Here is a 144,179-nt window from a genome sequence, read left to right as displayed (position 1 = left end):
TAAAGTTTTTTCTTTTGTTTATAGCTTAATCACACTGTCTAATCCAAAACCTCGATTAGCGAGTTGAAAGCACGTTTTAAAACTCACTTAGTAACGACTCTAAGGAAGTAGGGCGTTACAAGAACCCTCCGGAGGCAGTCAACTCAATTCATCCTGGTCGACGGAGTTTTATACAGGTACTCGATGCCACTTTTAAGGTGTGTTTCAAAGGAAAAGGGCAAGGAACTAATGTGAGAAGTCCATGAAGGTTTCTGTAGATATCATGTTTGTAACACCCTACTTCTTTAGAGCCATTACTAAGTGAGTTTAAAACGTGCTTTTAACATGCTAATCGAGGTTTTATGGAAAATATGTAATCAAACCATAAACAGGGTCGTAAACTTTGAAAATAATTCCATTTATTGAAAAATCATAAAATGTTTAACATTTGGGATCCCAAAATACTGTTTATAAATATTTACAACTCAAAATATAATTTAAGTCGACTATACGAAAAAATAAGGTTCTTTACAAGCAACATCCAAAAATACCCCTGGCCGTGGCAGCTAGGCAGACCAGACATGTACGCGCCGCGTCACGCTCTCCTTACTCATGGTCGGTTGACTTTCTCCTTGCCCTTACCTGCACCACAGAGCACCTGTGAGCCGAAGCCCATCAAGAAAACTCCACATAAACAGATAACATACGCATATGAACCATATAGTATATAACTAATTTGTCAACAAGCTAAACACATATGGCCATGCCGTCTCAGGCGCTTTACCAGGCCTTGAGTTGTAGTCTACACCGTAAGGATATCCCAGGTATCCCTCAGGGTCTTACCCTGGCAGCTCGCACTCTGCGTGCTAAACGCTACTCCCGGCCCCTTGCCGTTCTCGACCATTGTCATTCCCGCCCTTCCCCATTCTAGGCCTTTGCCGATCATTCACATATTTGCATACACAGCATAATTAAAGCATAACTTAAACATATACTAACATAATCAATGGGCTACACCCAACATGTAGTCATATAGGGTCGTGCCCTGTAATGCAATTAAGGGGCCTCGCCCTGCTTTGTGGGTACAACAGCTTTCTTACTTGTGTGCCGAGCTTCTTGAGCACTGAACCCTCGACCACGGTCCTCTAATTCGAGTCTCACCGAGTACCTAGTCACAACACATAAATAGCACTCCCATAACTAACCAATTCAAAAGCATCTCCCAGAACCAATCCTGAGCCCTCGGGACCTCCCGGATCCCCACACAAAGTGGCGGAAGCGTCCCCCGAGGCCCCTGGGCAAAAGCCTAAAAACTAAAATTTCCCCCTACCGAGAAATGGCCTAGCGCCGCGGCACTAGCCCTTAAGGGCCGCGGCGCCTAGCATGGCTCCCTTCCCCTGATGTAGCCTAGCACCGCGGCGCAGAAGAACAGGGCCGCGGCTGTCACACCCAACGTCACTATGGCTGCTTTCGGGAGTGACGACTGGCCCTACAAACCAACCCGAGTCTTTCCAGCGTGCTTTGTCCTCACTCTCACGCTTCCTCGGAAAACTTCCCAGGAGGGGATAGTTGTAACGACCCAAATTCGCTAATAAGGCTTAAGGGCCTTGATTAGTGTGCCTGGAGGGCATAATGGGAATTATGTGTGTTTTTAATGAGTAAGATTCATGATTATGATTTAAAGCATGTTATATGACTATTTGAATATTTGAGATGCATGACTATGTGTATTAGTATGCATGCTGGCCCTGATTAGGTTAGAGGGGCATAATCGTAATTTTGGCCATTATGGGCATAACTGTATTGATATATGTGACAATTTTCGAGACCACATTATTATGTGGATATATCTGTGATATGTGACTCGAGACAATCCTAGTGAGCAAAGTAGCGAAAAAGTCATGGTGGGGATTTATACCCGGCTCAGGGTGAGCTCAGGGGTATAAATGGGAATTTAGTGAATATACTAGAGTCTATCTTGCCATTGAGGAATATTATTGGTGATTAATTAGGTATCGGGAGTTAAGTGGGAAATATTAGAGACACTCGAGGAGTTGGCGGAAATTGGGTAAAATGACTAGAATGCCCTTAAGTGGACTAAAGGATTAGAAATAAAGGGGAGGGCATTAAGGTCATTTGGCATGTAAGGGATAGATATGCTGAGGCTTTATGTTAGTGGGAATTGTAGAAAGTTATAGAAGTCTGAAAGAGAGAAAAGAAGGAAAAAGAAAGAAAAGAGAAAAGGCAGGGAAAAACAGAGTTGCACTCTCTTGGGTCGGTTTGTGGTTCTTTCACCGCTTTTCTAGGATTTTCTTGGAGCAAAGCTTAGAGGAGAGCTGGGATAGACTGAGCATCAAGGATCCTAAGCTAGGTTTGAGCAATTGGTATTTAGCAAGAGGTCATCAACACCTGAGGTAAAATTCTGTAAGTTCCTTCAGTTCTGGTTTGGGTATTTAGCAAAGATATCTAAGCTGTGTTGATGGGGAATTCTAGGGAAGTTGGAGCCAAGGGTTGGGGAGAAGCAAGTCAAGGAGGTCTAAAGACATCTTGGGGTCGTAGTTCCATCAAAGGTATAAATTCTAAGCTTATAACTTTGTTGTTCAACTGGTTTCTGCTGAGTTTTAATGTCTAGAAGTGGCTATGGAGAATTTTGAGTTTGGTGATGAATGTGCTTGAGTTCTAGGTATTTGGGGTGCATGGGATGAGTGGAGTATGGTCATAAGGTTGTTTTTGAGGTTGGGAAAGATTTGGAAGAGTTTTGGCTGAGGTTGGTTCGAGGAAATCGCAGGAAGGGAAAACTTGGAGTTGGCCTGTCTGTGACTAGCGCTAGCCTTTGAGCGCTGTAGCGCTAGGCCAAGCTTGCTGAGGGGGTTTTGCTTCTGTTTGTAGTGCTGTAGCGCCCTCCCATGAGCGCTGTAGCGCTACCCTACCTTCTGAAGAGGATTTTAGGGTTATTTGCAAGGGTTTTGACCAAGGGTTTGGGGTTTGTTTCCACCACCTTGTTTGGTGGAACTAGGACTTCCTGGGGGCTCGAGATTAGCCCCGAGGCTAGGTTTTGGACTTAAGGTTTGATGATGACTTTGGCCTATGGTTGTGTTTAGGTAAGCACTAGGGCTCGAGGGGGATCGTGCTCAAGGAGTCGAGTGATCAAAGCTAGCGTATCGAAAGGTAAGAAAACTACACCCGGCTATATGTTTGTGATGGGACTAAGTGCTCCCGATATTGTATCGTGTCAATGATGGTATTATGCCATGGGACATGTGAAAGCGCCCTGAGAGTGCCATACATAATATCTGCGCATAGGGTGCGGCTTGGCCATTGGTAGCTGAGGATAGCTTAATATTCACTGAGCTCGGTTTAAGCGGGCCGGAGTTAGTGGGATAACGGAGGGAGCAGCCTGAGAGCGCTAGCCCTAGTTATCACTTGCAATCTGATATATGATATGAGTTGATATGTTTAGTAGGTTGGCTACTTGATTATACTTAATGATTATATGGTTGAGATTATGTGATGTAGTATGAGATGTTGACTTGTCTGTTGATTGCTTATGCTTTGTTGTTGTGTTTTCTTGCTGGGCCTTGGCTCACGGGTGCTACGTGGTGCAAGTAAAGGCAAGGGCAAGTTGGACCAATCCTGAGGTGGAGAGTGTGGGGTTGAATGTACATAGATGGCTGTTCTATCACCATGGTCAAGGAGTGGATCAAGACAGGGATTGTTGAACTATTTGTTTTGCCTTAGTATGTCTTGTTATTGTATCTAAACCCTATGACTTTTGTAAATGATCTTTAAACTTATATTTTCGTGATCCCGTGTAAACAAGAAATGCTCCTTAATGAAAATGTGGCTTTTGAGACCAAAACATTTTTAACCCTAGTTCCTTTACAATTTCGATGACACGCTTTCAATTAAAAGACTTGATTAGCAAGTCCGGCACATTATAAACACACAGTGTAACGGTCTTGGCTATCCAGGGCGTTACAACTTGATATCAGAGCATCCTAGGTTTATGGGTCCTGAAGACTGGATGGATATGTACATTTGTCGCGAGAGACAAACTCAACTCAGGGTTTGGTAATTGTGTATACATGATTATGTGTTTAAATGATTTGAGTGAGATATGATTGTAGATATCTGTGTGATGAATAGGGAGCATGAGATACTGATGGGGCCTTGCCCTTGACTATTGCATGGTGTTATTGAGGTGTGCTTATTAGCACTGCTGTGCATGTGAATGAATATTTGGATAAATTGCTACACTTTGATTTCTTGTGAATGATTGGAGTTCCAGTGATGGATCATGAAAGGATTATTACCCTGTCATCATAGCCTAATTACCGAGTCGTTGATTGTAGATTGACTTGATTAGTTATGCGTTCAAGAAAATCCACATGACTAGTTGGCAGGTCTGGGGCTAGAGATGATGATCGGGGCCCGACTCCTCCGCCAGTCCCTAAGAGCTGGCAGCAATTAATGGCAGATATCACGCCTAGCTTCAGAGCCAAGATGAACAGATTCGAATTCTGCAGCAGGCTCCATCTGGGAGTGTTGCCCCAGTTGTGTCACTGGCAATGGTACCTGTGGTACAGCCAGTTGATGTTGGGAACAAGTGGGAACCGTTGTATGAGAGGTTCAGGAAGCAACAACCCCCGATCTTTGAGGGAGGACCGGATCAACTGAAGGCTGAGTAGTGGATGACTATGATCACTACCATACTCGATTTTATGAGGGTAGAAGGACATGACAAAGTGGCCTGTGCCACTTACATGTTGAGGGAGGATGCCCGAATCTGGTGGGAGGTGGCATCACAGACCAGAGATGTTTCTGTATTGACTTGGGAAGGGTTTAAGGACTTATTTAATCAGAAGTATTATAATGTTGCCGTCAGAGCAGCGAAAGTGAATGAGTTTGTGGGGCTGGTTCAGGGCGGTATGACAGTTATAGAATATGCCCTAAAGTTCGACAGACTTGCGAAGTTCGCACCAGATCTTGTGCCTACTGATGCAGCTACCCAAGACAGATTTATCCGAGGACTGAATGCTATGATAGCCCGAGATGTAAGAATTACCACAGTTCCTGGAGGGACAACTTATGCCCAGGCTGTGGAGAAGGCTCTTACCGCTGAGGAAGTGGAGAACAAGATATGGAGGGAGAGTGTTGTGAGAAGGGAGGGCCGCAGGGCGGTGCCTCCATATTCTATTTCTGGTAGGGGCGGAGGCCCCAGTGATTTGAAGAGGAAGACTCCTGAAGCTCCGATCGCTCCTGGTCCTGATAGGAGAGGACGGGGTACTCAGGGTGGCCGTCAGGGAGGCGGTGATTCATGGAGGACTTATCCAGAGTGCACGAGGTGCAAGAGACGCCATCCGGACGAGTGTCGGGCTAAGGCCTGCTATGTGTACGGGTTGGTGGGACACCTCAGGAAGGATTGCCTGACAGTGAAGTAGGGAGAGATAGGGAAAGTGAACAGCTTGACTCCAGCTCGAGTGTTCACCTTGACGCAGGCGCAGGCCGAGGCTAGTCCCTCGGTAGTGACAGGTCATCTTTCTAGTGCTGGCATTCCTTTTACTGTGTTGATTGATTCTGGTGCTACACATTCATTTGTATCTGATAAGGTGATTGATAGACTGTGTAGACCTAGTGAGTATAGTACATCAGGGTTTGGGACTATATTGCCTACAGGAGAACTGGTAGTATCTAGGAAGTGGATTAGAGAACTGCCAGTGATAGTTGATGGTAAGGAGTTATCAATAGACTTGATTGAGTTGAGTATGGAGGACTTTGATATGATTTTAGGTATGGATTGGCTGGTTAGATATGGAGCTACCATTGACTGTAGGAAGAAGATGGTAACTTTTGAGCCAGAGGGCGAGGATCCCTTTTGTAACGACCCAAATCCGCTATTAAGGCTTAAGGGCCTTGATTAGCGTGCCAGGAGGGCATGATGGGATTTATGTGTGATTTTAATGATTTAAATGCATGGTTATGATTTAAAGCATGTTATATGACCATTTGTTTATCTGAGATGCATGACTATGTATGTTAGTATGCATGTAGGCCCGGATCGTGTTAGAAGGGCATAATTGTAATTTTGGCCATGTTGGGCATAACTGCATTGATATGTGATGATTGTTGAGACCACATTGTGATGTGGATGTATCTGTGAATTGTGACTCGAGGCGATCCCAGTGAGCAGGCTAGCGGAAATTCATGACGGGAATTTATACCCGGCTCGGGGCGAGCCTGGAGGTATGAACAGGAATTCAGAGAAATAGATTGAGATTTATTTTGATGATGGGGGATAATTATTTGGTGATTTATCAGGTATTGGGAAGCAACGGGAAAATATTAGAGACACTTGAGGATTAGCGGGAATTAGGTAAATGACTAAAATGGCCCTACTTGGGAAAAAGGGTTTAGAATTAATAGGGAGGGCATTTTGGTCAATTGGCTTTTGAAGATAGAATAAATAAGGATTTATACACTTAGTCGATTTTGTAGAATAGAGTAAAGGGGCTGAAAAAGAAAGGAAAAAGGAAAGAAAGAAAAGAGAGAAAACTGATGGGTTTTCTAAGGGATCGGTTTGGGGGTTCTAGCACCTCTCCTCTTCATTTTTCTTGAGGTCAAGCTCAGTGGGGAACTAGGATAGGCTGTGCATCAAGAATCTTAAGGTCACACTTGAAGACTTGGCAAGGATTAGCAAGAACATCTGAAACTTGAGGTAAGTTCTTGAGGATTTCTGTTTTAGGGTTTTGGCTGGTTTGAGCTGTGTTTTGAACTGAGTTGTTGGGAACTTTAGGGGATTTCTGGGCAAGCTTTGAGGATGAACAATCTAAGGAGGCCTAGGGTTGAATCAAGGTCGAAATTTCATCAATGGTAAGAATTCTAAGCCTTTAACTTTGTTGTTGATTGAATTTCTGGTTTTTGAGTTCTTCATGTTAGATTTTGAGATTTGGGTTGAATGTGATTGGGTTTTGAGTTCTTGGGATGCTTGGGATGAGTGTGGAGTGTGTATAAGCTTGATTTTGGGTTTGGAAAAGGTTTGGACAAGTTTGGAGTTGAAATTGGAGGAGAAAATCGCAAGATGCGATTTTTGGTTCTGCTGGGCTACAACTAGCGCTACAGCGCTAGTCAGTGGGCGCTGTAACGCTAGCCCCTGTTTTGGGGGGAGTGTTCTGCTTGTAGCGCTACAGCACCCTCTTTAGAGCGCTGTAGCGCTGCACTGTTCACAGAGGTGAATTTTTGGGTTTTTATGAGGGATTTTGACCTAGGGTTCGGGGCTCGATTCCGCCGCTTTGTTTTGGGGATTTAGGACTTCCCGGGGACTCGGGATTGGTCCCGAGGCTAGGTATTCGGACTTGGGGTTCGGTGTTGACTTTGACCTATGTTTGTGCCTAGGTGTGCGCTAAGGCTCGGGTGGGATCGTGCTCAAGGAGTCAGGTGATCTAAGCTATTGATTGGAAAGGTAAGAAAACTATAACACCCGTAGGTTAGGGCATGAGCCCATAGTGTGATTGCCGGGCATGGCCCTATATTGCATGTTGCATGATGAGATGATTGCAGGGCATGGCCCCAGATTGTGTTGTGTGCAAATGTTTAACCTTAAATGAATCATGATGTGTGTGAATGATTATTTTGAATGTACTATATGTGTGATTATGATGAAATGAACGGCAAGGGCCGAGTACGGCGTAGGCCGGGGCGGCCGTGGGCCGAAAGTAACATCTAGCACATGGGATGCTATATTCAGGGTGGGACCCAAGGGATACATGAGTTATCCTCGCGGTGAGAACCGATACCCCAGGCTTCGGTAAGGCTCTGGGGCGGCATGGCCGTGTTTGCTTAGTCTAATGGTTGACTTGTTTATTTGTGGACTATCTGATATGATTAACCATATATATTTGCATATGTTATGTTCTGCATGAGTTTTCTTGCTGGGCTTCGGCTCACGGGTGCTCCGTGTTGCAGGTAGGGCAAAGACTGAGTCAACCAACCATGAGTACGGAGAGCGTGAAGCGACGCGTACATGTTTGGCCTGCCCGACTGCTTTGGTTGGGGGTTTATTTGAAAATGGCTGTAATAATCTATGATTTTGTAACTGATCAACTGTAAACTTATTTCAAGATGTAAATAGTTTTCAAACCTTATTTTGGGATCCCAATTGTCTAATACTAGAAGTTTTTATTGAGTCAACGCATTTTCAAAGATTACAGCCTTAACTTTTAATCAGTCACACTTTTGTTCAAAACCTCGGTTAGCGAGTTCATTGCACACTGTTTCGTCTTAAAAACTCACTTAGTAACGGCTCTAAGGATGTAGGGCGTTACACCTTTGTTTTTGTGGGAGCGGTGAATGGACCCCGCATACCCAGAATATCTGCATTGAGAGCCAGAGACTTGTTACAGGGTGGTTGTATAGGTTTTCTGGCTAGTGTGGTGGATACCACCAGAGTTTCACCAGTAGGACTGGAGGAGACCAGATTGGTTTGCGAATTCTTGGATGTGTTTCCTATGGATTTTCTTGAATGCCACCGCGTAGGGAGATACAGTTTGTTATTGAGTTGGCACCAGGGATAGAGCTAGTGTCGAGGGCACCATATAGGATGGCACCGGCAGAACTGAAAGAATTAAAGATACAGCTGCAGGAGCTTCTGGATTTGGGATTCATCAGACATAGCTACTTGCCATGGGGTGCTCCAGTTTTGTTTGTTAAGAAGACGGATGGGACCTTGAGAATGTGTATCGACTACCGAGAATTGAACAAGTTAACTATTAAGAATAAGTATCCCCTACCAAGAATTGATGACTTGTTCGATCAGCTGCAGGGTAAGACAGTGTTCTCAAAGATTGATCTTCAGTCTGGTTATCACCAGCTGAGGATCAAGGATGAGGACATACCTAAGACGGCCTTCCGAACGCGGTATGGGCACTATGAGTTCTTGGTCATGTCTTTTGGTTTGACCAATGCCCCAGCAGCCTTTATGGACCTGATGAATAGGGTATTCAAGGATTTCCTAGATCAGTTCGTTATTGTTTTCATCGACGACATCTTGGTGTATTCTAGTTCAGAGGCAGAGCACAAGTTTCATCTTAGACAGGTTCTTCAGAGGTTGGTGGAGCATCAGTTGCACGCTAAGTTTAAGAAGTGTGAGTTCTGGTTACCTGAAGTGACATTTCTTGGACATATCGTAGGTGCAGATGGGATTAAGGTGGATCCATCTAAGATAGAGGCGGTTAGGGATTGGCCAAGGCCAAGGAATGCCTCGGAGGTGCGGAGTTTTCTTGGGTTGGTAGGTTACTACAGACGGTTTGTAGAGGGCTTCTCGAAGATAGCAGCACCGATGACAGAATTGACACGGAAGAATCTGAAGTTTATCTGGTCGATCAATTGTGAAGATAGTTTCCAGGAGTTGAAGCGACGGCTTATCACAGCGCCAGTGTTGAGTCTTCCTTTGGGGGAAGGGAAGTTTGTTGTTTACTGTGATGCATCGAGGTTGGGCTTAGGCTGTGTGTTGATGACGAATGAGAAGGTTATAGCTTATGCCTCACGACAGCTGAAGGAGTTTGAGCAGCGGTATCCTACTCATGATTTGGAGTTAGCAGCGGTGGTATTCGCACTGAAGATTTGGTGGAATTATTTGTATGGGGAGAAGTGCGAGGTGTACACTGACCATAAGAGCCTAAAGCACTTCTTTACACAGAAGGACCTGAATATGAGACAGAGACGTTGGCTGGAGCTAGTAAAGGATTATGATTGTGATATTCTTTACCATCTGGGAAAATCCAATGTGGTGGCGGATGCATTAAGCCGCAGAGGTCCAGGTCAGCTGTATAGTTCTATTCGAATCTTAAGGGAGTTAGCTGATGAGATGGTTAGAGCAGGGATAGAGTTGGTGGTAGGCCGATTGGCTAATATTACTCTGCATTCAACCCTGCTAGAGCGGATTAGAGAAGGGCAGTTGGTAGATGCTCAGTTACAGAGGGTTAGAGAGGATGTCTTAGCGGGAGTAGCTAAGGACTATTCTGTTTCTGAGGTTGGTTTACTTCGGTATCAGGGACGAATTTGTGTTCTAGATGATGTGGGGATCAGATGATAGATACTGGATGAGTCTCATACGACACCGTACTCACTTCATCCGGGTAACACGAAGATGTATCAGGATTTGTGAACTTTGTATTGGTGGCCCGGGATGAAGAAGGATGTGGTAGAGTATGTTACCAAATGCTTAACCTGTCAGCAGGTGAAAGTTGAGCATCAGCGACCAGCAGGGTTGCTTCAGCCTTTGGGTATTCCTGAATGGAAATGGGAGGACATTACCATGGATTTTGTGGGAGGATTACCCAGGACAGTAGGACTTCATGACTCGGTGTGGGTGATAGTGGATAGATACACCAAGTCAGCCCATTTTCTTCCAATGAGGTCAACATATACTGTGGATTAGTATGCTGAGTTGTATGTGAGGGAGATCGTACGTCTCCATGGGCTTCCTAAGTCTATAGTATTAGACCGGGATCCTATCTTCACTTCCATGTTTTGGGGTGGTTGGCAGAAATCTTTGGGGACTCAGTTGAAGTTCAGTACAACCTTTCATCCTCAGACTGATGGACAGCCTGAGAGGACGATCTAAGTATTGGAGGATATGCTCAGAGCATGTGTAATTGATTTTGAGGGTTCATGGAGTAAGTATCTTTCGTTGATTGAATTTTCGTAAAACAATAGTTATCAGTCAACGATTGGAGTGGCTCCCTATGAGATGTTATATGGAAGGAAGTGTAGATCACCCATTCATTGAGATGAGATGGGTGAGAGGAGATATTTAGGGCCAGATATGGTTCAGAAGCCAAGTGAGGCCATAGAGAAGATCTGGACTAGGATGCTCGCATCTCAGAGTAGACAGAAAAGCTACGCTGATCCTAAGCGTAGGGATGTGGAGTTCCAAGTTGGGGACCACGTCTTTCTCCGAGTTTCACCATTGCGAGGGGTGAGGAGGTTTGGAAAGAAGGGCAAGCTAAGCCCTAGATTCATTGGATCATTCGAGATCCTGGAAAGGGTTGGTCAGGTGGCTTACAAGTTATCTTTGCCGCCATCGGAAGTATGTCTCAGATGTGACTCATGTGTTGAGGTATGAAGATTTCGAGTTACAGGCAGATTTGGCTTATGAGGAGCAACCAGTTCAAATCTTGGATCGGAAAGATAAAGTATTGCGGAATAAGATGATTCCTCTGGTTAATGTGCTGTGGAGGAATAGTAAGGTCGAGGAGGCGACATGGGAGCTTGAGACGGTGATGCGGGATCAGTATCCCGAATTATTCAGGTAAATTTCGAGGACCAAATTCTCATTAGGAGGGGATAGTTGTAACGACCCAAAATCGCTAATAAGGCTTAAGGGCCTTGATTAGTGTGCCTGGAGGGCATAATGGGAATTATGTGTGTTTTTAATGAGTAAGATGCATGATTATGATTTAAAGCATGTTATATGACTATTTGAATATTTGAGATGCATGACTATGTGTATTAGTATGCATGCAGGCCCTGATTAGGTTGAAGGGGCATAATCGTAATTTTGGCCATTATGGGCATAAATGTATTGATATATGTGATAATTGTCGAGACCACATTATTATGTGGATATATTTGTGATCTGTGACTCGAGACGATCCTAGTGAGCAAAGTAGCGAAAAAGTCATGGTGGGGATTTATACCCGGCTCGAGGTGAGCTCAGGGGTATAAATGGGAATTTAGTGAATATACTGGAGTCTATCTTAACATTGGTGATTAATTAGGTATCGGGAGTTAAGCGGGAAATATTAGAGACAATCGAGGAGTTAGCGGGAATTGGGTAAAATGACTAGAATGCCCTTAAGTGGACTAAAGGATTAGAAATAAAGGGGAGGGCATTAAGGTCATTTGGCATGTAAGGGATAGATATGCTGAGGCTTTATGTTAGTGGGAATTGTAGAAAGTTATAGAAGTCTGAAAGAGAGAAAGAAGGAAAAAGAAAGAAAAGAGAAAAGGCAGGGAAAAACAGAGTTGCACTCTCTTGGATCGGTTTGTGGTTCTCTCACCACTTTTCTAGGATTTTCTTGGAGAAAAGCTTAGAGGAGAGCTGGGATAGACTGAGCATCAAGGATCCTAAGCTAGGTTTGAGCAATTGGTATTTAGCAAGAGGTCATCAACACCTGAGGTAAAATTCTGTAAGTTCCTTCAGTTCTGGTTTGGGTATTTAGCAAAGATATCTAAGCTGTGTTGATGGGGAATTCTAGGGAAGTTGGAGCCAAGGGTTGAGGAGAAGCAAGTCAAGGAGGTCTATAGACAACTTAGGGTCGAAGTTCCATCAAAGGTATAAATTATAAGCTTCTAACTTTGTTGTTCAACTGGTTTCTGCTGAGTTTTAATGTCTAGAAATGGCTATGGTGAATTTTGAGTTTAGGGATGCATGTTCTTGAGTTCTAGGTATTTGGGGTGCTTGGGTGTAACACCCTACTTCCTTAGAGTCGTTACTAAGTGAGTTTTAAAACGAAAAAGGTGCAATGAACTCGCTAACCGAGGTTTTTAAAACAAAAGTGTGACTAAGCAAAAGTTAAGGCTGTAATCTTTGAAAATGCGTTGTTTCATTGAAAACTTCTAGTATTAAACATTTGGGATCCCAAAATAAGGTTTCAAAACCATTTACAACTTAAAATAAGTGTACAGTTGGTCCGTTATTAAAATCACAGGTTATTAGAGCCATTTCACAAATAAACCCCCAACCAAAGCAGTCGGGCAGGCCAAACATGTACGCGTCGCTTCATGTTCTCCGTACTCATGGCTGGTTGACTCATACAGTATATAACACAGAGCACCCGTGAGCCGAAGCCCAGCAAGAAAACTCATACAGTATATAACATATGCATAGAATATAGCTGACATATAATCCACTGATAAATAGGAAAGCCATCAGACTGGACAAGAACAGACATGCCGCCCCAGAGGCCTTACCAAAGCCTGGGATCTCGGTCCTTACCATAAGGATAACTCATGTATCCCTTGGGTCCCACCCAGGCTATAAGCATCCCATGTGCTAAATGTTACTTCCGGCCCCACGGCCGTTCTCGGCCTTTGCCGTTCTCGGCTCCATTGCCGTTCTCGGCCTTTCGCCATTCTCAGCTCCATGCCGTTTCATTCAAATATAATCACAAATAGTCTAACTCAAATAACATTTGAGCATATATCAATTCAATTAAGTCTGCACCCTAATATGTAATGCAATATAGGGCCGTGCCCTGCAATCGTCTCAGCAAGTAATATAGGGCCGTGCCCTGCAATCACATCATGGGCCCATGCCCTGTCCTACGGGTGCTATAGTTTTCTTACCTGTCAATTTGATAGCTTTCAACACTTGACTCCTTGAGCACGATCCCACTCGAGCCTTAGCGCACACCTAATCACAGTCATAGGACAAACTCAAAACCGAACCCCAAGTCCGAAACCTCGCCTTGGGACCAATCCCGAGCCCCCCGGGAAGTCCTAGATCCACAAAACAAGGTGGTGGAATCGAGCCCCGAACCCTAGGTCAAAATCCCTCAACAAAAGCCCAAAAACCCCTTTCTGTGAACAGTGCAGCGCTACAGCGCCCTAAAGAGGACGTTGTAGCGCTACAAGCAGAACCACACATCCCCAGAAACAGGGCCTAGCGCTACAGCGCCCAAAGACTAGCGCTGTAGCGCTAGTTGCAGGCAGGCAACACCAAAAATCGTTTTCTGCGATTTCTTTCAACCATTCTTAACCCAAACTTCCCCAAATCTTTACCAAACTCAGAATCAAGCTTATAAACACTCTCCACTCATCCCAAGCATCCCAAATCCTCAAAACCCAAGCACATTCATCTCAAATCTCAAAGTTCACCATGATTAACCCTAAACCCAGAAATTCAGTCAAACAACAAGGTTAAAGGCTTAGAATTCATACCGTTGATGCAATTTCGACCTTGATTCATTTCCTAGACCTCCTTAGCTTGCTCTTCCTCAAAGCTTGCCCAGAAATTCCCTAAAATTCCCATCATCTCAGCTCCAATCACAGCTCAAACCAGCCAAACCCTTAAAACTGAAAACTCTTAGAACTTACCTCCAAAGTTGATGTGTTCTTGCTAATCCTTGCCAAATCTTCAAGTCTAACTTTAAGATCCTTGATTCTCAGCCTATCATAGCTCTCCACTGAGCTTTGCTCCAAGAAATTTGAAGAGAAATGGTGCTAGAACCGCAAACCGATCCTTTGAAACAATACCCCTCTGTTTTTCTCTCTTTTCTTTTTCTTCCTTTTTCTTTCTTTTCCATAGCCATTCACTCTCTCTACCAATCCCACTAAGAATATAAAGCCTCATAAATCAATCTCTAAAAGCCAATTGACCAAAATGCCCTCCCTATTAATTCTAAACCCTTTTTATCCAAGTAAGGCCATTTTAGTCATTTTACCCAATTCCCGCTAATCCTCAACTATCTCTAATATTTTCCCGTTGCTTTCCAACACCTGATAAATCACCAAATAAGTATTCCCCATCATCAAAATTAACCTCAATCTATTCTCTAAATTCCTGCTTATACCCCCAGGCTCGCCCCGAGCCGGGTATAAATTCCCGCCATGACTTTTCCGCTAATCTACTCTCTGGGATCGTCCCGAGTCACAAATCTCAGATACATCCACATCACCATGTGGTCTCAACAATCATCACATATCAATACAGTTATGCCCAGAATGGCCAAAATTACAATTATGCCCTTCTAACACAATCAGGGCCTACATGCATACTAATACACATAGTCATGCATCTCAAATAGTCAAATAGTCATATAACATGCTCTAAATCATAATCATGCATTTTACTCACTAAAATCACACATAATTCCATCATGCCCTCCAGGCACACTAATCGAGGCCCTTAAGCCTTAATAGCGATTTTGGGTCGTTACATTGGGATGAGTGTAGTATGGTCATAAGGTTGTTTTTGAGGTTGGGAAAGATTTGGAAGAGTTTTGGTTGAGGTTGGTTCAAGGAAATCGCAGGAAGGGAAAACTTGGACTTGGCCTGCTGTGACTAGCGCTACAGCGCTAGCCTTTGGGCGCTGTAGCGCTAGGCCAAGCTCGCAGAGGGGATTTTACTTCTGTTTGTAGCGCTGTAGCGCCCTCCAATGAGCGTTGTAGCGCTACCCTGCCTTCTGAAGAGGAGTTTTAGGGTTATTTGCAAGGGTTTTGACCAAGGGTTTGGGGTTTGTTTCCACCACCTTGTTTGGTGGAACTAGGACTTCCCGGGGGCTCGGGATTAGTCCCGAGGCTAGGTTTTGGACTTTAGGTTTGATGATGACTTTGGCCTATGGTTGTGTTTAGGTAAGCGCTAGGGCTTCAGGGGGATCGTGCTCATGGAGTCGAGTGATCAAAGCTAGCGTATCGAAAGGTAAGAAAACTGCACCCGGCTATATGTTTGTGATGGGACTAAGTGCTCCCGATATTTGTATCGTCTCAATGATGGTATTATGCCATGGGACATGTGAAAGTGGCCTAAGAGTGCCGTACATAATATCTGCGCACAGGGTGCGGCTTAGCCACTGGTAGGCGAGGACAGTTTAATATTCACTGAGCTCGGTTTAAGCGAGCCAGAATCAGTGGTATAACGGAGGGAGCAGCCTGAGAGTGCTAGCCCTAGTTATCACTTGCGATCTGATATATGATATGAGTTGATATATTTAGTAGGTTGGCTTCTTGATTATACTGAATGATTATATGGTTGAGATTATGTGATGTAGTATGAGATGTTGACTTGTCTGTTGATTGCTTATGCTCTGTTGTTGTGTTTTCTTGCTGGGCCTTGGCTCACGGGTGCTACGTGGTGCAGGTAAAGGCGAGGGCAAGTTGGACAAATCCTGAGGTGGAGAGCTGTTGGGTTGAATGTACATAGACGGCTGTTCGATCACCATGGTCGAGGAGTGGATCAGGACAGGGATTGCTTAACTATTTGTTTTGCCTTAGTATGGCTTGTTATTGTATCTAAACCCTATGACTTTTGTAAACGATCTTTAAACTTATATTTTCGAGATCCCGTGTAAACAAGAAATGCTCCTTAATGAAAATGTGAAGATTTTTAACCCTAGTTCCTTTACAGTTTCGATGACACGCTTTCAATTAAAAGACTTGATTAGCAAGCCTGGAACTTTATAAACACATAGTGTAACGGTCTTGGCTCTCCAGGGCGTTACATCACCCATCCCTAGATTATCCCAGGTCAAGCATGCTTAACTTTGGAGTTCTCAAGTGATGGGCCACCGAAAAGAAGATGCATCTTGTTGATATAGGTAGTACCCATCAACCCATTTAAGCCCTCTTCAACTGTGTAGTCCCATACCTACACAGTCTTAGAATCATCACACAAGACATTCCCCAGGCAGTGTGGGATTGCACAGCTTACCTGGTCTTTCCCCTTACGGATCACAGAATTATGACTGTCACAATCACCCCCCCTTACAGGCTCGACGTCCCCGCCGACCACACATCCGGCTGGGTCAAGGATCTGATACCATTTGTGACGCCCCACGTCACTATGGCTGCTTTTTGGAATGACGACTGGCCCTACAAACCAACACGAGTCTTTCCAGCGTGCTTTGTCCTCACTCGCACGCTTCCTTGGAAAACTTCCCAAGAGGTCACCCATCCCTAGATTACCCCAGGTCAAGCACGCTTAACTTTGGAGTTCTCAAGTGATGGGCTACCGAAAAGAAGATGCATCTTGTTGATATAGGTAGTACCCATGAACCCATTTAAGCCCTCTTCAATTGTGTAGTCCCATACCTACACAGTCTTAGAATCATCACACTTGACATTCCCCAGGCGGTGTGGGATTGCACAGCTTACCCGGTCTTTCCCCTTACGGATCACGGGATTATGACTGTCACAGCGGCGCCCCTTCGCAAACCCAAAATCTGGGTCTCTCCCAATGTTTTCCTCGAGCTAAAACACTCCCAAACCAATACTAATGCATACCTATGTCCCAAATTCAATTCAAAACCCCATATAAACAATGTAACAACTTATAAACATCAACAACAGGCCCAAATACACAATCAAACACCAGAATCACTTAGTGGTTCAAAATTCTCAAAACTTAACCCAGCCCTTGCAAAGTTTAAACCGGCCTTCATACTTCTTATACTAAACTAGATATAACTTTCAACTATGCATGGAATTCTTACCTCAAGATGGAATTAGACCTTGAGCTTCTTCCTACTCCAACTCCAAGCTAAATCCCTTTGATTCCCAGCTGGATTCTCACAAACAACAACCTACAAATTCAACTTCAACCCTCATTCTCAAATCCTCAAAACAAGCTTAAACTTTAAAGAAAACCATGGATGAGTTTCTTACCTCTGTGATTAACACACCCTTGAGCTAAAGCTTGAATTCAATTGCTCAAATCTCAGCCCTAAACCCCTTTCTTGATCCCAAGAGATTTTCCCTTCCTTCCTTTCCTTCTTGCTTCTTAACTTTTCCTTAACTTTCAGCAAGAGTTGAATTTGTCTAAGTGTAGAAAACGTGAATAGCTTTCCCACTCAGCCATAGCTATCTAAATCCCAGCCAAAAGACCCATTTACCCTTCCATCTAACCCATATTCTAACTAATCCTCAAGGGCAACTTAGACCTTTCCTATCCTCTTACAAATATACCATTTTCTCACTTAGAGTAACTATCCTCGATGATTACCTATGGTTACCGAAGCTACTAAAATACCATTAACCATTTATTAAAAGTCCCCAACTAAATTTATAATAATCCCGAAATACCCCTAGGCTCCTCCCGACCAGGGTATTTAATCTCGTTGTGACTTTAAGCGGAATAGCTCTCTAGGACCATCTCAGAACGTGCATCACAAATATATCACCATCATATCATAAATATCACATATATTACATTTATGCCCTCAACGGGCTAAAATTACCAATTTGCCCCTAACTAGCAAATGGGGCCCACATGCATATTTATTTCTCCTAACCATGCATTTCTAATCACATAATCATCTAATACACATATATTATCATAATAAACCATTTATTGCCCTCAAGGCACGCTAATCAAAACCCAAAGTCTTATTAGCCAATTTGGGTCGCTACAATGTTGGGGGGCAGAGTTTATCAAAAAGGATGGTGCTAGATAGATTTGATCGAGTCTTTACCCATAAGAAAAGGCAACGTCAAGTGTGCAGTAGTTGTTGTTGACTACTTTACAAAGTGAGCCAGAGTTGAACCACTTGCAACAATAACAACCAAGATGGTGCTAGATTTTGTGGTCAAATATATTGTATGTCTCTATGGGTTGCCAAGAAAGATTGTCTCAGATAATGGCACACAATTTGACAGTGATCTGTTCACAGATTTTTGTGAAAGGCACAGGATTATCAAGAGTTTTCTTCAGTAGCTTATCCGCAAGAAAATGGGCAAGTTGAAGCTCTCAACAAGACCTTGAAGGATATCCTGAAAAAAAAGGCCTGAAGAAATGAAGGGGGCATGGCCAGAACAGTTACCTGAAGTCCTTTGGTCGTATAGAACGTCCCATCGAACATCAACATGCCATACTACATTTTCTTTGGCCTATGGATATGAAGACATGTTGCCTGTTGAATTAGACCCACCATCACATAGAAGGTTGGCATACGATCAGAGGGTTAATAGTCAATTATTGATGGAATCTTTGGATTTGGTCGATGAAAGGCGCGAGCAAGCTCAACTTCGAGTAGCAGTTTACCAGCAAAATTTCACTCGATATTTCAATTCTAAAATACATGAAAGAAAATTTAACGTGGGAGATTTGGTACATAGAAGAGTTTTTCTTAACACCCGCGATCAAGCTGCTAGATTGCTTGGACCTAACTGGAAGGGTCCATGTCAAATTGAAGAAGTCCTCCAGCCAGGCACTTATTAACTTGCTCTCTTGAATGGAGATCTCATTCCTTGCTATTGGGATGGAGAACTCCTGCACAAGTATTATCAATAAAATAGTTATTTTTAAATAATTGGCTTGTATTAATTTCACTTTTTACAAGTTTATGAACAAGGGATAGTCAGTCATATGACAAGTCGCTTATAAGTGTAAGATGAATTTTAGATCACTCGTACAGACAAGATTGTCCATTTATTACAAGAAATAAAAGGAACTATGCACAGCCTGTTATTTTTGCCAACTATTGTTTTTATTACAAGTATTTTCTCATTACGTGTGTTGTTTTGCTATATTATCATTTTTATAAGTATTTATTACGAGCAGTAATGTTCAAACAGGTCTTGGTCATGGCATGTGACCGAGGACCTTAAGCTCCTCAATCTCTTGGGGGCATATAAGGTACTAAGCAAGCAAATCATATCAGCAGGCATATGTAAACACACGAGAAAATGAGGGAAAGCATACTGCGGTACTTAGACTATTTTTCAAAATTTTGTTTAAATTTTGACAAATCAAAACAGAGTGCTATGCTAAGTTCGGTCATGCGAATGGATGTTATAATAAATTACAAATATTATAATATCAAAATAGAAATGTGTTACACTGCGAGCATTTGCTGCTCGGATGTAACTACTAATTAAATGGAAAGATGCCCTACGCAGGGAAAAATTTTCTTGATATTACGAACCATGGTTCGTATGTCTTAGTTACAAATAAATAAACAAAGTAAAGAAAGTTATTGAGTGGCAGGAGCAGAAGGAGGATCTTGCATGGGCTGTTGGTCGACTGTGGTGTCAGCATCCTCTTCGATGCCTTCCATACCTGTCGCCAAAGAGATCTCAGGGGATCCCTGAGCCTTCTCCTCTTTCTCTAGACAAGCAATGCACTTTGCCAACTCAGCCTGCTTCACATGGTCTAGCAGATAATCAATGATTTCCTTGGGGTTTCTTTTTCAGAACATATAGAAGCAGTTGAACGCTGCTCCCTTGAACCTCTCCAGATCAGTAGCCTTGGTTTTTTTGAGCAATATGACTCGCTCCTCTAGCTCAGTAGTTTCTTTCCTGCTGATTGCCAGTTCATCTTGGAGTTCGGAGACCTCTTTGAAGTTCAACACCGAAGCCTCCTTGTACCTCTCTTTGGCCTCAGTGACTTTGACCAAGGCCTCCTTGTGCTGCTTTAGCTCCTTGCCCAGCATCAGAAGTTGCTCAGGATGTTTAGCCTCGGCCACCTTGAGCTGCTTGCCGAGTCTTTCCTCGATAGTCTTAATCACTTCAACATGCTAGGCAGACATCTCCTCCGAGCGACGCAAACCGGTACTCAGAGTCAAAACTCCTTGTGATCAGAGTAAAAGTAAAGCTGTTAGTATGAATAAAAGGGCAGGATAGAAAACTAAAGAAAATAAAAAATGGCAACTTACATTGAGTACTTCATTCAACGTGCGGCTGAGAATTTGTTCAATCTTCATGGAAGAGACGTTGCTGAAGACTTCCTGACTGCGTCAATGTTTCAACAGTTTCTTCAGCCTGTCGTTGCCCGAATTATAAGTTGTGCTCAGGATAGCCTCGGCCTGAGTCTTCCCTGGCTAAGAAGGAGGAATTCTTGGGTTGTGAGGAGCTGGAGGAGACGGGCCGACGGGAGTTGGAGGAGTTGGATCGACGAGATTTGGAGGAGGATTCGTGTCCTTGGAAGATTGTTGCACGGGAGGATCCTCAGTCCGAGCCCTTTTCTTAGAAGGGTCGCTACTGCTTTGCTCGGGGTGTCGCCTGCTCGCTTTCTTCTTGCTCGCTGGAGCCATGGCATTGTGGTTGTTGTACAAGTCAAATGCTTCTCTAGAAGTCATGACTGTAAGATGGAAACTAATGATCAGACAATATAAATTAAGTTACTTGGAAAAGCAAGGGAATAAGAGCAAGAAAAATTCTAAGTAGTATACCCGAGGTATTATTACTGTTCGATACATTATTTATGGTACTATTGTTACACTCACCCTGCCTCGAAGAAGTCTGAATTTAAACTATTGATTTCATATTTAAAGTTTCCATCCCCGTCGAATAAATGATAGGGAATGGGAAAATTGTCTAAACGTGAGAAGTCTATACCATTCTCATTAGAAGACTTGAGTATGGGCTCGGGGTATTCTGGAAGTTTCTTCTTGCCCTTTTCATGTTGGGTTGGAGCAGAAGCAGCTCATGGGATGCTGGCGGGTTCCCTGATGGTCACTCCTGTTGCCCACCATCTCAGGGGTTGTGACACATCTTATTGCTGCTCTGGGGTCTCTCCTCCAGTGGCACTCCCTGTCGTAGACTCCCTCACTTCCTGGTGAGGTGCAAGAAGGCAGACCAGCCTTAAGTTTCTCTCAGGAACCAGCTCTTTGACCCTCTTCTCGATGTTCGTCATGCTAGCCAAGGCGGCTGTCCTTATCTCCATCTCTGGAGTAGGGTCTGGTCGGTACCATGGACCTAAACAACACCAAAGTTCTAAAGACGATATAGAAATTCTAGAAGAAATTAAACGACCAGTGAGTAAAATATTTACCTCCTCGAGTGAAGGCCAAGTAATGAGCGACCAGGTCCGTTGTAAGAAAGTACTCTTGGAAGTACTTCCCTACATTGGATTTATAGCCACTTCTTATGGTTATAAAGGATATAGAGTGCAGACAGTACTCTATATCCAATGGGGATAATTTGAAAGGGGGAGACCTCAAAATAATTGGCCACCCCTTGAAATAATTCGTGGAGAGGCAAGATTGCCCCTGCCTCGATATGGTACCTTGACCAGGCGCTGAAGGCACCCCCAGGCACGTTTTCCCTCTGGTAAGGTGAAGGTTTGATTAGGGTTATCCCAGGAACACCGTACTTCTTTAGATAGTTGTTCACCGTCCTAGCTGAGATGATGCTAGGAGGCGCTATGTACCATTCGACCTCGGGCCTAAGGCCGTCGCGAGGTCGGACTTTAGGTTGGATTTTTGAGGGTGCAATATTTATAGGCTGGGGATTTGTAGAAGGGTCCTCAGTGCGAGGGGCATGCTGGTTAGAAGGAGGGTTGACTGTTTTCTTCTTTCTACGAGTAGTATACTTCACGTGACCCATGTTTGGTTGACTGGTCAGAGGTCTAGTCACTGGGTTTTGCTGAGAAAATGGGCCTTCTGGAAACAGTAGTGACGGTTGTATTTGACCCTCAAACAGTAATGCGACCAAATCATCGTCGATCGGCCTCTCACCTCCGGAAGAATCATGCATGCAAATCTGGGAACAGAAAAGGGGAGATGAGAATCTACAGCCAACAGATAGAAGAAATGTAAACGTTGGGATAACATTGGTCGTGTATAAAAGTTAAGAATTTATACGACCAGCAACATTCTAATGTAAAAACTAAAAACATACGAATAGTTTGGACAAACGGATTAAAGAGCGAAAGTGAAAAGATTTTTCAGGGAAACTTTTTGGCTTCGAAAACAGGCGAGAAAAACCCAGATTTTTTCGAAAGCATAAAAATCGAATTTTTACTTCGATTTTGGGCCCTAAGTCAATTTCTAAGACTCACTTAGTGTTTTGATAATTAAAACTCCCATCCTATCATGTTACTTCCTACAAGCCCGATTACCCTGAAATAATTTTTCCTCAAGAACATTAAAATACTCAAAGCCCGAATATCAAAAAACTAGAGAAATAAACGTTTCATGGTATAGCAAAGACAAATCGGTCAAGAAACTTACTTGATTGGAATATTGAAGCAAAGTCACGAGTGTTGATACTTGCGGCTAGACGGACACACCTTGCATCACCAAATTTTTCTGAGTTTTTCTTGTTTTTTTTCTGAGTTCTTGAGAAAAAGAAGGGTGGTAAAAGGAAAAAACTGAGAAGTGTGGGTTATTTATACTGATCGTGGCATAGTTAAAAAGGTAATGATGGGGGTGATTTTTTGAAACATGGGGAATCATGTTAGCCATGAAAAAACTTTTGGGAAACTGCAACGGCCAGAATTAGCTGCTTTTTTGAAAAGGCACTGACAGATGTGACAGGTCATACGGAAGGTCGGTCGAGTAAGTTTAATATATGTTGGTCCAAGTAAAATAAACTTGGGTCAAATGTTTACCCAAAAAAGGACTACCTGATGACGTTGCAGAATTAGCCTACACGTGGGATACACGTGACTGATTAAGTGAGTATGATTTGGTTGACCATCGACCATAAAAGAATTGGCTCATAATACATCATATTTATGGGCGACTAGTCTAGTCGTATCTTTTCATTTATTTCCTTCAGATATGTAATCTTATAATTACATATTAATTGCGATTTCCATTATTATTTAGATATGCCTGTATTAAATGTAATTAAGGCCCGTTGGCCTATGTGGAACTCCTTGAGCCTATAAATAAGAATCAAAGGGCTCAAGATAGGGGACTTTTGAACTTTGGAATTCTAACAGAGAAATATAGTGTTTTTATCCACCATAATTGTATTCATTCGAAATCTGGTGAAACTCATGAACCCTAGTTCATTGATAACAGTTCTTGGAATTCTACATCAATAAGAACATTAAGTGGACGTAGGTTGTTACCATTTACTGGGGTCGAACCACTATAAATCTTTTGTGTCATTTATCTTTTCATCTTGATTTCATCTCATTTCTGTTGTTTTACTTGTCTCCGTGTCATTTTCCAATTCAAGGGTGAACAATCTTCTTAAAATGCATATTGGAACCAAGAAAATCTAGAAAAAAATTTGTATAACTTTTTCTTGAACCTTTGGAAATCAAGACTTAAACATTTTCTAGATAAAATTACACAAAACCTATGGAATGTTGGATTCCACATAAAATATAAAATATTACTATCCCAATAATGATTTTAAATAAGTAAAATTACACATGAAGGGTAGATTATATAAAATTTGAGCATAAATACATCTAAGGTGACCATTACCTCTTGTACACACTTGGGCGGGTTTGGGTTTGTCTGTAACACTTCTATTCTTTGATGAAGCCTCTAACCTTCCTATTTACACTCCCCAAAAACTCATTAATCAGTTTATTACAAACTAACAAGTGGAAAAACTAAAGAAATGAACTAACAAAACTAACAACAAGAGCTTAGGACTTTACCTCTTCTATTTTTCTCCTTTGAAGCTTCTCCTAACTCTTAGAAATTACAATGGGAAGTAGGATTGTGTTTAGAGGAGAGTAGAGATGAGAAATTGAGAGAGATGTTGTGAAAATTTGTGAAAATTTTCAGAGATACCCAAAGGAGGCTCTCGATTAGCTTGAGAGAAGAGGAAGAGAATGGAAGTGTTGAGAGAGAAAGTAATGAGAAAAAAAAAAGAGATTTTCTCTGGATGTTTGGCTATTTATATTTTCTCTTAAGAACTAATTACCAAATGGTAATTTTATCTTACTTCACCAAATTGAATTCGTAACCTAGGGTAATTAAATTAAATGGATGTTTCCATTTAATTTAAGTGGTCACACTCCTATATTTATAGTTCATGAAATTTAATTAACCAAACTTCCATTTTTGGTTAAATAAGCATTTTTCACAAAGATGCATTTTAAAATATTTTCACAAAAAATCAAACTTTTTAGATCTTAAATAAAACAATTAAATAACTTTATGTCCATTAATATTTTTCCATAATTTGTCTTCTCCAATAATATTTTATCTGAGAATTTATCCTTTTAGAGTTTCTATTTCGGTCTAAGACGGAAATGCTCAGTTTATCACAAAACCGCACATTTCAAACTTTTGCTAACATTAACATGTTACATATATTATTACTAAAAATAATATTCATATATATATATATATCTCACAACCCGTTGCAGTTGATCGAAAAGATTGTTTATATTAACACTTTATGGTCACATTATTTAGCTCTCATCGGGCCCTCTTTCTTATTTACGAATAAAACTTGTGCACCCCACGATGAATGTATTGGCCGTATAAATTTCTATTGAGCAGTTCCCAGAGTTGCGTTTGAAGTTCCTTAAGTTTGAAGATCCTCAGGAAACACTTCAGGAATTTTTCATACGAACGGTACATTCGTAGGTTGAGAATTTGTGTACTAGCTCTTGTCGTCAATACTTTCCAGATATCCCACACATCCGTCATCCAGTATTTCGATCTTCTCTTATCTCAAGACGTACCTCTAAACTTGAACATTTCTTCACCCACCGGGGTGGAAACTGCTTTTCTACGTTTGCAATTTGTAATGACCCCATATTTGGTTAACCAATCCATACCAAATATGACATCCTATTCTTGCAAATTGAGTACCAACAAATCAACAGTTAAATCACGTTTATCTATCCATACAAGTACGTATCAAATCCAAAATCTTACTACCGTGTTCTCTCCTAAAGGTATATATATATCGCAAATGTTATGTATAGGTTCAAACATTTTATTTAATTCCTAACAAAAGAAATAGCAATGAATGAATGTGATGCTCCATTATCCATTAATGAGTATGTGGAGGTTTGGGTGATAAAAATTTGACTTGACACCATCTCGAACGACCCTGCTACCTTTTCGTCTTCAGTAAGCGCATAAACGTGTGGAGCAGCCCCTTATCTACCTCCTATTATCACTCGTGATTCTCTTGCCTTAGTTAGGATAGTCTTTAAGGAATGTCCACTAGTTAAAGAATCCATTGGGTTTGTAGTCACCGTGATGGTGTCGGCTGTATTTGTTACTCAACGGCCAATACTTAAACCTAGGTTTTTGTTGAAGTTAGTTCTACCTTGGTTCAAGAATTCCCCTTTTCTCTTGTTGTTTCCCTCTTTTATCCTTCACAGGCCTCCATAATTATTCAGTCTTCCAAAGTTTTGATTAGACCTGAGAGTGAACCTTCCTCCCGGTCTATTTTGGTTAAACTGAAACTGTACATCATGCTAGTATGGTTTCTTCTCTCCTCTAGCTTCTATACTTCTCTCTTTTTTGTTTCAGCCTATGCTACATGGAGAATGGCTCATTCTATGGCCACAACATATGACTCCTATAACATCCCAAATTTCCTAATAAGGCTTGGTGCCTTGATTAGCGTGCCAGGAGGGCAATAATTTATTTAATTGGATTATTACGTGATTAATCATGATATATGTGTATCATTATTTGATTGCTTGAGATATGTAATGATATGACTAGATATGCATGTTTAGATGTATTAAATATGAATGTGGGCCTGTTCTAGTTAGGAAGGTGTATATTTGTAATTTTGGCTTGTTAAGGGCATAAATGTAATTGTTGACGCAACTTTTTGCCAACAGTAGATTTAGAAATCTAATAAGAATATTAGTGCTTATTTGTAAACCATAATGAAAATATAAGAAACCATTCATACACACAATTTTATGTGGTTCAGTTGTTAAAATCAACCTAGTCCACAAGACAATGTTAATGCTTTTCTCTCACAATTTTTGCAGAGTTTCAGTAATACAAAAAGGCAGTCCCCTTCCCTGATATTTATAGGGGAATTTCTTCGATAGGTTTGGGAACCTTCAGTATGCATTCTAACAAGATTTCCACGAGCTGAATATTTTCGCCGAGCTCGAGATCCAAGGTTATCCAAACCTTAGCTTGACTAAACTTTACTGTGCCCAAAGGAGGATTTGGCCACTATAGGTCTCGAGTTGGATCGTTGTCCTAGGAGGCAACCTGACAATAACCAGAATGTCGTGCTGCTCACATCATTATTATCCAGAGGTTCTACTTGGCTGCTTTCTCCCATATCCATCTGCCAACTATACCCTTAGCTGAGTTATTAAACTCGTGATAATTTTTAGGGTATAACATTTCCCCCCAAGATCCTGCTCGTGCTTGATGTCTTCACTTTCTGACATGCACAGTAAGGGCTTTTAGGCTTCTGCCATGTAAAAATATGTCTGCCTGCTACTCGAGTACTGGACATGTGTCTGTCTAAAATTGCGTCTATTCAGGTTTCGAGGACTGTGACAACTGTCCTGTCAACTTTTTGCTGCCTTATGGTTCATTTAATCTTGGCCTTTGGATCTCGAGCTGACCCAATTGGATGGCTCGAATTAATTCCCATAGTTTACATACAAATAGGGAGATCAGACCTGAAACTTACCACCTTTGCATTCAAAAAATTTCCTTTTCAAAACAAAATTTCCCTTTTTCTTCTCAAACTTCTCCCAAAAACCTTCATGGACTCTCAAGCTCTCAGAAGCATTCAAGGAGCTTCATGTAGACTTATCAACATTCTCTTTGAACGAACATATAATCTGTAAGTATTTCCTCACCCAACTTAAATCTTTCAATTCCTTATTTTCCAATGGGTATTTTGTTTCATAAAAACATTCTTTGTTCAATATCGCTTAGGCTATGTTTGATTTTAAAGAGGGAATAGGGTTCGGTTTAGTCTAAATGAACGAGACTAGGCTTATTGAGAAATAAGGTATTCATAAAACTTGGCAAATTTTCTAGGTTTTGCAAAGAAAAAGGTACTAGTAAATCTATTAGAATACCTTTCTGGATGTAGAAGCCGAAAAGGTTTTAGGTTTGGTTCTACACTACAACATTTTTGACCAAATATTACGGTCAAATAAGACAGAATTTAAAAAGCGTTATTAATGCTATGGGTAAATAATAAGAAAGACATACAAAATTTTGGAGACAAATGGCGGCAACTGAAATAATAGGCGCCAATTAAAATACACGCGTCTTTTTTTGGTTTTATTATCTAACCCAACCTTTCTCATCCCGTCTCTCTCACTTCTCAATCCCTAACTCTATTCTCAGTCTCTCATTCCCTCTCTCACTTCTCAACTCTATCTCATTCACTTCTCTATTCTGAGTCTCACATCTCTATCTCCTTCACATCTAACCTCTTGGATCTGTCTTCAAGTTTTACCATTTCTCATGTAGGTGGTTGGCGCAAGAGGCTGGACAGCGACGGAAATGGGGCTCAACGGTGCGTGGGCTCGACCGTATTTCTCTCTCTCCCTGCTTTTGACGGTTATGCTCTTATTTTGAGTGGATTTACTAGCTTTCACCCATTACCTCTGTTTTTTTGCCTCAAATTTCAGCTACAAATCTTTCTTCTAAGGGAAATTTGGACCTTATTTGCTTTAATGTGCTCTATTTTTTTATTTGTGAGACACTAAAATTTTTTATTTGGGGATACTGAAACCCTTAAGTAGTGTTATAGCTCCATTAATCATATGGGTTTTGTTGATTTGGGGATACTGAAACTAATAAACACTCTTGGTTTAGTTTCTTCTTTTTTCTATTTTTTTTTCATTCCACTCACAGGTTCTTGTTGGATTTATGTATTATTAAGAATAAGACTTCTAATTAATTTATTTCTCTTTTTCTAGATAATCTTGGAGAAGATTGCGCTATCTTTGAGAATTTGTTTGAGTTTTGATAATCATTTACAGTCCATTATGATGATTCAACTTTTGAATGAGCATGAATCTTTGAATTATTGTCTGCTCCCTGCCTGTCAATTACTACCAGTAAAATCATAGGGTATCAAAATTTTTATTGTAGCTGTCACACTCACTTGGAACTCTAATCGAATCTTCATAGTTTAACATGGCAGGGTGATGATGGTTAGTTTTCACAAGTTTGGAGACAAGTTTTTTTTTGGAACCAGTGATGTCAAGGTCATTATTCTATGGGTTAATGTGTCATGTATTTGTATTCGTAAGATAGTTTACAATGAAGAATTTTTACTTTAATCTCAATTACTTTTCCCTTCAGGATTAGCATGTATATTCTTAAAAAAAAATTGCCCTGTATTTACTGCCTACAAACATGTTTTCATACATGCTTCTGCAGTTTTTTCTTCCCATAAAATATGCAGTTACATATTTCTTGGAAGCCTATATTGTTACTCATCGATTAAAATGTTTTTCTGTAATGACCAATCTTCAAAACTATCTCTATGTTGGCAACTTTGGCTTGAAAGGAATGTTAAAACTTTTCAGGGTGTCAAAAGAGAATTGATGCACCAAACATTTCATCAGTTTTTCTTTTTCTGATTGACTAAGAGACTAGAATTTTTGGATGTAGTCATTGTAGTTTCACTATTATTTCTGTAACCAAAGATGACATCTTAACATCTATTATAAATATTACAACTTTAATGAGTGCTTGTGTTTCAGCAATTTAGTTCATGAAGACAGGCATAACACAACTTTCCCTTCCCTTTTTATTTCTCTCTGTTTGCTATTCTAGTTGTCAATTATATTTGTTTCTTCTTTTCTTTGTTGCACATTAAAGTATATGATATTGCGTTTTGAAAACTTGGCACCTCCTTTGTACTGTTGTCATTAGATTATGTTTACAGGCTTTGCTCATATTATGTCTGGATACGAAAGACATATTGCTTCATAATTTCCCTTTCCATTGTTATTGAAATATCTAGGTGATGTTGTGGAAAGTTGAAATTATAATGTTCATTGTTATTTGCTTCTTAAAAGGAAACAGGAGAGAGGAAAGGAAACTTTTCTGCTTATCTGTTTTGTTTCTCTTACATGTTAGTTATCTTCTATTTGTTTGCCCTTTTGCAGCCATCATTGTTGTGCCTGCTCTTATTATGACTTTTGTTTGTGAATGTGTTTCGATTATTAGGAAAGATCTCCCTTTGAAAAGTGTTCTCTCATTTATATATATTAATATATATACATCTATATATATATAAATATATATTATACATATATATAGGCGTGTGTTCTATTAAGATAAATTTGAACCATCTAAGATTACTACTAGGCACACCCAAAGCATCACCTTATCAACCCAAGACCTTTAATTATAGGCACACCCTATAACCATTTAATCTTGGTTATATATAGTACAAGAAATGACCCACCAGTCACATCTACAATTGGCTAACCAACATAATTAATTGTTACATCATATAACAGGGATCATAGAATAAATATTGATTGTTGTTGATGGTGAGAACTCGTCAACTAAGTTAAGTTGGAAATAATTGCAAGATAGAGATTATCAATAGACAAGCCTTAGAAATTTAAGTATTAACTCTAAGAACAATTGCAGAAGAACAATGGTGAAATTAGTTTTTCATTCATTATGGTGCCCTTGCTACAGTAAATTTTCCAACCCCCCATTAGGTGGGGTTAGAGTTCATTTTATAGGGGGCTCTAATGGCCCTGGGTACATGGTGGTCCAGAAGGTACACGAGTACACAAACAGGAGAGTGGCTCCAGGGTAGTGGTGTTGGCTCTGGGTCATGGTCAGAGTTCGTGGGAGCACCTAAGCTTTTGTACCCGGTCATGACTCCACTACTTGTCGGGTACAGGTGTCTGCCCTGTCCCATGATCCTTGTAGGCACGTACGTACCCCTTTAGATGTACCTTGTTCGTATTCTTTTTGTCTCTTGTGGGCCACCTTAAACCCTGGAATCATGCGCGCGTAGCCTTACACCTAAAGGTTACTGGGCCTCGCGTGGCCGAGGCTGGGCGATGACAGGCCTCACGCCTGGGCACGGGCCGCACTCGTGAGACGCAGGGACGTTGGGCCTCGCGTGGCCGAGGCTGGGGATCGACGGGTCTCGCGCCTTGGCACGGCTCGCACTCGCGAGACGCAGGGACACGGGGCCTCGCGTGGCCGAGGCTGGGCAACGACGGGCTTGCGCCTGGGCACGGGCCGCACTTGCGAGGTGCTGGTACATTGGGCCTCGCGTGGCCGAGGCTATGTGCGAGGCGGGTCTCGCGCCTGGGCACGGGCTGCACTCGCTAGACGCAGGGACACGGGGCCTCGCGTGGCCGAGGCTGGGCGACGACGGGCTTGCGCCTGGCCACGGGCCGTACTTGTGAGGCGCTAATACATTGGGCCTCGCGTGGCCGAGGCTGTGCGCGAGACGGGTCTCGCGCCTGGGCATGGGGCGCACTCGCGAGACACAGGGACACGAGGCCTCGCGTGGCTGAGGTTGGGCGACGATAGGCTTGCTCTTGGGCACGGGCCAACCATTTTTTCCCTCCATTAACTCAGTGTTGTAGATTGATGGTCATGGAGATTAACTCTGTTGTGATTATAGTTTGAGGAACCAACCAATAAATGTAAAACCAATGGTACAATACCATCTCTTGTGTTTTCGCAATTTTTTATCTTTTGGGTCATTAAATCTAATAGCGCTCATTCATGATATATATATATATGTATGGTTTTTTTTAACTCAATTAGTTTTACTCATCTAAAATATACAAAGTATAATTAATATAGATTTTTGTATGAATTAAGATTTATGATTTCCTAAAATAAGCTAGAAGATTAGCCTGAAAACATTGTTTAGCAGGACCCAAGTATGAATGGTAGTGGAATAGAATTATAGAATGTGTTGTGATTTTGCACCCCAATATATTGTTATTTCTCTGGCTCTACAAAACAGACAAGATATTAACAACACTGTTATACCCAAAAATTGGAGAACAATGGCATGGAAATAAAGATGACAAAATGCATCCTAGGAGGCTAAAGAGAGTGATCCTAGGAGAACCCAAGAATGAGGTCCGAGGAGAAGTCAAGAAAGGGGTCTTAGGAGACCCCAAGGAGAAAGTGGTCCTAGGAGACCCCAAGGAGTATGTGGTCCTAGGAGACCCCACGGAGGATTTGGTCCTAGGAGACCCCAAGGGTGTGTCCGAGGTAAGCCTCCCAAGGTTTCCTAAGTGTTGGCTCGAAAGTGTCCAAGGTAAGTAGCTAAGGAGGAGGAGTCCGATGCAAGTCAAGAATGGAGACTTAGTTTGGGCAAGGAGAGCCTACACAGTGTCCGATCGGACATAGTTGGGAGATGCTAAAGGAGAGTGCCTCAGACTTGTCCAAGGTGAGATGCCAAGGAGGATGCCTCGGACCACCTTGGTCCGAGGAGAAGGCCACAAGGTCCGAAGGGACCTTGAATGGAAGAGGTATGCTCGAATATTTCCGAGGAGAGAAACAAGAGAGAAGGATGCCTCATACCACCTTGGTCCGAGGAGAAGGCCATCATGTCCGATCGGACATGTCATGGAGGAGGTTGCCTCAAAGTTGCCCGAGGTGAGGTGCCAAAGGAGTTGGCTCGAACCACCTTGGTCCGAGGAGAGCCAAGCTTGTGTCACCTTGGTCCAAGGAAAGCTTGAAGGAGTAATAAACATGCATGTGAGACTACGTCAAAATCCCCGGAACGACTTCAGCAAGAGTTGGTCTAAGCATCCTGGAATCTCTCATTCCTCACTCAAATTGAGGAATCAGTTGTATTTTAAATATTTCTTGTAATATAAATATAAGATGAATAATAAAATATCCCTATCTAAAGGAGACATCAGTTGAGTATCCCAGGCCTATAAATAGAGGGCTTATGGATGAGAGAGGGGCTTCTTCTGCTTCTTCTTTCTAGAGAGAGAAAATTGGGTCTGAGTATTCTAGAGAGAGAAAGTGCTGAAATAAGAGAGAATTTTTGTATTTTTGCAATCTGTAATGAAGAAACTCAGTTGGCTCAGTCCATCTGATCTTGAGTACGGATCTATAAATCACAACTCTAAGTGGATTAGGCTATTACCGACAATCGGGGCTGAACCACTATAAAAATCTCCTGTGTTATTTACTTTTCTTGTTTGAACCATCTGTGTTGTTTTTATTTCTCTTGAAGGCTAGTCGTATTTGACGTTCTCACGTCGTTGGCTAAAAACGCAGTCAACAAACACTGCTTAAATATACATGAATTCTTGAATATTTTAATAATGAATTAATGTATTCAATTATGTTGAATTAGAGTATATATGTTCTGTTGAAACTATTAACCCTTTTCTGCGTCTATGGTGGTGTACTTCTAGTGGCCTTTTGACCTTGTTTGGCTGTAGGCATGTGTTAATTTCATTAACATGTGTGTATAGATTCTTGGCTCCTACTTCACTTCTGTAATGTATGTGGAGCATTGGTCTGAGGAGAATTTCAGGAGCCTAACACTGGGCAGCCCAGATTTTTCTGACATTGAAATGGTTAGTCGCTAAAAAGTACTATGTCATATACCTTTTTTTTATTGAGTTTCAGATGATCTCCAGAATATATTGTTTACAAATTGGTGCAACATAATTTTTTTTTTTTGAAACAAAACTACCTGTATTATTACTTAAGAGAAATACAAGTAAAGAAGGAAAACTTCATCAAAACAGACCAAAACAGAAATAAAAGACAGGGAATCTGGCTTTTATTTTATGTGTGTATTTTATATTTGTGTATTTATGTATATATGTTTAACTTTACCTATTCTCTGGTTTTATACCATTTCTCTAATCTGTATTATTTGGTCTTTTTGCTTCAGTTACCTCAACATATTGAGATACAATAATAGGGTACTCTTCCTTGTTGTTACATGTTTCTTAATTACAGTTAGTGAGGAAAACCATTCACATAATATATGATGAACTATATGTTTCTCTTTTCTGTTTTTGATGCTTTAACATTGCATTTCTTAGTGGCCCTTCAACTTTGTTGCATTTCTGCTTTTGAGCATTTGTATCTTTCATTTCATATGAACATGCTTGTTTTGGTAAAAAAAAACTTTGTGAATGTTTAGACATATACCTGTCCCTCTCACATTAGTTATGCTTTTAATTTGTCTCATTCTTGGTTGATGAATACTTAATTCTTAATTTTTGATCTTTTTATTTATAACTTTGGCCACTATATTATGACTTAGAAACACTTAGTTAGCTTTGATTTCTATCTTTTGCATGGTTGTTGAAGTAAGTACATCTGTGATGCTGAAAGTTTTCTTAATGTTTTTTAGGATGACATTGTTCTTAATTCTTTGTGCAGGCATGCACTTAGACTCTGATCTAGTGATCTTAAGCTTGAAGGCAATTGGAAAACTCAAGGTGAAATATTTTCATACAAGTATGCTTCATTTATAATCATGAAATTCTTTTATGCATATGGTTTATCTACTCTCAGCATTTGAAGAAATGACCTACTGAGTTTGCTCTTGCTTTTGATCCCATCTTTATTTTCTTTGAGACTCGAGTTTTAGCTTAAGAAATTCCACTTAGTCTGGATCAAATTCAAGGTGTTGAGCTTTTTATTTCACCTTTATTCAATTAAGAAATTGAGTGACTTCATATTATTTTCATTTGCTGCCTACATATATTTAAATTTTCCCTTTCATTGAGCTAATTTTAATCAGAAAGTAAGTCTATAAAAATAATATGATGTTAAAACGAAGATGATGCCAAAACATAAAGATTGATAGAAAATAAGAGTGATAGAAAGAAACATATCTTTCTCTTATTGTTTGGTATGAAGGAATGAAGAACTTGAGTAAGTAAAATGATAATACTATGACAGGGACTAAGTTAAATAGGAGAGAATGATATTATAATTGTTCGTTTAATTTATGTTTTGAGTCATTTAATATGTCTAATTTTCTATGAAGGAGTGGCTGTTTCATATTGAGTTATGCAAAAAAGTGTATAAATTGACTTTGAAGTCTTGATCTTTGCTCCTGTTGTAAATATTTATTGTTTAAATTGTTCTCTATGCATAATCTGTCTCTGTTTTGAATTTTCTCTCTCTCCACTCTTTTGTCTACCTAACTCCCTTCCCAGACTTTCTCTCATCTTTAAATTAGTTTAAGTATACATAGGGTGCAATGATATAAACTTGCCCAAGTCAGTAGATTGCAAGCTATTGTAATAACAATTTCTTTTCCTACCATATGATATAAACTTGCCCAAATTGCAAATTCTTTAACTTAGTTAGTTGGCTGATTAAGAAAGTTGACAGTTAGTTAAGTGGTAGCTGATTGATCTGTTATGGTTTACTATGAATCTGTTAGTCTTACTCTTATTTTTAGATCATTATAAGTAAGTGTTGTATTCTCTTCTACTCTGATTTTCTCTCTTTCATTTCTGAACTTAAATGTTTGTTTTGTGGAAAAATCACTATTGCTTAGCTATTTCTATTTTAATAGGCTGATAGGTCTGAGATAGTTATGGCATTAAAATGTAACTAGTAAATGTTTATCTTTTTTTGCATTGCTATTTGCTCAGAGGAAAGAACTAAATTGGGATTTAGAATTCTTTTAAAATTGAAATGTACATAAATAAAATTTTACTGCTACATATTAGTTGATGATACTCTCTTGTTTATAATAACTTTTCATCGTTCATTTTTTAATAGTTTCAAACTTAATGTGGAGTGTTAGAGTTTTTAATCTCTTCTCGTGTGCTTAATATTTGTTGATCCATGATTAGGGAATTAGAGTACTTCTTTTGTGCATAATACTTGTTGATATAAGATTAGGGATGTAGAATTTAGTATGAAATCTATGGGGTTATATGTACGAAAAAGGTTTTGAATTAGATGTTGATGTGAGAACATACTTAGTTATCTCCTTATATTTTTCAGTTTATACGTAGTGATGGTGGTGAGAAATTGATAGTTCTGAATTAGAGTTGTACTGACTTTTAATTTCTTGTTGGTTGTATTTGTTGCTTGAGTAAGTTTCCTTAAAAGTTGCTATTGATTTTCATAAAAAATAGATCTATAGGGATGATATTCTAAATCCATTAGCCATGTATCTTTCTTACTTCTGATTATTTGTTCTTGTTATTTATTGATTTGTTTTTGTGGTCTTATTTTTGTAGTCTTATTCTTGTGGTACATGTAGCTCATTTAAACTTAAGTTAGCAAGAAAGAGTAAAAACATGATAAAACTGAAGAAATTGTATTATTAAGACATAAATAATATATACACGTCATGTTTATCAATAGTTATCTAAATAAGAAATTGTGGAAATGCTAATTTTTCAGACTTATTTTTTTTCATAACTTGTAAATTCTAAAGGAAGATAATACTTCAATTTTGCGAGTTTTCTTTATCTCTGATTATAGGAACTTTTGTATAGTTAGTTGTGAAATATGATGCATGTTTTTCAATGTCTTAACATACCTACCCGTATGTTACTTTTTTTTATGTACTCTTTTAGTTTACTATTAACTTTATGTTTAAGCATTAATTATTTAAATTTTTATGTAGCTAAGCAAATCGACCCACAACAAAGACAAGTGCACAATGGATGATGAATTGAAGGATGGATCAAGTTTCATGGTTTACTTTTTGTGTATCTTGCTATGGCTTTGTTTTTCATTTTTGAAGTAAAAGATGTTCAAGATTATAGAGCTTTATTATGTATGTTTTCAAACTTAAGTTAGAACTAAGACCTCATGAAGTAATTCCTGTTTAATGTAATACTTATGGTTTATCAATCTATTTAATATTATATTTTGTGATTAATTTTGATATATTTTTTTATCCAAATACAATAATAAAAACCTTTTAATTTAAAAGAAAACTTATAATTATCCTTACACAACAAAATTAAAAATCTTTTATCTAAACTAAAATAAAAAAAATTTATTACTAGACTTTTAATATGGTATTTATGGTTGTCTTGGATACATATTATAAGTGTAACAAAACGTTATGATTTATATCATATAACAAACTAAAAACGCTATCAAAATAATCAATTATAACAGTTGAAAAGTGTTATACAAAACGTTTAAGATTAAACTTCAAATTTATGACGAATTACTCTAACTAAGTGTTATTATTTTAATATGATAGCAACTAAAAATGTGTTATTGAATACTTTAAGATAACATCGAATATAACATTCAAAAACTGTTATAGAAAAGACAGGACTTTTAATAACAGGGGCTATGTTAGGGTTTTGAGAAGTGTTATGAATACTTCCAGTTAGCAGTTTTTAAGTGTTTTGAATACTGTTTTTTCTTGTAGTGCTAGGTATCTTAAGGGTCACGATTCCTTAAGCAGTTTTTCATTAAACTTCTTTTAAAAGAAAAGTGGTTCTGACGAGTTTGACACTGGAATCCCGAAGTATGAGGGAATTTCACAAAATCAAAGTGTGTGGCCTAGGACCACGCGTGGAACGACACGTTAAGGCTAGAACACACCTTAGCTCGTTTAAATTTTATATCCCAATAGTAAAGCACTTAAACCCTCAGATCTTCGTATCTTTATCGTCATAGCTAGTAATTATCTTACGTCGCCACTAATAGGCCACATTGTTGTCAAGGGAGCTAAATCATGGCCCCCTCAAAGAAAAAAATTGCGAGCTCCTTTGCTTAGGGCAAGAAAAAGAGCAAGTAGGTTGTGTCTGACTCACCAATTCCACATTTTGGCCTCATGGTAGAGAGGGAACTCGTCGTCATCCCCAACGCGTTCTTCAAGGCCGAGCACATAGTGTCCTGGATAACGACTCAGGGGAAAGCTAACAATATCCTGCTAAGCCATGGGATTGAGATGGGAGTTGATCGCCTCCATGCCTGACCGTCGTTGGAAGGATAGCGAAGTTGTGCCCCTCTCCAAGATGACTATGGGGCTTGGAGTGATGAGCACCTGAAGGTAGGTGCCTTCCTCCCACTAGACCAGTACTTTGTAGAATTCTTGAACTACGTCAGACTAGCTCTGTTTCAGCTTCTGCCAGAATCATATCGTATGTTGGCAGGATTAAAATATTTGTTTCTGAGATACGAGAGGGAGGTCCCCACTCAGGCAGATATTATGTATTTCTTCTGCCTCAAGGCCAGTCCTGAGCAGAAGGGGCGAGATGACAATTTTTATTACCTCACTCGCTTTCCCAACTCAACATCGCTCATCGACCTCTCCAGCCACCCAAATGACTACAAAGATCTGTTCTTTATGTCAAATGGGTTCTACAAATGTGAGCACCGATACTTGAAGCGTCCTCGTAAGTCTTCTGTCTTTATAAATTCAGCATGTGAAATATCTTATCACTTTCACACTCTTTTTTTTTAAGTATTCTAACTGATTTCATTCCTTGTGTAGCAATATTCGTGAGGACATGGCAGTCTCAGACCCTTGGGGTCCATATGATACATTCTCTAGTCTTCCTCAGAAGGAGAAAGACTTTCATCAAGTTTTGGACGATGCCACCACGGTGGCCTACAACCTGATCAGCAAGGGCCAAATGTTGGATCTCGGGAACCGAGTTCCTCTTCCTATTATTCTCGAGCTCCCCCCTCCTCAAGAAGTCTTGCCAGCAATTGAAGATATCGAGGAGGAATAAGACGTGGCACTGCTGGTGCGCAAAAGGCGAGCTCCTGAAGATAATTAGGGGTCTCATCCAGAGCGAGGTGCATCCAGGGAAACAGCTGACCCCTCCTGGCAAGGTAACCCTTATAGAGAGTTAGATCCAGCTACTATCAGTTTTAGGCTAGTTCGTTTCAACCCCAACCAGCTCGTTATTCGCAACCCTACAGACCCGGACCTAAACACAAAACTCCTTTAGTGTGTGGATCATTTGGTAGTACGCTATGACCATAGCTACAAAAAATGTACCATTATGGTTGACAACTCCCTCCATTTTAGGTCCTCTATTTTTGAGTGATATGCTTACTGTTATTAATTTGATGATCATGGCATGTTTATTACCTGGATAATTGATTATTGGTTTGCAGATTAATATCACTGATTATGTTAACAATGTGGTTTGCTGAGTATCTGATTGATGATTAATGTTTTATTTATCCATTGATTATTGTGTATCCTCTGTTATATGGTTTTCTTGCTGGGCCTTGGTTCACGGGTGTTACGTGGTGTAGATAAAGGCAATGGTAAGCTGGACCAACACTGATTTGGAGAGTTCTGTGGGCGGAATGTACATAGCTGGCTGCTCGGCCGCAATGACCAAGGAATGATACAGGGACAGTAGACCCTAAAATGCCTATTTTTCCATTAGATTGGCTTATGGTTGTTTATAACCTTTGAGATTTTCTAAACTGTTGTTTAATCCTGTTTATTTTTGGGATACTATGTAACAAACATTTATTTAAATGAAATTTTTTCTTTTTTGACCAAAATCGTTTAACCTTAGTTCAGTAATGGTTTAGCTACACATTTTCAACAAAGTGACTTGATTAGCAAGTCTTGCACCTTTATTAATATATAGTGTAACGATCTTGGTTACCTAGGGCGTTACAACTTAGTATCAGAGCAGTCTAGGTTTAAGGGTTCCTGAAGACTGGCTGGACATGTACATTCATCGCTAAAGACAGACTCGGCTCAAGGTTTCGTAATTGTGTATACATGTTTATATGCTTAAGTGATTGGAAAGATTTATGAATGCTGATATCTGTTTAATTAATAGGGAGTATGAGAAACTGATAGGGCCTAGCCCTTGACTGTTGTGTGATTATATTGAGGCATGCTTAATAGCATTGATATTGCATGTGGTTGAATATTTGGAAAAACTTTTATATCATGATTGTATGTGATTGGTTGTATTTCAATGTGATACATGAAAGGACTGTTACCCTATCATCAAAGTCTGATCACCAAGTCATTGATTGCAGATTGACTTGGATAGTTATGCGTCCAATATGATCTATACGACTAGCCGGCATTGAGTCTGAGGCTAGAGATGATGACTAGGGCCAGAACCCTCCGCCAGTCCCGGAGAACTGGCAGCAAATATGCAAGCCCGACTTTAGAGCTAAGATGAGCAGATTCGACTTCTAAGACAGCAAACTCCTTCAGGGAATACTGCATCTATTGTGCCACCTGTAGTGGCACCAGTTGTATAGCCAGTGGAGGTTGGGAATAGGTGGGAACCATTGTATGAGCGGTTCAGGACATAGCATCCTCCAACTATAGAGGTGGGACCAGATCAAATAAAGGTTGAATAGTGGATGAGTATGATTACTGCTATTCTAGACTTCAAGAGGGTAGAGGGTCATGATAGGGTGGCCTGTGCCACATATTTGCTGAGAGAGGATGCCCGCATTTGGTGAGAAGTGCCATCACAGACTAGGCATGTTATTACCCTGGGCTGGGATGGATTCAAGGATTTGTTCAGTCAGAAGTATTACAATGTTGCCATCAGAGCAACGAAGGTTAATGAATTTGTGGGATTGGTTCAGGGCAACATGACAGTTACAGAGTATGCTCTGAAGTTCGATAGACTTGGAAAGTTCGCACCAGATCTTGTGCCTAAAGATGTGGAAGTGGCGAACAATATCTGTAGGGAGAGACCTGCAAGGCGAGAGGGTCGCAGAGCGATGCCTCCATATTCTGGGTCTGGTAGGGGTGGAGGCCCCAGTGATCTAAGGAGGAAGACCCCTGACACTTCAACCGCTGCTGGTCCTGATAGGAGAGGTCGAGGTACTCAGGGTGGCCGTCAGGGAGGCGGTGACACATGGCGAAGCTATCTGGAGTGCATGAGGTGCATGATAACTCTTCAATAAAGAGCTATTTCATGTGCTTTTGAACTTATAATTGTGGAAAAATCATTGGTGATGTTAGTTTATTTTTAGCTTTTGTAGCTAACTTTGGTGTTTTTATTATCTTAATTAAGTTTAATAATTTTTGTAGTTTTTAATAGCTAATGGGTTAAAGGTAGTAGTTTCATGGATAACTATTTGCACAAGGAATGAACTAGCATGCGAAACTATTTTAATTGAAATTTTGGTGGCTAAATTATTAGGTTTGCTGCAACAAAACAGATTTTGCTTAAGCATTTTGATTAGGCAGCTTTTGGGCACATGGAACATGTGGCAGTCAATGGGTAAGCTAGAAATTTTGGCTGAGGTGGCAAAGGCAGAAAGAATTAGTCAACATATTGGAGAAAATGACAAAAGTGAAAGGAGGAATTCAAGTTTTTTAAGAAAAAGGGGCAATATTGTACTTTTGGAAAAAAAATGAGAAAACATAGAATGCAAAAAAGAAGGCATCAGCCGTAATAGGAAGGCAACAACCATTTTGGGAAAGAAAAACAAGAAGAAGAAACAAGGAGAACCAAAAATGAGCAAGAAGAAGGTGAAGCAAGAAGCTAGCTCAAGCATCACTTTCGATTTTTTCTTCTTTCTATTTCTAAACTCCATTTTTACATTTTCTTAGTGATTGTTGAATCTTAACATTATGGGCTGTTTTGATTGTTGATTAATGTTTATGAACTCAGCCATAAACTAATTTTTAGGTGGCTTGAATTGTTGATGAGCCCTATGTTATAGTCTATCAATTTCTTGCGCTTTACTTTAGTAAAATCTCCTTTGTTCATTCAAGTGTGCTTATATTAATTTCTTGTTGTTGTTTGGCCAGTAATGGCAAGTTATTTAATTATGTTAAATGCTGGAAAGATTAAATGTAATGGGAAGAACAAGGATGACACAAGTCATAATCTAGGTTAGGTTATGTTAGTAAGTAACATAGGGATATGTTATTTGCCTTGTGTAACTTTTGAGAATTAAACTTTGATTTGCATTCTTAAATCTGATTTTGCATAGGAATATGCTTAATTAGGTAGAAGAATTAATATCGTAAAATCTGGGAAATTTTTATGAGTTTTAAATGAATTCTTATTAACTTGGGAGTTTTGCTAGAATATTGTTGCTGCAATATGTGTGAAATTTGTTCAAGATGATTAATATAGGGGAATTCCATAATTCAAGTCCATTTTGCAATTCATATATTTCTCTCACATTTCTTGTTCAGTTCAGTTTTTAATTTCAGTATTTCCATTTTTTTAATATTTTCCTTAGCCTAAAAACAACCCATTTGATTTTTAGTGCTTATAAGTTGTTTATTAATTGTTTTGCTTATTTTTCTATTTTGCAATCCCCGTGGAGACGATTTACTTATCATTATATTACCTGTGTGACTACGTACGCTTGTGTATTTAAAATCAAATATTAAAATTTTCACAACAAGTTTTTGGCGCCGTTGCCGAGATTGGAATTAAAAAATTTAGTAATATCAATTACTTGCAATTTCTTTATTTATTTAATGTTTTTTCTTTGTTGGGCTGACTTTGTTTGCTTGCTCTTGTGTTTTCTTAGGTGATTTACTATATGAACGAGCAAGAAGACATTGACCTAGCTCCTATTGACCCTAAAATTGAAAGAATAATTAGAAGAAGATTAAGGAAACAACGGGCTTAAAATAGCCTCAATATGGCTGAAGAGGTTGAAGGAGTTGAGGGTGCTAATAATGTCACTAAGACAATTGCTATGGCCGATGATAGAGAGAGAGCCATAAGGGAGTATGCTACCCCCATGTTTAATGAGCTCAATCAGGGCATTGTTAGGCCTGAAATTCAAGCACCCCAATTCGAGTTAAAGCCTGTGATGTTCCAAATGTTCCAAACAGTGGGTAAATTTAGTGGGCTGCCTACTTAGGATCCTCATCTTCATCTTCGTTCATTTTTGGAGGTGAGCTATTCTTTCAAGCTACAAGGAGTGACTGATGAGGCCCTAAGGTTGAAATTGTTCCCTTTCTCTTTGAGGGATAGAGCTAGAGCTAGGCTAAACACCTTTCCTCCCGACTCGATGACTACATGGAATGAGTTGGCTGAAATATTCTTGATGAAGTACTTCCCTCCTACCAAAAATGCCAAGTTTCGCAATGAAATTATGTCATTTCAACAGCTGGAAGATGAATCATTTTGTGAAGCTTGGGAGAGATTCAAGGAGTTATTTAGGAAGTGCCCACACCATGGGATCCCGCATTGTATACAAATGGAAAATTTCTACAATGGGCTCAATTCTTCCACTCGTATGGTGTTAGATGCTTTAGCTAATGGGGCTATTCTCTCTAAGTCCTATAAAGAAGCCTATGAGATTTTGGAGATGATAGCTATTAACAATTGTGAATGGTCCAATGTTAAAGCCTCAACAAGTCGAAAAGTGGCTAGTATACTTGAAGTGGATGCATTGACAACTTTGACCGCTCAAGTTTCTTCAATGACTAACCTTCTCAAGAACATGAGTATGGGGGGAATGGTACAACCAGCTGCTATGGGACAAGTTGCCGATGTATCTTGTGTCTATTGTGGAGATTGGCACGCATTTGAGAGTTGTCCTTCAAATCCCACTTCAGTTTGTTATGTGGGGAATCAAAATGCCAACTGAAATAACCCATATTTGAACTCTTATAATATGGGGTGGAGGCAGCTTCCAAACTTCTCATGGGGGGGGGGGGGGTGTCAAGGAGCTAGTTCAAGCGGAGCACAAATGCAAAACAAGCCTACATATCCACCAGGGTTTTCTCAACAACAACCATGAGCTCAACCACCTCCTCCTCAAGTGTCTCAATCAAGCTCTTTGGAGAGTTTAATGAAAGAATATATGGCCAAGAATGATGCTATGATTCAGAGCCAAGCGGCATCCTTGAGGAACTTAGAAATTCAAATGGGGCAGCTAGCTAATGAGCAAAGGAATAGACCATAAGGCTCTTTGCCTAGTGATACCGAAAACCCAAGGAAAGATGGTAAGGAGCATTGCAAGGCAGTTAGCTTGAGGAGTGGTATAAATCTAGAATTGACTGAGGAGAATTGTACTAGAAACAACGAGCCCACTTCAATCTAAAGTAGTGTGGACTAGGGAGACAAAGCAATGAATTCAAAATTTTTAAATGTTGATCCTTAAGAAATTACTGCAGCAATTGCTCTGCAAAATGCTACAGGAAAGCCTATAAGCAAGCCATCTCCACCATTTCCTCAACGCTTTGAAAAGCAGCAACAAGATGGTCAATTACGGAGATTTTTAGATGTTTTGAAAAAACTTCACATCAATATACCATTGGTGGAAGCTTCAGAGAAAATTCCCAACAATGTGAAGCATGTGAACGATATTTTAACAAAAAAGAGGAGGCTTGGTGAATTTGAAACGGTGGTGTTGACTGAAGGTTGTAGTGCTATATTGAAGAATAAAATTCCTCCTAAATTGAAGGATTCGGGCAGCGTCATAATTCCTTGTTCTGTTGGAGGTAGAGACGTTGGTAGAGCACTTTGTGACTTGGGGGCTAGAATCAATTTGATGCCCATGTCAATTTTCAAGAAGTTGGGGATTGGAGAAGCAAGACCAACCACAGTCACTTTGTAATTAGTGGATCGTTCTATGGCACACTCGGAAGGAAAAATTGAAGATGTACTTATGCAAGTTGATAAATTCATTTTTCCGGCGGATTTCATCATCCTTGATTATGAAGCGGATAGAGATGTTCCTATTATCTTTGGTAGGCCATTTCTAGCTATCAGAAGGACCTTGATTGATGTACAAAAAGGGGAGCTTTCTATGAGGGTGAATGACCAACAAGTGACTTTCAACGTGTTCAACGCTATGAAGTTTCCGGATGAGGTTGAGGAATGCTCTAGGCTAATTGTAATTGAGTCTATTGTCGCTGAAAAAATCCACAAGGAAGCTTTTAAAGATGGAGGTCACTTGAAGAGCTTGAAAACTTAAGTGAAGAGGAAGAAAGCCAAGCTACATGGGTGGAGTCAAAGCAGCCCTTTCCTAAATTTAGGAGGCCTTTTGAGTCATTAAACTTGTTGGAAGGGAATTTTAAGCCTCCTAAGCTTTCTATTCAAGAGCCACCAAATTTAGAGTTGAAGCCCTTGCCTAGTCACTTGAAATATGCTTATTTGAGAGATAATGAAACCTTGCCTGTGATTATTTTAGCCATGTTAGGAGCTCAAAAAGAGAGATCGTTGCTGGCTGTTTTGAAGAAATATACAAGGGCAATTGGTTGGACCATGGCGGATATCACGGGTGTAAGTCCCTCATTTGTATGCATAAAATTCTGTTGGAGGATTGCAGTAATAATTTTGTTGGAGGATTGCAGTAATAATTCTGTTGAGCAGCAGCGAAGGCTTAATCCTATCATGAAGGAAGTTGTTAGAAAAGAGATAATTAAGTGGCTTGATTATGGAATTGTTTACCCAATTTCAGATAGTTCAAAGGTCAGCCCGATTTAGTGTGTTCCTAAAATAGGTGGAGTCATGGTGGTGGCTAATGAAAATAATGAGTTGATTCCCACAAGACAAGTGACGGGGTGGCGTGTTTGTATGGACTATCGGAAGTTGAATAAGGCTACTCGGAAAGACCACTTCACGCAGCCATTCATTGACCAAATGATTGATCGGTTGGCGGAAAATGAGTTTTATTGTTTCCTAGACGGGTATTCAGGCTATAATCAGATTTCCATTGCGCCAGAAGACCAAGAGAAGACTACCTTTACTTGTCCTTATGGAACCTTTTCCTTTAGAAGGATGCTATTTTGGCTGTGCAATGCCCCCGCCACTTTCCAACATTGTATGATGGCAATATTTTCAGATATGGTGGAGAAGTCTCTTGAAGTCTTCATGGATGATTTTTCAGTATTTAGGGAGTCCTTTGACACTTTTTTGGCTAACTTGGAGCAAGTTTTGGCGAGATGTGAATAAATGAATTTAGTACTCAATTGGGAAAAATGCCATTTCATGGTGCAAGAAGGCATTGTATTGGGCCACAAAATTTCTAACAAGGGCATAGAAATGGATAGAGAAAAGCTGGAAGTCATTGAAAAATTACCACCACCTACTACAGTCAAGGGGATTAGAAGCTTTTTGGGGAACGCATGCTTCTATAGGAGGTTTATAAAAGATTTTTCAAAGATTTCTAAGCCCATTTGTTCCTTACTTGAGCAAAATCGAGCATTTGAGTTCACCAAGGAGTATCAAGAAGCATTTGTAACTTTAAAAAACGCTCTTATCACCACACCCATCATTGTAACTCCAGATTGGTCTCTCCCCTTTCAATTGATGTGCAATGCTAGTGATTTTGCTGTGGGTGTTGTACTTGGGCAGCGAAAAGAGAAGGTTTTTCATTCCATTTACTATGCAAGCAAGACATTAGCCGATGGCCAATTGAACTATACCACCACCGAGAAAGAGCTTTTGGCGGTGGTGTTTGCTTTTGACAAGTTTAGAGCTTATCTTGTGGGGACTAAAGTGGTGGTTTATACAGATCATTCAACGATCAAGTATCTAATTACCAAGAAGGATGCTAAGCCTCGACTTATTCAATGGGTGTTGCTTCTTCAAGAATTTGGCTTGGAAATTCGAGATAGAAAAGGAACTGAGAACCAACTGGCTGACCATTTATCTAGACTTGAAGCTGGAAGTGAAAAGAAAAATGAAGGGCCTATTAAAGAAACATTTCCCGATGAGGAAATGTTGGTTGTGAACCAAACCACTACTCCATGGTACGCTGATTTTGTCAACTATTTGGTGAGTGATTTGCAGCCACCTGATTTGAATAGGCAGTAGTACAAGAAGTTCTTTCACGATGTGACATTCTATTATTGGGATGAGCCCTATTTGTACAAACAATGTTCAAATCGAATCATGAGGCCTTGTGTGCCTGAGGATGAAGTTTCTAGCATACTAGAGCATTGTCATTCGGCTCCTTATGGTGGAAATTTTGGTGGGCAAAGGACAGCTGCTAAGGTTTTTCAATCGGGGTTACTATTGGCCTTCTATCTTCAAGGATGCTCATGAATTTGCTAAGAGATGTGACCGCTACCAGTGTGTCGGAAATATTTCAGCAAGGAGCGAAATGCCTTTGAATAGAATCCTTGAAGTGGAATTGTTCGATGTTTGGGGAATCAACTTCGTGGGGCCATTTCCACCATCATTTGGGAATTTGTATATCTTGGTGGTAGTTGACTATGTCTCTAAGTGGGTTGAAGCAGTGGCAAGTCCTTCTAATGATTCCAAGGTGGTCATGAAGTTCTTACATAAGCATGTGTTTACCCGTTTTGGCACTCTAAGGGCGCTTATAAGTGATGAAGGAACCCACTTTGTGAACAAGATTTTGGCAGCATTGTTAGCCAAATATAGTGTGAATCACAAGATTGCCACTTCCTACCACCCCTAAACCAATGGTCAAGTGGAAATATCTAATTGGGAGATCAAAGGAATCCTAGAGAAAGTGGTAAATCCTAGTAGAAAGGATTGGTCTAAGCGATTGGATGATGCTCTTTGGGCCTATAGAACGGCTTTCAAAACCCCTTTGGGAATGTCACCGTATCGTTTGGTTTTTGGGAAAGTTTGCCATTTGCCCATTGAGTTGGAGCATAAGGCATATTGTGCCACTAAGAAGTTGACTATGGACCTCCAACCTGCTGGAGAAGCTTGAAAGTTATAGTTAAATGAGCCAGAAGAGATGAGGTTGTTCTCCTATGAAAATGCTAAGTTGTACAAGGAGAAAACAAAGAGGTGGCATGATCAGAAAATTCAAGCTCGAGTCTTTGAGAAGGGGCAGAAAGTATTGCTCTTCAACTCACGCTTGAAGTTGTTTCCTGGCAAGTTGAAGTCCCGTTGGTCTGGCCCATTCACAGTGGTGAAAGTTTAACCTTTGGAGCAGTTGAAGTTCATGAGGATCAGTCTGGAAGGGAGTTTAAAGTGAATGGGCAGCGTCTGAAACATTATTGGGGAGGTGAGGTTGACCGCGAGAAGACCTCCATCACTTTGGAGGATCCTTAAAGTTGTGGTTGTTTTGGGTTGTCAAGTGATTTAGACACTAATTTAAAGACAACCCAAAAAGAAGCAAGTGTAAAATAATAGTGTCTATAAAAAAAAGAGAAAAAACATAAAGAAAAGAAAAAATATATGTATATATATACATATGAGAGTTTTTAATTATTTTAATTTTAATTTTTAATTTTTATTTTTGTAATTTTCATTCCATTTTATTGTGATGTTTTGGAGTGGTTTTATGTGTATTTTAGTGTTTCAGGTGTTCAGAAAGCAAGAAATAGGGTGTTTTGGAAGTGATTTTGGAGTCTGATGGTTTTGCGAGAGTTTTGCTTTAGCAAAATGCATGCAAATATTTCCGAAAAAATAGGGAGTTACATCAAATAATAGTTCCTAAAGCAAAGTTTAAGCAAAATGGTGGCAATCTGGGCAGAGAAAAAACCCTGGGTCGTGGTTTCATTCAGAGGCATATATATATATATACAAAAAAAAAAATTGTACTATATATAATATTATTTAAATATATTTTACTACCTATATATATGTTAATATATAAATATATAATTATACACATATAAAAAAAACAACTAAGCTTTATATATGTAATATCAACTATACTAAATATATATATAATTAATATCAGTCAATATAATTGTTGACGCGGTTCTTCGCCAACAGGTAATTAAGAGAAGAAGAGAAAGGGATTAGTGCTGAATATAGAACCGTCGCAGATATAAAATCTTAGAGAATGAACTAGGTGACTCAATACACGTTTTTAAGTGGTTCGAAGGTTAAAATCCTTCTACTCCACTAGTCAATATTATTGATATATTCTGGGTATTTGGTTACAAAGCATATATCTATTCAGAGACTATTTTTCCCAACCCTTATCAACTCCCAGGTTCTCCATATTTATAGGAGAAGGCACCTGGAAGTTGGTAAGGAGGTCATCTCGTGACCTTATTATTTGTCATATCAACTCTGTGACATTCATGATTAATTCCTAAACCTGACACATAAGTATGGTCAAATCGATAGGTAAGGAGATAATGGGCCGCACGGCCCAACCCAGCCGTGGGTTTCTGAACACACACGTTCCTGCTGCGTGTCCGAGAAGTCAGGGAGATATCGGACACGTGATGTCAGATATATGCACGTTTATCTTGCATGTGTTGACTTTACAGAGGGTCAGAGCTCCATATATAGCTCGTGCCACGAGCTGCTCCCCTGACCCGGCCTTCGGCCTTCAGATTCTTTGCTCCAATCCTGGGCAACCTTGGCGAGTTCTTAGGGATTGCTCGAGCTAAGAAGGTACGACCTCGAAATGGGAGCTCCGATCTTGGGGATGTTCATGGACTAATTGTGATTAGTCCGTAGCTCGGCCTGCTAACGGACCCCGCCCTTTCTGGTAGGCAGGGCGCCTACTAAATCTATCCCCCAAGGGGCCGAGATCATTTTCAACTCAACTGGAGGAGCTTGGGCAACCGCAGCGAATCGCTGGCACTTGTCGCACTTTTTCACATATGAGATCGAGTCTTTGGACAGAGTCGGCCAGTAATAACCATGCCTGAGAACCTTTAAGGCCAGGCTTTGCCCCCCAGTGTGGTCTCGACAGAATCCTTCATGAATTTCCTGCAGGATGGCCTTCGCCTCACCTGGAAGAACGCATCGGAGGAGAGGTAGGGAGTGCCCACGTCGGTACAATACCCCATCAACTATTGTATATCTAGGAACTTGATATAGGACTCGCCGCGCGTCGTTACGTCCTTCAGGCAGCTTGCCCTCGACGAGATACTCAAGAATGGGGGTCATCCAGGTCGGCCGAGCATCAATCATCTCGACCTCTGCCCGATCGCCTTCTATACTTGGTTTTTCCAAGAATTTTATTGGCACCAACCCCAGGGTCTCCGTCTCTCCCGAGGTGGCGAGTTTGGCAAGGGCATCCGCATTGGCGTTCTGTTCTCGAGGTATCTGTTCGATCGATCCTCGCTCAAATGCGGACAGCTCAGCTTTTACCTTTGCCAAATAGGCAGCCATCTTGGGTCCCCACGCATGATATTCGCCCAGAACCTGGTTTACCACGAGCTGGGAGACACTAAAGCACTGGACGGAGCTCGCCTTTAACGCATTGGCTATCCTCAACCCGACTAACAAAGCTTCGTATTCTGCCTCGTTGTTGGAGGCCTTGAACCTGAACCTTAGCACCGAGTGGAACCTATGTCCCTCGGGGGATCTCAGAATGACTCTGGCCCCGGAGCCGTTCTCGTTGGATGAACCATCTACAAAGATCTTCCACAACGATTCGGGCGAGGTGATCTGAGGTGAGCCTTCTGATGGATCCTCCTGGAATCCCGTGCACTCTGCCACGAAGTCGGCCAAGGCCTGACTTTTTATGGAAGTTCATGGAGTATAGAAAATCTCGAACTGACTGAGTTCGACCGCCCACTTTAACAAACGTCCCGATGCTTCAGGTTTTTGCAAAACCTGCCTTAGAGGCTGATCGGTCATGACGTGTACCGAGTGGGACTGGAAGTACGGTCTGAGCTTTTGCGAGGCCGTGCTTAGGCAGAACGCCAATTTTTCCATCAGTGGGTACCATGATTCTGCTCTGAGGAGTCTCTTGCTGATGTTATAAACTGGCTTCTAAACTTGGTCTTCCTCTCGTACTAGTACGGGGCTGGCCGCGTCCTTAGTGACGGCCAGGTAGAGGAAGAAAGACTCTCCTGCCTTGGGCTTGGATAGCACAGGTGGTTCGACCAGATGTGCCTTCAGGTCGAGGAAAGCGCTTTCGCATTCTACTGTCCATTCAAACTTCTTGTTTCCCCGGAGCAGGTTGTAGAAGGGCAAACACTTATCGGTTGACTTGGAAATGAACCGGTTGAGTGCTGCTACTCTTCCTGTGAGGCCTTGGACATCTTTCCGCGACCTAGGGGAGGGAAGCTCGAGCAGTGACCTGATCTTGTCGAGGTTTGCCTCGATTCCTCGGGTATTAACTATGAACCCCAGGAATTTCCCGGATGCGACACCAAAAGTGCATTTCTGGGGAATGAGCCTTATGCTGTATTCCCGTAGTATTTTAAAACATTCTTCCAGGTCGGAAACGTGGTTGTCGGCAGTCTTTGACTTGACGAGCATGTCATCAACATATACTTCCATGTTCTTTCCGATTTGGTCCGCGAACATTCTGTTTACTAGCCTTTGGTAGGTAGCTCCGGCGTTCTTTAGACCGAACGGCATGACCTTGTAGCAATAGACATTTGTCGGGGTCATGAAGCTAGTGTGTTCCTGGTCCGCCGGATTCATCGCGATCTGATTGTAGCCTGAGTACGCGTCCATAAAGGACATGAGCTCGTGCCCTGCCGTGGCGTCCACCAACTGATCGATCCTTGGCAATGGAAAACAATCCTTGGGGCAGGCCTTATTCAGGTCGGAGAAGTGAATGTAGGTCCGCCATTTCCCGTTGGGCTTCGGAACTAGCACGGGATTGGCAACCCAAATTGGAAATTTGGCTTCCCGGATAAAGCCACATTTTTTGAGTCGGGCTACCTCTTCTTCTAGGGCTTCAGCTCGGGTTGTTCCTAAACACCTTTACTTCTGAGACTTGGCAGGAACGCTTTTATCCAAATGGAGCGTGTGCATGATGACACTCGGGCTAATTCCTACCATGTCCTCGTGGGACCAGGCAAATACATCTAAATTAGCCCGGAGAAATGTAACCAGCTCCGTCTTCCTCTTGCTGCAGAGGTTTTTCCCAAGCTTGACCATTCGTGATGGATTTTGCAGATCAAGGTTCACCTCCTCGAGCTCCTCAATGGCCTGGAGCCCGGATCTGTCTTCGCCTACTCGGGGGTCAATGTCCTCACTCAAGGTGACCTTTTCCTCTTCGGCGCTCTGAGGTTTTTCAATCTCAGGATCCACCAAGGGTCCCTGAGATTCCTCTTCGCCCTGAATGGCCATTGCCAGCTGCCCGGGTTTAGACTTTCCCTTCATGGGAATGCTGTAGCATTCCCTGGCAGCGAGCTGATCGCCCTTGATAGTACAGATTCCGGTTGAAGTAGGGAACTTCATGGCGAGGTGTCGAATGGAAGCGATAGCCTCGAAAGCTATGAGGGTAGGCCGGCCTAAAATGGCGTTGTAGGCAGCAGAGCAGTCAATGACCACGAACTCAAGTACCTTGGAGACTGTTCGAGACTCTTCTCCTAGGGTGATCACCAGCTCGATCGTCCCTATCGCTGCCAACCCTTCTCCCGAAAATCCATACAGCATCATGGAGGTCGCCTTTAGCTCGACGATAGTCAATCCCATCTTTTCTAAGGTGGATCGGAATAGGAGGTTTACCGAGCTTCCGTTGTCCACCAACACTCTCCTTACTTTCCGGTTGGCGAGCTGGACTGCTACGACCAAGGGATCATTATGAGGGAATTGGACATGGCCTGCGTCTTCCTCCGTAAAAGTGATCGATTGCTTTTCTAACCGCTGCTGTTTTGACTGACGCTGCTCCGGGACGAACTCCGCTCCATTGTGGGCCTTTAATTCATTCACATATCTCTTCTGGACGCCTCTGCTCGTTCCAGCCATGTGCGGTCCTCCAGAGACGGTGGATATCTCTCCTTCGACCACGGGAGGAGGGACGTCCTGATCTACCCGAGGCCCGGGCTGACTGGCTGGGACTTCTGGAGCGGGTTGACTCGCTGGGATCCTGTTTCGTGAGTATTGCGCCAAGGGGCCTGCTCGGATGAGAGTCTCGATCTCATCTTTTAGATGCCTGCAATTGTCGGTATTGTGGCCGACGTCGTTGTGAAAACGGCAGAATTTGGAAGTGTCTCTCTTTCCCTTGTGGTGTTTCAATGGTTCCGGCCTCTTCCAGAGGACTCGAGTAGAGTTGGCCAGGAAGATACTTTCCTTGGACTGGGTGAGCTCGGTATATGTTGTGAACACGGGCTTGAACTTATCCACGGACTTATTCTTCTTTTGACCGTGCTGACTGTTTTAACCATTCCCCTTTCTTTTGCCACCACCGGGCTGGTTGTTCTGCGCGACGTCGGGGGTCGCCATCACGATCTCCGTCCCCGTTCCAGCGGGCTTCTCGGGAACATGGCTGGTCCCCGCGGCTGAAGCTTCAGCTTCTTCCAAGTTTATCCACTCTTGGGCTCTGTTAAGGAATTCGTTAACCAAGCTGACTCCCTTCCTCTGAATGTCTTTCCACAGGTCTCCCCCGACCAGGATTCCGGTTCTCATGGCCATGAGTTTGGAGCTATCATCTCCATCCCTGGCTCGAGCAGCGACATTCGCGAATCTGCTCAAGTAGGCTTTCAGCGTCTCACCGGGCTACTGCCTTACGTTGGCTAGGGAGTCGGCCTAAACACGGGCGGCCTGAGAGGCGCGGAACGCCCTTTTGAAATCAGTTGAGAAGGTCTTCCAGGAGCAGATTGACTGTCTTTTACTCTGCTTGAACCACTGCCTGGCAGGTCCAGTCAGTGTGGAAGGGAAGATCGAGCAACGCAGCTCCGGGCCAATGTTATGGGCCATCATTAGGGTGTTGAACATCCCTAAATGGTCCGACGGGTCTCCGTCCCCGTTGAACTTTGACAAGTGAGGCATACAGAAACCAGATGGGTATGCCGTCGCTGCTATGTTGGGGGCAAAGAGTTCCGTCTTGTAACGCCCTACTACCTTAGAGCCGTTACCGAGTGAGTTTAAAACAGAAATTGTGCATTTAATTGACTCTAAGTGGTTTCTAAAACCAAAAGTGTGAATAAACCAGAGTTTAAGGCTGTACTCTTCGAAAATGATTAGTTTCATTGAAAACGTTAAATGTAAAACATCTGGGATCCCAAAATAAGGTTTACAAAATATTTACAACTCAAAAATAGATTTACACTTGATCAGCTATCAAAAGAATGATTTAATACAGCCATATACAAAATGCCCCCAACCAAAGTAGTCGGGCAGGCCGAACATGTACGCGCCACCCCCACGCTCTCCATACTCATGGCCGGTTGACTGACTCCTTGCTTTTACCTACCACACGGAGCACCCGTGAGCCGAAGCCCAGCAAGAAAACCCAAATAGTACATAACATATGCAAATCAAATAGCTAGCATAATTTACTGATAAATAGGAAAACCATCATAATAAACAAGTACGGCCATGCCGCCCCTGAGGCCTTAACAAAGCCTGGGGTTTCGGTTCTCACCGCGAGGATAACTCATGTATCCCTTGGGTCCCACCCTGAATATAAGCATCCCATGTGCTGTGTGTTACTTTCGGCCCAACGGCCGTACCAGGCCTACGCCGCACTCGGCCCTTGCCGTTCATTTCATCATAATCACACATATAGTACATTCGAAATAATCATTCACACACATCATGATTCATTTAAGGTTAAACATTTGCACATAATACAATCTGGGCCATGCCCTACAATCACACAGTGGGGCCATGCCCTATTCTCGGGTGTTACGGTTTTCTTACCTTTAGATTCAGTAGCCTTGATCAACCTGACTCCTTGAGCACGATCTTACCCGAGCCCTAGCGCTTACCTAAGCAAAATCCACAAGTCAAAGTCATCACCAATCCTCAAGTCCGAAACCTAGCCTCGGGACTAATCCCGAGCCCCCGGGAAGTCCTTGATCCCCAAAACAAAGTGGCGGAATCAAGCCCCGAACCCTAGGTCAAAATCCCTTCACAAAAGCCCAAAAATCCCCTCTGTGAACAGTGCAGCGCTACAGCGCTCAAAAGAGGGCGCTGTAGCGCTACAAGCAGAACCACCTTCACCAGACAGGGGCTAGCGCTACAGCGCCCCCTGTCTAGCGCTGTAGCGCTAGTTGCAGCAGACCAAAACCAAAAATCGCATCTTGAGATTTTCTTCCCCCATTTCGAACCCAAACTTGTCCAAATCTTTCCCAAGCCCAAAAACAAACTTATATACACCACACACTCATCCCAAGCACCCCATGAACTCAATCCCAAGCTCAAGCAACCCACAATTCAAAATCTAACCCAATGAACCCAAAAACCAGAAAATCACTCAAACAACAAGGATAGGGTCTTAGAAATCATACCGTGGGTGGAATTTCGACCTTGAACTGAACCCTAGACCTCCTTGGCTTGCACCTTCACAACCTTGACCTGTTTTCCCCAAAAACCCCATCCATTTAGCTCAAAAACACAGCTCAAAACCAGCAAAACCCTAAAACCGACCTCAAGAACTTACCTCAAATCTCTGATTTGATCTTGCTAATCCCTTGCCAATCCTCAAGCCTAGCTTAGGATCCCTGATTCTCAGCTAACCCTAGCTTCCCACTGAGCTTAACCTCAAGAAAAATCAAGGGAAATGGTTGGGGGAGCCACAAACCGAATCTTCAAAGCCAAACCCTTCAGCTTTCCTTCTCTTTTCCTTTCTCTTCTTTCTTTCTTTCTTTTCAGCCTATAGCTTTTCTCTACAAAATCCACTAAGTATAAAGACCTTCTTTATTTTATCTCTTACAAGCCTAATGACCAAAATGCCCTCCCTTACTAATTGTAAACCTTTATGTCCATAAAGGGGCATTTTAGTCATATTACCCAAATTCCCACTAATTCCTCAAGTGTTCCTAATAATTCCCGCTCGCTACCCAATACCGGATTAATCATCAAATATATTCCCAGATTCTCAATTAAACTCCCACGCTTAACCCAAGCCTGGCACAGGTTCCCGCTTTGACTTTCCGCTAACCCGCTCATTCTAAGATCGTCTCGAGTCATAGATCACAGGTATCAACATAGTCATGCCCAACATGGCCAAATTACAAATATGCTCAATCAGGTCTACATGCATACTAATTCACATAGTCATGCATCACAATTAATCAAATAGTCATATAACGTGCACTAAATCATATTCATGCATAAAACTCATTAAAGACACACACAGAATTCCTTTATGCCCTCCAGGCACACTATCCCAGGCCCTAAGACTTAATACCAAATTTGGGGTCGTTACACGTCTCGTCTCCCGAATCATATTCGTCTTTTTCTTTTTCTGATAGGAGCTTCCTCATCAGTTCCTCCATCTGAGTTAGGCGCTCGAGGGTTTGGTCCTGAGATCCTGGGTTATTCCGGGGTTGCTCAACAGCTACGGACCCATTGTACATATTAGGTGGATTATTGCCCCTCCTATCTTGAGATAGGTTATTTGGGACATTCCCTCCGTTATGTACTTTGGATCGGACCCCGCCCCCCCACCCCCGAGCGAGCCTAGCTACCATCTCTAGCTCGATCCTCTCTGTGAGGGTTAAGGCGATCTCGAAGGTCGCCTCCCTGGGTGGTTTGGTGGCTTTGCGCCGAACTTAGCCGCTGACGTAGGTCTCCTCCAGAGAGATCACTCCGGCGACTGCCGATCCAATGACTCCTGCCGAACAGGCTTGGAGTCTGCCTTTGGTGGTGAGGACCTGAGCTTTCTTCAGGCGGCCTGCTACGCCGGGAAGGTCCCGCTGATGGTGGGTTTCTCCTACTACTCCCGTAAGCTGGGATGTCTTGGACGGGCCGAGGAGGAGACGGATATCTGATCGGAGATGGAGGATGCCTGACTGGAGAAGCGATCCTGGTCCCGTCTCGACGGATCAAATTTGGTGGAGGCCTTTCGGCCCTGCCAACTTGCTGGTCCCGCGCCGGGCGATCTGGACGGGGCGCAGGATGGTCTTCGGGGACGGGCTGACGTCGTGGGCCCTCCCCGAATCTCCTTCGGGAATTCCCTCGAGCTCTCCTGGGCGTTCTCGAGGAAGGTTAAGAGCTAGGAGTTGACGTCCTGACCGAACGGCTGTATTGCTGTTGTCCGGTCCCAGGCATTTCCCTGAAGTTGGCCTCTCGATGGTGTGATGAAGGGGTGGAGTTGGCCAGAATATCCTGGATTTGCTGACCAGCTGCTGCTAACTGGCTCCTCAGTTGAGCATTCTCCATCTCCACCGCAGTATAATAACACGGGTTCGGATTAGATGGCCAGGGCGCCGAACTAGCAGTATCATCCTGGCCCGCCGGCTGCTTTCCTGGCCTCTGCTGGACTTCAGGAATTTGTTCATCAGGGATGGCAATATGATGAGCCTCCTGCCCATCATGCTGCTCTGTTTCGTTTCCATGCCTGGACCGAGTGGTCACCATAGTTGGATGTTTGCGGCAGCACTAATCGAACTTGCTCTCAATGAAAGCACCAAACTGTTGACGCGGTTCTTCGCCAACAGGTAATTAAGAGAAGCAGAGAAAGGGATTAGTGTTGAATATAGAACCGTCACAGATATAAAATCTTAGAGAATGAACTAGGTGACTCAAGACACGTTTTTAAGTGGTTCGATGGTTAAAATCCTTCTACTCCACTAGTCAATATTATTGATATATTCTGGGTATTTGCTTACAAAGCATATATCTATTCAGAGACTATTTTTCCCAACCCTTATCAACTCCCAGGTTCTCCATATTTATAGGAGAAGGCACCTGGAAGTTGGTAAGGAGGTCATCCCGCGACCTTATTATTTGTCATATCAACTCTGTGACATTCATGATTAATTCCTAAACCTGACACATAAGTATGGTCAAATCGATAGGTAAGGAGATAATGGGCCGCACTGCCCAACCCAGCCGTGGGTTTTTGAACACGCACGTTCCTGCTGCGTGTCCGAGAAGTCAGGGAGATATCAGACACGTGATGTCAGATATATGCACGTTTATCTTGCATGTGTTGACTTTACAGAGGGTCAGAGCTCCATATATAGCTCGTGCCACGAGCTGCTCCCCTGACCCGGCCTTCGGCCTTCAGATTCTTTGCTCCAGTCCTGGGCAACCTTGGCGAGTCCTTAGGGATTGCTCGAGCTAAGAAGGTACGACCTCGAAACGGGAGCTCCAGTCTTGGGGATGTTCATGGACTAATTGTGATTAGTCCGTAGCTCGGCCTGCTAATCAGCCCGTGGGAAAATCAGGGCGTACAATAATAAATATAATTTATATATCTGAATATACTATTACCCAAATAACCTAATTTCCATTATCATCTTCCCCATTTTCCTTAGCCCTCTGCCTAGCCCACCTACGAGAAGCACCCGAGAAACCCACCACCATCCTTCGGCCTTGGCGCAGCTTTGTTCGACGCACCATTACACCAGGCGTGCCTCAGTCGCGTACCACAACCAGGCCCCCCTGGCCTTCGCGTGCCTCCCCGACGTCAGCCTCCATCGCGGGTCTGAAGTAGCCAGAGCCTCGAATCCAGGCGCCATCTCACCAATTTCACTAGGCATTTAACCTCGTCCAATGATGACCACCGAAGGCCTCCGCTTAACAACACTCGGCATCCCAGGAGCATCTGAGCCAGCACCGAACACCACTCGACATCCCAGGCACATCCGAGAGCCCCTCCATCAACATTTATCAGGCGTGACCCCAGCTCTCGGCACCTAGGCACCAAGTAGCACGGGCCACACATTGGCTGGGTTTCCCAGCAATCAGCCGAGCCTCGGCCTGAGCCTAGAGTGCCAGTCGGCCGAGCCACTCAAAACTGGGGTATTAATTTCCTTGTCCTCTTATAGTGTGATGTATATTGTTGGCCATTGGAGTCATTGCTAGTATTTGATCTGGGAGCACAAAGCTCTATTGGAAAATCTATTGGCATTACTGTTCAGAGGTTGTAATATTGCTCTGTTACTCTTTTAGAAAATATGTTGGTATTACTGTTCAGGTGTATTACTGTTCAGGTGCTCATTTTGTTGTGTGGTGGCCTTGTTATTTAGTCGCTCCCTTTTTGGTAATATGACCACTAAAACACGAGCATAGAGAAAGAAACCCAAATCTACCCCACCATCCCCTGTCCCACCACCAGACCAACCAAAATCTACACCAACCTCTATCCCACAAACAACCAAAAAGAAATCCAAAACCACCACTGCCCCACCAAAAGCCCCACAAATTCCCACTGCCCCATTACTATTGCCTCCCCCAACAGCTATAAATGCTCCTACCACAACCAAAACTCCCCCACCATCCACCAAATCAACACCAACCCGTCCCAAATCCAAGAGAGACGCCAAACCCACATTCGCTGCACTTTCTCCAAAGAAACTCAAGGCCACCTCTTCCACCAAAGCTGCCTCCCAGCCGGTGTCCAGTGCAGTACCGACCCCTTCCACCAAGAAAAACTCAGCCCTGTCAAGCCCCACTAAAAAGTTTACTTCTGCCCAAGCCAAAGCATCGTATGAATCCATTAAAACCAAGAAGTTTCTCCAAGAAAAGGGCTTCTTACCCACCACTAGTTAGTTGCTAGAATTTATCAGTAGAGTCATTGAGCAACATGACTGGGAGGTGTTCTATCAAAAGCCGGCGCATGCTCTCATCCCCCTGGTACGAGAGTTCTATGCCAACATAGCCTCTACTGAGAATTCTGAAGTGCTGGTTCAAGGCAAGGTTGTCTCATTTGCTGGGGAAGCTATTAATTCCCTCTTTGGGTTAGCCAGCGTTGAATGCAGTGCATATAATGAGATGGTCTTGGCCCCTTCACCAGAAAAATTTGACAAGGCACTGCAACGTGTCACAGTTCCTGGAGCTTAGTGGTGCATATCTTCTGGCAGTGTGCACACTCTTTTTCACACCTCCATTTTTCCAGAAGCTGGAGTATAGTTAAATTTTCTTAAGTGCTGCTTTTTGCCCACCATGTACGACACTACGATGTCCAAGGAGAGGGTGCTCCTGCTATACTGTATGCTTGTTGGGCTAAGTATCAATGTGGGCCAGTTGATGTCCAGGAAGATTGCTTGTTGTGCCAGGACGAAAAAGGAAAAGTTGTTCTTTCCATCACTCGTTACATAGTTGTGCATTAGATCTGGGGTGCCTTTTGCCTCCATAGAGGATTTACTTTTCGAGCACTGGGACATCGATTTCACTATCACTGGTCAGACTCGTGCGTCCAGTGAAACTTCACCAAACCAACCGTTGCATTTCTAGTGTTCCCCAGCTCCATCTTGGAGGCTTGGACCGCTCCAGATGTTCATGATGACCCTAGTCCTTCGGATGTTGATTCTGAGGACTAGGCGGAGGGAGCCTCTTTAACCCACCTTTTGATTTGTATTTATTATTCTGTACTTAGTTCCTGTTTTGAACTATCTTGTTGTTTACCTTTCATTGTCTATTGTTTTGTATTGCTTTTGTGTTGTCTAGTTGATTGTTATGTTCTTGTCCTATTGTTTAGTTAATATTTTAACGAGACTCTTTGCTTTTGTTCGTGTTTAACTAGGGGGCTCAATGACGATTTTGCAACACTTTAAAAACACTTTTAAGTTGAATGACTATCTTTCATAAATTTTAAACTAAATTATTTGGGTGTGAATGTTGCTCGCAAATGATTGATGAGAGTGTTTCTCTTTTTAGTATGTGTATATCTTGGTTAAACAATTTTGAGACCCTAGAAAGAGATAGTTTCTTGTGAGAGCTTAAGTTTCTAGAATTACTTAGTGATTTTCTTTGAGGTGAAATCCTAGACAATACCACACCGATGAAATGATTTAGGCCATCTTTGGATCGTTTGAGCCTTTGAAGCCTACCTTGTATGTATTTTTATCCCTAGTCACCTCATTGATCTTAATTGTCATTTTTTCTTTCTTAGCCACTCATTAGCTTAGCTTAACATAGATATAATCACCTCTTTTCACCACACCCTTTTAGCACCTTGATATTTATAGGATTTATTTGTTGTGCATTTTGGGGGGTTGAGTTGAGTTGAGTGGATGAGAGAACATTGGGTGAGCGTTTTCCATTTCTTCTTTTGCTTGTTTTCACTATTGGTGACCATGTCGATTTTAAGTTTGGGGAGAGAGCGTGTTCTCAATTTTCTTGTTCTCTTGACATCTAGTTTTTTCTTTTCATTAAAAAAAAAATAGAACATCCAAAAAAAAAATAAAGAGTGCACTCCCTTGCATCAAAGCATCTAAAAAAATATTAGAAAAGAAAAAAAAAGCAAAAAGTATGTATGTTTGTAAATAAGTTTGGGAGTGTAACTCTTTAAATAAAGGAAAAGTTGTTTTAGTTTTTGTCTTTGTATGTTAGTAATAATGGCTAGTGGCAAGATTTATATTGTGTTGTGGGGTTTTCTTTGGGGGAAATTAATATGTGCATTTATGTATTTAGGTCCTAGAAATATTGTGGTGCTTAGGGTGATTTGAGCCATAATTTATCTCTCTTATCCTACCTTCACCCTAGCCTATCATTACAAGCTTGATAAAGTCCTATTAATCTTTGGTGTGGTGTTTGTCTACATTAGTGGAGAGGGAATCACTAAGTAACTTATGGATACATTATTTAAGCTTGAGGACCAAGGTCTAGCTAGATTTTTGGTGATTGAAATTGTTTAGGAAAAACTATGCATGCACTAAAGGGTGAAACACTTGATTCATATTTTGGCATTAACATTAATGCTTGAAGAATTTGGCTTAAAACTTGTGAAAGATTGAAATTCAGCTTCTCTTTTTCAAAATAAAATTTCCCAAGAGTCTTCCCCTTTTTACCATTGGCATAGCAAAGTTTGTCCATTGTTACGGTGTTTTGTCTTTGTGGTTTCCTTGTCTTTTGTTGTTTAGTTTGGGTCTTTTGTGTCTTTTTTTAGTTGTATTTTGTTTTTAGAGTCATCACTCAAGGACGAGTAATGTCGTAAATTTGGGGGTGTGATAACTCTTGGATAAAGAGTTATTTCATGTGCTTTTGAACTTATAATTGTGGAAAAATCATGGGTGATGTTAGTTTATTTTTAGCTTTTGTAGCTAACTTTGGTGTTTTTATTATCCTAATTAAGTTTAATTATTTTTGTACTTTATAATAACTAATGGGTTAAAGGTAGTAGTTTCATGGATAACTATTTGCAAATTGAATGAACTAGCATGCAAAACCATTTTAATTGAAATTTTGATGGCTGAATTATTAGGTTTCCTGCAGCAAAACAGATTTTTCTTAAGCATTTTGATCAGGCAGCTTTTCGGCACATGGATTACGTGGCATTCAATGGGTAAGCTGGACAAAAGAGAAAGGAGGAATTCATGGTTTTGGAGAAAAAAGGGCAATATGGTACTTTTGGAAAAAAATGAGAAAACCTAGAATACATAAAAGAAGGCATCAGCCGTAATAGGAAGGCAGCAACCATTTTGGGAAAGAAAAACCAGAAGAAGAAAAAAGGAGAACCAAAAATCAGCAAGATGAAGGAGAAGCAAGACGCTAGCCCAAGCATCACTTTGGATTTGTTCTTCTTTCTATTTCTAAACTCCGTTTTTACATTTTCTTAGTGATTGCTGAATCTTAATATTATGGGCTGTTTTGATTTTGGATTAATGTTTATGAACTCAGCCATGAACTAATTTTTTGGTGGCTTGAATTGTTGATGAACCCTATGTGATAGTCTATCAATTTCTTGCGCTTTACTTTAGTAAAATCTCCTTTGTTCATTCATGTCTGCTTATATTAATTTCTTGTTGTTGTTTGGCCAGAAATGGCAAGTTATTTAATTATGTTTAATGTTGGAAAGATTAAATATAATGGGAAGGGATGACACAAGTCATAATCTAGGTTATGTTATGTTAGTAAGTAACATAGGGATATGTTATTTGCCTTGTTTAACTTTTGAGAATTAAACTTTGATTTGCATTCTTAAATCTGATTTTGCTGAGGAATATGCTTAATTAGGTAGAAGAATTAATGTCATAAAATTTGGGAAAGTTTTAGGAGTGTTTAAATGAATTCTTATTAACCTGGGAGTTTTGCTAGAACATTGCTACCGCAATATGTGTGCAATTTGTTCAGGATGATTGATATAGGATAATTCAATAATTCAAGTTCATTTTGCAATCCATATAGTTCAGTTTTTAATTTCAGTATTTCCATCTTTTTAATATTTTCCTTAGCCTAAAAACAACCCATTTGATTTTTAGTACTTATAAGTTGTTTAGTAATTGTTTTGCTTATTTTTCTATTTTGCAATCCCTATCGAGATGATTTACTTATCATTATATTACGTGTGTAACTACGTGCACTTGCATATTTAAAATCAAATATTAAAATTATCACAACAGTTCAGAAGACGCCATCCAGGCGAATGTTGGGCTAAGGCCTGTTATGTGTGTGGGGTTGTGGGACACCTCAAGAAGGATTGCCCAATAATGAAGAAAGGGGAAGCAGGGAAGGTGGACAACTTGACTCTAGCGCTTGTGTTCAATCTGATGCAGGCAAAGGCCGAGGCTAGTCCCTCGGTGGTGACAAGTCAGCTTTCTAGCATTGGCTCTCCTTTTACTGTATTGATTGATTCTGGTGCTACACTTTCATTCGTTTCTAGTAAGATGATTGATAGATTGTGTAGAACTAGTGAGTACTGTTCTGCGGGCTTTGGGACTATATTGCCTACAGGGGAATTGGTAGTTTCAAGGAGATGGATTAGAGCACTGCCAGTGATGGTTAATGGTAGGGAGTTGTCAGTACACTAGATTGAATTGGGTATGGAGGATTTTGACATGATTTTGGGGATGGATTGGCTGGCTAGACATGGAGGTAATATTGAATGTAGGAAGAAGATGGTGACCTGTGAGCCAGAGGGCGAGGATCCCATTATTTTCATGGGAGCTGAATGTGGACCCCACATACCCATGATATCAGCGCTGAGAGCCAGGGACTTAATACAACGAGTATGTATAAACTTTCTTGCTAGTGTGGTGGATACCACTAAGGTTTTGCCAACAGGGTCTCGGGCGACTAGATTGGTTTGTGAATTCTTGGATGTATTCCCTGAGGGTTTAACAGGGTTGCCGCCGCACAGGGAGATTCGGTTTGTTAATGAGTTGGCACTGGGGACAGAGCCAGTGTCGAGGGAACCATATACAATGGCACCAGCAGAACTGAAGGAATTGAAGATACAGCTACAGGAACATTCTGGATTTAGGGTTTATCAGGCCTAGCTACTCACCATGGGGTGCTCTAGTTTTTTTTGTGAAGAAGAAGGATGGGACTCTATGGAAGTGTATAGACTACAGGGAGTTGAACAAGTTGACTATCAAGAATAAGTATCCTCTACCAAGGATTGACGACTTGTTCGATCAGCTACAGGGAAAGACAGTATTCTCGAAGATTGATCTTCGATCTAGTTATCACCAGCTGAGGATCAAGGAAGAGGATATACCAAAGATGACCTTCTGAATGAGGTATGGGCACTATGAGTTTCTGGTCATGTCGTTTGGTTCGACCAATGCTCCAGCAGCCTTCATGGATTTAATGAACAGGGTGTTCAAGGACTTCTTGGATCAGTTCATCATTGTCTTCATCGATGATATTTTAGTGTACGCCAGTTCAGAGGTAGAGCATGAGTTGCATCTTCGAAAGGTCGTGCAAAGGTTAAGAGAGCACTGATTGTACGCCAAGTTTAAGAAGTGTGAGTTTTTGCTACCAGAAGTGACATTCCTTGGACATATAGTTTGCGAAGATGGGATTAAGGTGGATCCATCTAAAGTGGAGGCAGTGAGGGATTGGCCGAGGCCAAGGAATGCTTCGGAGGTTCGGAGTTTCCTTGGGTTAGCAAGTTGCTATAGACGTCTTGTAGAAGGGTTCTCGAAGATTGCTGCACCGATGATAGAATTGACACGGAAGAATTTGATGTTCATTTGGTCAGACAAGTGTGAGAACAGTTTTCAAGAGTTGAAGTGGCGACTTATTACTGCACCTATGCTGAGTCTTCCTTTGGAGGGAGGAAAGTTCGTGGTATATTGTGATGCATCGAGGTTGGGTTTGGGCTGTGTGCTGATGCAGAAAGGGAAGGTTATAGCCTATGCATCATGATAGCTGAAGGAGTATGAGCAGCGATATTCTACCCATGATTTGGAGTTGGCAGCAGTGGTATTCGCACTGAAGGTTTGGCGGTATTATCTGTATGGGGAGAAGTGCGAGATATACATCGATCATAAGAGTTTGAAGTAATTCTTCACGCAGAAGGACCTGAACATGAGGCAAAGGCATTGGCAGGAATTAGTAATGGACTATGATTGTGATATTCTTTATCACCAAGGGAAAGCCAACGTAGTGGCAGATGCATTGAGCCAGAGGGGCCCGGGTCAGCTATTTAGTTCCACTCAGATTTTGAGGGAGTTGGCTGATGAGATGTGTAGAGGGAGGATAAAGTTGGTGGTGGGTCGGTTGGCAACCATTACTCTATAGTCGACCTTACTAGAGCTAATTAAGGAAGGTCAGGTGGTAGATGCTCAGTTACTGGAGGTTTGAGAGAATGTCTTAGCGGGGGTAGCTAAGGACTATTCTATTTCTGAGGTTGGTCTGTTACGGTAACAGAGTTGGATTTGTGTTCTGACTGATGTGGGGATTAGACAAGAGATACTGGATGAATCTCATACTATGCCGTATTCACTTCATCCTGGTACTATGAAGATGTATCAGGATCTACGGACGTTGTATTGGTGGCCCGGGATGAAGAAGGACGTGGTGGAGTATGTGGCCAAGTGTTTGACCTGTCAGCAGGTGAAGGCTGAGCATCAGTGACCAGCAGGGTTGCTTAAGCCTTTGGGTATTCCCGAGTGGAAGTGGGAGGATATTATGATGGACTTTGTGGGAGGTTTACCAAGGACAGTGGGGCTTCATGACTCGGTGTGGGTAATAGTGGATAGATACACCAAGTCAGCTCATTTCCTTCCAATGAAGACAACATACACGGTGGATCAATATGCAGAATTGTATGTGAGGAAGATCGTACATCTCCATGGGGTTCCTAAGTCTATAGTGTCCGACCAGGACCCTATCTTCACCTCCATGTTTTGGGGTAGTTTGCAGAACGCTATAGGGACTCAGTTGAAGTTCAGCACGGCCATTCATCCTCAGACTGATGGACAATCTGAGAGGACGATTCATGTGTTGCAGGATATGCTTAGAGCATGTGTGATCGACTTTGAGAGATCTTGGAGTAAGTATCTCCTGTTGATTGAGGTCTCATACAACAACAGTTATCAGTCGATGATTGGAGTGGCTCCGTATGAGATGTTATATGGAAGAAGATGTAGATTTCCCATTCATTGGGATGAGATGGGCGAGAGGCAGTATTTGGGGCCGGACATGGTTCATAAGACCAATGAAGCTATTGAGAAAATTTGAGCTAGGATGCCTGCTTCACATAGCAGACAGAAAAGCTACACTGATCCTAAGCGTAGGGACGTGGAGTTCCAAGTTGTGGACCACGTGTTTCTACAAGTTTCACCACTGCGAGGCGTGCGGAGGTTTGGGAAGAAAGGCGGGCTAAGCCCTAGATTCATTGGACCTTTTGAGATCCTGGAGAGGATCATACAGGTGGCTTACAGGTTAGCTTTGCCACCGTTATTGTCGAAAGTTCATGAAGTATTCCATGTTTCTATGCTTTGGAAGTACATCTTAGATACAACACATGTATTGAGGTATGACGACTTGGAATTGTAGACGGATTTTTCCTATGAGGAGCGACTGATTCAGGTCTTGGATCAGAAAAATAAGGTTCTACGGAACAAGACAATTCCTCTGGTTAAGGTGTTGTGGAGGAATAGCAGGGTCGAGGAGGCGACCAGGGAGCTTGAGTAGCAACGCGGGATCAGTATTCCGAGTTATTCTAGTAAATTTTAAGGACAAAATTCTCAGTAGGAGGGGATAGTTGTAACGACGCAAAATTTACTAATAAGGCTTAAGGGCCTTGATTAGTGTGCCGGGAGGTCATAATTGGTTTATGTGTGATTTAAATTATTTAATGCATGACTATGTGATAAGCATGCTTATATGGTTATATGGATATATGAGATGCATGATTATGAATATTAGTATGCATGTAGGCCCTGATTAGATTATTGGGGCATATCTATAGTTTTGGCCCGTTGAGAGCATAAATGTGATTATATGTGATAAATTATTGAGACCACATTATTATGTGGATATATTTGCAGCGTATGGCTCGAGACGGTCCTAGTGAGCGGTTTGGCGAAATAGTCACAGTGGGGATTTATACACGACTCAAGGGAGCCTAGGGGTATTTTCGGGAATTTAGGAGGTATAATAGGGATTATTAGACATTGGGTTAATAATTGGAAATTAACTAGATAGTCGGATTTAAGTGGTAAATATTAGGAACACTTGAGGAATAAGTGGGAATTGGGAATAAATGACCATTATACCCCTAGATTAAGTTATATCTTAGTTTTATTGTGGGAGGGTAAAAAGGGAATTTCCTAAACTAAGGATATATTCAGCTTGTCCTAAGATTAAAACAGAATGTTGTGGAATGACTGAAGAATGAAACTCATAGAAATACCCTCTCTTCCTCACTCTCACGATTTCCCCTTCTCTCTCTCTCATTTGGGGTCCTTGAAGCTAAGGGAAAAAGGGGCTGTGAACTTTGATGTTTGACTGTGTATTTGGGAGGTTAATTGAAAATAAAGCTTAAGGAATTGAAGCAGATCAGTCAGGGAACTCAGCTGAGAATTGGACTATAATTTAAGTTAAAAACTTTGACCTTAGTCTCTGATTATTTCTGGGTTTTGTTGCTGAGTAGGATACGTTGAACTTGCGATTTAAGCATGGATTGAATGATGAATTTTGGCTGTAGGTTTGAGTAGGAAAATTCCAGGAGTTAGTACTGTGATTCTTGTGGCTGAATTAAGGTATTGCTTCTTGTTTTGTTGATGGGAATTATAGGATGAAAATATGTGTGATTACGGGTCTAAGTTCGTAATTGGTTTAGTGTGGAGTTGGGGGGAAAAATTCTTGGTAATTGGTGAGTTTTTGGCTGGAAGAAGAAGGGGGAAAACCCAGCTTTTTCCTGGGTTCGCAAGGCGCGCTGCAACCCAGCCTGGCTGTAACGCCCTACTTCCTTAGAACCGTTACTGAGTGAGTTTTTAAGACAAAACAGTGTGCAAAGAACTCGCTAACCGAGGTTTTGAAACAAAAGTGTGACTAATTAAAAGTTAAGGCTGTAATCTTAGAAAATGCGTCGTTTCATTAAAACTTCTATTATTAAACATTTGGGATCCCAAAATAAGGTTTGAAAACTAATCACGTCTTGAAATAAGGTTACATTTTGAGAAATCATAAAATTATAGATTATTACAGCCATTTACGAATAAACCCCCAACCAAAGCAGTCGGGCAGGCCAAACATGTACGCGTCGCTTCACGCTCTCCGTACTCATGGTTGGTTGACTCAGTCATTGCCCTTACCTGCAACACAGAGCACCCGTGAGCCGAAGCCCAGCAAGAAAACTCATGCAGAACATAACATATGCATTTATACAATTTATCATAACAGATAACCCACATATAAACAAGTCAACCATTAGACTAAGCAAACACAGCCATGCCGCCCCAGAGGCCTTACCAGAGCCCTGGGGTATCGGTTCTCACCGCGAGGATAACTCATGTATCCCTTGGGTCCCACCCTGAATGTAGCAATAATAATGTTATTCACCGGGCCCCGCCCTGATTATAGCATCCCATGTGCTAGGTGTTACTTTCGGCCCACGGCCGCCCCGGCTTACGCCGTACTCGGCCCACGGCCGCCCCGGCTTACGCCGTACTTGGCCCACGGCCGCCCCGGCTTACGCCGCACTCGGCCCTTGCCGCTCATTTCATCATAATCACACATATAGTACATTCGAAATAATCATTCACACACATCATGATTCATTTAAGGTTTAAACATTTGCACATAATACAATCTGGGGCCATGCCCTAACCTCGGGTGTTATAGTTTTCTTACCTGCATTCCGAGCCTCCTGATGCACCAAAGCCGCGAGCACGGTCCTCTAGCACGAGCCTCTCAAAGAACCTAGTCACAACACACAAGAAACATCCCTCATTACTAATCAACCCAAAACCGCTTCCCGGGACCAATCCCACACTCTCGGGACTCCCAAATTCCTAAAACAGTTCATCGGAAACATCCCCCGAACCCCCGGAGCAAAAGCTGAAAAATGCAAATTTTGGTGTCCTGAAAATGGCCTAACGCCGCGGCTCAGCCCTACAGGGCCGCGGCGCTAATCAAGTCAGAGGCCCCATCCCCTCCTGCCTTCAGCCTTGCGCCGCGGCGCCCAAGAACAGGGCCGCGGCGCCCCAACGCGAACCCAGAAAAACTGGGTTTTTCCCCTGCATTTCCTCGAGCCAAAACACTCCCAAATCAACCCAAACTCACACCCAAGCCCCAAAACCAACTCAAGACTCCAAATAAACCATTCCACAACCCATAAACTCAAGATTCAAGCTCAAAACACAAACATACTCAAAATCCACCCAATTGATCTCAAATTTCAGCAACTATCCCAAAACTTAACAATGCTTAGCTTAGGCTTAAAATTCATCAATTCAAAACAGAACCCAAACTTAAATGTGTATAAAACTCTTACCTCAAATGGAGAATCCACACAAAGCTTCCTTGATCTTCTCCTAGACTCCCACTTCTCCTTTTCTTCTTCTTCTTGCCCTAACCTTCTTTCTCCTTCTCCTTCTTCTCTTCAAATTCTATCAAAGCCTCAAGTGACCAAGACCAAACCGTGTACCCCTATAACACAGCTCAAATTTGTCTATTAACCTTGCCAAATGACCACTTTACCCCTCCTTGCTTATCCTTTCATAACTAAACCTCAAGGGCTTACTTGTCATTTCCTATCCATTACAATTCTACCATCTTACCATCAAAACCTGTTACTCTCTATGGTTACTAACAGTCACACAAGTTACCAAATTACCAGTCACCAAAATCTCTCAAGAACTAAGTTACAAAATCCCCGAATTACCCCTAGGCTCCCCCCAAGCCGGGCATAAAATCCCGTTGTGACATCTAAGTTAAACTAGCTCTCTAGGACCGTCTCAGCACGTGCATCACAACAATAACACCACACTCGCGTGGTACAAATCACGGATTACAATTATCACCTATCAATACAGTTATGCCCAACATGGCCAAAATTACAATTACGCCCTTCTAACACGATCCGGGCCTACATGCATACTAGTAAACATAGCCATGCATCTCAGTTAAACAAATAGCCAAATACCATGCTTTAAATCATAATCATGCATTTAATTCATAAAATCACACATAAATCCCAACATGCCCTCCTGGCACACTAATCAAGGCCCTTAAGCCTTAATAGCGAATTTGGGTCGTTACAACTATCCCCTCCTCATAGAAATTTCGTCCTCTAAATTTATCCAAACACATCAGTCAGAAAACCCGAACTCTGACCCTGAATCCCAAGGTCCACCGCCTTTACTTTAGTTTCCAACAACACTCTTACAGGCACATCAATCTTGCCCCACAAGATCTTGTCTAACGGCCATACTCTCGATAGCCTCTCGCTTACACCGCAACCCTGCTGAAGCCTCAGGGCCTGCCTAGATTACAATGACCAATTCATTGTCTTATTCCTGATTCCAGAGATACTCAAAAGTCATCACCTCTACTAGGTGGGATCAGCTTGTAGGCCCCGCCGGCCTAACCCTTAGTACAACTTCCGAATTTTATGCCGAATTAAGAGTCAGAACTCTCCCTTCTTTCTCTGAACACCTTACAGATCCTCGTCTATTATTACGCAGAGACGCAACTCTTTGTTCCCGGAACTTTAATTCCTCAAAACTTATCAATTTACCAGCTCTTTATTCTTTCAAATAGGCAGACACCCCTGCCTTAAGAAGTTTCAACGACCTCTTTGGCTTTCTCTCTGAACTAAAGCCAAACCGTAGTATCCACTATCCTTCACCTTGTACCATGTCCTAAGTCGTGTTCCATTAGCAGGACACCAGAAACTGCTACCATGACTAACTCATCAGGGAATTCACTTCCCTTAATACCTCAAGTATTCGCCTGCTCAGCGCTCAATTCTTTAAAATATCCGATAACTTTCAGACTGCCATTTCACTTGCAATCAACTGATAATCCCAGATTCCCACTCTGTTCTTTTTCGTTCTCTAGACCCATTCCAAAATTTAAAACACTCTTGGGTCTCAATTCCGTATCATCGACGTTTTACCCTGCTACCAGTTCACCTGAACCAACTACATTAACTCAAACCACCGAGTTAAAACTTTTCATGTCCAAACACTTTACTCAAGGTCTATAGTGGTCTATTCTTATGATGCAATACCACATTACTTAACCCCTCAGGGTCCAAAGGAAAACACTAGATTCTGTAACCCGCTCGACCCTCCTGGTACGATGTACCCAAGGAGGTGGAATGATGTCCATTCAGAACCCTCATTCAAAACCAAATCCTAACTGGATCCCTCACTCGATCCTGGTATCCTACTTGAACCACCATGACAGGGTCCTTCCCTGTTTCAACTCAAGCCAACACCTTGAATTCCATAGCTCAGTGACACCCACCAGCTAACCATTACCTACTAATATCATGCCGATCTCAGTCGCTGCCTTGTCCACTCCATTACAGCCTATAACGTTATTCCTTGACTGATACATGCCTCCCAGCTAGGAGTTCCGCCTCCAATTATATCTCCCTTCTTTCAATCAAGGATTCAAACACTGATCATCTGTCTGTTACTTTTCACCGCACTGGGTCTCAACGATAACCTTTCTTACTAATACCCAAGACTTAAGTGCCTTATGCCATACACCACAGTCGACTTAACGTTCTAAGAGTATCAACCATGATCCATTCAGTCGCCTCCCGCAAGGTTCAATCCAACCTCGCGCCAGATGCGCCTGGGCGTGCACAATCCGTGATGCACTCCCACAATTCCATACCCTCATCATAGATCAGATCCTTTATGCAATCACTGTTTACTTAACCTTAACACACACACAATCCGTCTAACTTCGAGTTTTACTGTTCTCCTCGTCTCTGGTGTAGTTGTCCCTGGAGATGCTTGTGCACTAGATGACGCGCTTACCAGTCTTGTTATGCCTTCAGTTCTTCAGATACTCAATAGCTTCTTTGCGGCTTCAGATCAATTCTTCTCTGACCTGTCCTTTCACTTCGTAGCTCTAATCTGAGCATTCCTGACGACGCTCAAACTAACAATCCGTAGAACCTTACCTGAGACTCCGCCTTCTGGGAACAAACGTCTTTCGCCTAGTCACTTGCTCACCATTTCCGTCTGGGAGTAATCCACATGTACTGCTCGTGAGCTTGAAGGGGACTTGCCCATACCGTTCATGCATTCTCTACCTAAAGAACTTACCTGTGCTGCTGCAGCTTGAACCATTCTAGAGTCTTTGTTACCAGCTCCTCACACCCCAGCCGGCGGAAACTAGACAATTTCCCGAAATGTCTCAATCCTTGGTTTCCAATTGGTAATAACCAGGTCATATATCAATTCTTAGGGACGTCGTCCCACCTTTTATCCAACCTTGCACATTCCGTTCTAACCCGACGATGCTAACAATCCCCGCAGTATAACACTCTGGCTATTCCAGGGTCAAATTCCTTCGATTGCTTCAACAGACTTTCTGTCAGCCAAAACCACCTTTTACAACATTCGTTATACCAATCCTATCTGTAGTCTAACCTTGAAATACTCCTGAGTCTTCCTTTTCATACCCACATAATTTTCCCACTGGTCAGCTCTGTCTCCACTCAGTCTCACTTTCATACTCCAGATGATATCCTCAACAATCCATCTACCAGAGTTTCTAATTCCTTCTCAGTAAGCATTAATGTCCTCAGCCTCCCGAATAGCACTTTTGAGGCAACCTCTCTATTTCCATCTCCCTCTCGGAACATTCTCAACACCGAGCCCTTCCAGTTCGTTACATGCCCAAAGCATAAGCTCGCCAGTGAAATACTCATCCTTGAGGACTCAGCCTCGAACTTGTAATGTATCGACGCATTCCAGTTCTCCGTTTCCCTCACCATGGGAAATCCATCCTAACATCTCAAGTCATTCTACGCAGAAGTCACGCCCCCACCTGACCTCCTCCCAGGTGGCATCCTTTCCCTTATGCATACACAATAACCTCCCTAGTTCCTGTCACCAACTTGATAACTACCTCTTCCATCAGGCTTCTTTCCAATCTCAAATCAAGTGCCCAAGCACTGTCTGGGGTCCTTCTACCTCAAAATTGAGAATCCGTCCTCGCTGCGTTCTATCAACACGAGTACCATCTTATCGGCCAGACCTTTCCCCCTTTCTGGCAAACCAGAAGCCATAGAAATAACCGAGGTTCCTTTACCTTGATTATCACGAGTCTATCTTTACCATTTCCATCCAAGGAAGCACTGCCCTTGCGGCTCTAGCACTCATGCTCTAAACATCAACCATCAGTTCCTCGAACCACATGGCCCTCTCCGCCATCCACATGCGGACGATAATTCCTTATATCAGGGCGGCCCAAATTCCCTAGACTATTCCAGATCTCATATCCTTAAATGGGTCACCACCATTTCCGGATACATCCGTCAGTATAAATTCCCAAAATTAATTATCCAATTCACCAAACCCATTGTTCTACACTGTTGTTACTCTATCAGTCCAAACCAAACTTATAAGTCCACCCGTCTCCACGGTTCTAATCATGTCTTTAAAATCTCTTCTAACCATTCATCATCTAGGTTCTTCCCAACCCATTAAGCCCGTACTTCAGCCCGAGTACCATTTCCAGGCATCTCCCTGCCTCAACATTTAACACAACCCTCTAATCAGGATCTCTCATCCTCTTAACCAAGGGTGGAATTAACTCTGCTCATCTATTGGTAAATTCCTTGTCAACTCGTACCTTCCTCGGCACTAGAGGATAACACCCCTTAAGCCTTTCATATAGTACCCTTATCTGTCCATTCCTCACAGTAACCCAACACTGGTAACCCTTACTGTTGAAGCATAAAAATCAGCTATTTCCCCAGAGAAATCCGCTGTTCTTCTATCCCATCTCAACTACCAAACTCCACAGCCTACTCACACACTAGGACTCACTGCTGCTGCTTCCAGGGATAACTAGAGATCTCAACTCCAACTTATATCTAGAATCCCTCCTTTCAACATAATATCAGGTCCACAAATCCTTCTAGGAACCAACAACTCGAGTTCATCTGTCAAAACTGACCAACTCCTGAACTCTGTGGTTCCTACTCTGATCCAAACCATCACTAGGTCCAAATATCCACAGGTATAATGCACACACAAGCATATACTAGGTCAAATTCACAATGTCATATACTTAGCTACCAGATTTAACATCCCTAAGTATATCCACACTCAACATGCTTCACACAAGCAAATAAACGGATGTAACATACAGATTCAACTTAAACAATCGACCACATAACTCAATATGTAAACCATTATGCCAATATTCATCCACATACATAATAATGTTATTCAGCATGCATCAATCTCAACATGCAATAATCAAGGGCCAGGCCCTATCAGTATCTCATGCATATGTCATCTCATTCCTCATGCTCCATATGAATAAGCAGGCAAACAGGGCATTCAAACATATATTCAAACATGTCAATCATTCATACCAACCAACCCTGAGTCGAGCTTGTCACTGACAGCGAGCGTACATGTTCGGTCGATCTCCAGAACCAATAAACCTTGGCTCGCTCTGATACCAAGTTGTAACGCCCTACTTCCTTAGAACCGTTACTGAGTGAGTTTTTAAGACAAAACAGTGTGCAAAGAACTCGCTAACCGAGGTTTTGAAACAAAAGTGTGACTAATTAAAAGTTAAGGCTGTAATCTTAGAAAATGCGTCGTTTCATTAAAACTTCTATTATTAAACATTTGGGATCCCAAAATAAGGTTTGAAAACTAATCACGTCTTGAAATAAGGTTACATTTTGAGAAATCATAAAATTATAGATTATTACAGCCATTTACGAATAAACCCCCAACCAAAGCAGTCGGGCAGGCCAAACATGTACGCGTCGCTTCACGCTCTCCGTACTCATGGTTGGTTGACTCAGTCATTGCCCTTACCTGCAACACAGAGCACCCGTGAGCCGAAGCCCAGCAAGAAAACTCATGCAGAACATAACATATGCATTTATACAATTTATCATAACAGATAACCCACATATAAACAAGTCAACCATTAGACTAAGCAAACACATCCATGCCGCCCCAGAGGCCTTACCAGAGCCCTGGGGTATCGGTTCTCACCGCGAGGATAACTCATGTATCCCTTGGGTCCCACCCTGAATGTAGCAATAATAATGTTATTCACCAGGCCCCGCCCTGATTATAGCATCCCATGTGCTAGGTGTTACTTTCGGCCCACGGCCGCCCCGGCTTACGCCGTACTCGGCCCACGGCCGCCCCGGCTTACGCCGTACTCGGCCCACGGCCGCCCCGGCTTACGCCGTACTCGGCCCTTGCCGCTCATTTCATCATAATCACACATATAGTACATTCGAAATAATCATTCACACACATCATGATTCCTTTAAGGTTTAAACATTTGCACATAATACAATCTGGGGCCATGCCCTAACCTCGGGTGTTATAGTTTTCTTACCTGCATTCCGAGCCTCCTGATGCACCAAAGCCGCGAGCACGGTCCTCTAGCACGAGCCTCTCAAAGAACCTAGTCACAACACACAAGAAACATCCCTCATTACTAATCAACCCAAAACCGCTTCCCGGGACCAATCCCACACTCTCGGGACTCCCAAATTCCTAAAACAGTTCATCGGAAACATCCCCCGAACCCCCGGAGCAAAAGCTGAAAAATGCAAATTTTGGTGTCCTGAAAATGGCCTAGCGCCGCGGCTCAGCCCTACAGGGCCGCGGCGCTAATCAAGTCAGAGGCCCCATCCCCTCCTGCCTTCAGCCTTGCGCCGCGGCGCCCAAGAACAGGGCCGCGGCGCCCCAACGCGAACCCAGAAAAACTGGGTTTTTCCCCTGCATTTCCTCGAGCCAAAACACTCCCAAATCAACCCAAACTCACACCCAAGCCCCAAAACCAACTCAAGACTCCAAATAAACCATTCCACAACCCATAAACTCAAGATTCAAGCTCAAAACACAAACATACTCAAAATCCACCCAATTGATCTCAAATTTTAGCAACTATCCCAAAACTTAACAATGCTTAGCTTAGGCTTAAAATTCATCAATTCAAAACAGAACCCAAACTTAAATGTGTATAAAACTCTTACCTCAAATGGAGAATCCACACAAAGCTTCCTTGATCTTCTCCTAGACTCCCACTTCTCCTTTTCTTCTTCTTCTTGCCCTAACCTTCTTTCTCCTTCTCTTTCTTCTCTTCAAATTCTATCAAAGCCTCAAGTGACCAAGACCAAACCGTGTACCCCTATAACACAGCTCAAATTTGTCTATTAACCTTGCCAAATGACCACTTTACCCCTCCTTGCTTATCCTTTCATAACTAAACCTCAAGGGCTTACTTGTCATTTCCTATCCATTACAATTCTACCATCTTACCATCAAAACCTGTTACTCTCTATGGTTACTAACAGTCACACAAGTTACCAAATTACCAGTCACCAAAATCTCTCAAGAACTAAGTTACAAAATCCCCGAATTACCCCTAGGCTCCCCCCAAGCCGGGCATAAAATCCCGTTGTGACATCTAAGTTAAACTAGCTCTCTAGGACCGTCTCGGCACGTGCATCACAACAATAACACCACACTCGCGTGGTACAAATCACGGATTACAATTATCACCTATCAATACAGTTATGCCCAACATGGCCAAAATTACAATTACGCCCTTCTAACACGATCCGGGCCTACATGCATACTAGTAAACATAGCCATGCATCTCAGTTAAACAAATAGCCAAATACCATGCTTTAAATCATAATCATGCATTTAATTCATAAAATCACACATAAATCCCAACATGCCCTCCTGGCACACTAATCAAGGCCCTTAAGCCTTAATAGCGAATTTGGGTCGTTACACTGGCGGTGCCGCAACGCATATGGCCTCCTGGCCTTGGGAGCTCTCTAACTTGGGGGCGCGTCGCGACTTCAATCTTTGGATTTCCTGGCCAATTCCTCAAGAACTTAAAAATCTTCCAAACCACCAAGAAGGGAAGAGAAGAATGAGAGAGAGAATGAGCTAAATTTGTTGTTTTTATCCTTCCTTCCTCAATATTCAGCTAATTTCTAAAGCCTACCCCAGGTCTACAATTCGCTTCAAAATGACTAAAATATCCTTAGGTTAACCTATAGCGTCCCAAATTTACTAATAAGGCTTAGGGTGTTGATTAGTGTGCCGGAAGAGCAATAATTGATTTAATTATGTTAATATATGAATTTGATGATTTTGTGACTAGAAATGCATGTTTAGGTGAATTATATATGCATGTGGGCCCCATTTGGCTATTAGAGGCATATTTGTAATTTTAGCCCATTGAGGGCATAAATGCAATATTTTTGTATATTACGATTAATACCACGAGTGAGTGGTGATATATTTGTGATGCATGATCCGAGACACTCCTAGGGAGCAGTTTAGTTAAATAGTCACAACGGGGTCAAATACTTGACTCGGGGGGAGCCTAGGGGTATTTTGTGAAGGTAATATGTGTTCGAGATTTATCGAGTAACAGGTAGTAATTTAGCAATGATTTTGACATGTCGGTATTAAACGGGGATTTATAGGAATACTTGAGGAATTAGAGGGACATGGTAAATGACGAAATTTCTCTTGGTTGCACTTGAGGATTTAGATAGACTTAAGGGGCATTTTAGACTTTTGGCAAGGGATAGGCTTAGACTCATTTGACTGCTAGACACTAGAAGGAGTTAGAAGAAAATAACAAAATAGAAGGAATACTCAGCTTTTAGCTTTCTCTCTCTCTTTCCATCGATTCTCTCTCTCTCTCTCTCTTGTGGTGTTGAAGGTATGGAGAAAACATTGAGGGTTTAGGCTAAAAGATTGGTGGATTGAAAGCTTGAAAAGTCATGGAATCAGTTCAGGGACTGGATTATGTGCAGAGGTAAGCTCCTCAATTGAATCTTGCTGTTGAGTTTTTCTAAATTATGTTAGAACCTTAAGCTTGCATGAAAGTGGATTTTAAGTTTAATTATGGGTGTTTGCTGGGTATATGGGATACTTTATGGATTTGTTGTGATATCTAGGGTATGTGAATAAGGAATCCAAACTTAGTTCTGGGTTTGATTGGTGTTTGGGGTGAGAATTTATGGGTTTGGTTTGGAGAAATATGCTGATTAAATGGTGATTTTATGGGTTTGGAGGCTCGACCCGCGACCCTGTTCTTTAGGAGCCGCGACCTGTGTTTGTCGAAGAGGCTGGAAAGCCTCTGTCTGCCTAGGCGCACCTCACACCACGGCCCGCATCCCTCAGCAGAGAGGCATTTTTTGCTCTAACTTGAGCGCGCCACGGCCCTTAAGGGGCTGGGTCGCAGCTCAAATGTGAAATGTAGGTTGTTTGAAGGATTTTAGCTCGGGAACTCAAATGTTAAGGCTCGAGAAGGATTTTACTACCCGAATTGGTAGAATCCAAGGTCCTGGAGGCTAGATTAATATTACAAAGTTATTTATTGGTTTAGAACTTGATAGATGGTTATTATGAATATATGATGACTAGGTTTTCAAAGAGGCTCGTGATAGAGGACTGTGCTCGGGATTGCGGTGCTCAGATAGCTCGAGATACAGGTAAGAAAACTGTTATACTTGTAGATCAGGGCATGGCCCTATTGTTTGTATTATGGGGTGTAGCCCTATTGATTGTATTTCAGGGCGTGGCCCTAATGTTTATATTCAATACGTGTTTATATATATATAAAGATATTGTGCTATGTGATGCATACTTGTGAGTGAATGACTAAGGCTGAGAACGGTAGGAAGTTGATTACAGCAAGGGGCTGGGAACGACATTGAGCATGCTGAGTGTAGGCCATTAGGGCAAGATCCTTCTAGGATGATGGAGTCATCCTCTCAGTGAAGACCGCTGTAACGACCCGAATTTTCTAATCAGGCTTAGGGCCTTGATTAGTGTGCCTGGATGGCAATAAGTGATTTAATATGCTTATATGTGGATTTATGTGAATATATGATGGTGGTGCATGTTTAATTGAGTTAAATGTGCATGTAGGCCTCGTCTGGATATTAGGGGCATAAGTGTGATAAATGTAGTAAATGCTATATATATGTGATATATCTGTGTAGCACGGACCCAGACAGTCCTGGCGAGCGGTTAGTCAGAGAGTCACAACAGGGTTGAGATTCGGACTCGGGGCGAGTCAAGGGGTAATCTGGGTATTAGATGAGTTATGGGGTTATCGGGACATGAAAGTAAATATTTGGAGATATATTTAAGGATAGAATGTCTAGGCGGGAATGTTTGGGAAATTTACCATTTTTCCCTCGGGGACGTTTTGGTACCCCGAGCCTTGAGGTAACCCTTTAGACTTAAGTCAAATAAAACAACAAAAGGGAGAATTGTCTAGAAACATGAGGAATCGACACATATTCTCCTTGAACTGAAGATAGCTCTTGTCTCTTTCTCTTTCACTCTCTAAGACAAAACTCAAAGGGAACTCAAAGGAATTGGCTAAGAATTAAAGGGATTTCAGCTGGGATACTCTAGGAACTTGAAGCGTGGGGATTTGAGGATCAAACACAGGGACTAAGCTCTGCAAGGTAAGCACTAATTACCAAGGTTTAGTCTTAAAATTTCTGCTGGTTATAGGGGATTGCATGTTAGCTAAGCTTGATTTATCTTTGGGTGTTCTAGCTGAGTTTTTGGTGCATACTTTAATGGGGTCTTGAAGTTGTTTCTGAGCTTGAATAACTGTGCTAGAAATTTAGGAATGTTGGCCAAGTTTTAGGATGAATTGTCTTGAGGAAAGGTTTAGAAAATGGTGTGAAAATCTGGGTTCGGTGGGGAGCGCCGCTGCCCTAGGAGGGGTGCGCCGCAGCAATGGGAAGCCGAGAAACTCAAGCGCGCCGCGGCCTGTGTTGGAGTCAGTGAGGTGCTAGCCTCTGTTTCGAGGCTAGCCACGGCTCTTGTGGGTGGGGCCGCAACCCTTAGTGCCATTTTGAGTTTTTTAGGGTATTTTAGGCTTGGGAACTCAAGGGGTAAGGCTCGGGATGGATTTTATCACCCAGATTGATGGAATTCAAGGACCCAGAGGTTAGGGTTATGGCTCGAAGTTATTTATTGGATTAGAATTTGATGGATGGACGTTGTTAATGTGTTGTGACTAGAATTTCGGCGAGGCTCACGTTAGGGGACTGTGCTCGGGGCATCGGTGCTCAGAAAGCTCGGAACTCAGGTAAGAGAACCCCTGTACCCATAGGGCTTATGTGCAGGGTTGAGCCCAATGTGTTTGAATGGAATTGATATGCAAGGCCGAGGCCAATATGTTAGAACTACAGGGCATAGCCCTTTATCTGTTTATGCTGGAATTCTGTACTTTCTTGTTATATTATGTGTGTTATTCTATGAGTGAATGGCAAGAGCCGAGAATGGTGTAGACCAAGAACGGCGAGGCGCCAGGAACGGCGTTGGGCACGATGAGTGCAAGGCCGAGAACGGCAAAGGGCCGGGAGCAGCGTTGAGCTCGTAGTGCGCGAGCTGCCAGGGCAGGTCCCTAAAAGGATACCTGGGATATCCTTACGGTGTTGTTCGCGAACCCAAGGCTTGGTAAACGCCTGGGACGGCTAGGCCGTATGTGTGTTTAGCCATTGGGGGCCTGTTTATATACGTCACTTATGTGTTGCATATGTTATCTGTTTGTGGGTTTTCTTGCTGGGCTTCGGCTCACAGATGCTCTGTGGTGCAGGTAAGGGTAAGGAAAGATCAACCAATCATGAGTACAGCAGGCATGAGGCGGCGTGTACATGTTTTGCCAGCCTGGCTGCCACAGCCAGAGGATTTTGCGAGATGTTTTTATGGCTTAATTACACTGTTTGACCTAAAACCTCGATTAGCGAGTTAAAAGCACGTTTTTAAACTCACTTAGTAACGGCTCTAAGGAAGTAAGGCGTTACAATTTGGTATTGGAGCGAGCCTAGGTTATTGGTTCTGGAGATTGACCGAACATGTACGCACGCAGTCAGTGACAGGCTTAACTCAGGGTTGGTTGGTAAGAATGGCTGATATGTCCGAATATGTGTTTGAATGCCCTGTTTTCCTGCCTATCTTATATAGAGCATGATGAATGAATGAACATATGCATGATGCTAGGGCACGGCCCGTTGTGTGTTATATGCTATATGAGTTAATATGTGTAGATTACTGATGTGCCTGGGAGGTGGTTATGGATGTTGTTATCATGCCTAATGAGCGGCGCCGTTGGTTGCAGGCATATTTGTGAGATGCCTCGACAATCAGCTAGACTCCGCGGCAATAGGGCCGAGGATGACAATCAGGGTCAGGACCCTCCACCAGCCCCACAGAACTGGCAATAGATATTGGCCGAAATGGAGGCTAGACTGCAGAGAATAGAGGAAGAGTTGCAACAGATGAGGTAGCAGGCCCCGCCTCAAGTTACTGGGCTGCCAGTGTAGCAGGTTGCAACGCCGGTGCCAGTTCAATTTGCTTTGGAGAATAAGTGGGAACCTTTGTATGAGAGGTTCAGGAAGCAACAACCTCCTACCTTTGTGGGTGGATCGGACCCACTACTGGCAGAGAAGTGGATAAATATGATTTCCTTGATCTTAGGCTTTATGAGGGTCGAAGGAAGTGAAAGGGTTACTTGTGCGAGCTATATGCTTAGGGATGATGCTCGCATCTGGTGGGATGTGGTGAGTCAGCGGAGGAATGTTGCAGTCACGACATGGGAGAAATTTAAGAGTATCTTTAACGAGAAATACTACAGTGTGGCAGTACAAGCTGCGAAGGTTGATGAGTTTATCAACCTGACTCAGAATCGATCGACAGTAATAGAGTATGCAATAAAGTTTGATAGATTGGCGAAGTTTGCGCCAGATCTAGTGCCGATAGATGCGGCCAAGAGGGATAGGTTCGTGCGGGGGTTGAATGTCATGATCGCCCGCGATGTGAATATTACCTTGGATCCAGCGACTACTACTTATGGCCAAGCGGTCGATAAGGCACTTACCGTAGAGAGGGTTGAGGATCAGATATGGAAGGACAACGCTGTTAGGCGCAATGCCAAGAGGGCGGTGCCTCCTTTTGTTGGGTCTAGTCGGAGCAGTGGCCCCAGTGAGCATAAAAGAAGGGTTCCAGATTCATTTACTCCTCCTAGTTCAGATAAGAGAGTGCGAGGTGCTTCTACTGGCCGCCAGGGTGGCAGTGATAATTGGAGGAGTTTTCCTATGTGTCCACGGTGCAGGCATCGACATCAGGGTGAGTGCAGGATCAGGGCCTGCTTTGTTTGTGGGAGTGCCAGCCATCTGAAGAGGGATTGCCCTCAAGTAAAGAAGGAGGAGCAAAATCAGAGTGATAGTCTTGCTCCTGCCAGGGTATTCGCTCTGACAAAGACTGAGGCGGAGGCTAGCCCCTCAGTGGTGATAGGTCAGTTCTCTAGTGCTAGTTCTTTGTATACTGCATTGTTTGATTCAGGGGCTACCCATTCATTTATATCTGCTAGGGTGATAGATCAGCTTTGTAGACCTAGTGGTGTGTATGCTAGGGGATTTCAGACTTTGTTGCCAACAGGAGAATTGGTAGTCTCTAGGAAGTGGATTACAGCATTACCAGTGGAGGTAGATGGTAGGGAATTGTTTGTTGATTTGATTGAGCTAGAGATGGATGATTTTGACATGATCTTGGCAATGGACTGGCTATCCAAGTATGGGGTAACGATTGACTGCAGGCGCAGAATGGTGACTTTTGAACCAGAAGGGGAGGTACCCTTTGTGTTTGTGGGGTCAGTTAGGTGACCGTGTGTGCCAATGATTTCAGCCTTAAGGGCTAGGGACCTGATGCAGGAAGGCTGCATAGGATTCCTGGCAAGCATTGTGGATACTTCTAGGGTCGTGTCGGTTGGACCGGGTGAGACAAGGTTGGTGTGTGAGTTTCCGGATTTGTTTCTAGCGGATTTGCCAGGGTTGCCGCCTCAGAGGGAGATTAACTTTGTTATAGAGTTGGTACCAAGAGTGGAGCCAGTATCTAAGAGACCTTATAGAATGGCTCCGGCGGAATTAAAGGAGTTGAAGATTCAATTGTAGAAGTTACTTGATTTGGGGTTCATTAGACCGAGTTTCTCGCCATGGGGTGCTCCAGTGTTGTTCGTTAAGAAGAAGGATGGGTCCCTTAGGATGTGTATTCATTACAGGGAGCTGAACAAGTTAACCATTAAGAACAAGTATCCACTGCCTAGGATCGACGATTTGTTTGATCAGCTACAGGGAAGTACGGTGTTTTCCAAGATAGATCTCCGATCAGGTTACCATCAGCTAAGGATTAAAGAGGAGGACATACCAAAGACTGCTTTTCGAACGAGGTATGGACACTATGAATTCTTGGTTATGTCCTTTGGATTAACCAATGCCCCAGCAGCTTTTATGGACATGATGAATAGGGTTTTCAGGGATTATCTGGACAAGTTTGTGATCGTATTCATCGACGACATCTTAGTGTACTCTCAGTCAGAGATGGAGCACGAGCAGCATCTGCGGTTGGTATTACAACGGTTGAGGGAGCATAAGTTATACGCTAAGTTCAGTAAGTGTGAGTTTTGGTTTGCACAAGTTACATTTCTGGGCCATATCGTCAGTAAGGAGGGAATTCTGGTTGACCCAAGTAAGATTGAGGCGGTCGAAGATTGGCCTAGACCGAGCAATGTTCCTGAAGTGAGAAGCTTCTTGGGTCTGGCAGGGTATTATTAGCGATTTTTTGAGGGGTTCTCCAGAATTGCTATGCCGTTGACAGAGTTGACAAAGAAGAAGACCAGGTATGTCTGGACGGACAGATGTGAGAACAGTTTTAAGGAACTAAAGCGGTGATTGATTACTGCGCCAGTACTTAGCTTGCCGACAGAGAATGAAAAGTTTGTGGTCTACTATGATGCATCCAGGCAGGGTTTGGGGTGTGTGTTGATGCAAGCTGGCAAGATGATAGCCTATGCATCGAGACAGTTGAAGGAATATGAGCAGAGATATCCTATGCATGACCTGGGGTTGGCAGCGGTGGAGTTTGCACTTAAGATTTGGAGGCATTATCTTTATGGTGAGAAGTGCAAGATATACACCGACCATAAGTGCCTAAAGTATTTCTTTACCCAGAAGGACTTGAATATGCACCAGAGGTGGTGGCTGCAGTTGGTTAAGGATTATGATTGTGATATCCTTTACCACCCTGGGAAGGCTAATGTAGTGGCTGATGCATTGAGTCTGAAGGGCCCTGGGCAGTTGTTTAGCTCCAGGCAAATATCTGATAAGTTAGCTGAGGAGATGACCAGGGCAGGTATAGAGTTGGTGGTTGGTCAGTTGGCCAACATCACTCTTCAATCTACACTCCTTGAGAGGATCAAGGAAGTAGAGGGGAAGGATTCTCAGTTGCGAGGTCATAGGGAGAATGCCTTAGTCGGAGTGACAACAGTCCTGGCAAGCGGTTAGTCAGAGAGTCACAACAGGGTTGAGATTCGGACTCGGGGCGAGTCGAGGGGTAATCTAGGTATTAGATGAGTGATGGTGTTATACCCAAAAAATAGGAAGATGCATCCTAGGAGGCTAAGGGGAATGCATTCTAGGAGGGTTAAGGGGAATGGTCCTAGGAGACCCCAAGGAGGATGTGGTCCTAGGAGACCCCAAGAGAGTGATCCTAGGAGAACCAAGGATGAGGTCCGAGGAGAACTCAAGGGAGTGGTCTTAGGAGACCCCAAGGAGAAAGTGGTCTTAGGAGACCCCAAGGAGGATGTGGTCCTAAGAGACCCCAAGGGTGTGTAGGAGGCAAGCCTCCCAAGGTTTCCTAAGTGTTGGCTCGAACGTGTCTGTAACGCCCTACTTCCTTAGAGCCGTTACTTAGTGAGTTTTAAGACAAATCAGTGTGCAAAGATCTCGCTAATCGAGGTTTTGAAACGAAAGTGTGACTAATTAAAAGTTAAGGCTGTAATATTAGAAAAATGCGTTGTTTCAATAAAACTCATAATATTAAACATTGGGATCCCAAAATAAGGTTTGAAAACTATTTACATCTTAAAAATGAGTTCACAGTTGATAAATCATAAAAATCATAGATTATTACAGCCATTTTCAAATAAACCCCCAACCAAAGCAGTCGGGCAGGCCAAACATGTACGCGTCGCTTCACGCTCTCCGTACTCATGGTTGGTTGACTCAGTCATTGCCCTACCTGCAACACAGAGCACCCGTGAGCCGAAGCCCAGCAAGAAAACTCATGCAGAACATAACATATGCAATGTATACAGTTTATCATAACAGATAATCCACAAATAAACAAGTCAATCATTAGACTAAGCAAACACGGTCATGCCGCCCCAGGACCCTTACCAAAGCCCTGGGGTATCGGTTCTCACCGCGAGGATAACTCATGTATCCCTTGGGTCCCACCCTGAATATAGCATCCCATGTGCTAGGTGTTACTTTCGGCCCACGGCCGCCCCGGCCTATGCCGTACTCGGCCCACGGCCGCCCCGGCCTACGCCGCACTCGGCCCTTGCCGTTCATTACATCATAATCACTTATATAATATAACACAACAACATGCAATCAAATATTAATTCATTTAAGTCTGCACCCTAACATGTGATGCAATATAGGATCGTGCCCCGCAATCATACTATGGGCCCACGCCCTATCCTACGGGTGTTATAGTTTTCTTACCTGAATTCCGAGCCTCCTGATGCACTATAGCCGCGAGCACGGTCCTCTAGCACGAGCCTCACCAACAACCTAGTCACAACACACAAGAAACATCCCTCAATACTAATCAACCCAAAACCACTTCCCGGGACCAATCCCGCACTCTCGGGACCTCTAAAACCTTAAAACAACACCCCGGAGACATCCTCCGAACCCCCGGAGCAAAGGCCTAAAATTGCCAAAAATGTCAACCTGAAATTTGCCTTGTGCCGCGGCACAACTTTCTTGTGCCGCGGCACCCATCAGACAGGGGCTCCCTTGCCGCGGCACGAAAAACCTGTGTCGCGGCACGCCATCGCAGACCCAGAATTCTGGGTTTTCTCCTGCGTTTTCTCCGAGCTAAAACCTTCGCAAATCATACCAAACCAATACCCAAACCCCAAAACCAATTTCAAGCTTCATATGAACAACTTAACAACCTATAGGCACTAGATACAAGACCAAAACATCAACACACTCAAGAATCCACCCCTTGATTCCTAATTTCAGCATCTCAAACCAAACACTCAAACACACTAACTCAAGCTCTAGGTTTCACAATTCAAAACAGAAATCAAACTTAAATGCTCATAAAATCCATACCTCAAGTGGAGAATCCACCCAACAAGCTCCCTTGATTCACCTCCTAATCTCCCACTTCAGCCCATTTTCCTCTTCTTCTTCTTCTCTTCCTTGCCCTAACTCTCCTCCTCTTCATTTTAGCAAAGCCAACATATATCCCAAATGCCCAAACCGTGACCCACTAAAAACCCAGCTGAGAATTGCCTATAACCCTTGCCAAATGACCATTTTACCCTTTCCTACTAATCCTCCTTAGCTAAACCTCAAAGGACACTTAAGTCTTTTCATTTCTATTTCATTTCTACCACTTTTTACCTTAAAACTTGTTACCCATAGCAGTAACTAATGGTTACCCAGGTTACTAAATCTCCAATAACCATTACCCGCTAAATCTCAACTTAGCCATAAAATTCCCGAGATACCCCTAGGCTCCTCCCGAGCCGGGTATAGAAATCCCGTTGTGACTCTTAAGTTAACTAGCTCTCTAGGACCGTCTCGGCACGTGCATCACAATAATACAACCACACCCACGTGGTACAATTCACAGAATACAATTATCACATATCAGTACAGTTATGCCCAACATGGCCAAAATTACAATTACGCCCTTCTAACACGATCCGGGCCTACATGCATACTAGTAAACATAGCCATGCATCTCAGTTAAACAAATAGCCAAATAACATGCTTTAAATCATAACCGTGCATTTAACTCATAAAATCACACATAAATCCCAACCTGCCCTCCTGGCACACTAATCAAGGCCCTTAAGCCTTATTAGCGAAATTGGGTCGTTACAACTATCCCCTCCTCATAAAAATTTCGTCCTCGAAATTTATCCAAACACATCAGTCAGCAAACCCGCAACTCTGACCCTTAATCCCAAGGTCCACCGCCTTTACTTTAGTTTCCAACAACTCTCTTCCAGGCGCAACAATCTTGCCCCACAAGATCTTGTCTAACGGCCATACACTCGATAGCCTCTCGTTTACACCGCAACCCTGCTGAAGCCTCAGGGTCTGCCTAGATTACAATGACCAATTCATTGCCTTATTCCTGATTCCATAGATACTCAAACGTCATCACCTCTACAAGGTGGGATCAGCTTGTAGGCTCCGCTGGCCTAACACTTAGTACCACTTCGAAATTTTATGCTGAATCAAGAGTCCGAACTCTCCCTTCTTTCTCTGGACACCTTACAGATCCTCGTCTGTTATTACGCAGAGATAGAATTCTTTCCTTCCGGAGCTTTATTTCCTCATAATTTAACAATTCACAAGCTCTTTATTCTTTCAGATAGGCAGACACTCCTGCCTTAAGAATTCCAACAGCCTCTCGGGCTTCCTCTCTAAGCCATTGCCAAATAGTAGTATCCACTATCCTTCACCTTTCACCATGTCCTAGGTCGCGTTACATTAACAAGACACCAGCAACTGCCACCACGGCTAATTCCTCAGGGATTACACTTCCCTTAATACCTCAAGTATTCGCCTACTCAGCGCTCAATCCCTTAAGATATCTGATAAACTTTCAGACTGGCATTTTACTTGCAATCAACTGATAGTTCCAGGTTCCCACTCTGTTCTTTTTGTCCTCTAAATCCATTCCAACAATTTAAAATACTATAGGCTCTCAATTCCGCATCATCGACGTTCTATCTCGAACCCAGTTCACTTGACCCAACAACATTAACTCCCTCAACTGAGTTAAAACTTTTCATGTCCAAACAATTTACTCAAGGTCTATTGTGGTCTATTCCCATGATACACTACCACATCACCTAACCCCTCAGGGTCCAAAGGAAAACGCTATATTCCGGCACCCGCTCGACCCTCCCGGTACGACGTACCCTAGGAGGTGGAATGATGTCCATTCAGAATTCTCATTCACAACCCAAATCTAATTGGATCCTTCGTCCATTTCTGGTATTCCAACTTGTACCACCTTAGCAGGGTCCTTCTCTGCTTCAACCAAAGCCGACACTTCGGGTTCCATAGCTCAGTGACACTCACCAGCTAATCATACCTGCTAACGTTACGCCAATCTAAGTCGTTGCCTTATATCCTCCATCACAATCTATGGCGTTATTCCCTGACTGATACTCGCCTCACAGCTAGGAGCTCCGCCTCCAATTATCTCTCCCCTCGCTCAATCGAGGATTTCAAACACTGATCGTCCGTCTGTTACCTTTCACCACATCTGGGTCTCAGCGCTAACCTTCTTACTAATACCCAACACTCAAGTATCTTATGCCATACACAACAGTCGACTTAACGTTCCAAGTGTATCAACCATGATCCATTCTGTCGCCTCCCGCAAGGTTCAATCCATCCTCGCGTCAATTTATTCCTGGGCGTGCCCAACTCGTGATACACTCCCACATTTTCATAACCCTACCATAGATCAGGTCCTTTATGAAATCACTCTTTACTTAACCAAAACATACGCAAATTCCATCATTACCCGATACTAAACAACCTTACCTTATCTTCTGAATTTCTTTCTGATTTGACACCACTCAGTCCGTCTAACCTCGAGTTTTACTGATTTCCTCATCTCTGATGTAGTTGTCTCCGGAGGTGCTTGTGCAATGGATGACGCACTAACCAGCCCTGTTATGCTTTCTATTCTTCAGACGTTCTTCATTAGCTTCTTTGTGGCTTCAGATCAAATCTTATCGTACCTGCCCTTTCTCCTTGTAGCTCTAATCTGAGTATTCCTGATGACGCTCAAACTAACCATCCGTAGAACCTTACCTGAGACTCTGCCTTCTGGGTACAAACGTCTTTCGCATAGTCACTTGCTCACCATTTCCGTCTGGGAGTAATCCACATGTACTGCTCGTGAACTTGAAGGGAACTTTCCTGAACCATTCTTGTATCCTCTACTTAAAGGACTTACCTGTGCTGCCGTAGCTTGAACCAAATCTAGAATCTTTGTTACCAACTCCTCGCACTTTACCCAGTTCAAAACAAAATTCCTGAAATGTCTCTTTCCTTGGTTTCCAACTGGAAATTAACAGGTCATAGATCAACTCTTGGAGACATCGTCCTACCTTGTATCCAACATCGTACTTTCCGTCCTACCCCGACGATGCTAACAATCCCCGCAGTATAACGCAGTGGCTACATCAGGCTCAAATTCCTTCGATTGTTTCAATAGGCTTTCTGTCGGCCAAAACCGTCTTTTACAACATTCCTTAAACCAATCCTATCTGCCAGAGCTTCTAATTCCTTCTCAATAAGCATTACTGTCCTTAGCCTCTCAAATGGCACCATTGAGGCAACCTCTCTATGTCCATCACCCTCTCGGAGCATTCACAACACCGAGTCCTTCCAGTTCGTTATATGTCCAAAGCATAAACCATTCTGTTAAATACTCATCCTCGAGGAATCGGCCTCAAACTACGAATGTAGCGAGGCATTCAAGTTCTCCGTTCCCTCACCACGGGAATTCCATTCAATCATACTGAGTCATCCCATGCAGACGTCATGCCCTCGCCTGACCTCCTCTCAGGCGGCATCCTCTCCCTCACGCATACCTATAACCTCCCTGGTTCCTATCGCCATCTTGGTAACTAGCTTCTCACTCATGTTTCTTTCCAAACTCAAATTAGGTGCCCAAGCACTGTCTGGGGTCCTTCTATCTCAAAATTGAGAATCCGACCTCGCTGCGTTCTATCAACACAAGCACCATCTTATCAATCAGACTTTTCCCCCTTTCTGGCAAACCAGAAGCCATAGAACTATCCGGGGTTCCTTTAACTCGATTATCACGAATCTAACTTTACTAATTCCATCCAAAGAAGCACTGCCATAGCGACTCTAGCACTCACGCTCCAGACATCAACCATCAGTTCCTCGAACCACATGGCCCTCTCCGCCATCCACATGCAGACGATAAGTCCTTACATCGAAGCGGCCCAAATACCTTAGACTAAACCAGATCTCATATCCTTAAATGGGTCGCCACCAATTCCAGATACATACATCAGTATAACTTCCTGAAATGGACTACTCGCTTTACCAAACCCATTGAATTACGCTGTTGTTACCCTAACGGTCCGAACGCAACTTATAAGCCCACCAGTCTCCATGGTTCTAATCATGTCTTTAAAATCTCTTCTAACCATTCATCAACTAGGTTCTTTCCAACCCAATAAGCTAGTACCTCAGCCCGAGTGTCACTTCCAGGCAACTCTCTGCCTCAACATTTAACACAACCCTCTAATCAGGATCTCTCATCCTCTTAACCAAGGGTGGAATTAACTCTGCTCGTCTATTGATAAGTCCCTTGCCAACTCGAGCTCTCCTCAAAACCCGAGGATAACACCCCTTTAAACCTCTCATATAATACTTTTATATGTCCATCCTCACAGTAAACCAACACTGGTCACCTTTACTGCTAAAGCTTGTAAATCAGCTCTTTCCCCGGAGAAATCCGCTGTTCTTCTATCCCATCTCAACTAACAAACTCCACAGCCTACTCACACACTAGTGACCCACTGCTGCTGCTTTCAGGGATAACTGGAGATCTCAACTCCAACTTATAACTAGAATCCTCTTTCAACACAATATCCGGTCCACAAAACCCTTCTAGGAACAATCAACACGAGTTCATCCGTCATAACCGACCAAACTCCTGAACTCAGAGGTTCATACCCTGAACCAATACACAACTAGATCCGAACATCTACAGGTACAATGCACACACAAGCATATACTAGGTCAAATCCACAATGATATACATTTAGCTACCAGATTCAATCATCACTAAGTATATCCATACTCATCATGCTTCATACAAGCCAATATACATATATAACATATGAATTTCATCCAGAAAATTAATCGCATATACACAAAACGCGAACCAATATGCCAATATTCATCCATACACATCATAATGTCATTCAGCATGCATTAATCTCAACATGCAATAGTCAAGGGCCAGGCCCTATCAGTATCTCATGCATATGTTATTTCATCTATCATGCTCCATATGAGTAAACAGGCAAACAGGGCATTCAAACATATGTTCAACATATCAATCAATGACACCAACCAACCCTGAGTCGAGCTTGTCACTGACAGCGAGCGTACATGTTCGGTCGATCTCCAGAACCAATAAACCTTGGCTCGCTCTGATACCAAGTTGTAACGCCCTACTTTCTTAGAGCCGTTACTTAGTGAGTTTTAAGACAAATCAGTGTGCAAAGATCTCGCTAACCGAGGTTTTGAAACGAAAGTGTGACTAATTAAAAGTTAAGGCTGTAATAGTAGAAAAATGCGTTGTTTCAATAAAACTCCTAATATTAAACATTGGGATCCCAAAATAAGGTTTGAAAACTATTTACATCTTAAAAATGAGTTCATAGTTGATAAATCATAAAAATCATAGATTATTACAGCCATTTTCAAATAAACCACCAACCAAAGCAGTCGGGCAGGCCAAACATGTACGCGTCGCTTCACACTCTCCGTACTCATGGTTGGTTGACTCAGTCATTGCCCTACCTGCAACACAGAGCACCCGTGAGCCGAATCCCAGCAAGAAAACTCATGCAGAACATAACATATGCAATGTATACAGTTTATCATAACAGATAATCCACAAATAAACAAGTCAATCATTAGACTAAGCAAACACGGCCATGCCGCCCCAGGACCCTTACCAAAGCCCTGGGGTATCGGTTCTCACCGCGAGGATAACTCATGTATCCCTTGGGTCCCACCCTGAATATAGCATCCCATGTGCTAGGTGTTACTTTCGGCCCACAGCCGCCCCGGCCTACGCCATACTCGGCCCACGGCCGCCCCGGCCTACGCCGCACTCGGCCCTTGCCGTTCATTTCATCATAATCACATATATAATATAACACAACAACATGCAATCAAATATTAATTCATTTAAGTCTGCACCCTAACATGTGATGCAATATAGGGCCGCGCCCCGCAATCATACTATGGGCCCACGCCCTATCCTACGGGTGTTATAGTTTTCTTACCTGAATTCCGAGCCTCCTGATGCACTATAGCCGCGAGCACGGTCCTCTAGCACGAGCCTCACCAACAACCTAGTCACAACACACAAGAAACATCCCTCAATACTAATCAACCCAAAACCACTTCCCGGGACCAATCCCGCACTCTCGGGACCTCTAAAACCTTAAAACAACACCCCGGAGACATCCTCCGAACCCCCGGAGCAAAGGCCTAAAATTGCCAAAAATGTCAACCTGAAATTTGCCTTGTGCCGCGGCACAACTTTCTTGTGCCGCGGCACCCATCAGACAGGGGCTCCCTTGCCGCGGCACGAAAAACCTGTGTCGCGGGACGCCATCGCAGACCCAGAATTCTGGGTTTTCTCCTGCGTTTTCTCCGAGCTAAAACCTTCCCAAATCATACCAAACCAATACCCAAACCCCAAAACCAATTTCAAGCTTCATATGAACAACTTTACAACCTATAGGCACTAGATACAAGACCAAAACATCAACACACTCAAGAATCCACCCCTTGATTCCTAATTTCAGCATCTCAAACCAAACACTCAAACACACTAACTCAAGCTCTAGGTTTCACAATTCAAAACAGAAATCAAACTTAAATGCTCATAAAATCGATACCTCAAGTGGAGAATCCACCCAACAAGCTCCTTTGATTCACCTCCTAAGCTCCCACTTCAGCCCATTTTCCTCTTCTTCTTCTTCTCCTCCTTGCCCTGTAACGCCCTACTACCTTAGGGCCGTTACTAAGTGAGTTTAAAACATAAATTGTGCATTTAATTGACTCAAAGTGGTTCCTAAAACCAAAAGTGTGATTAAACCAGAGTTTAAGGCTGTAATCTTTTAAAATGGTCAACTTCATTGAAAACGTTAAATATAAAACATCTGGGATCCCAAAATAAGGTTTACAAAATATTTACAACTCAAAAATAGATCTACACTTGATCAGTTATCAAAAGAATGGTTAAATACAGCCATATACAAAATGCCCCCAACCAAAGCAGTCGGGCAGGCCGAACATGTACGCGCCGCCCCCACGCTCTCCATACTCATGGCCGGTTGAATGACTCCTTGCTTTTACCTGCCACACGGAGCACCCGTGAGCCGAAGCCCAGCAAGAAAACCCAAATAACACATAACATATGCAAAGTAAATAGCTGGCAATAATTCACTGATACATAGGAAAACCACCATAATAAACAAGTACGGCCATGCCGCTCCCAAGGCCTTACCAAAGCCTGGAGTTTCGGTTCTCACCGCGAGGATAACTCATGTATCCCTTGGGTCCCACCCTGAATATAAGCATCCCATGTGCTGTGTTACTTTCGGCCCACGGCCGCCCCGGCCTATGCTGTACCCGGCCTCTGCCGCTCGTTTCATCATAATAACACATATAGTACATTCAAAATAAACATTCACACACATCATGGTTCATTTAAGGTTAAGCATTTGCACGTAATACAATCCGGGGCCACGCCCTACAATCACACAGTGGGGCCATGCCCTAAACTCGGGTGTTACGGTTTTCTTACCTGTATTCCGTGCTTTCCGATGCACCACGATCACGAGCACGGTCCACAAGCACGAGCCCCTCCGAAATCCTAGTCACAACACACATAAAACACTTTCAATACAAATCAAGCCTAGAACCACTTCCCCGGACCAATCCCGCACTCCCGGGACCTCTAAATCCACAAAACAAAGTATCGGAATCATCCCCCGTGTCCCCGGGCAAAACCCCTAAAAATTCAATATTTGGGCTGCCAAAATGCTCTAGGGCCGCGGCACACCCATCAAGGGCCGCGGCGCCCAGAGCCCAAGCCCCATCCTGAAGCCTCCTCGAGCCGCGGCGCCCAAGAACAGGGCCGCGGCGCTCCAACGCGAACTCAGAAAATCTGGGTTTTTCCTGCATTTTTCCTGAACTTTAACCTCTCCAAATCACCCCAAACCAATACCTAAACCCCAAAACCCAAATCCAAACCTCATATGAACAATCTAACATCCTATAAACACTAGAATCCACTCAAAACATCAACACACCCAAGATCCACTCCTATGATTTCAAATTTCAGCAACTAACCCCAAAACCCAACAATGTTTAGCTTAGGCATTTTAATTCCTTAAATCAAAACAAAAATCCATACTTAGATATGTATAAAACCTTTACCTCAAATGAAGAATCCACACAAGTCCTTGATCCCCTCCTAGACTCCCCCTTCTCCTTCTCTTCTTCTTCTTCTTCTTGCTTGCCCTAGCCTTTCTCTTCTCTTCTTTTCCTTCCCTTCAAATTTTATCAAGACACTAAATGCCCAATACTCCAAACCGTGCCCCCTATATCCCAGCTGCCTTTTGTCTATTACCCTTGCCAAAAGACCAATTTACCCCTCCTTACTAATCCTTCTAAGCTAAACCTTCAAGGGTACTTAAGTCTTAACACTTTCATTTCAATTCTACCACTTCCTATCTTAAAACTTGTTACTCACAGCAGTTACAAGTGGTTACCAAAACACCAATAACTAATCACTCTTTCTAAACTCAACTTATAAGATTCCCGAAGTACCCCTGGGCTCCTCCCGAGCCGGGTACAACATCCCGTTGTGACTTGAAGACTAACTGGCTCTCTAGGACCGTCTCGATGCGTGCATCCTGATAAAACATCACATTCACATGGCACAATTCACATAATACAATTATCACAGTTATGCCCTAACGTGGCCTAGTTATAATCATGCTTATTTTAAGACAATCAGTTCTACATGCATACTGATCCACATAGTCATGCATCTCAAATAATCAAATAGTCATATAACGTGCAATAAATCATAATGATGCATTAAACTTAATAAAGTCACACACAAAATCCCATCATGCCCTCCAGGCACACTACTCCAGGCCCTTAAACCTTAACACTGAATTTGGGTCGTTACATGCCCTAACTCTCCTCCTCTTCATTTTAGCAAAGCCAACATATATCCCAAATGCCCAAACCGTGACCCACTAAAAACCCAGCTGAGAATTGCCAATAACCCTTGCCAAATGACCATTTTACCCTTTCCTACTAATCCTCCTTAGCTAAACCTCAAAGGACACTTAAGTCTTTTCATTTCTACCACTTTTTACCTTAAAACTTGTTACCCATAGCAGTAACTAATGGTTACCCAGGTTACTAAATCTCCAATAACCATTACCCGCTAAATCTCAACTTAGCCATAAAATTCCCGAGATACCCCTAGGCTCCTCCCGAGCCGGGTATAGAAATCCCGTTGTGACTCTTAAGTTAACTAGCTCTCTAGGACCGTCTCGGCACGTGCATCACAATAATACAACAACACCCACGTGGTACAATTCACAGAATACAATTATCACATATCAGTACAGTTATGCCCAACATGGCCAAAATTACAATTACGCCCTTCTAACACGATCCGGGCCTACATGCATACTAGTAAACATAGCCATGCATCTCAGTTAAAAAAATAGCCAAATAACATGCTTTAAATGATAACCATGCATTTAACTCATAAAATCACACATAAATCCCAACTTGCCCTCCTAGCACACTAATCAAGGCCCTTAAGCCTTATTAGCGAAATTGGGTCGTTACAGTGTCCAAGGTAAGTAGCTAAGGAGGAGGAGTCTCATGCAAGAGGAAGGAGACTTAGATTTTGATAAGTAGAGCCTATACAATGTTCGATCGGACATGTTTGGGAGATGCTAAAGGAGAATGCCTTGATATTGTCCAAGGTTAGGTGCTAAGGAGGTTGCCTCAATTTTGTCCAAGGTGAGGTGCCAAGGATGTTGCCTCGGACCACCTTGGTCCGAGGAGAAGCCAAGGAGATTGGTTCAAGGAGGAACATGGCATGCTAGCGGAGAGTGCCATGTTAGAGGAGAGAAGTGCATGTCCTACCACCATGCACATTCAACCCACGAAAACATGTCCTACCACCATGCATGTCCTACCACCATGCACGTCCGACCAACACTTGCATGAGTGGTCAGTAGGAGGTGGATGAACTAGCTAGAGGAGACTAAGTCAAGATTCCCAGAGACAGCTTCAACAACATACGCGGGAATCTCTCATTCTTCCCACAAATGGGGGGTTTGTTACATTTCGAATTTTGAATGTTTAAATGTAATAAATATAATAAAATATCCCTATCATAAGGGGATATCAGTTGAGGATCCCAGGCCTATAAATAGAGAGCTTATGGGATGAGAGAGGGTTTTTTCTTCTGCTTCTTCTTTCTAGAGAGAGAAAATTGGGTCTGTCTATTCTAGAGAGAGAAAGTGCTGAAATTAGAGAGAATTCTTGTATTTTTCTTGCTTATACCGTCTGTTGTCATTTTTATTTCTCTTGAAGGCTTGTCGTATTTGACGTTCTCACGTCGTTGGCTAAAAACGCAGTCAACAGATGGGGTTATCGGGATATGAAAGTAAATATTTGGAGATATATTTGAGGATAGAATGTCTAGGCGGGAATATTTGGGAAATTTACCATTTTGCCTTCGGGGACGTTTTGGTACCCCAAGCCTTGAGGTAACCCTTAAACCTTAAGTCAAATAAAACAAAAAAGGGGAGAATTGTCTAGAAACATGAGGAACCGACACATATTCTCCTTGAACTAAAGATAGCTCTTGTCTCTTTCTCTTTCACTCTCTAAGACAAAACTCAAAGGGAACTCAAAGGAATTGGCTAAGAATTAAAGGGATTTCAGCTGGGATACTCTAGGAACATGAAGCTTGGGGATTCGAGGATCAAAATTAGGGACTAAGCTCTGCAAGGTAAGCTCTAATTACTAAGGTTTAGTCTTAAAATTTCTACTGGTTATAGGGGATTGCATGTTAGCTAAGCTTGATTTATCTTTGGGTGTTCTAGCTGAGTTTTTGGTGCATACTTTAATGGGGTCTTGATGTTGTTTTTGAGCTGGAAACACTGTGCTGGAAATTTAGGAATGTTGGCCAAGTTTTAGGATGAATTGGCTTGAGGAAAGGTTTAGAAAATGGTGTGAAAATCTGAGTTCGGTGGGGAGCGTCGCGACCCTAGGAGGGGTGCGCCGCGGCCCGTGTGCGCGCGCAGCCATGGGAGGCCGAGAAGCTCAAGCGCGCCGCGGCCCGTGTTGGAGTCAGTGAGGTGCTAGCCTCTGTTTCGAGGCTAGCCACGGCTCTTGTGGGTGGGGCCGCAACCCTTAGTGCCATTTTGAGTATTTTAGGGTATTTTAGGCTTGGGAACTCAAGGGGTAAGGCTCGGGATGGATTTTATCACCCAGATTGATAGAATTCAAGGACCCGGAGGTTAGGTTTATGGCTCAAAGTTATTTATTGGATTAGAATTTAACGGATGGACGTTGTTAATGTGTTATGACTAGGATTTCAGCGAGGCTCACGTTAGGGGACTGTGCTCGGGGCATCGGTGCTCAGAAAGCTCGGAACTCAGGTAAGAGAACCCCTGCACCCATAGAGCTTGTGTGCAGGGCTGAGCCCAATGTGTTTGAATGGAATTGATATGCAGGGCCAAGCCCAATATGTTAGAACTGCAGGGCATAGCCCTTTATCTGTTTATGCTGGAATTCTGTACTTTCTTGTTATATTATGTGTGTTATTCTATGAGTGAACGGCAAGAGCCGAGAATGGTGTAGACCAAGAACGGTGAGGGGCCAGGAACGGCGTTGGGCACGATGAGTACAAGGCCGAGAACGGCAAAGGGCCGGGAGCAGCGTTGAGCACGTAGTGCGCGAGCTGCCAGGGCAGGTCCCTAAAAGGATACCTAGGATATGCTTACGGTGTGGTCCGCGAACCCAAGGCTTGGTAAACGCCTGGGACGGCTAGGCCGTATGTGTGTTTAGCCATTGGGGGCCTGTTTATATGCGTGACTTATGTGTTGCATATGTTATCTGTTTGTGGGTTTTCTTGCTGGGCTTCGGCTCACAGATGCTCTGTGGTGCAGGTAAGGGTAAGGAAAAGATCAACCAACCATGAGTACAACAGGCGTGAGGCGGCGTGTACATGTTTGGCCAGCCTGGCTACCACAGCCAGAGGATTTTGGGAGATGTTTGTGATGAATGTAGGTTTTGTCGCTTAGCCGACATAACAGAGTTTTTATGTTGTAAATATTTCTAAACTGTATTTTGGGATCCCAAGTGTAAAACTTTTATGATTTACTATGAAAGATTACTATCTCTAATGTTTTTCCTTTGTTTACGGCTTAATTACACTGTTTGACCTAAAACCTCTATTAGCGAGTTAAAAGCGCATTTTTAAACTCACTTAGTAACGGCTCTAAGGAAGTAGGGCATTAAAACCGCGAACCTAGGGCTTGGTAAGCGCTTGGGACAGCGTTGGCTGCTATATGTTTAGCCCGTTGGCTGTTTATTATATTATGCGGATTACTATGCATATGTTATATGCTTCGGCTCACGGGTGCTCTATGGTGCAGGTAAGGGCAAAGGAAAGGTCGGCCAACCATGAGTACGGAGAGCATGGAGTGATGTGTACATGTTCGACCTACCTTGCTTCCACGACCAGGGTTATTTTGGGAAGATGTAACGTATTGGTAGATTTGTCGCCTAAGTCGAGCTTAAATGTATTTTGAGATGTAAAGTATTTTCTAAACAGTTTTTTGGGATCCCAAATATATAACTCTTTACGTTTTCAATGAATGACCACATTTTTATATAAAATGCCCTTAAATGACTTTTATTACAGTTTATGCAATGCCCTACTTAATTAGAGTCGTTACCAAGTGAGTTTAAAACGTGCAATTAACTCGCTAATCGAGGTTTTAAGAAAAAAGTGTAGCTAAACCATAAACAAAGTCACATAATTTAAAAATATACCCATTCATTGAAAATTATAAAGCGTTTGACATTTGGGATCCCAAAACACTGTTTAGAAATATTTACAACTCAAAAATATAATTAAAGTCGACTAAACGACAAAATTAGGTTTAATACAAGCGTCTCCCAAAAATACCCCTGGCCGTGGCAGCCAGGCAAGCCAAACATGTATGCGTCGCTTCACGCTCTCCATAATCATGGTTGGTCGACTTTTCCTTTGCCCTTACCTGCACCATAGAGCACCCGTGAGCCTATGCCCAGCAAGAAAACTTCACACAAGCAAATAACATATGCATTGCTACCAATTAGCATTCAATAAATTCGCCAATAGGCTAAACACATACGGCCATGCTGTCCCAGGTGCTTTACCGGGCCTTGGGTTCACGGTCTACATCGTGAGGATATCCCAGGTATCCTATAGGGTCCCGCCCTGAAAACTTGCACTCTGCGTGCTAAACGCTGCTCCTGGCCCCTTGCCGAACTCGGCCTTCGTCATTCCCGGCCCTCGCCTTTCCCGGCTCTTGTCGTTCATTCACATATATGCACACATAACATGATTAAACAAATACTTAAACACGTATAAACTCAATCAATGGGGCTACGCTCTGCAACACAATCTATAGTGCCTTGCCCTGCTCTACGCGTACATCCGTTTTCTTACTTGTGTCTCGAGCTTTCCAAGCACCGATGTCCCGAGCACAGTCCCCTAGTTCGAGCCTTGCTGAAAACCTAGTCACAACGTATCAACAACATCCATCCATCAAGTTCTAATCCATTAAATAACTTTGGGTCATAATTCTTGTCTCCGAGACTTTGAATTCTATCAATCTAGGTGATAAAATCTATCCCGAGTCTTAACTTTTGGATTCCCGAGCCTAAAACCTCCTTAAAGCCCAAAAACACACTAAATTCCGCGGCCCAATGAACCCATGCCGCGGCCCGCCTCAACTAGAGACCCCAAACCCAAAAATAGGGTAGGCGCGCCGCGGCCCAAGCTAGTGTGTGCCGGGGCTCGCCCTTCATCCTGGCCTCCAAACTGTTCTAGAGGGCCACGTCTGAGCAAGAACAGTGTCGCAACCCAGCCCTTCGAACCCAGAAAAATTAGCCAATTTACCCCAAAATCAACCTAACATTCCAACTCAATCATCCTAACAGTTCTAGAGTGATCCTAGCAGGAAAAACCAACAGAAGCTGACCCCAAAACTCTCCCAAATAACCAAGAGCGATTCTCAACTTAGCTCACATGCACAACCTTGAAACACCAGCAACAATTCAACACAATTTAACAAGTTAAAAGCTTACCTACATCCTTAGAGTCGTTACCAAGTGAATTTAAAATGTGCAATTAACTTGCTAATCGAGGTTTTAAGACAAAATTGTAGCTAAACCATAAACAAAGTCACGTAATTTAAAAATATACCCGTTCATTGAAAATTGTAAAGTGTTTGACATTTGGGATCCCAAAATACTGTTTAGAAATATTTACAACTCAAAAATATAATTAAAGTCGACTAAATGACAAAATTAGGTTTAATACTAGCGTCTCCCAAAAATACCCCTGGCCGTGGCAGCCAGGCAGGCCACACATGAACGCGTCGCTTCGCGCTCTTCGTACTCAAGGTTGGTCGACTTTCCCCTTGCCATTACCTGCACCAAAGAGCACCTGTGAGCCGAAGCCCAGCAAGAAAACTTCACACAAGCAAATAACATATGCATTGCTACCAATTAGCATTCAATAAATCCGTCAACAGGCTAAACACATATGGCCATGCCGTCCCAGGCACTTTACGGGGCTCTGGGTTCGCGGTCTACACCGTGAGGATATCCCAGGTATCCTATAGGGTACCGCCCTGGAAACTAGCACTCCGCATGCTAAACGGTGCACTCAGCCTTGCCTTTCTTGGCCTACGTCGTTCCCGACCCTCTGCATTCTTGGCCTTCGCCGTTCCCGACCCTCGTGTTCCCAGCTCTTGCCGTTCATTCACATATACACACACATAGCATAATTAAACAAATACTTAAACACGTATAAACTTAATAAATGGGGCTACTCCCTGCAACATAATCTATAGGGCCTTGCCCTGCTCTACGGGTACAACAGTTTTCTTACCTATGTCCCGAGAAGTCCAAGCACCAATGTCTCGAGCACAGTCCCCTAGTCCGAGCCTCCCTGAAAACCTAGTCACAATGTATCAACAACATCCATCTATCAAGTTCTATTCCATTAAATAACTTTGGGTCATAATTCTAGTCTCCTGGACCTTGAATTCTATCAATCCTGGTGATAAAATCTATCCTGAGCCCTAACTTTTGGATTCCCGAGCCTAAAACTTCCTTGAAGCCCAAAAACACACTAAGTGCTGCGGCCCCATGAACCCATGCCACGACTCGCCTCAACCAGAGAACCCAAAGGTAAAAATAGGGCAAGCGCGTCGCGGCCCAAGCTAGGCTGTACCGCGGCCCGCCCTTCATCCTGTCCTCCAAACAGTTCTAGAGGGCCACGGCTTAGCAAGAACAATGCCGCGGCCCGACCCTTTGAACCCAGAAAAATCCTCCATTTTTACCATGAAAACCCAAACAATTTACCCAAAAATCAACCTAACAATCCAACTCAATCATCACAATAGTTCTAGAGTGATCCTAGCAGCAAAACCCAACAGAAACTAACCACAAAACTCACCCAAATAACCAAGAGAAATTCTCAACTTAGCTCATATGCACAACCTTGAAACAACAGCAACAATTCAACACAATTTAACAAGTTAAAAGCTTTCCTTAACCTCTGCTTGAATCCACAAAGTGAAGCTGAGCTAATGTTGATTGCTTGTGTGGAGTTTTCTTGTCGAGCTTCAGCTCACGGGTGCTCTATCATGCAGGTAAGAGAAAAGGGAAAGTCGACCGACCATGAGTACAGAGAGCGTGAAGCGATGTGCACATGTTTGGCCTGCCATGACCAGGGGTATTTTTGGGAGATGTTTGTATTAAACCTAGTTTTTTCATTTAGTCGACTTTAATCATAATTTTGAGTTGTAAACATTTCTAAACAGTATTTTGGGATCCCAAATGTATATCGCTTTATAATTTTTAATGAATGATTATATTTTCAAATTGTATGACTTTTGTTTATGGTTTAGCTAAACTTTTGTCTTAAAACCTTCATTAGCGAGTTAATTGCACATTCTAAACTCACTTGGTAACGACTTTAAGGAAGTAGGGCGTTACAACTTGGTATTAGAGTGAACTAAGGTTTATGGTTCCTGGAGATTGACCGAACATGTACGCTCATTGACAGTGACAAGCTCGACTTAGGGTTGGTTGGTAAAGATTGAATTATATGTCTGACTATGTGTTTAGATGCCCTATTTTCTGGATTATTTTTATATAGAGCATGATAAATGAGTCAACTTATGCAAGATGCTAGGGCCTGGCCCCTTGAGTGTTGTATGCTATTTGTGCTTTGTTGATTGCTATGATGGTTGGATAATGTGAACTGGGAGGTGGTTTTGGACATTGTTATCATGCCTGATGAGCGGCGTCATTGATTGTAGGCATATTGTTGAGATGCCTCGACAATAATCGAGACTCCGCGACAGTAGGGCCGAGGATGACAACCAGGGTCCGGACCCTCCTCCTACCCCATAGAATTGGCAACAAATGTTTCCCAAAATGGAAGCCAGGCTACATCGAACAGAGAAAGAACTTCAACAGTTCAGGCAGCAGGCGCCTCCTTAGGCCACTGGGTTGCTAGTTTAGCAGGATGTGGCGCCAGTGTCGATTCAGCCTGTTGTGGAAAATAAGTGGGAACCTTTGTATGAGAGGTTCAGGAACCAGCATCCTCCCACCTTTGAGGGTGGACCAGACCCACTGCGGCCAGAGCAGTGGATGAATATGATTTCCTCCATCCTGGATTTCATGAGGGTGGAAGGGAACGAGAGGGTAGCTTGTGCCAGCTACATGTTCAGAGAGGATGCCCGCATCTGGTGGGATGTACTCACTTAGAGAAAGAATGTTGCCATTATGACTTGGGAAGAATTTAGAAACATCTTTAACAAGAAGTATTACACTGTTGCAGTCCGAGCTGCAAAGGTTGATGAGTTTATGAACCTGACTCAGAACCGGTTGATAGTTACTGACAATGATTTGAGGTTTGGCCAATTGGCGAAGTTCGCACTAGATATGGTGCCAAATGATATAGCTAGAAGGGATCGGATTGTGCGGGGGTTGAATGTTATGATCGCCCGTGATGTGAAGATTACTTTGGATCCAGATACTACTACATATGGTTAGGCAGTGGACAAGGCCCTTACAATTGAGGGGGCTGAGGACTAGATTTGGAGACAGGGCACAGCTAGGCACGATGCCAGGAGGACGGTGCCTCCTTTTACTGGATCTAGTTGAGGTAGTGGCCCTAGTGAACATAAGAGAAAGGCCCCAGATTCTTTTTTTCCTCCTAGCTCGGATAAGAGGGCATGGGGTACTTTTAGCGGCCGTCAGGGCGGAGGTGACAACTGGAGGAGTTTTCCAGTGCGTCCTCAGTGCAGACAACGTCATCAGGGAGAGTGTAGGATCAGGGCCTGCTTTACTTGTGGGAGTATAAATCATTTGATGAAGGACTGCCCACAGTCTAGCCCCTGCATAGACGACAGTCTCGCTCCTGCCAGAGTATTCACCTTGACTCAAATTGAGGCAAAGGCTAGCCCCTCAATTGTGACAGGTCATATTTCTAGTGCTGGTTCTTCTTATACTTCATTGATTGATTCGGGAGCTACCCATTCATTTGTGTTAGCTAGAGTGATAGATCTGCTTTGTAGACCTAATGATTTGTATGCTAGGGGTTTTCAGACTTTGTTGCCAACTAGGGAACTGGTAGTTTCAAGGAGAAGGATTAGAGCATTGCCAGTAGAGATATACGGTAGGCAATTGTCTATTGATCTGATTGAGCTAGTGATGGATGACTTCGATATGATTCTAGGGATGGATTGGTTATCGAAGTATGGGGCAATGATTGACTGTAAGCGCATGATGGTGACTTTTGAACCAGAAGGGGAGGTACCCTTTGTATATGTGGGATTGTTAGTTGAACGCGGGTACTTATGATTTCAACACTGAAGGCTAGAGACCTAATGCAGGGAGGTTGCATAGGATTCCTAGCGAACATTGTGGAGACCTCTAGGGTTGTGTCGGTTGGGCCGGGTGAGACCAGATTGGTATGTGAGTTTTCAGATTTATTTCAAGAAGATTTGCCAGGGTTTTCGTCACAATGGGAGATCGAGTTTGTTATAGAATTTGCACCATTGGTGGAGCCAGTATCCAGGACACCTTACAGAATGGCTCCAGTGGAGTTAAAGAAATTGAAGATTTAGTTGCAAGAGTTACTGGATTTGGTGTTCATCAGACCGAGTTTCCCACCATGGGGTGCTCCTGTGTTGTTTGTTAACAAGAAGGATGGATCTCTTAGGATGTGTATTAACTACAGGGAGCTAAATAAGTTGACTATTAAGAACAAGTACCCACTACCTAGGATCGACGATTTATTTGACCAGCTACAGGGGAAGACAATGTTTTCTATGATTGATCTCCGATCAGGTTACCATCAGTTAAGGATCAAAGAGGAGTACATACAAAAGACCGCTTTCCGCACAAGATATGGACATTATAAATTTTTGGTTATGTCTTTTGGACTAACCAACGCTCCAGCAGCTTTTATGGACATGATGAATAGGATTTTCAAGGATTATTTGGACAAGTTCGTGATGTATTTATTGATGACATACAGGTGTACTCTTAGTAAAAGGCAGAGCATGAGCATAATCTACGTTTGGTACTACAGTGGTTGAGAGAGCATAGGTTATATGCAATGTTTAGCAAGTGTGAGTTATGGCTACTGCAAGTCACGTTTCTGGGCCATATTGTCCGTAAGGAGGGGATTCTGCTTGACCCAAGTAAGATTGAGGTAGTGAGAGATTGGCATAGACCGAGCAGCGTTCCTGAAGTTAGGAGTTTTCTGGGATTGGCAGGGTATTATCGGTGGTTCGTTGAGGGTTTCTCCAGGATAGCCACACCGTTGACTGAATTGATGTGGAAGAAGACTAAGTATCTGTGGATAGACAGGTGTGAGAACAGTTTCAAGGAATTGAAGTGACAATTGATCACTAATCTAGTGTTGAGTTCATGGTTTATTGTGACGCTTCCAGACAGGGTTTAGGGTGTGTGCTGATGCAAGCTAGAAATGTGATAGCCTATGCATCGAGAGAGTTAAAAGAGTATGAGCAGAGATATCCCACGCATGATCTGAAGTTGGCAGCGGTGGTATTTTCTCTTAATGTTTGGAGACATTATCTTTATGGTTAGAAGTGCGAAATATACACCAACCATATGAGTTTGAAGTACTTTTTTACTCAGAAGGACCTGAATATGCGCCAGAAATGGTGGCTGGAATTGGTAAAGAATTATGATTGCAATATCCTATACCATCCTTGGAAGGCTAATGTAGTGGCTGATGCATTGACTCGGAAGGGCCCAGGACGATTATTCAGTTCGAGGCATATATCTGATAAGTTAGCTAAGGAGATGACTAGAGCGGGTATAGAGTTGGTGGTTGGTCGATTAGCCAACATCACTCTTCAGTCTACACTCCTTGGGAGGATAAAGGAGGCGCAGGGGAAGGATTCCCAGTTGAGAGGGCATAGAAAAAAATGTCTTAGTTGGAGCGGCTAAGGACATTTCTATATCAGAGATGGGACTACTGAAGTTCAAGGGGCGAATCTGTGTTATGATGGATTTTGGTAACCAGCGTGAGATCTTGGATGAATATCATAGCACTTCCTATTCTTTACATCCAGGTACGACGAAGACGTAGCAAGATTTGAGAGCCTTGTATTGGTAGTCAGGAATGAAGAGGGACGTGGGGGATTATGTGGCCAAGTGGTTAACTTGTCAGCAGGTAAAGGCTGAACACCAGAGGCAAGCAGGGTTATTAAAACCTCTAGTGATTCTAGAGTGGAAGTGGGAGGATATCACCATGGACTTCATGGTTGGTTTGCTAAGGATCGTGGGACAACATGATTCAGTGTGGGTAATTGTGGATTGGTATACTAAATCCGCCCACTTTTTAACTGTCATGATGACTTATACTGTGGAGCAGTATGCCGAATTGTATGTGAAGGAAATTGTTCGACTTCATGGGGCTCTGAGGTCGATAGTATTCGACAGGGACCCCACCTTCTCCTCCATGTTTTGGGAGAGTTTGCAGAAGGCTATGGGCACGCAGTTGCGGTTTAGTACCACATATCATCCTCAGACAGATGGACATTCTGAAAGGACGATTCAGATACTGGAAGATATGCTATGAGCCTTTGTGCTGAATTTTGGAGGATCTTGGAGTAAGTATCTCCCTTTGATAGAGTTTTCATACAACAATAGTTATCAGGCGACTATCGGAGTGGCTCCATATGAGATGCTTTATGGGAGGAAGTGCAGATCACCTATCCATTGGGATGGGACAGGTGAGAGGAGATACTTGGTTCTTGAGATGGTTCAGAGGACCAATGAGGCGATTGAAAAGATTAGAGCTCAAATACTCGCCTCCCAGAGTCGCCAGAAGAGTTACTCGGACTTGAAATGCCGGAGCGTAGAGTTTCAAGTTGGTGATCATGTGTTCCTTAATGTTTCACCTTTGAGAGGAGTGAAACGGTTTGGTGTTCAGGGCAAGCTGAGCCCTAGGTTTGTTGGCCCCTTTGAGATTCTGGAATGGGTTGGAGAGGTAGCTTACAGATTTGCGATGCCTCCAGCTCTATCAGGGGTTCATGATGTTTTTCACGTGTCCATGCTCCGGAAGTATGTATCAGATTCAACACATGTATTAAGTTATGAGAACTTGGAGCTAGACCAAGATTTCTCATATGAGGAGAAGTCGATTTAGATTCTTGATCGGAAGGATAAAGTCTTGCGAAGCAAGACCATCGCCTTGGTGGAAGTGCTGTGGAGGAACAGAAATGTTGAGGAGGCGACGTGGGAACTTGAATCAGATATGCAGGAGCGGTATCCCGAGTTGTTTAGGTAATTTCAAGGATGAAATTTCTGTAAGGATGGGATAGTTGTAGCGTCCCAAATTTTTTAATAGGGCTTAGGGCCTTGATTAGCGTGCCTGGAGAGCAATAAGTGATTTGTTATGTTAATATGTGAATTTGTTGAGTATGTTATTAGAAATGCATGTTTAGGTGAATTAAATATGCATGTGGATCTTGTTTGGTTATTAGGGGCATGTTTGTAAGTTTAGCTCGTTGAGGGCATAAATGTAATATTTGTGATTACTGTGATATATATTTATGATATATTTGTATTGCACGATCTGAGACAGTCCTAGGGAGCGATTTAGCTTCAAAGTCACAACGGGGTCGATTTATTGGGTTATCGGGTTATGAAAATTAATATTTGGAGATATATTTGAAGTTAGAACGTTTAGGAGGGAATATTGGGAAAATTTACCATTTTGCCCTCGGGGACATTTTTGGTACCCCGAGCCTTTAAGGTAACCTTGAAGACTTAAGTTAAGTAAAACAAAACTTAGAAACATTAAGAAACTTAGAGAAATCGACCCACTCCCTATCTTGGAGTTCTCACTCTCTTTGGAAGCTTGAAGACTTTGATCAATTGGAGAATTTTGGCTTGCTTATCGAGGGAATTGAAGCTGGTTGAGATTGAGGATGTTGCATCCCAAATTTGCTAATAAGGCTTAGGGCCTTGAATTAGAGATGAGTAATAATATGTGAATTTTGATGAGTATGTGATTAGAGATGCATGTTTAGGTGAATTAAAAATGCATGTGGGCCTCGTTTGGTTATTTGGGGCATGTTTGAAAATTTTCCCCGTTGAGGGCACAAATGTAATAATTGTGAATATTGTGATATATTTCTTTTGCACGATCCAAGACAGTCCTAGGGAGCGGTTAGCTAGAAAATGACAATGGGGTCGAATACCCGACCCGAGGCGAGTCGAGGGGTATATCGGGCATTAGACGTTTTATTGGGTTACCGAGTTATGAAAATAATTATTTTGAGATATATTTGAAGTTAGAACATTTAGGAGGGAATATTGGGGAAATTTACAATTTTGCCCTCGGGGACGTTTTTGGTACCCCGAGCCTTTGAGGTAACCTTAAAAACTTAATGTTTACCGAGTTTTTCGGAAACGAATACAAACAAAATAATAAAAAGATAAGAACTGTAGAAGTGCAGAAATATAAATAGACAAACAGGTTTTTTACGTGGTTCAGGCGTTAACGAGCCCTAGTCCACGAGTCGATGTTATTATCCTTGTAGAGAATTACAGCAAGATGGCTGGTGTACAAGAACCTCACAAACTCACAATGTTTCTCTCGGGTTCTCTTGAGGAAGATGAAGCTAGAGAGATTTTGGCAGAGTTCTTGCTATGTAATTTTTTTGGCCTCCCTCCTATCGTAAAATGAGGAGGTCTTTCTAGCTAGGGTTTTGGATTAGGGTTTTACTCTGCCCCCATGAGTCTTAATTACACCAGCCGTAAATAGGGGATACAATTACCCTAGTAGCATGGCTGCAAGGCTCTACGTAGGTATAATTACATGAAAATATGGGGAATGTCAAAAGGCAGCTGTCTTTTCCAGGCTGTCAGCGGAACAGTAGGCGAAAAGGCACTTTTAGGCGTGCTGGGATATGTGCGGCCTCGACCTGTGAGGCGGGATCCTGTGTCAGGTGAGTATCATTCCAACTGTGCCTCCTCCGTGACTCGACCGCTTGGACTTCTTCCGTGCGAGGCACGTAACTGTATCCGCGAAGGTAACCTGAAGAGCTTCTCCTGGAAGGACCTTCCCCGAAGGATATCCCTTCGGGAGTCCGGGAGAATTGACGAGTTTCCGGGTCGCGGTTGCTTGAAAGAGTGTGCTAGACACTAAACGGGCGAGGCGAAGCCTTTCTGTCCATCCACGAACCCTGGTCACCCTTCGTGAAAGACTTTGATAATTCTTCTTCCCCGAGGCTACCCATCTAAACGCTATCCGGAAATCTGGATAACATTTACCCCCCAAGGTCACGGAGCTTGAGAGGTCCGGGAGCTTGTACAGTCCTCCGGGTACTCTGGTCTCTAGATTAGGCGAGGGGTCACCTCCTATGTTCCTGGAAGGGTTCCTTTTTCCCGTCTGAGTGTTAGTACGAAAAAAAAAGGAAATTTCTTCTGTTTGAACTCAAGTACTCAAGTGTGGCAAGGGCCACGCGTCATGCAGGGAATGGCTCTGTGACCAAGATGTGTGCGTGAGGCGACTAGCTGAGTATGCGTGCGTCAGGCGTCTGAGTAGTGATTTGACGGTATTTAATCGTACACCGGGCCCGAGATGGTACAATGATGGGAAATAAATACTTTATTCCCATCCGAGGAGTCATAAATGGGACCGGCACTTCATCCCCAGCCGTCGGATCTCATGCATGCGGTATGGGAAGATCGGGACCGTCCATTTGTGGAATTCGAAATGACTTCGTTCCTGCTATAAAAACGAGGGAACGGACCCTTCTTCCTCTTTACGCTTTCAAATTCTCGAGCTTTCAGATTCTCAGATTCCCAAATCTTCGAACTCTCAAGCTTCCAAGCTTCCTTTCCTTCGAATTCGCCACTTCTTTTGGTAAGGAATCCAGAAACTTTTCTTTCGATTTGGCAGTAGGTTTGTTCGCCGAAGTTCTAGGTTTGAATCGTTGCTTGTCTATGCAGCCTTTACTTCACGTGTTCGTGCGGTGCAGTGATCCGGTTACTCCCTCAATCTTCAACTACCCGAATACCAGTAAGTATTTTTCCTTTGCTTTTTCCTTCTAAACCTCATATTGTTGGTAGTTGTTAGGGTTGAGTTTTTTGCCGGTGTCATCTTTATGCATGCGTGAATAGGGCTTTGATAGGCATGTGACTGATGTGAGTCAATAAGTCATTTCTTTGCATGCTTTGACGATTTGCTTTTGGAAAGTTGTTTCTCGTCTGCTTGTGCTGTTCTGGTTTGTTATTTTAGGGCATAAGCGTGAATGCCTTTAGGGTGTCTTCCCCTGGGAAAACACATCTCTCGGCGGGCTTAGGCTCGAAGTTTGAATCTGGTTCCTTACTGTCCTCCGGGTGGCATGGTGCCAACCCCTCGGCAAGCTCGGTGGGAGCCTCTCCAAGCAGTTTTCGGGGAGGGTCTCCCCGACGCCTTTAATATCGTTAGGGTATGACAAGGGTGTTGACTGCTTGGAGTGTTTTCTTCTTTGTTTCTTTTGCTCAGTGACGAACACCTCAAAGGAACAAATCATCGCTGCGGTAGAGGCTGAATCTGCCCAGGAGCAAGGTTCCCCTGTTGCCGGCGCAAAGGGGAAAGCAAAAACTAAGGTGGCCGCGGCTAGCCCACCGACTATCAACAGTTCCATCAGGGAGATGGACCAGAAGCCGAACCTGTTCAGTAACTACGGCATGCTGGAGTTGTATTCCTCATAGGAAGGCCTGAAGAACATCCCAGGCCTGATGTGGCACCGTCTGTCGGTGCTGGGTGAGTCTGTCAGCCAGAGTCACGAGGGTTTTGGTGCCTGGAGCTGGGCGCACATAGTGTGTGGGGCACACTTTCCCCTAAGAAGTTATTTTGCCAACTTCTGTGTGAAGGCGGGGATTGCCCCCTTCCAGTTGATTCCCCCCAGCTACAAGCTTCTAGCGGGGTGGTATATCTTTTGCAAGTCCCGGGACATGGAGGCCCCTGCCCCGGAGGAGGTGCTATACTTCTATGGGCTGAAGTCTCAGCCCATGAGAGGTCATGCAGACAAGGTGGGGTTTTATAGGCTGGAGAGGTATCCGGACGTGATGTGTCCCATATGTCATACCGCGAGGGTTCCAGATATCCGGGAGTACTGGTTCCTGACGACTGGCTTCCCATTGAAGAGGGTGCTAGATCTGTCTTTGGACTTCAAAGTCCCTGGTAAGTGCTCCTTCCTTTCTTTTCTAACTTTGTTTCTTCAAGTTTGGTTTGCCTTCCGGGAGGATCTCTAACACTCGTGTTTGGATTTTGCAGAAGCCGTCCCGCGGACACCTCGCTGTGCGGAGATGATAAGGAGGTCAAACTTCTACGAGGGGCTCTCGGAGGAAAAGCTGAAGGTGGAAGGACTTGTGACCACCGAATCTTTGAGGGAGTATGGGCTACTCGCCTCTTTCCAAAATATTGAGCCAGTGAGTGGCAGGGGGCAAAGTCAGGTGTCAGCTGACGTCCGGGAGCAGATTGCCCTGAAGCTGTCCAAGGTGATCTGCCAGGCGGCCCAGGACAAGAATAATTTATCCCTCAGTTGGGCGGAGAGGTTCCCCGACCCCCAATCGGAAGAAGAAGAAATCAAGGCTCGCCACGCCGCAGCTTACCCCAATGAAGGGACTTCGGGAGCTGGTACCTCCGGGAAAGGTAAGATTAGCTTTCGATTGATCCACACCCCCAGCCTGTCTGAGGTTTCCCGGACTTCTCAGATGGGGTTCGATCCCCGTTTCCTTAGGCTAGAGCCGCGTAGGATACCCTTTGACAGATATTGCGATAGGGTAGATGAGCTCCTCTGGTGTTTGAGTGACGGTAGTCTGCCAGAAGGTGTCACCATGGTTGACCCTTCTTCCCTCAGCATGTCATTCCCGGACTTCAAGGAGTACGGGAGTTTCCTGGAGCAGGAAGCGGTGTCTTGTTTTGCTCGAGATAGGCCATCCACGTTTCTCGTGCATGGTCGTCCTTTTCAAACTTTTCTCTTTTTTGTTTCTTGTTCCCTGCTGGTGGACTTGTTTGTGCGTTTATGTTGTGGCTTGTTTTGTTTTCTGCTTATCTTTTTTCACATCACTTGCCGGTTGGTTAACCTTGCTTCGTACATTTCTTGCAGAACATCCCGAAGCAAAGATGTTGGGGAGAGCTACCTCACTTATCAAGAAGGCCGCCACCAGCCAAGACCCGCCCAAGGGGAAAGGACGAAAGGCCAGAGCTGGTAGGGGAGGTAAAGCTGCCACACCCAAGAAGACAAGTGGCGAGGCGCAAGGGTCTCTGGTGGTGGAGAAGGCAATCGTGCCCGTGGTGGAGAAGCCTGCTGTCAAGGGGCCTTCCGAGAACATGGTGGTCTCGAGTAGTAGCAGCGAGGGGGAAGGTCTTGTGTTCCCCGCGAAGATGGCCGGGGTGAGGAAGCGCCCCGGAGGAGAGGCTGAGGGCGACAAGAAGAAACGCCTTAGAAATTCTTCTCCCGGAGGTGATGGAGACCTCCAGGCTGCGCGCAGTCCCCGCCAGACTACCCCCACCCAGCAGCAAACACAACCCTAACAGCAAAAGCAACAACAACAACAACAACAACAACAACAAAGACAATCAACACCGCCACAGCAGCAGCAAAAACAACAGCAACATCAGCAGCAACACCAAACCGGGGTGGTAGTGTCTTCGCTACCGTCCCTAATACCCCGTCTACCTCCTCCTCCAGTCCAAAGGGAGTCCACCCTTTCGGGGTCTCCTTCTTCCCCTTCTCTTCCACTTTCTCAACAAACAAGCCTTCCTCAGCCTGCCCTGAAGTTCCACTTCCCTCAGAAACCCACCCGTTTCCCCGCTGCCCTCCTGGAGGGTGTAAGACGGGCTGATAATTTTTTGAAGAGGCGGTTGGAGGCCGAGAAGGCTGTTATTCAGGGAAGGGCAGACAACCTGTCTGCCGTGAAGAGAGCTGAGCTGGCAGAAGGGGTGAGATCCCTTCACTCGGCTGGAGCGGTTTTGGATGGCCCAGCCTTGGAGAAGAGGCTGGTGCCCAGGCTCGGACGTGCATTGGCGCCGTTCGGAGCGGAGATGATGGAGGACATGGCCCTGAGCTTGTGCGAGCTCAATTCTGAGAAATGGGCCATCGGTAGCAGTAAGGACCCGCTGTTGCTGACACATGCCGTAAAGCAGCAACTTTCTGGGGTAAGCTGTCAGTTGTTGTGTTCTGGGATCAATTGACTTAGTACATTTGGTTCTGCTTAACTCATTCTGTTGTCTCTCCTCGCAGGCCTCTCTCATCGCGGAACGCTCGTTCTGGGAGGTGGGTGCAGTTCTGGTTCAGCTGGAGGAGAGCCAGGTGGCTCGCCAGGCTTTGGAGGCGGAGAAGCAGAAACTGACCCAACAGGTCGGGAGCATAAAGGGGGAGGCTGTGGAGAAGATTAACCAGGCCCGGCGCAAGGCTGAAGAAGAGGCGGACAAGAAATATCTTGCCAAATATCAAGAGTACCGGGCCAGCGCGGAGAACGAGTTCAATCAGCGGTCGGATGACTTGAAGGCCAAGAACTCCAAGCTCCAGGAAGAGCTATCCCAGGCCAGGGAGGAGAAGGATACCCTGGATGCCCGCTTGCAATCGAAAAATAATCTCCTCCTTAAGCAGAACGAGGAATATGCCACTCTTCAGAAGAGGCTGCACGAGGAGGAGCAAGATCACAAGAGGAGCAAGGATCTCGCGTCTATGCAGGAGTTGGGGCTCGCTGAGAAGGATAAGCAGATTGGAGCCTTGCAATTCGCTGTCAGGGGGCATGTGACCGAGAAGCGATCCTTGCTGGATCAAAATAAGGTGCAGCGGAAGGAGATTGATTCCCTTAAGGGAGAGCGGGATGCATCCAAGGCCGAGCTGGAAAAACTGAGGGCTCAATTGGCTGTCGCGGAGGCAAAGCTGGCGACCTCTGAGGCGGAGCGCTTGAAGGAGAAGGAAGATGCCGAGGTGGTGCTGAATAGAACGATTAATCTATCCCACGTGGTCCTCATGCACCAACTTTGGAAAATAAACCCGCAGGTAGTAGGCTACCTGGGAGAGGACGCCGCCGCCATGAGGGAAAAGATACAGGCGTGGGATCAAAGCCCAGAGGTGTACGTCCAGACTTATAACATCGATGAGCCTGCTGGAGCCCCTGAGGCAGAAGATCCCAAAGAGGTGGGGACCTCTGAACCTGCCAGTGATGAAGTTCCACCTTCCAATGAGCCGACTCCGCCAGCCCCAGTTGAAACCGCTGTCTCCGAGGCCCTGGTCGTGGAAGCCGCTACCACCCTCAGTGCTTGAAGGGGCCTTATCCTTTATTATCCTTTGGGGCGAAGCTCCCTGTACTACTTTTTTTTTTTTAATTGTGGGAACATTACAGATGCCCGGTCCGCAGGGCCTTCATTGTAATAATTGTAGACTTCTTCTTTCCTTTTCTGCTGAGTTCCTTGTTTAATTTTGTGCTTAGGGTAGAGACTTTTATACGATGGAAACTGCTGTAGGGGCGCATGAGGTTTTGGTTCGAACGGCCAGAACCTATGCATTTCTAACTTGAAGCTCCAATGGCTTATGTCTTTTCCCACGTAGTTTCTAGGTTACGGAGGGTTCTTGGTTCCAACAGCAAGACTCCCTCTTTCATCGTACTCAGCTTTCCTAAGGTAAATAGCCAATCTTGGGACTTGTAGTTATACCATTCGCTGGGATGGCTAAGGTGACCCGTTCCATCTTCCCATCGCGATCTTTACAAAGCTTGCGAGGCAAACACTTAATACGATTCCGCGGGATGGTGCCAGAACGGGAGTTCTTTTGGTGAACGTCGCTAGACTTAGGGCTAGATCTTTGCGAAGCAAAACTAACTGTCGTTGCGGACCTCACGGTGGCCGACTTCAGGGACTTGGCATGAAGCCTTGCGAGGCAAGGTTCGTTGCGGTCGGGGAAATCGTCACGCCTACCATGTGCGATCCTGGAGTAGGGGCTTTGCGAAGCAAGGCCTGCTGTAATTGGGGGATCGATTATATCTGCTCCCAGAGCTCAAGCTTGCGAAGAGAAGCTTGCAGTGGTCGAGGAGCTCGCCATGCATTATTTTGTGAGACCCGGAGCTGAAGCCTGCGAAGCAAAGCTTATAGCGGTCGCGGATCTTGCCATCTTTCGCCTTGCGGGACCCGGAGCTGGAGCTTGCAAAGCAAAGCTTTCGGCGGTCGCGGATCTTGCCATTCATTACTTTATGAGACCTGGAGCTGAAGCTTGCGAAGCAAAGCTTTACAGCGGTCGCAGAGTATTCTGCGAAGGACTTGTCAAGAAGTTGGGGGTGTTTCGGCGTAGCTCTCTGAATGTACCTCAACCCCCAGTCCTGTTCATCGCTAGGCTACACAGGAGATAATTTTCATGATGCATAATGAAAGACATTTTCATGGCAATTTTCACATAACCACATAATGCACACATGACACGTAATGCAAATATGTTCATGGCAACAAATCAACCTAAGCTTAACAATTTAAAATTTTCAAACACAATGCTAACACATAAGTGGTGTTCTCTGTATGTTTTGTTCAAGGGGCATATGGCTATGCCTTAGCCATGTATACCCCCCCAAGTGAGCGTGGGGTCCGGACGTCTCCGGACCGCGTGGTCACTTGTTAAAACGCAGCTTGGAACAAAGGGATAAAAAAAAATGCAGTAAAAGCGGAGTGAATCTCCCCGTGTTTTATTAAATTAGCCTGTTAGGCATGTGTTTTACAGCTGGGAGGATTATCTCCATATTTCACATTTTTGCTACGTCCACCAAGGACTTTCGACTAGATAGTCCGGGGCCTACTGATAGTAACGGCGGAGGTGCTCCGCGTTCTAGGCGCGCGGGACATTAGATCTGTCTAGTCTATTTAAGTGATACGTCCCATGGCCCACTTTTCCTTGGACTTCATAGGGGCCTTCCCAGTTGGGTCCAAGGACTCCCACTCCCGGATCCTGCGTAGCAGGAAATACTCTCCGTAGGACAAGGTCCCCAACTTCGAATGTACGGCTCTTGACTCTTGTGTTGAAGTGTCGGGCTATCTTGCCTTGGTACATTTTGAGTTGGACCTGTGACTGCTCCCGGAGCTCTTCGATCATGTCCAGGGACTCCTGGAGAAAGGCGTGGTTCCGGGTAGGGTCGTAGGTGTCCTGCCTGTGAGAGGGGATCATAGTTTCTACTGGGATGACGGCCTCGCAACCGAAGGTCATGGAATAGGGTGTGTGCCCCGTCGAAGTTCTCTCTGTTGTGCGATAGGCCCAAAGTACTCGCGGAAGCTCTTCCGGCCAGTGAGCCTTGCATGCTTGGAGTTTTTTCTTCAACGTGGTCTTTAAGATTTTGTTCACTGCTTCCACTTGCCCATTAGCTTGAGGTCTGGCGACTGCGGAAAAGCTTTTGATGATTCCATGCGAAGCACAGAAGTCCGTGAAATGCTCACTATCAAATTGCTTCCCGTTGTCGGACACAATTTTACGTGGAAGCCCGAAACGACACACTATATTCTTGATGACAAAGTCCAGTGCTTTCTTAGACGTGACTGTATTCATAGGTTCAGCTTCAGCCCATTTGGTGAAGTAGTCTACCGCGACTATGGCATACTTCACTCCACCCCTTCCAGTTGGAAGGGAACCTACTAGGTCAATGCCCCAAACGGCGAACGGCCAGGGGCTGGTCATTAAGGTAATTTCTGTAGGTGGCGCTCGTGGAACCTTGGCGTACCTCTGGCACTGCTCACATTTTCTGACATAATCCACACAATCCTTCTTCATGGTGGGCCAGAAGTATCCTTGACGAAGGATCTTTTTGGAGAGGCTCAGCCCGGAGGTATGGTCGCCACAGAAGCCTCCGTGAATCTCATGGATGATGGTGCTGATTTCGGTTCCGGCAACACACCTAAGGAAGGGTATGGACAACCCCCTGCGGTAAAGCTTTCCATCCATAACCACGTATCGGGGAGCTTGATATTGGAGCTTTCTTGCGTCAGCTTTATCAGTGGGGAGCTCTCCGGTGGTGAGAAATCTGAGGATGGGTCCTATCCAGGAATGGGAATGGTTGATGATGGCATTTACCCTCTGTGTCTCAGTACTAGGTGCTTCTAAGTGCCCGATGGGCACTAGGCCATATTGTTCAATCTCCGGGTCTGTTGCAAGCTTGGCCAGTGTGTCCGCGAGTGAATTCTGGTCCCGGGGGACCTGGCGGATTCGGTAGCCTTTGAAATGCTGCAGGAGGCCGCGGGAGAGAGACACGTAGGCAGCCATTTTTTCGCCTTTCGTCTGGTATTCTCCGGATATTTGGTTTACCACAAGTAGGGAGTCGCTGTATACTTTGATTTTTTGGGCTCCGACTTCTCTGGCCAGTTGTAATCCAGCTAGCATGGCTTCGTGTTCTGCCTCGTTGTTGGATGTTGGGAACGTGAAACGGCTGGTGCTCTGGAGCTGATGTCCTTGGGGAGAAATTAGGATAACCCCTTGTCCAGCTCCTTTTTCATTTGAGGCTCCGTCTACATAGACCTTCCATGTGGGAAGTTCCGGGACAGGATCTTCCGGGAGGTCACTCATTCCTGAGCATTCCACAATAAAGTCCGCGAGAGCTTGGCCTTTTATGGAAACACGTGGCTGGTAGTGGATGTCAAACTGGCTCAGTTCCATGGCCCATTTAAGTAATCTGCCAGAAGACTCGGGCTTCTGCAAGACTTGCCGGAGAGGGTGGTTGGTGAGTACTCTGATGGTGTGCGCCTGGAAATAGGGCCTTAGCTTCCGCGAAGCGATTAGCAAGCAGAGGGAGAGTTTCTCGATCATTGTATATCTGGACTCGGCGTCCAGTAACCTCTTGCTCACGTAATACACAGGGAGCTGGAGACGGCCGTCTTCCCGGACGAGAGCGGCACTTACGGCATGCTTTGTCACAGCTAAGTACAAGAACAACGCCTCTCCTTCGATAGGTTTGGACAAAATGGGAGCTCAAGTTAGATGTTCCTTGAGGTGTTGGAAGGCTGCTTCGCATTCGGGGGTCCACTCGAACCTCTTGTTTCCTCGCAACACATTGAAGAAGGGGACACATTTGTCAGTGGCCTTAGATACGAAGCTGCTGAGAGCAGCTATCCTTCCGGTAACGCTTTGGACATCCTTATGCTTTCGGAGAGAAGGCATATCTATGAACGCCTTAATTTTCTCAGGGGTGGCCTCCACTCTGCGGGAGCTGACAATGAAACCGAGGAACTTCCCAGACGAGACCCCGAAAGTACATTTCTTCGGATTCAGTTTCATTCCGTACTTTTGGATCACGGCGAAAGCTTCCTCAAGGTCGTCACTGTGGTCCCCGGAGGTCTTGGATTTCACCAACATGTCGTCTACATACACCTCCATGTTCCTCCCCAGCTGGTCCTTGAACATCTTGTTTACTAGACGCTGGTATGTCACCCCAGCATTCTTCAAACCGAAAGGCATGACCACATAACAGTAGACACCCTTGTCCGTGAGGAAGCTGGTGTGTTCCTGGTCCGCGACATGCATCTTGATCTGGTTGTATCCGGAGTATGCATCCATGAAGGATAAGAGTTCATACCCGGAAGTAGCGTCTACCATCTGATCGATTCGCGGAAGAGGGAAACAGTCTTTTGGGCAGGCTTTGTTCAGGTCCGTGAAGTCAATACACATTCTCCAGGATCCATTGGGTTTCGGGACCAGAACCGGGTTGGCCAACCACACGGGATAGAGTGACTCCTGAGAAAGCCTATGGACATCAGCTTGTCCACTTCAGCTTTGACTGCTTCGGCCCTCACTGGGTCTAACGGCCTCCTCTTTTGGCAAACTGGAGTTGCAGATAGGTCTATGTTGAGTGCGTGGCACGCAACATTAGGATTAATCCCCATCATATCGGCGTGGCACCATGCCAGGATATCCTGATTATTCTTCACAGTGGCCATGATCTTTTCTCGAATGACCGATGGAAGGTTTTTCCCCACCTGGATGACTTTGGTGGGATCTCCCGAGTTGAGGATCACCTCTTCGACTTCCTCCATCGGCTCTATCGCCCTCTCGACCCCCACTCTAGGGTCGAGTTCGTCAACGTATGCCCCTTGGGCACACCCAGTTTCTGGTAAATCCTCCGCCAAAGGTGCGACAACAATCGCCTCCTGGACCGTGTAGACGGATCGGATGGAGACGTTATAACAGCTTCGTGCACTTCGTTGGTCTCCCTGGAGGGTGCCGATACGCCCGTTGTCGCATGGAAACTTCAAGTATAAGTGGCGTATCGAGGTTATGGCCCCAACATCGATTAGGACCAGTCGGCCTAGGACGGCATTATACGCCGTGGGGCAGTCGACCACCACGAATGTGCAGTGCTTGAAGGCACAAGCGTCGCGGTCTCCTCTGAGGGTGACTGGAAGTTGAATTTTGCCTAAGGGCATGAGCGTATCCCCATTGAACCCCTGAAGCTGGATGGGGCATGGGGTCAGATCTGTCTCGGTTAATCCGATCGTGTGGAAGGCAGCTTTGAAGAGGATGTTTACGGAGCTTCCATTATCGACTAGGATCCGTGACACCTTCTTATTGGCGATCTGGGCTTCCACGACGAGGGGATCGTTATGGGGGAAGTGCACATGTCGGGCGTCATCTTCCATGAAGGTGATGGGAAGATCCATCATTCAGGGACGCTGAGCAGGTGACTGAACCAAGGCGCACATCTCCCCGGTGTGTTCTATCTCCCTCAAGTACCTTTTCTGGGAGTTGCGGGTGCTTCCGGCAAGGTGCGGTCCTCCGGAAATGGTGGCTACGTGTCCGTCAACGGGTGGCGGAGCAAGGCCAGGCGGATATGGTTTTTCGGGTCCTGGAGTCAACATGGCAATGGGTGCCGGACAGGTCGGAGCAGGAAGCCCTGGGAACTGAGATCCAGGAGCTTGGGGGTGACCGGCATCAGGAGCGCTAGCGGTCCCCCTCTGTCCCGGAGAGTACGCAGCTCCGTGAACTACTCCCTGTCCGGGATAGATTATGGGTATCCTCATCCATTGACCGAGGTGTCCCGCTCTTGCCAGGGACTCGATCTCATCCTTCAGCTGAAGGCATTCATTTGTGGTGTGCCCCACGTCTCCGTGGAACTCACACCTCTTATTGGAATCTCGCGGACGCCTTCCTCCGTGAGACACTTTCGGGGGCTTCCTGTAGTTGACCATATTACAGGTTGCCCGATAGACATTCTCTCGTGAGTCTATCAAACTGGTGTACTCCGTGAACTTGGGCTCATAGTTCTTCCGGGGTTTCTATGAATGGTCCCCCCGGTTGGAGTTTCTTCCGCCTCGTTTATTCCGCGATTGGCTCAGATTTTGTTCTGGGCCTTCCGCTTGCGGTTGCGACGGGCCGGGAGCGATACTACATCCGGTTTGTACAGCTCCGTACCCAGAGAAATGGGTTTGACTCGGCGTCTCAGCAGACGCGGAAGGCCCATACACGCTTGGAGTGAACTGGGCTCCTGGAAGCGTGAGGGCTGGTGCTGGAGTTTGCGAAGCAAAGCTCGGCGCAGTCGCGGAGGGCGTCGGAGCTGGGGGAACTCCAAAGGCCTGTTGGTAGGCATCCTCAAGGTTGATGATTCCCTGCGCTTTTGACATGAATTCGGATAGAGTTTCTGCCCGTCTCCTTTGCATTTCCCCCCATAGCAGGGAACCGACGGTAAGCCCCGATTGAAGGGCGATCAGCTTCATGTCATCGCTGACCTTGGTCTTAGCAGCCGCTTCCATCATTCTTTGAATGAAAGCTTTGAGGCTCTCATTGGGTAGCTGCTTGATGTTGGTTAAGGAACCAACCTCCATGTCGTGGTCTCGGGCAGCAATGAACTGCCTCCTGAACGCGGACTGTAGCTCCTTCCAACTGTGGATGGATCCGGGAGCTAATCCTTTCCACCACTCCTCCGCGGACTTGGTAAGGGTGAGTGAGAAGCACATGCATTTGGCATCCTCACTGACGCGCGCCACTTGCATCATCTTGTTGTATTTAGCTAGATGGGTGCGGGGGTCTGTCCTCCCCTCATATAATTCTATATGAGGCATTTTGAAGTTCTCCGGGAGGGGCGTTTCCCCGATCCTCTGAATACATGGTTCCGGGTCTTCCTCCTCAGAGTCTGACAGGGCCCCACTTTGCTTCCGGACCAACTTGGTCAAGGCAGCGATCTGTTCCTCGAGTCTCTTTGTATCGCTCTCTGGGAGGTCACGTCCCCGGAGATTGTCGTTGAGATGATTTCGCAGGTCATCTCCGCAAGGCCGGGCCTTTTCTCCTTTGGCCTTTTCATACTTGGCCTCCAACCGTTTTCTTAGGTCCACCGTGGACCAGCTATCTTCGGAGCGCGTGTCCGCAGCCCGACCGTCCTGGTTGACGGAATCACTGGGGCGGTTGTTCCTTCCCCTAGGCCTGGGTGCCTTAGCACCGGGCCCTTTAGGCACAGAGTGCCCCCTTGGGGCTGAAGGACGTCTGGGCTTAGGAGCGCCAGAGACCTTCTGCGCGCGGGGGGGGCAGTCGGCCTGGTGATTCACGCCTTTAGGAGGTGCAGGGGCGTTAGCGCGCACAGGCTCCCCAACTTTTTCTTTGCCCTTGTTAGGGGCGGCTTTGGATGGTCCAGCAGCGGCTGGATCCGGCATGGTGGCATCAGCACCACCTAAAACAGAGGCGTCCTCGTCCGAGTCGCCTAGATCTCCGAACTTGCTTTGGAGGCGCTCCATCATGCGCTGCATTTTTTCGGAGACGCGCTCCTGCTCAGCAAGCTTGGCCTTAGTGGCCACCAGTTCTTCGGCAACTTGGACCAGTTCTGGATCCTTCTCGTAGTAGTAGCCGTCTTTGTAGTAACCGTCTCGGACATACTCTTCTTCGTTTTCTAAGTATGTCGTATCTTTAGTACTGACCCGATCCTGGCGGGATGTCGGGTCTTCACCTTGGTAGTCCGAGTCGTGGGTACTTTCTCCTTCGGTCTAGGCTACCGAGGGTTCGTTTTGTACCGCATCTTCCATCATAGTATCGGGGTTGACCCTAGCATTCTTGTCAACCGCGGATTTTCTCGTAGTCACCATCTTTTCAGTACGGAGTGAATACAAAAAACGTACACAGAAAAAGAGCTGACTAACAACTCCCTACAGCTCTCAATGAAAGCACCAAAATGTTTACCGAGTTTTTCGGAAACGAATACAAACAAAATAATAAAAAGATAAGAACTGTAGAAGTGTAGAAAGATAAATAGACAAACAGGTTTTTTACGTGGTTCAGGCGTTAACGAGCCCTAGTCCACGAGTCGATGTTATTATCCTTGTAGAGAATTACAGTAAGATGGCTGGTGTACAAGAACCTCACAAACTCACAATGTTTCTCTCGGGTTCTCTTGAGGAAGATGAAGCTAGAGAGATTTTGGCAGAGTTCTTGCTATGTAATTTTTTTGGCCTCCCTCCTATCGTAAAATGAGGAGGTCTTTCTAGCTAGGGTTTTGGATTAGGGTTTTACTCTGCCCACAGGAGTCTTAATTACACCAGCCATAAATAGGGGATACAATTACCCTAGTAGCATGGCTACAAGGCTCTACGTAGGTATAATTACATGAAAATATGGGGAATGTCAAAAGGCAGCTGTCTTTTCCAGGCTGTCAGCGGAACAGTAGGCGAAAAGGCACTTTTAGGCGTGCTGGGATGTGTGTGGCCTCGACCTGTCAGGCGGGATCCTGTGTCAGGTGAGTGTCATTCCAACTGTGCCTCCTCCGTGACTCGACCGCTTGGTCTTCTTCCGTACGAGGCACGGAACTGTATCCGCGAAGGTAACCTGAAGAGCTTCTCCTAGAAGGACCTTTCCCGAAGGATATCCCTTCGGGAGTCCGGGAGAATTGACGAGTTTCCGGGTCGCGGTTGCTTGAAAGAGTGTGCTAAACACTAAACGGGAGAGGCGAAGCCTTTCTGTCCATCCGCGAGCCCTGGTCACCCTTCGTGAAAGACTTTGATAATTCTGCTTCCCCGAGGCTACCCATCTAAACGCTATCCGGAAATCTAGATAACACTTAAGTTAAATAAAACAAAATTGTGGAAGCACTGAGAAACCAAGGAACCGACCCAAAACTCTCTTTTCTCTCTCTTGTGTACTCTCAACCTTACCAAGGGGAACTTTGAGGAGATTAAGCTAGGAAATTCAGAACTCAAGGCTCGAGCTTGGGAGGATTGAAGCTTGGAGATTAGGAGATTAACTCAAAGATTTAATTAAGAAGTGGTAAGCTTTTAACTTGATGAATTATGTTGAATTTCTGCTGGTATTTCATAGTTAAGCATGTGAGCTAGGTGAAGAATCATTTGTGTATTTTAGATAAGGTTTGGGGTTAATTCTTGTTAGGTTTTGTTGCTGAGATTGTAGTAGAACTTCAGTGATGATTAACTTGAAATGTTGGGTTGATCATGGGGTAAATTGGCTTGGATTTGGTGAAGAAAATGGAGGATTTTTCTGGGTTCGAAGGATCGAGCCGCGATATTGTTCTTGCTGAGCCACGACCCTCTAGAGAATTTTGGTGGCTTGGAAAAAGGGCGGGCCGTGACACACCCTAGCTTGGGCCACGGCGCGCCTGCCCTGTTTTGGGGTTGGGGTTTTCTGGTTAAGGCGGGCCACGGCATGGTTTCATGGGGCCGCAACACTTAGTGTGCTTTTGGACTCCAAGGAGGTTTTAGGCCCAAGAATCCAAAAGTTAAGGTTCGCGATGGATTTTATCACTCCAATTGAAAGAATTCAAGGTCCCGGAGACTAGAATTATGACCCAAAGTTATTTAATGGATTAGATCTTGATGGATGTATGTTGTTCATTCGTTGTGACTAGGTTTTCAGTGAGGCTCGGACTAGGGGACTGTGCTCGGGACATCAGTGCTTGGAAAGCTCGGGACAAAGGTAAGAAAACAGTTGTACCTGTCGAGCAGGGCGAGGCCCTATAGTTTGTGTTGTAGGGCACGACCCAATATGATTGTGTTGCAAGGCGTAGCCCCATTGAATTTGTTTATATGTGTTTAAGTATTTGTTTAGTTATGCTATGTGTGCATATATGTGAATGAATGACAAGAGCCAGGAACGAAGAGGGCTGGGAACGGCGAAGGCCGAGTATGGAAAGAGGCCGGGAGCAGTGTTTAGCATGCGGAGTGCGAGTTTCTAGGGCATGACCCTATAGGATACCTAGGATATCCTCACGGTGTAGACCGCGAACCCAGGGCCTGGTAAAGCACCTGGGACGGCATGGTCGTATGTGTTTAGACTGTTGGCGGTTTGATTATATGTTGAATGAAAGATATGCATATGTTATTTTCTTGCACGAGTTTTCTTGCCGGGCTTCGTTTCACGGGTGCTCTATGGTGTAGGTAAGGGTAAGGGGAAAGTCGATCAACCATGAGTACGGAGAGCGTGAGGTGATGGGTACATGTTTCGCCTGCCTAGCTGCCACAACCAGGGATGTTTTTGGGAGACGCTTGTATTAAACCTAATTTTATCGTTTAGTCGACTTTAACTATATTTTTGAGTTGTAAATATTTCTAAACAGTATCTTGGGATCCCAAATGTTAAACACTTTATAATATTCAACGAATGGATATATTTTTAAAATTATGTGACTTTGTTTATGGTTTAGCTACACTTTTTTCATAAATCCTCGTTGAGCGAGTTAATTGCTCATTTCAAACTCACTTAGTAACGACTCTAAGGAGTAGGGCGTTACAACTTGGTATCAGAGAGAGCCAAGGTTTATGGTTCCTGGAGATTGACCGAACATATTCCCTCACTGTCAGTGACAAGCTAGACTCAGGGTTGGTTGGTAATGATTGACTTATATGCATGAATATGTGCTTAGTAGCCTTGTTTGTCTACTTATTTTATATAGAGCCTGATGAATGAGTTAACATACGCATGATGCCAGGGCATGGCCTGTTGAGTGTTATATGCTATCTGTATGTGATGTGGACTGTTGTTTGTGGTTGGCTGTTGTGATTAGGAGGTGGTTTTGGATGTTGTTATCATGCCTGATGAGCAGCGTCGTTGATTGCAGGGATATTGTTCAAATGCCTTGACAGTCATTGAGACTCCGCGACAGTAGGGCCGAGGTTGACAACCAGGGTCAGGACCCTCCACCTACCCCAAAGAATTGGCAATAGATATTTTTCGAAATGGAAGCGAGACTGCAACGAACACAGGAAGAACTTTGACAGTTGAGGCAGTCGGCCCCTCCTCAGGCCACTGCGTTACCAGTTCAACAGGTTGAGGCGCCAATGTCAGTTCATCCTGTTGTGGAAAATAGGTGGGAACCTTTGTATGAGAGGTTTAGGAAGCAGCATCCTCCCACCTTCGAGGGTGGACCAGACCCACTACGGGTAGAGCAGTGGATGAATGTGATTTCCTCCATCTTGGATTTTATGAAGGTGGAATGGAACGAGAGGGTAGCTTGTGCCAGCTACATGTTTAGAGAAGATGCCCGTATCTGGTGGGATGTAGTGACTCAGAGGAGGAATGTACCAGTTATGACATGGGAGGAGTTCAGAAACATCTTCAATGAGAAATATTATAGTGTTGCAGTTCGAGTTGCGAAGGTTGACAAGTTCATCAACCTGACTCAGAACTGGTTGACATTTACTGAGTACGCGTTGAGATTTGACTGGTTGGTGAAGTTTTCATCGGATTTAGTGCCAACGGATGCGGCAAGAAGGGATAGATTTGTGCAAGGATTGAATGTTATGATCGCCCATGATGTGAAGATTACTTTGGATCCAAAGACTACTACTTATGCCTAGGTGGTGGACAAGGCCCTTACAACTAAGGGGGTCGAGGATCATATATGGAGAGAGAGCGTTGTTATGCGCAATGCTAGGAGGATAGTGCCTCCTTTTATTGGATCCAGTCGTGGTAGTGGCTCTAGTGAGCAGAAGAGAAAGGCCCCAGATTCTTTTGTTGCTCCTAGCTCGAATAGGAGGGCACGGGGTGCTTTTAGTGGCCGTCAGGGCGGAGGTGACAACTGGAGGAGTTTTCTGGTGTGTCCTCGGTGCAGATGACGACATCAGGGTGAGTGCAGGATTAGGGCCCGCTTTATCTGTGGGAGTGCCAATCAACTGAAGAACGACTACCCACAAGTCAGGAAAGATGAGCCGAAGCAGGGCGACAGTCTCGCTCCTGCCAGAGTGTTCACCTTGACTCAGACTCAGGCGGAGGCTAACCCCTCGGTTGTGACAGGTCAGATTTTATTGCTGGAATTTCTTATACTGCATTGATTGATTCAGGAGCTACCCATTCATTTGTGTCTGCTAGAGTGATAGATCAGCATGTACACGTAGTATTTTGTATGCTAGGGGTTTTCAGACTTTGTTGCCAACTGGGGAACTGGTAGTCTCTAGAAGATGGATTAGAGCCTTGCCAATAGAGATATATGGTAGGGAGTTGTCTGTTGATCTGATCGAGCTAGTGATGGATGACTTCGATATGATCCTAGGGATGGATTGGTTATCGAAGTATGGGGCGACGATTGACTACAAGCGCAAGATGGTGACTTTTGAACCAGAAGGGGAGGTACCCTTTGTAGTTGTGGGGATAGTTAGTGGACCACGAGTACCTATGATTTCAGCACTATAGGCTAGAGACTTGATTCTGGAAGGTTGCATAGGATTCCTACCGAACATTGTGGACACCTCTAGGGTTGTGTCTGTTGGACCGGGTGAGACTAGATTGGTATATGAGTTTCCAGATTTATTTCCAGTAGATCTGCTAGGGTTGCCACCGCAGCGGGCGATTGAGTTTGTTATAGAGTTGGCGCCAGGGGCGGAGCCAGTATCTAGGACTCGTTACAGAATGGCTCCAGAAGAGTTGAAAGAGTTGAAGATTCAGTTGCAGGAGTTAGTAGATTTGGGGTTCATCAGACTGATTTTCTCGCCATGGGGTGCTCCAACGTTGTTTGTTAAGAAGAAGGATGGATCACTTAGGATGTGTGTTGACTACAGGGAGCAGAACAAGTTGACCATTAAGAACAAATACCCACTGCCTAGGATCGATGATTTATTTGACCAGCTACAGGGAAGGACAGTGTTTTCTAAAATTGATCTCCGGTCAGGTTACCATCAGTTAAGGATCAAAGAAGAGGACATACCGAAGACCGCTATCCGCACGAGGTATGGACACTATGAATTATTGTTTATGTCCCTTGGATTAACCAATGCTCCTACAGCTTTTATGGACATAATGAATAGGGCTTTCAAGGACTATCTGGATAAGTTTGTGATTGTGTTTATCGACAACAATCTGGTGTACTCTTAGTCAGAAATAGAGCATGAGCAGCATATACGTTTGGTATTGCAGCGGTTGAAGGAGCATAGGTTATATGCTAAGTTCAGCAAGTGTGAGTTTTGGCTACCGCAAGTCACGTTTCTGGGCCATATTGTAAGCAAGGAGGGGATTCCGGTTGACCCAAGTAAGATTGAGGCAGTGAGAGTTTGGCCTAGACCGAGTAATGTTCCTAAAGTTAAGAGTTTTCTGGGATTGGCAGGATATTATCGGCGGTTTGTTGAGGGGTTCTCCAGGATAGCTATGCCGTTGAAAAAATTGACAAGAAAGAAGACTAAGTATGTTTAGACGGACAGGTGTGAGAACAGTTTCAAAGAACTGAAGTGGCGTCTGATCACCGCGCCAGTGTTGAGTCTAGCGATAGATAATGAGAAGTTTGTAGTTTATTGTGATGCTTCAAGACAGGGTTTGGGGTGTTTACTGATGCAAGCTGGAAAGGTGATAGCCTATGCATCGAGGCAGTTAAAGGAATATGAGCAAAGATATCCCACACATAACTTGGAGTTGGCGGCGGTGGTATTTGCATTAAAGGTTTGGAGACATTACTTGTATGGTGAGAAGTGTGAGATATACATAAGAGTTTGAAGTACTTCTTTACTCAGAAGGATCTGAATATGCATCAGAAATGGTGGTTGGAGTTGGTAAAGGACTATGATTGTGATATCCTATACCATCCTAGGAAGGCTAATGTAGTGGCTGATGCATTAATTCGGAAGGGCCCAGGACATTTTTTTAGTTCGAGACAAATATCTGATAAGTTAGCTGAGGAGATGACTAGAGTGGGTATAGAGTTGGTGGATTGTAAGTTAGCCAACATCACTCTTCAGTCTACAATCCTTGAGAGGATGTAGGAGGCGCAAGGGAAAGATTCCCAGTTGAGAGGGCACAGGGAGAATGTCTTAGTCGGAGCGGCTAAGGACTTTTCTATCTCGGAGATGGGGTTACAGAAGTACAAGGGTGGATCTGTGTTCCGATTGATTCTGATATCCGGTGAGCGATCTTGGCGGAATCGCATACCACTTCTTATTCCTTACATCCAGGTACAACAAAGATGTACCAAGATTTGAGAGCTTTGTATTGGTGGTCGGGCAGGAAGAGGGATGTGGTGGATTATGTGGCCAAGTGCTTAACTTGTTAACAGGTTAAGGCTGAACATCAGTGGCCAGCGGGGTTGCTGCAACCTCTCGGGATTCCAGAGTGGAAGTGGAAAGATATCACCATGGACTTCGTGGTTGGTTTGCCGAAGATCGTGGGATAGCATGACTCGGTGTGGGTGATTTTTGATAGGTATACCTAGTCTGCCCACTTTTATGCCAAGTTATATGTGAAAGAAATTGTTCCACTTCATGGGGCTCCGAGGTCGATAGTAACCGACAGGGACCCCACCTTCACCTCCAAGTTTTGGGAGAGTCTACATAAGGCTATGGGTACATAGTTGCGGTTTAGTACCGCTTATCATCCTCAGACATATGGATAGTCTGAGAGGATGATTTAGATACTAGAAAACATGTTACAAGCCTGTGTGCTAGATTTTGGGGGGTCATTGGAATAAGTATCTCCCTTTGATTTAGTTCTCGTACAATAATAGTTATCAGGCGACTATCGGAGTGGCTCCGTATGAGATGCTTTATGGGAGGAAGTGCAGATCACCTATCCATTGGGATGAAACGGGTTGGAGAGGTAGCTTACAGATTGGCGATGCCTCCAACCTTAACAGGGGTTCATGAAGTTTTTCACGTGTCCATGCTCCGGAAGTATGTCCTGAGTTATGAGAATTTGGAGCTGGACCAGGATTTATCTTATGAGGAGAAGCTGGTTCAGATTCTCGATCGGAAGGACAAAGTTTTGCAGAGCAAGACCATCGCCTTGGTAAAATTGCTGTGGATGAACCACAAGGTCGAGGAGGCAACATGGGAACTTGAATCAGATATGCAGGAGTGGTATCCCGATTTGTTCAGGTAGTTTCAAGGACAAAATTTCTATAAGGATGGGATAGTTGTAGCGTCCCAAATTTGCTAATAAGGCTTAAGGCCTTGATTAAAATGCTTGGAGGGCAATAAGTGATTTATTATTATAATATGTGAATTTTGATGAGTATGTGATTAGAGATGCATGTTTTGGTTAATTAAATATGAATGTGGGCCTCGTTTGGTTATTAGGGGGGTGTTTGTAATTTTATCCCATTTGGGGCGTAAATGTAATAATTGTGAATATTGTGATATATTTGTGATATATCTGTGCTGCACGATCCGAGACAGTTCTAGGGAGTGGTTAGCTAGAAAGTCACAACAGGGTCGAATACCCGACTTCGGGTAAGTCAAGGGGTATTTCGGGCATTATATGATTTATTGGGTTATGAAAATAAATATTTGGAGATATATTTGAAGTTAGAACGTGTAGGAGGGAATGTTAAGGAAATTTACAATTTCTCCCTCGGGGACGTTTTTGGTACCCCGAGCCTTTGAGGTAACCTTAGAAACTTAAGTTAAATAAAAAAAAATTGAGGAAGCACTGAGAAACCAAGGAACCAATCCAAACTTCCTTTTTGTCTCTCTTGTTTTCTCCCAACCTTACTAAGGGGAACTTTGAGAAAATTAAGCTAGGAATTTCAGAACTCAAGCCTGGTCCTTGGGGGGATTGAAGCTTGGAGCTTAGGAGATTAAATCAGAGATTTAATTAAGAAGAGGTAAGCTTTTAACTTGATGAATTATGTTGAATTTCTGCTGGTATTTCAGAGTTAGGCATGTAAGCTAGGTGAAGAATCATTCTTGAGTTTTAGATAAGGTTTGGGGTTAATTCTTGTTAGGATTTGTTGCTGAGATTGTAGTTGAGCTTCTGTGATGATTGACTTGAAATGTTGGGTTGATCTTAGGGTAAATTGGCTTGGATTTGGTGGAGAAAATGGAGGATTTTTCTGGGTTCGAAGGGTCGGGCCGCAACATTGTTCTTGCTGTGCCTCAGCCCTTTAGAGAATTTTAGTGCCCTGGAAGAAGGGCGGGCCGTGGCACACCCTAGCTTAGACCGCGTTGCGCCAGCCCTGTTTTGGGGTTCGGGGTTTCTAGTTGAGGCGGACCGTGGCATGGTTTCATGGGGTCGCGATACTTAGTGTGCTTTTGGACTCCAAGGAGGTTTTATGCTCGGGAATCCAAAAGTTAAGGCTTGAGATGAATTTTATCTCGGATTGATAGAATTCAAGGTCCCGGAGACTAGAATTATGACCCAAAGCAATTTAATGGTTTATAACATGATGGATGGATGTTGTTGATACATTGTGACTAGGTTTTCAGCGAGGTTCAGACTAGGGGACTGTGCTCGGGACATCGGTGCTTAGAAAGCTCAGGACACAAGTAAGAAGACTGTTGTAACCGTAGAGCAGGGCGCGGCCCTATAGTTTGTGTTGCAAGGCGTAGCCCCATTGACTCTATTTATATGTGTTTATGTATTTGTGTAGTTATGCTATGTGTGCATATATGTGAATGAATGGCAAGAGCCTGGAGTGGCGAAGGCCGAGAACGGTGAGGGCTAGAAATGGCGAAGGCCGAGAATAGCAAGGATGAGTATGGCAAGGGGCCGGCAGCATCGTTTAGCGCGCAGAGTGCGAGTTTCCAAGGAAAGACCCTATAGGATACCTAGGATATCCTCACGATGTAGACCGCAAATCTAGGGCCTGGTAAAGCTCCTGGGACGGCATGGCCATATGTGTTTAGCCTGTTGGCGGTTTGATTATATGCTGAATGAAAGATATGCATATGTTTTTTTTGCTTGCGTGAGTCTTCTTGCTGGGCTTCGGCTCACGGGTGCTCTATGGTCTAGGTAAGGGCAAAGGGAAAGTTGATCAACCATGAGTACAAAGAGCATGAGGCGATGCATACATGTTTGGCCTGCCTGGCTACCACGGCCAGGGATGTTTTTGGGAGACGCTTGTATTAAACCTAATTTTGTCGTTTAGTCGACTTTAATTATATTTTTGAGTTGTAAATATTTATAAATAGTATCTTGGGATCCTAAATGTTAAAAAATTTATAATATTTAATGAATGGATATATTTTTAAAATTATGTGACTTTGTTTATGGTTTAGTTACACTTTTGTCTTAAAACCTCGGTTAGCGAGTTAATTGCACGTTTCGAACTCACTTAGTAACGGCTCTAAGGAAGTAGGGCGTTACAGAGGATTATCTCAGGGAAAAGCTACCAGTTGAGGTAAGGATTCTAGCACCTAATTACCTTCGTTATGCTAAGTTTCTGTTGACATTTCAAGGTTATGCATGTGAGCTAGGTGGTGAATAACTTTTGAGTTTCTAGATGAAGTTTGGGGTTAATTTTTGTTAGGTTTTGCTACTGAGACTGTAACGCCCTACTTCCTTAGAGCCGTTACTAAGTGAGTTTTTTTTTTAAGACAAAACAGTGTGCAATGAACTCGCTAACCGAGGTTTTGAAACAAAAGTGTGACTAATTAAAAGTTAAGGCTGTAATCTTTGAAAATGCGTCGTTTCATTAAAACTTCTATTATTAAACATTTGGGATCCCAAAATAAGGTTTGAAAACTAATTACATTTTTGAAATAAGGTTACAGTTAAGAAATCATAAAATCATAGATTATTACAGCCATTTTCGAATAAACCCCCAACCAAAGCAGTCGGGCAGGCCGAACATGTACGCGCCGCTTCACGCTCTCCGTACTCATGGTCGGTTGATTCAGTCATTGCCCTTACCTGCAACACAGAGCACCCGTGAGCCGAAGCCCAGCAAGAAAACTCATGCAGAACATAACATATGCAATTTATACAGTTCATCATAACAGATAATCCACATGCAAACAAGTCAACCATTAGACTAAGCAAATACGGCCATGCCGCCCCAGAAGCCTTACCGAAGCCCTGGGGTATCGGTTCTCACCGCAGGGATATCACACGTATCCCCTGGGTCCCGGGCCCTGCCCTGACCATAAGCATCCCATGTGCTTAGTGTTACTTCCGGCTCCGCTGCCGTACCCGGCCCACGGCGCACTCGGCCCTTGCCGTTCATTTCATTATGATCATACATAGCATAAATCAAACAGCATTCATACAATTATCAATACATGTAAGTCTACACCCTAACATGTAATGCAATATAGGGCCATGCCCGGCAATCATCTCATCATGCAATATAGGGCCGTGCCCGGCAATCACACTATGGGCCCACGCCCTATCCTACGGGTGTTATAGTTTTCTTACCTGACAATTCGATAGTTAAAATCACCTGACTCCTTGAGCACGATCCCACTCGAGCCTTAGCGCACACCTAGGCACAAACATAGGTCAAAGTCAACACCGAACCCCAAGTCCGAAAACCTAGCCTTGGGACCAATCCCGAGCCCCCCGGGAAGTCCTAGATCCACAAAACAAGGTGGCGGAGTCGAACCCCAAACCCTAGGTCAAAATCCCTCACAAATAGCCCAAAAACCCCATTCTGGGCGCAGGGTAGCGCTACAGCGCTCAAAAGAGAGCGCTATAGCGCTACAAGCAGAATCAGCACCTCCCCAGAAAGAAGGCCTAGCGCTACAGCGCCCAAAGACTAGCGCTGTAGCGCTAGTTGCAGGCAGCCAAAACCTAAAATCGCATTTCTGCGATTTCTTTCACCCAATCTCAAACCAAACTTCCCCAAATCTTTACCAAACTCAAAATCAAGCTTATGAACACTCTCCATTCATCCCAAGCATTCCAAATCCTCAAATCCCAAGATCATTTATCCCAAACCTCAAAATCTACCATGAACAACCCTAAACCAGAAATTCATGCAAACCACAAAGATAAAGTCTTAGAAATCATACCATTGCTGCAAATTTCGACCTTGAATCAACCCTAGGCCTCCTTAGCTTGCTATCCCCCAAAGCTTGCCTAGAAATCCCCTGAGATTCCCATCAATCCAGCTCAAAACACAGTTCAAACCATCAAAACCCTTAAAACCGAAAATCTCTAAAACTTACCTCAAACATTGATGTGTTCTTGCTAATCCTTGCCAAATCTTCAAGTATAACCTTAAGATTCTTGATGCCCAGCCTATCCTAGCTCTCCACCGAGCTTTTCCCCAAGAAAAACGGAGAGGAACGGTGCAAGAACGCACAAACCGTTCCTTGAGAAAACCCCCCCTGTTTTCTCTCTTTTCTTTCTTTCCTTCTTCTTTCTTTTCTTCTTCTTTCAGCATTCCCTCTCTCTATAAAGCCTAAAAAAACCTATCTCCAAAAGCCAAATGACCAAAACGCCCTTCCTATAAATTCTAAATCCTTTTGTTCAAGTAGGGCCATTTTAGTCATTCACCCAATTCCCGCTAATCCTCAAGTGTCTCTAATATTTTCCCGTTGCTTCCCAATACCTGATAAATCACCAATTAATTATCCCCCATCATCAAAATAATCTCAATCTATTTCTCTGAATTCCTGCTCATACCCCCAGGCTCGCCCCGAGCTGGGTATAAATTCCTGTCAACACTTTCCGCTAGCCTGCTCACTGGGATCGCCTCGAGTCACAAAGCACAGATACATCCACATACCACTGTCGCCTAAACAATCAACACATATCAATACAGTTACGCCCCATCATGGCCAAAATTACAATTATGCCCTTCTAACACGATCCGGGCCTACATGCACACTAACTTACATAGTCATGCATCTCAGATAAACAAATAGTCATATAACATGCTTTAAATCATAACCATGCATTTAAATAATTAAAATCACACATAAATCCCATCATGCCCTCCTGGCACGCTAATCAAGGCCCTTCAGCCTTATTAGCGAATTCGGGTCGTTACAACTATCCCCTTCTCATAAAAATTTCGTCCTCGAAATTTATCCAACATATCAGTCTGTAAGCCCGCAACTCTGACCATAACTTCCAAGGTCCACCGCCTTTACTTTACTTTTCAACAACAGTCCTACTGGAGTAACAATCTTGCCTCTCAAGATCTTGTCTAACGGCCATACTCCCGATAGCCTCTCGTTTACACCGCAACCCTGTTGAAGCCTCAGGGTCTGCCTTGATTACAATGACCAATTCATTGTCTTATTTCTGATTCCAGAGATACTCAAAATCATCACCTCTACTAGGTGGGATCAGCTTGTAGGCCCCGCTGGCCTAACCCTTAGTACAACTTCAAAATTTATGATGAATTAAGAGTCAGAACTCTCCCTTCGTTCTCTAAACACCTTACAGATCCTCGTCTGTTATTATGCAGAGGCGCAACTCTTTCCTTCCGGAACTTTATTTCCTCATAACTTAGCAATTTACCAACTCTTTATTCTTTCAAATAGGCAGACACTCCTGCCTTGAGAAGTTTCAACGACCTCTTTGGCTTTCTCTCTGAACTAAAGCCAAACCGTAGTATTCACTATGCGTTACATTAACAAGACACCAACAACTTCCACCACGACTAACTCGTCAGGGATTACACTTCCCTTAATACCTCAAGTATTCGCCTACTCAGCGCTTAATTCTTTAAGATCTTTGATAAGTTTCAGACTGCCAATTCACTTGCAATCAACTGATAATTCCAGGTTCCCACTCTGTTCTTTTCGTTCTCAACACCCATTCTAAAATTTACAATACTCTTGGGTCTCAATTCCGTATCATCGACGTTCTATCCTGAAACCAGTTCACTTGACCCAACAACATTAACTCCCTCAACTGAGTTAAAACTTTTCATGTCCAAACAATTTACTCAGGGTCTAAAGCGGTCTATACCCATGATACACTACCACATCACCTAACCCCTCAGGGTCCAAAGGAAAACGCTATATTCCGGCACCAGCTCGACCCTCCCGGTACGACGTACCCTAGGAGGTGGAATAATGTCCATTCAGAATTCTCATTCATAAACCAAATCTAATTGGATCCTTCATCCATTCCTGGTATCCTAACTTGTACCACCTTAGCAGGGTTCTTCCCTGCTTCAACCCAAGCTGACACTTCGGATTTCATAGCTCAGTGACCCTCACCAGCTAATCAAACCTACTAACGTTACGCCAATCTCAGTCGTTGCCTTATATCCTCCATCATAATCTATGGCGTTATTCCCTGACTGATACTCGCCTCACAGCTAGGAGTTCCGTCTCCAATTAAATCTCCCCTCGCTCAATCGAGGATTCAAACACTGATCATCCGTCTATTACTTTTCACCCCATCTGTGTCTCACGTTAACCTTTCTTACTAATACCCTAGACTTAAGTACCTTATGCCATGCACAACAGTCGACTTAACCATAACACCCACGCATTACAACATTACCAGATACTAATCAATTCTTACCTTGCCTTCTGAATTTCCTTCTGATTTGACACCACTCAGTCCGTCTAACCTCAAGTTTTACTATTCTCCTCATCTCTGATGTAGTTGTCTCCGGAGGTGCTTGCAATAGATGTCGCGCTTACCAATCTTGTTATGCTTTCAATTCTTCAAACGCTCTTCATTAGCTTCTTTGCGGCTTCAGATCAATTCTTCTCTTACCTGTCCTTTCTTCTTGCAGCCGTAATCTGAGAACTCCTGACGACATCCAAACTACCACTCCGTAGAACCTTACCTGTGACTTCGCTTTCTGGGTAAAAACGTCTTTCGCATAGTCACTTGCTCACCATTTCTGTCTGGGAGTAATCCATATGTACTGCTCGTGAACTTGAAGGGAAACTTGCCCATACCGTTCACGCATTCCCTGCCTAAAGAACTTACCTGGGCTGCTGCAGCTTGAACCATTCCAGAGTCTCTGTTACCAACTCCTCACACCCTACCTGGTGCAAACTAGACAAATTCCCGAAATGTCTCTATCCTTGGTTTCCAACTGGTAATAACCAGGTCATAGATCACTCTTTGAGACATCGTCCCACCTTGTATCCAACATTAAACTTTTGTTCTAACCCGATGATGCCAACAATCCCCGCAGTATAGCACACTGACTACACTACACCAGGCTCAGATTCCTTCGATCGCTTCAATAGACTTTCTGTCGGCCAAACCGTCTTTTACAACATTTCTTATACCAATCCTATCTGTAGTCTGACCTTGAAGTATCCCCTAAATCTTTCTTTACATACCCACGCAATCTTCTCACTGATCAGCTCTGTCTCCTTTACGTACTCCAGATGATATCCTCAACAATCCATCTGCCAAAGTTTCTAATTCCTTCTCAATAAGTATTACTGTCCTCGGCCTCTCAAATGGAACCTTTGAGGCAACCTCTCTATGTCCATCTCCCTCGCGAAACATTCTCAACACCGAGCCCTTCTAGTTCGATACATGACCAAAGCATAAGCTCGCCAGTTAAATACTCATCCTTGAGGACTCAGCCTCGAACCTCAAATGTATCGGTACATTCCAGTTCTTCGTTTCCCGCACCATGGGAAATCCATTCTAACATCTCGAGTCATTCTTCGTAGAAGTCATGTCCTCACCTGACCTCCTCTCAGGTGGCATCCTCTTCCTCATGTGCATACCAATTAGCCTCCTGGTTCCTGTCGCCATCTCGATAACTACCTTTTCTATCAGGCCTCTTTCCAATCTCAATCTAGGTGCCCAAGCACTGTCTGGGGTCCTTCTACCTCAACAATCATGAATCCAACCTTGCTGCATTCTATCAAATAACAGTACCATCCTTTCACCCAAACCTCTCCCCTTTCTTGGCAATTCCAGAAGCCACAACCCTATCCGGGGTTCTTTTAACTTGATTGTCCCGAATCTATCTTTACTAATTCCATCAAAGGAAGCACTGCCCTTGCGGCTCTAGCACTCATGCTCTAATCATTAACCATCAGTTCCTCGACATCATGGCTCTCTCTGCCATCCACATACAGACGATAAGTCCTTACATCAGAACAGCCCAAACTCCTTAGACTATTCCAAATCTCAATTCCTTAAATGGGTCGCCATCAATTCCAGATACATCCATCAGTATAAATTCCCAAAATGAATTATCCAATTCACCATACCCATTGATCTATGCTGTTGTTACCCTAACAGCCCAAACCAAACTTATAAGTCTGCCCGTCTATTGATAATTCCTTGTCAATTCGAACTCTCCTCAAAACCCGAGGATAACACCCTTTAAGCCTCTCATTAATACCCTTATCTGTCCATACCTCACAGTAAACCAACACCGGTAACCTTACTGCTAAAACATCCAAATCAGCTATTTCCCCCAGAGAAATCCGCTGTTCTTCCATCCCATCTCAACTAACAAACTCCACAGCTAACTCACACACTAGTGACTTTCAGCTGCTGCTAACAGGGATAAATGGGGATTCCAACCCCAACTTATATCTAGAATCCCCTTTTAACACGATATCAGGTCCCCAAACCCTTCTAGGAACAAACAACACGAGTTCACCTGTCAAAACTGACCCAACTCCTGAACTCCGTGGTTCATACTCTGAACCAAACCACCACTAGGTCCAACTATCCACAGGTATAATGCACACACAAGCATATACTAGGTCAAAACCACAATGATATACATTTAGCTACCAGATTCTATCATCACTAAGTATACCCAGATCTCAACATGCTTCACACAAGCAAATAAACAGATATAACTAATGAATAAATTCAGAAAATTAACCACATACACTCAATATGCGAACCATTATGCCAATATTCATCCATATGCATAATAGTATTATTCAGCATGCATCAATCTCAACATGCAATAGTCAAGGGCCAGGCCCTATCAGTATCTCATGCATATGTCACTTCATTCCTCATGCTCCATATAAATAAGCAGGCAAACAGGGCATTCAAACATATATTCAGACATGTCAATTAATCATACCAACCAACCCTGAGTCGAGCTTGTCACTGACAGCGAGCGTACATGTTCGGTCGATCTCCAGAACCAATAAACCTTGGCTCGCTCTGATACCAAGTTGTAACGCCCTACTTCCTTAGAGCCGTTACTAAGTGAGTTTTTTTTTTAAGACAAAACAGTGTGCAATGAACTCGCTAACCGAGGTTTTGAAACAAAAGTGTGACTAATTAAAAGTTAAGGCTGTAATCTTTGAAAATGCGTCGTTTCATTAAAACTTCTATTATTAAACATTTGGGATCCCAAAATAAGGTTTGAAAACTAATTACATTTTTGAAATAAGGTTACAGTTAAGAAATCATAAAATCATAGATTATTACAGCCATTTTCGAATAAACCCCCAACCAAAGCAGTCGGGCAGGCCGAACATGTACGCGCCGCTTCACGCTCTCCGTACTCATGGTCGGTTGATTCAGTCATTGCCCTTACCTGCAACACAGAGCACCCGTGAGCCGAAGCCCAGCAAGAAAACTCATGCAGAACATAACATATGCAATTTATACAGTTCATCATAACAGATAATCCACATGCAAACAAGTCAACCATTAGACTAAGCAAATACGGCCATGCCGCCCCAGAAGCCTTACCGAAGCCCTGGGGTATCGGTTCTCACCGCAGGGATATCACACGTATCCCCTGGGTCCCGGGCCCTGCCCTGACCATAAGCATCCCATGTGCTTAGTGTTACTTTCGGCTCCGCTGCCGTACCCGGCCCACGGCGCACTCGGCCCTTGCCGTTCATTTCATTATGATCATACATAGCATAAATCAAACAGCATTCATACAATTATCAATACATGTAAGTCTACACCCTAACATGTAATGCAATATAGGGCCATGCCCGGCAATCATCTCATCATGCAATATAGGGCCGTGCCCGGCAATCACACTATGGGCCCACGCCCTATCCTACGGGTGTTATAGTTTTCTTACCTGACAATTCGATAGTTAAAATCACCTGACTCCTTGAGCACGATCCCACTCGAGCCTTAGCGCACACCTAGGCACAAACATAGGTCAAAGTCAACACCGAACCCCAAGTCCGAAAACCTAGCCTTGGGACCAATCCCGAGCCCCCCGGGAAGTCCTAGATCCACAAAACAAGGTGGCGGAGTCGAACCCCAAACCCTAGGTCAAAATCCCTCACAAATAGCCCAAAAACCCCATTCTGGGCGCAGGGTAGCGCTACAGCGCTCAAAAGAGAGCGCTATAGCGCTACAAGCAGAATCAGCACCTCCCCAGAAAGAAGGCCTAGCGCTACAGCGCCCAAAGACTAGCGCTGTAGCGCTAGTTGCAGGCAGCCAAAACCTAAAATCGCATTTCTGCGATTTCTTTCACCCAATCTCAAACCAAACTTCCCCAAATCTTTACCAAACTCAAAATCAAGCTTATGAACACTCTCCATTCATCCCAAGCATTCCAAATCCTCAAATCCCAAGATCATTTATCCCAAACCTCAAAATCTACCATGAACAACCCTAAACCAGAAATTCATGCAAACCACAAAGATAAAGTCTTAGAAATCATACCATTGCTGCAAATTTCGACCTTGAATCAACCCTAGGCCTCCTTAGCTTGCTATCCCCCAAAGCTTGCCCAGAAATCCCCTGAGATTCCCATCAATCCAGCTCAAAACACAGTTCAAACCATCAAAACCCTTAAAACCGAAAATCTCTAAAACTTACCTCAAACATTGTTGTGTTCTTGCTAATCCTTGCCAAATCTTCAAGTATAACCTTAAGATTCTTGATGCCCAGCCTATCCTAGCTCTCCACCGAGCTTTTCCCCAAGAAAAACGGAGAGGAACGGTGCAAGAACGCACAAACCGTTCCTTGAGAAAACCCCCCCTGTTTTCTCTCTTTTCTTTCTTTCCTTCTTCTTTCTTTTCTTCTTCTTTCAGCATTCCCTCTCTCTATAAAGCCTAAAAAAACCTATCTCCAAAAGCCAAATGACCAAAACGCCCTTCCTATAAATTCTAAATCCTTTTGTTCAAGTAGGGCCATTTTAGTCATTCACCCAATTCCCGCTAATCCTCAAGTGTCTCTAATATTTTCCCGTTGCTTCCCAATACCTGATAAATCACCAATTAATTATCCCCCATCATCAAAATAATCTCAATCTATTTCTCTGAATTCCTGCTCATACCCCCAGGCTCGCCCCGAGCTGGGTATAAATTCCTGTCAACACTTTCCGCTAGCCTGCTCACTGGGATCGCCTCGAGTCACAAAGCACAGATACATCCACATACCACTGTGGCCTCAACAATCAACACATATCAATACAGTTACGCCCCATCATGGCCAAAATTACAATTATGCCCTTCTAACACGATCCGGGCCTACATGCACACTAACTTACATAGTCATGCATCTCAGATAAACAAATAGTCATATAACATGCTTTAAATCATAACCATGCATTTAAATAATTAAAATCACACATAAATCCCATCATGCCCTCCTGGCACGCTAATCAAGGCCCTTCAGCCTTATTAGCGAATTCGGGTCGTTACAGAGACTATAGTAGAACTTCTGTGGTGATTGAGTTGGATTGTTAGATTGATTTTAGGGTAAATTGGCGTGGCTTTAGTTGTAAAAATGGATAATTTTTCTGGGCCACGACATTGTTCTTGCTGAGTCGTGGCCCTTTAGAACACTTTGGAGGCCAAGAAGAAAGGTGGGTCGCGGTACACCATGGATTGGGACGCGGCGTGCATAGCCTGCTTTGGGGGTTCGGGTTTCTAGTTGAGGCGGGCCGTGGCATGGGTTCTTGGGGCTGTGGTGCTTAGTGGGTTTTTGGACCCCAAGGAGGATTTAGGCTTGGGAATCCAAAAGTTAAGGCTCGGGATGGATTTTATCACCCGGATTGATGATATTCAACGTCTTGGAGACTAGAATTATAACCCAAAGTTATTTAATGTGTTATAACTTGATGGATGAATGTTGTTGATGCATTGTGACTAGGTTTTCAGCGAGGCTCGGACTAGGGGACTGTGATCGGGACATCAGTGCTCGGAAATCTCGAGACACAGGTAAGAAAACTGTTGTACCCGTAGAGCAGGGCGAGGCCCTATAGTTTGTGTTGCAAGGCGTTGCCCCATTGATTATGTTTATATGTATTTAATTATTTGTTTTATTATGCTATGTGTGCATATATGTGAATGAATGACAAGAGCTGGGGATGGCAAAGGCCGAGAATGGCAAGGGCCGAGAATGAAAAGGCTGAGAACGGTAAGGCCGAGTACGACAAGTGGCCGGGAGTAGCGTTACGCACGAAGAGTGCGAGTTGCCAGGGTGAGACCCCTATAGGCTACCTGGGATATCCTCACGATGTAGACCGCGAACCCAGGGCCTGGTAAAGCTCCTGGGACGGCATGGCTGTTATATGTTTAGCCTTTTGGCAGTTTTATTATATGCTAATTGATAGATATGCATATGTTGATTGCTTGTGTGGAGTTTTCTTGATTGGCTTCGGCTCACGGGTGCTCTATGGTGCAGGTAAGGGCAAAGGGAAAGTCAACCAACCATGAGTACGGAGAGTGTGAAGCGATGTGTACATGTTTGGCCTGCCTAGCTGCCATGACCAGGGGTATTTTTGGGAGATGTTTGTATTAAACCTACTTTTTTCGTTTAGTCGACTTTAATCATAATTTTGAGTTGTAAACATTTCTAAACAGTATTTTCTGATGCCATATGTATATCGCTTTATAATTTTCAATGAATGATTATATTTTCAAATTGTATGACTTTTGTTTATGGTTTAGCTACACTTTTGTCTTAAAACCTTGATTAGCGAGTTAATTGCACATTCTAAGGAAGTAGGGCATTACATATGCATTGAAGTTTGACCGGTTAGCGATGTTTGCGTCAGATTTGGTTCTGACTGACATGGCACGAAGAGATCGGTTTGTGCAGGGATTGAAAGTCATGATCAAGTGTGATGTCAAGATAACTTTGGATCCAAGGACTGCCACTTATGCACAGGTAGTGGACAAGGCCCTTACAGCTCAGGGGGCCGAGGATCAGATATGGAGAGAGGGCGCTGCTAGGCGCGACGGTGCCTCCTTTTACTAGATCTACTAGGGATAGTGGCCCCAGTGAGCAGAAGAGAAAGGTCCCAGACTCTTTCATTCCTCCTTGCTATGATAGGAGGGTACGGAGTGCTTTCAGTGACCGTCAGGGCGAGGGAGACAATTGGAGGAGTTTCCCAGTGTGTCCTCGGTATAGACGAAGACATCAGGGAGAGTGCAGGATCAGGGCCTGCTTTACTTATGGGAGCATCAGTCATTTGAGGAAGGATTGCCCATTAGCTAGGAAAAAAGAGCTGAAACAGAGCAACAGTCTCACTCTTGCCAGAGTATTTACCTTGAACCAGACCAAGGCTAAGGCTAGCCCCTCGATCGTGATAGGTCCGATTTCTAGTACTAGTTCTTCTTTTACTGCATTCATTGACTCAGGGGCTACTCATTCATTTTTTTATGCTAGAGTGATAGATCAGTTGTGTAGACCTAGTTATTTGTATGCTAGGGGATTTTAGACTTTGTTGCCAACTGGGTAACTGGTAGTCTCTAGGAGATGGGTTAGAGCATTGCCAATAGAGATAGACAGTAGGGAGGTATCTATGGATCTGATTGAGATAGCAATGGATGACTTTGATATGATCCTAGGGATGGATTGGTTATTGAAGTATGGAGCGACGATTGACTGCAAGCGCAGGATGGTGACCTTTGAACTAGAAGGGGAGGTACCCTTTGTATTCGTAGGGACAGTGAGTAGACCGTGAATACCTATGATTTCAACACTAAAGGCTAGAGACCTAATGCAGGAGGGTTTCATAGGGTTGCATAGGATTCCTAGCCAACATTGTAGATATTACTAGAGTTGTTTCGGTTGGAACGGAGGTGACCAAAATGCTATGTGAGTTTCCTGATTTATTCCTCGCAGACTTGCTAGGGTTGCCGCCACACCTTGTGTTGACCCTGATTTTAGTCAACTAACACAGAGTCAAAATGCTTGATGTGGAAGAATGTGTTGGAATGAATATAATGACAAAAACAGTAAAGGACACAAGAAATTATAGTGGTTCGACCTCAGAACCTGGTAATGACCTACATCCACTTAAGCTATTATTGATATGAGATCCCAAAGGGGTGATCAAAGAACTAGGGTTCTTCGAGTTTCACAAACCTCAGGGAAATAAATAGTACAATCGTAATAAAAAATATCTCTAATTCTCTCGTAAGTATGTAATTTTTATTAAGCAAAAGCCAAAAGTCCCTCCCTTGAGCTATCTTTCTCTATTTATAGGCTCAAGGAGGATTACATGAACTTGTTACAGATATTCCCTCCTAATTATTCAGATAATCAGGAATCATAGGAGATAATCTCAGGATTGACTTTGATTCACCCAAGATCATATCGAGATATGCGGAATGTATGACCATGCTAGTTGTAAGAAAAACTCAACCGCTGTGCCTGTAATGTCGTACTGGTTGATACTCTAATAGAACTCTGCCAGGTGTCAGCCACGTGTTCAGAAATTTCCTGCCATGTCATTCGTGCCTACTTTTTGGATAACATTTGCCCCCCAAGTTTATTTATTACGACCAACAATAAATAAACTTTATGGAAGCGACCCTTCGATTACCCCACCAGATCTGTCAGAGGAGTTCGTGGATCCTTGGGAAAAGTAACCTGCCGCTATCCAATCATGGCCTTTTGGTTCCCAAGTAACCTATTGACGACTATCACCCTTCCCCACGCTTCAAAAAGAGGAAACTGATGATTACTTCCTCTTTCATGCCACAGACAAAAAATATATATAGCCTTCTCATAGTCTTCTTTTCCTTTTTACACAAGTTGTTTCTCCTTCAAGAAACCCTAAAACCAGAACCTTCAATCTCTCCGAAGACCATCTTTCAGCGTTTCAAGAACCAGCTGTCCGTTCGTCTTCGCTTGAAGCTCTTCCAAATCTCCACGACCTTTGCTTCTGGTAAGTTTTAGAACCTTTATGCTTTTTTTTTATCTTTGTCGTGCATGCCTCTGTGGGTTAACTGTTAAGTCCTTGTGTTGTTTGTGTTTCTGGGTTGAGATGCATGAAGATAGGGGATTTATCTGGTGATGCTAGATAGGATGATGTTTCTTTGCCATCCAGGAGTTACGAGTTAGTTTGATAGTCGAGATCATAAATTTAGGACGTAAAACCGAAGTAAAAATTCGATTTTTATGCTAGTTGAAAAACTGAGTTTTTCCCACCCTTAAAGGAGTTGAAAAAGCTTTTTCAAAAACTTTTTACTTTCACTTTTTGATCTGCTTTTCAAACTGTTCGTGTGAAAAAAATTAGTTTTTTGTTAGAATGCTGTTGTATAAAAGTTTGACTTTTATACACGACCAGCGTTATTCTAAAAACTTTCTAGATTCTTCATCCTCACCTCCCCATTCTTCTGTTCGCAGATTTTAATGCCAGATTTGTGGGGAGGTGAGCGGCCAATCGACAACATCTCCTTGCACAACTGCTTGAAGGCCAAGAACAGCTGGCCCATCGCGTTCACAAGATTCCATATTCTAGAGTTTCTTCTTCTAGACCTCAACTATCACCACCTCAAATGGCCTGCTCTAAATCTCCAGGCAAGAAGAAACCAAACCCTGAAAACAATCCAAATCCACCTGCCAGCCTGATTCGCAGGCTAGGGTTCCCTCGACCAGTGGTCGAGAAAACATTGCCCCTGACCCTCGTATTCAGATCAGGGCTCTCCCTCGGCATTCAAACCTTCCTGATGTCGAATGGTATCTTTCTCCCACTAGCCAGGTGACTCCCCGGATGCTTGCCAATTATTTTAGGAAGTATCCTCTCACTGGGGTCAATCTTAAGATTCCTGCTCCTGACCAGAGAGCTAATCTGCCTG

At 43.7% G+C, this 144,179-nt stretch overlaps 1 non-coding gene across 1 annotated transcript; it reads right to left on the bottom strand.

Annotated features, from left to right (window-relative positions):
• Positions 1-42,328: 42,328 nt before the first annotated feature.
• Positions 42,329-42,435, bottom strand: LOC133807765 (small nucleolar RNA R71). Its single transcript, XR_009879659.1, has one exon. It is a non-coding gene; the product is annotated as a small nucleolar RNA R71 (small nucleolar RNA).
• Positions 42,436-144,179: the final 101,744 nt, after the last annotated feature.

The sequence above is a fragment of the Humulus lupulus genome, chromosome X (assembly GCF_963169125.1).
Source record: "Humulus lupulus chromosome X, drHumLupu1.1, whole genome shotgun sequence".
In the NCBI taxonomy this organism is placed as follows: Eukaryota; Viridiplantae; Streptophyta; class Magnoliopsida; order Rosales; family Cannabaceae; genus Humulus; species Humulus lupulus.
This window is presented reverse-complemented; position numbering and strand designations above follow the sequence as displayed.